Here is a 144,179-nt window from a genome sequence, read left to right as displayed (position 1 = left end):
TCATTAGATCAAGATGAGGGAGAAGGACATTGAGAAGATAGCTTTTTGGTGTCAGTATGGCCGCTTTGATTTTTTGGTTATGCCATTTGGGCTAACCAATGCCCCTACTACATTCAAAAGTTACATGAATCAGGTATTCAGGGGGTAGCTTAGGAGATTTTGTTGGAATACTTTAGAATAACTAAGAGGGGGTGGTAATCACTTATCCAAAGTCCAGATGTATAAATAAAACTTTTCACAACTTAGCAAACCCATAAAACATTCATATCCATGCATGCAACTTACTAGAATATTCAATCCCTAAAACTTGTATGTTACTGTCAAATCAACTTGCAAAAATGTAAAGCATGAAACACAACATATTCATCAACACACTTGACACAATGACTTATGTGGAAGCCCAATTTGGGAAAAACCACCAATAACATGCTACTCCTTTTCACTCTTCTAAAGTAATACCCTGTGAAAGGCTAGTCCTATTAAAGGTTATAATACACACTCGTAAATGTGACTGAGTTAAGGGATTTCAATCACCTTGTTAGAAGTGAGCCTTGTTTGAGGACTTTAGGCCATTCACTTGGAATGTCACCCAGGTAAAGGATTTACAAATGACTATTAGGTTAACCTTAATCCAAAGAATTTACTCTAGAATCATACAATTGTTAGAGAGTAATAGTAGAGCTTTGATCTAATACAACTTACAACTTCTCTTGTAGATTACATATCTCTATTCAGCTTTGCATTCATACTTTGTAGCTCTAATAGCTTCTTCACCCTTCAAGCATATATCTCCTTAAGCCTTCTTGCTTATCATACCATTGTAGATTCTCCTCTTGGGTCACTTGATGAAGCAAAGCCCTTAACTCCTTCTCTTCCTTAGTTTCCCACACATGACTCTATTCCTTCATGATTAGACATTCCTATAAATAGGAAATTAGGATATTTTCCTACTCATTTTCCATTGTCCAATTTAGGGTTTTGGATGGATTAAGTAGGATACAATTTATCTACCCCAAATCTTGTCTCCTCTAGAAACTTCTCCTAGAATCCTTTTGAATTCACCTAAAAAATTGGTTTACATTAATTTTTGTACCACTAGCTCATCAACCCTATCTTCCTCCTAGTTCACAAGTTTTAAGAAAACAAACTTGTTGGCTTAGATTCAAAAAATCTTTTATCTTTAACATAATGCAGTAACTTGACATTATCAATATTTTGATGCTTAGCACATATTACGTTACTCGGCATCAACTGTAATGTCACTCAACCTCATTTAGACTTTACTTAGCATCAACTATCTTGCTCAACATCCACTAGAATTTTCTTTTTCTCAACTCCAGCTAACTTTTTGCTTGGCTTGCACTAACTTTTCTTGGCACCTACTATTCAATCAGTCAAGCTTGGCAGACAAACTTTATGCAACTTGTTCTTCTAAACTTTCTAAGTGTAGTTAGCATTTGTAACCTTAAGTAGATTATCAATATATCATGTTATCACTATCTTAACTAATCCTTAATTCATTACATAATCATAACTTAACATTTCCTCTAGGTGTTTTTGTTACCTCTTATTGATCAAATCCTCTCCATCAATCAATGAAGTGATAGTAGTTAAATCTTATATGTAATTGCCTTACTAGAAAATATCAGGTTTGACATCAGTAACAAAATAATGGTTGAAGCACATAATTTTCTTCAAAAATCTCTCTTTCAACAATCTCTCTTAACAATGATCTTTTCAATCAGCTTTCAACAATCTCCCTCTTTGGCATTGATGGCAAACCAAACTAATCAACCAAGTCAATCAAATGATTAACATCTTGTTCAAACAATTTGACTAGGTTAAAATAGTAAGACAATACCAAAAATAAAACTTGCATTAAAATTTCTCCCTCTATTAGCAACTTCCATCATCTAATTTGGTTACAAAACTCTTTCTTGACTTTATGAGTTCCTTCTCACATCTCTCTCTTACTAGTTAGAAATGTATTTTCACCCTCTTTATTTTGATGGCTTTTGATCAACAAATCTCCTTTCTTGATGAATTTAATGTACTTTCTTCTTCTTTAATAATAATGCCAAAGACATATACCAAAAATTTTTCATCTTAAAACATGCTTTTATAGTTGCTTTAGTTTCTCCCTCTTTTATCTTGCTTGTGACTAATTTGTAGTTTCAACTCTATGATTACTTTAGGCAGTTCCTAAAGTAAGATCCTATACATCAATTTGTAATAAATGAACATCATCTTGTTTGACGTAGGGAACTCCTTCTATTACTTAAATAGCCTTTGATAGGGGTATCACCCCTAATTTACCTCTTAGATGTTCATAAGAATCCTTAGGTAATAGTTTTGTGAATTCCATCTTCACCTCTTTATCCTAAACTAATTTTATTAAGTAATGATACTTAATTGCAATGTGCTTTTTCTTTGTGTGCATTACTAGATTCTTTGATATATTGATAGTAGTTATATTGTCACAATAAATTATCACTAGTTTTGTGATTTCTTCCTTCATTCCTTTGAGTAGATATTTGATCCATAAAATGTTTGTGCAATTTATAGTAGTAGTAACATATTCAACTTCAGCAATAGATTGTAAAGTATAACTTTGTTTCTTGCTAGTCCATGTTACTAGTCTCTTGCCTAGGAAAAATGCTCCTCCATTGGTGCTCTTTTTGTCATCAATGTTTCCAGCCCAATCAGCATCAATGTAGGCTTTCAATTCAAACTTTCCATTCTTCTTGTAGTATAGACCAAACTCTTATGTTCTTTTCAGATATCTCATTATTCCCTTCATAGCCATTAAGTGATTTTCTCTAAGATTAGCAGAGAATCTTGCAACTATCCCTATAGATAATGCAATATTAGGTCTGCTATGTACTACATATTTCAATTATCCAATCATAGACCTGTATAATGTTTGATTCACCTTAGCTAAATCATCATGCTTTAACAACTTGTGTCATGTTACCATAGATGTACTTACTGGTTTGGAATCTTCTAATCCAAAAGTCTTCAATATTTCTTTGACATACTTTGATTGAGTGATGCATACACCATACTTGATTTTATAAACTTGCAAACTCACAAAAAAATTGATCTCTCCAAACATTGGCATTTCAAATTCTTGCTTCATCTGATTTTAAAAATCTCTACATAAAGCATATTGACCTCCAAATATGATATCATCAACAAATATTTCAAATAGAAAAATACCTTTTCCTTTCTCTATCTCTATGTATAGATTGTTATTATCATTAGTCCTTTCAAATCAAATCTTCACAAGTATGAAGTCTCTCATACCCAGCTCTTGGTGCTTGTTTCAAATCATATAGTGCTTTGTGTAGTATACATACCATGTTCTTGTTGTTATCATCAAAAAAACCTTTTGGCTACTCTATGTAAACTTCCTCTTCTAATATGCCATTTAGAAATATTGATTTAACATCCATCCGATAAACTTTGAAACCTTTATATGCAGCATAAGCAAGTAGAGTTCTTACTCCTTCCATTCTAGCAACAAGGACCAATGTCTCCCCATAGTTAATTCATTCTTCTTGTGCATATCCCTTGCAAACCAATCTTTCTTTGATTCTTGTGACTTCACCATTTTTATCTAGCTTGTTTCTAGATAGCCACTTGGTGCCAATCACATTCTTGTCTTCTAGTCAAGGAACTAGACTCCAAGATTTGTTCTTCTCTATTTGTTCAATCTCTTCTTCTATAGCTTTGTATCAGTTCTCATCCTCTAATGCATCTTTCACTGTTTTGGGTTCTTTCATGCTTAGAAAACATGTTTTACTTCTTATTTTGTTTCTTTTAATTGTCTTAGCATCTTTGTTTCCAATTATTTGATTAGCAAGATGATGTCTTTTGTCATATTTTGACAATCTTGGCTCAACTCTTGTTTCTTCATATTGTCTTCCAGATTCAAAATCACTATGTACATCTCTATTAGGTATCATAGCATCTCCTTCATGTATACTAATCTCAAAACTAGAATGTGCAACTTCTTCATTCTATAACTCGGCATATGAATATAGCTCAATTCCTGAATGTAGGTTGGCATTCATAGGATGTGACTTGACAGTTACTGATACTTGCTCCTAGTTTGTCACTTGATTTGCATTATCTTCTTCAGAAAGAATTCCTTCATAAAAGTGCACAAATGATTTTTATTCTTCTAGTTCTTTCATATGTTCAACCTCATGTTTCTCTGTAAATTCATTATAATTCACATTTGCACTTTTCACAAATTTTTAAGTGTTAGTATTTAAACACTTATAGGCTTTACTTCTTGTGGAGTATCCAAGGAATATACCTTCTTCACTTTTTGCATCAAGCTTTACATTCCTAACATCTTTAAGAATGTAACATTTACTTCCAAATATTTTAAAGTATTTTACATTAGGTAGATATCCATACCATAGTTCAAAAGGTGTTGAATGAGTACCTTTCTTGATTTCTACATGGTTCAGTGTATACACAATAGTACTTACAGCTTCTCTTCAGTATTTTAGAGAAAATTTTTCCTCCATCATGAGTGTTCTAGCACAATCTATTATAGACTTGTTTCTTCTTTTAACTATTCCATTTTGTGGAGTTCCAGGAGTAGATGTCTATCTTTTGATTTCTCTTTCACTATAGAACATCTCAAACTCATTTGATATGAATTCTCCTCCTCTATCTAATCTCAAGAATTTCAAACTTTTACCTATTTCTTTCTTAACTCTTGCTAAGTACCACTTAAACATTTGAAAAGCATCAGATTTCTATTTCAAAAATATAATTGTCATCATCCTAGAATAATCATCAATAAACAACATTATGTACTTATCTCCTTTGAAACTTTTCACTTCAATTGGTCCACACAAGTTAGCATTAACAATCTCTAGTATTTCTTTAGAGGTCTAAGCTTTACTCTTAAAACTTGACTTTGTCATTTTGCCTAGCTGACATTGTTTGCACATTATATTAGCAGGTTTCTTCAACTTAGGAAAACCTGTAACTTTCTTCATATTACTAACACCAACCAAGTTATCAAAGTTAACATGACATAATCTCTTTTGCCAAAGCCATACATCATCAAAGTTTGCCACAAAACAAGTAGCACCCTCTATATCAAGCTAGAATAGATTACTTCTAGTTTGATCACCTTTTCCAATCAGGTTCCCATTTGTGTCATATATCTTAGCAGTCTTGTTTCCAAATTCAACCTTGCATCCCAAGTTATTCAATTCTAATACACTCAATAAGTTATAATTTAATCCTTCAACATAGTAAGAATTATCACATGAAATCTTATGTGTGAGTTTGATAGAACCTTTTCCCTTTATCAAACATGGTGCATCATTACCAAATCTTACAGTATTTCCATCATAACAATTTAAGGTAATGAACTTACTTTTGTCTCAAGTCATGTGATGTGAGCATCCACTACCAATGATCCATCTATCTTTTTTGTTCACAAAAGTCACAAGTGAAATTGCCTCATCTTCATCAGATTTTATCCTTTATTGCAATATATACCACTTCATCATCATGTTTATCAAAATCATCTCTGATTTCCTCTTCAACAATGTAGCATGACTTCTTGCCTTTGTCTTTGAAATCTTTGTTGTTATCTTCTCTTCTATTTTTGTACTTATTTCCATCTTTGTAGTTCTTCTTCTGTGTACATCTTGTAGCAATATGACCAACCTCATTGCAATTGAAACAAATGATGGGTAACTTACCTTTGAACTTGCCTTTACCTCTATGAAATCTTCTTGCCACTGCTTCCAATTTTTCAACATCTTACTCATTTATATCACCGTCACTTGATACATATTTTATCTTTCTCTTCTTCTTCTTCTGCTTCATCTCATTAGAGTCCTTTAGTAATAGCTTAGCTTTGAAAGTAGATTCAAGACTCTTAGGTTTGTAATTATCAAAATTAGAAAGCTCAAAAGTAGTGAGTCTACCTACTAGACCTTCAAGAGTTAGAACATTTCCTAGAATGCATCTCAATTCCTGAATTGTAGAAACTCTAATAGCATAAATAGGCAATAATGTTCTCAAGAATTTTCTTAACATGATATCATCATCTATGTGAATAGTAGCTCCTCTTATTGCACTAACAACTTATTTTATTCTAGCAACATATTGAGCAATATTCTCACCTTCTTCTATTCTCATATCATCAAACTTAACTTTGAGGCTTTCAAATTTGGCTTTTTGAACATTTTTGTCTCCTCCATAGATGGTGTGTAGGGCATCCCACATTTTTTTTGCAGTATCACAACCTTTGATATCATGAAATTTGGAATAGCTTAGGGCAGAGGCAATCTCCAACATTGCCTGATTGTGTTCTTTCTTCTTCTTCATATCTTCAGTAGTTAGGGCTCCAATTGAATCAACATGTTCCACTATAATGGTTGATTGTGCATGATCTCCAAGTCCTCTAGGGTGTAGTTTCATCAAACTTTTCCATGTATAAAATTTATCTCTATTGAGCTTGGATACTTCTCTTTAGACATCTTGATCTTTGTGCTTCTAGTACCTTGAAACTAATCCTCTTAAGTAGATAGCTTTGATACCAATTATTAGAATACTTTAGAATAATTGGGGGGTTGAATTAGTTATCCAAGGTCTAGATGTATAAATAAAAAATTTCACAACTTAGTGAACCCATAAAACATTCATATCTATGCATGCAACTTACTAGAATATTCAATCCCTGAAACTTATATGTTACTGTCAAATCAACTTGCAAAAATGTAAAGCATGAAACATAATAGATTCATTAGCACACTTGATATAATGATTTACATGGAAACCAAATTTGGTAAAAACCATCAGTAACATGCTACTCCTTTTTACTCTTCTGAAGTGATGCCCTGTGAAAGGCTAACCCTATTAAAGGTTACACTACACACTATTGAATGTGACCCAGTTAAGGGATTTCAATCACCCTATTAGAAGTGAGTGCCTTGTTAGAGGACTTTAGGCCATTCACTTGGAATGCCACCTAATCAAAGGATTTACAAATGACTATTAGGTCAACCTTAATCAAAAGGATTTTCTCTAGACTGATACAATAGTTAGAGAGTAACAGTAGAACTTTGATCTAATACAACTTATAACTTCTCTTGTAGATTAAAGATCTCTATTTAGTCCTCCATTCTTCTTGGCTTTCATACTTTGCAGCTTTGACAGCTTGTTCACCCTTCAATCATATATCTCCTTAAGCCTTCTTGCTTATCATTTCATTGCAGATTCTCCTCTTGGTTCACTTGATGAAGCAAGGCCCTTAACTCCTTCTCTTCCTTGAGTTCTTGCACATGACTCTATTGCTTCATGACTAGACATTCCTATAAATAGGAAATTAGGACATTTTTCATCTCATTTTCCATTGTCCAATTTATGGTTTTGGGTGGATTAGGTAGGATACAATGTATCTACCCCATATCTTGTCTCTTCTAGAAACTTCTTCTAGAATACTTTTTAATTCACCTCAAAAATGGTTTACATTAATTTCTGTTCCACCAACTCATCAACCTTATCTTCCTCTTGGTTCACAAGTTTCAAGAGAACAAACTTGTCAGCTTAGATTCAGTGAATCTTTGATCTTTAACATAATGCAACAGCTCAGCATTATCAATCTTCTGATTCTTAGCACATGTTGCATTGCTCGACATCAATTGCAAAGTCACTGAGCATCAAATGTCTTGCTCAACATCCACTAGAATTTTCTTTTTCTTGGCTCCAACTAACTTTTTTCTCAACTTGCACTAACTTTTCTCGGCACCTACTATCCACTCACTCAAGCTTGGCCAGACAAACTTTGTGCAACTTGTTCTTCTAAACTTTCTAAGTGTAGCTAGCATTTGTAACCTTAAGTACATCATGTCATCACTATCTTAATGATCCTTGTACTTTATTACATAATCATAACTCAATCTTTCCTCTAGGTGCTTTTGTTAACTCTTATTTATCAAGTCCTCTCCATCAATCAACTAAGTGATAGTACTTAAATCTTATAAGCAATTTTCTTACCAGCAAAGAGCAAGTTTGACATCAGTGACAAAACAATGATTAAAGCACATAGTCTTCTTCAACAATCTCTCTTAACAATGATCTTTTCCATTAGATTTCATCAAATTTGTCCTAATTCTTTTTATGACATTTTAGTCATTAGTAAAACTTGAGAGGAGCATTTACAACATCTTGAGATGGTGTTGTCCATTTTGGAGAAATAATCATTAAATGCAAAGGAATTTAAGTGTGAATTTGGGATGACTAAGCCACTATACCTTGGGCATATCATCAAAACAGATGGAGTTTGGTTTGATCCCGAAAAGATTAGGGCTTTTTTTGATTGGCCTACTCTTATGAACCTTACACAGCTTAAGGGGTTCTTTGGTCTCTATGGGTTTTATAGGAGATTTGTTAAGGGATTTTCATAGATCATTGCACCCTTGACAGACCTTACCAGGAAAGGGGCCTTCACATGGATAGGGGTAGCTCAAAGAAGCTTCAACCATTTTAAGAAGGTGATGTCATCATGCTTAGTATTGGCTCTATTGAACTTTACATAGCCATTTGAGCTTCATTGTGATTCATCAGGTGATGGAATTGGGGCAGTCTTGATGCAGGAGAAGTATTCCATTATTTTTAAGAGCAGGAAGCTTCGTGGAGTGGAGAGGAGCTATTCCATCTATGATCAAGAGATGTTGGCAATTATGATGCATTGGCCAAGTTTTAGCCCTACCTATTTGGAGGGAAGTTTTTTATCAATACTAATCACAAGAGCATCAAACACTTCATGAGCCAGTGTGATTTGAATGATAGACAACAGAAGTAGATTATGAAATTACAAGCCTATGGCTTTAACATTGAGTTTTTCAAAGGTAAGAAGAATATGGTGGTAGATGCTTTATCCAGGAGACCTGATAGTTGTGCTCTAGCTAAGAATATACAAGATTGGAGATATAAGATTATGCTAGAGTATGAGAGGGAGACTTGGGATTCGAGAGTAATTATTGGCACCATACAAGATGATCATTATGTGGTGATGGATTGATCAAGTCCTAGTGTAGGATATATTTGATTCCTTCATCACAGTTTAGGGAGGTAATACTAAAGGCATTTTATGATGCACCTGTAGCTAGACATTTGGGGGTCTTTAAGACCTACAAGAAGATCCATGAACGGTTCACATGGAAAGGGCTATAATGTTCAAAAGCATGTTAGGGGGTGTGTAGTTTGTCAATAGAATAAGGGAGAGCACACATATCTTGTAGGGTTGTTACAGTGTAATGAACCTAGATTAATGTGTTTTACTCTATCAAGAATGTTATGTATTAAGTTAAAATAATTATTGATATAATAATTTTTATTTTTATTTTTATTTTATTTTTTTATAATTCTTTTAATCAAATGACTCATAAGTTGTCATAAATATTATTAATATTATAGAGAAGTCCCGTACAAACATTAAACATATTATTGTTATTATTAGATGTATTAATATTGTCAACTTTCCAAAATATTCATTTTACTATTCCAAAATGTTTTACCTAAAATCAAATCTGATTACTACAAACATTCTTTTAAATTGGAAACCCTAAAATTACTAGAATATGATGATAGCATAAAAGTTTCTACATCAATATAATATTAAATAAGAATTGAATTATGAAAAACTAAATAAATCTTGATAGTCATGACCTTTCATTCGCAACTATGCACGATATATATATATATATATATATATATATATATATATATATATATATATATATATATATATATATATATATATATATATATATATATATATATCATGATTAGGGTTAGGGAAAGGACGCACGGGAGATACAATATATTAATACATTAAGACAAACGAACAAGGCACGAGTAGATAGAAGATTTAATAAAGAAGGAGAACAGTTGCAAGTCACTGGAAAATTACCTTGGCACCTGTACCACTACACAAGATGTACTGAGGTCTAATCAAACATATCGTATCACAACATTGCCAACCTCTAAACCATCATTAATATCGGTATGATTATCTAGACTCGATGGCAGTAGTATAGTTATAAATTTGCAATGGCATTCAATGTATTATTTTATTAAACATTACAATTACCTCTGTATCATACTTATAAATTCACAATGTCCTTCATGTTATTCACATTTCAATTGTGTTATAATAAAGGTAAGTGTAATCGAATCATATATAGAACCAATTATGTGGATTGGTATCATGTGCACTACATTGAGCTTAATTAAATGGTTGTGTCATTCACCCACTTAGAATTAGTAAATATAATTCATGGGTATGCATAGAATTATAATCAAATAATTTATATTATAAAGTATTACATATATATATATATATATATATATATCCAATGATTACCAATAAAGATATATTTTTCCCAACTATAGTCCAGGAAGCTCGCTCTCTTTTGAGTTATGGCATCTTCAGATAGGGAGTGGGTGGAGGGAGAGGCAGAGTAAATTTGAGCACCTGACAGTATCCTCTAGGGAGCCACTTGTAGCTTGTTTCATGTGCCCTTTGCACTGTCAATCTACCATCTCTAGATAGTCATAACACTAAGAGAATAGCTTGCCTGGTGCTATTTAGTGAAACTTTATAAATCAATTAAATTAATTAATTATTGCTCAATCCCTCTATTTTGAATAATAATAAGGATCTAAGGCAGTTAACTAGAATGACTTCCTAAAATTATTAAATTTTGAATGACAGGTTAAAGATTTAAAAAAGGGGTCATTACAATTGGTATTAGAGCTTGATCCTGCCATCCTAAAAAATATAGTAAATGACAAAAGGAGCAAAAGTGAGTGAGCAATTATCCAATGAAGTTAGGAATTTTATGGAATAGACAAACCAAACCTTAGCAGAGCAAATAGAAAGATCAAATCAAGCACTTCTTCAAGCACTACAAAACATGGGAAATTCCATAAACAATCTAAAAAATAATAATTCTAATGCAAGGGACATAAGTTCAAATCATTCAGAAAATAATGGAGCTACGCCATCTCAAGTACCCAAACCTCCTTTCTTACCCAAGGAAGGCCCTTCAATGGAAGAAGAAGGTCAAACACCCAATACTACTATTGAAAATGCTAGAGCTTTTGCCAATCTTGAACGAGAAATCAAGGAGTTAATAACATTCAGGGAATTTTGTGAAGCCAACAGGAAAGAAAGTCATAGGAAAGAAAAAAGACATCAGAATCAAGATTTTAGAAGTAAAGTAAATAAAGTGACACTTCCAAATTTTGATGAATCAGAAAAACTTAAGGCACGTGCATGGCTACAAAAATTGAACACCTATCTCACCCTAAGTCCAATGACAGAGGAAGATGCACTTCAATTAGCAATCCTTCACTTAGAAGGCATAGCTCATGATTGGTGGCATCATGGCCCTTTCACCCAAGGACACCAAAATATTACTTCCTATGAAGAATTTTCTCAAAAACTCATTAAGAGATTTGATAGGAAGCATCCTCAAGAAAACTTTAAGAAATTAACTCAATTAAGGCAACAAGGAATAGTAGAAGAATATATTAAAGAATTCCAAAGGATCTCTATCCAAGTCATAGGAGTAGATGATGAACACTTTACCTACTTGTTCATAGAAGGGTTAAAAGATTCACTAAAAGGTCTAGTAAGTGCCTTAAAGCCTTCATCCTTAGATGATGCTTTTGAAATGGTATTGAGGTTGGAAGTCTCAAACACAAGCAACAAATCATGGAATAAGCCCACTATTAAAAATCACAAAAAAGATAAATCCTACAAAAAGTTCATTCCAACTAAGGAACGAGAGGAATTAAAGAAAAGGAATTTATGCTTTAAATGCCAAGAACCATGGGAGCTAGGCCATAGCTGCAAAAAGAACACTTGTAGAAATTGTGGAATCGACTTGGTGCCTAGACATAGATGTGGGAAAAAAGGCCACATCCAAAGAATAGAAGAAGATGTTGAGGAAGAAAGGGTGATCAAAAAGGCAAGATGTGACAAAGACAATGAAGAAGAAGCAGAGGGGGAAGAATATGAAGTAATAGCCACTATGACTCAACCCTCCAAAAATAGGGTCTTAAGAATTAGATGCACCCTTAATGGACAAAAAGTTATTGCACTGGTGGATAGTGGAGCATCCCATAATTGCATTAATGAAAGACTGGTTAATAGAATGAAATTAAAAACAGAGAAGTTTAAAGGCTTTACTGTTGTTCAAGCCATAGGATCATTGGTATTCTTCCCTGCAATGATCAAGACCTACATGTGGTTCCACTAGACTTAGATATAATTTTGGGTAGTCCATGGATGTTTTCTCTGGGATTTTTTAGGTTTGACCTTCCAAACCTAAAAATCCATTTTGAGCACAATGGGGAAGAAATAACATTGGAAGGAATACCTGATGATTCTGTGAAACTGGTTTCTTACAAAAGAATAGAAAGAATACTACGACATGATCAAGGAGAATGGATTGCACAATGTTTAGTACTAAATAAATCAACTCCACAAGAATCTATCATCCATATTGACATTGAACCTATCATTAAAAAACATCAAAGAGTATTTGAAGAGATTCCCCCAGGATTACCTCCCAAGAGAGGAATTGAACACCTTATAGAATTGGAAAAAGATGTTAAACTAGTGATCACTACCCCTTACCAACATCCTCAAAAGTATAAGGATGAAATTGAAAAGGCCATTCAATAACTCTTAGCAATGGGACACATTCAACCTAGCTCCAATCCCTTTGCATCACCAGTAGTACTTGTGAAAAAAAAAGATGGGACAATGAGGATGTGTATAGATTATCGAGCCCTAAATAAGAAGACTATAAAAAATTGCTATCCCATTCCTAGGGTGGATGAACTCATAGATGAACTTCATGGAGCAGTATATTTCTCTAAAATTGATTTATGTTTAGGATACCATCAGATCAGGATGAGGAAAGAGGATGTTCCCAAGATGGCATTTAGATGTCATTATGGGCATTTTGAGTTTCTGGTTCTACCCTTTGGCCTAACTAATTCTCTAGCCACCTTCCAATCATGTATGAATCATATATTCCAAAAAAAACTCAGGAAATTCCTTCTTATTTTCTTTGATGACCTCCTTATCTATAGCAAAACATGGGCAGAACATCTCCAGCACATTGATGAAGTCCTGAGTATATTAGAATTTGAATCCCTATTTGCAAAAGCAGCAAAGTGTGAATTTGGATTAGAAGAAATTTTATATCTCAGTCATAAAATCAGTGCCAAAGGTGTAAGTGTGGATGAGGAAAAGATTAAAGCAATAAGAGAATGGCCAAAACCCAAAACTCTTACTCAACTCAAAGGGTTCTTAGGCCTATGCAGCTACTATAGATTGTTTGTGAAGAATTTTTCAAAATTAGCATCTACTTTGACAGATCTAAACAAGAAATGAAATTTCAAATGGAATGAAGCGGCGCATGAAGCTTTTGAAGCATTAAAAGAAAGAATGAGTTTGTGCCCAGTCTTAGCTATCCCAAATTTTACACAACCTTTTGAATTACAATGTGATGCTTCTGGTGAAGGAATTGGGGCTGTGCTTATGCAAAGCAAACACCTTATTGCTTTTGAAAGTCAAAATCTTTCTAAGATAGAAAGACACTTCTCAATTTATGATAAGGAAATGTTAGCTATCATGCATGCACTGGCAAAATTTAGGCAATACCTAGTGTGTGGAAGGTTCAATATTAAAATAGATCACAATAGCCTAAGATTCTTCATGAGTCAAAAAGATCTTAATGATCGATAGCAGAAATGGATAAGTAAAATCCAAGCATATAAATTTGATATTGAGTATGTAAAAGGCACTCATAACATGGTAGCTGATGCTTTATCCAGGCAAGGAAAATTGAATACTCTTACTAGTATCACAGATAATTGGAAAAATGAAATTATTGTAGAATATGTTAAAGATCCTAGAACCAATGAGATCATGGAAGGAAATATAGCCAATGAGGAAATCAAAATTGTGGAGGAGCTCATACTATATAGAGGAAGAATATTGCTAGTAGCAAATTCCAAAGTTAAAAGAAAGATCATGAAGGAGTATCATAATAACCCCCTATCTAGTCACACTGGATTTTACAAAACTTACAGAAAGGTTAGAGAAAGGTGCTCCTGGAAAGGTATGAAGAAGGGCATCATAAAGCATGTCCAAGAATGTATAATATGTCAGAAAAATAAATTTGAATAGCATTACTCGGCTGGTTTATTACAACCATTACCCATTCCCAATCAAAAGTGGGAGAGCATTTCTATGGATTTCATCACAAGCTTACCTAAAGTGCAAGAAAAAGATTCCATCCTGGTAGTGGTGGATAGGCTAACAAAATTTTCACATTTCCTTCCCATATCCATACATTATAAAGCACCATAGATAGCAAAATTATTCTTTGAAGAGATCTTCAGGCTTCACGGATTACCAAGAAATATCATAAGTGATAGGGATAGCAAATTCCTTAGCCTATTCTGGAAAGAACTCTTTAGGTTAGTAGGAACTGAATTAACCCCCAACACTAGCTATTATCCCCAGACAGATGGACAGATCGAAATTGTTAATAAGTGAATAGAAGGTTATCTCAGAAATTATGTGACAAGACAAAAAAATATATGGGTCAAATGGTTGTACTTGGGAGAATATTGTTATAATAATACCCATCATATGTCAATCAGGATGAGTCTATTTAAGGCATTGTATGGATATGAAGCCACTACATTTGGAGATTTAATCAGCCAAGAAAGTAGGATACTAGGAGCCAAGGACTTCATTCAACAAAGTGCTGATATTATGGAAGTTCTCAAAGATAATCTTCACCATGCTCAAAACCAACAGAAGATTTATGCTGATGAGAGACGAGTAGAAAGATCATTCCAAGTCGAAGATCTAGTATTCCTAAGATTGCAACCCTACAAACAAACCTCACTTAAGATCAATGGAGTAGAGAAATTAAATCCCCATTTCTATGGACCATACCGGATCCTAAGAAGGATAGGAGAAGTGGCATATGAGATAGAGTTACCTGAGAATAGTAAAATCCACAACATATTCCATGTATCTAGACTGAAAAGGGTCCTCGTTAAGAATATAAACCTCTGTGTTGATCTGCCACCACTAGACAATGAAGGAAAGCTTGCTCTAGAGCCTGAGACTATTCTTGAAAAATGGGAGAAGAGATTAAGGAATAGGACTATTCTAGAGTACTTAGTAAGATGGAAAAATCTTCCCAAGGAAGATGCTACCTGGGTTGGAGAAGAAGTCCTTTCTCATACAACACTGCTTGGGGACAAGCAAAATTTGGAAGGGGGGACTATAATGAACTTGGATTAATGTGTTTTACTCTATCAACAATTTTATGTATTAAGTTCAAATAATTATTGATATAATTTTTTAAAAAATATTATTTTTTTTAAAAATTGTTTTAATCAAATGACTCATAAGTTGTCATAAATATTATTAGTATTACAGAGAAGTCTCGTACAAACATTAAACATATTATATTTATTATTAGATGTATTAATATTGTTAACTTTCCAAAATATTCATTTTACTATTCCAAAATGTTTTACCTAAAATCAAATCTGATTACTACAAACATTCTTTTAAATTGGAAACCCTAAAATTACTAGAATATGATGATAGCATAAAAGTTGCTACATCGATATAATATTAAAAAGAATTGAATTATGAAAAACTAAATAAATCTTGATAGTCACGACCTTTCATTTGCAACTGTGCATGATATATATATATATATATATATATATATATATATATATATATATATATATATATATATCATGATTAGGGTTAGGGAAAGAATGCATGGGAGGTACAATATATTAATACGTTAAGACAAACGAACAAGGTGTGAGCAAATAGAAGATTTAATAAAGAAGGAGAACATTTACAAGTCGCTGGCAAATTACCTCGGCACTTGTACCACTACACAAGCCGTACTGAGGTCTAATCAAACATACCATATCACAACATTGCCAACCTCTGAACCATCATTAATATTGGTATGATTATCTGGACTCGGTGGTAGTAGTATAGTTATAAATTCGCAATGGCATTCACTGTATTATTGTATTAAACATTACAATTACCTCTGTATCATAGTTATAAATTCGCAATGTCCTTCATGTTATTCACATTTCAATTGTGTTATAATAAAGGTAAGTGTAATCAAATCGTATGCAAAACCAGTTATGCAGATTGGTATCATGTGCATTACATTGAGCTTAATTAAATGGTTGTGTCATTCACCCACTTAGAATTAGTAAATATAATTCGTGGGTATGCATAGAATTATAATCAAATAACTTATATTATAAAGTATTATATATATATATATATATATATATATATATATATATATATATATATATATATATATATATATATATATATATATATATCCAATGATTAATATTTCAATTTATAAATGTGGGTATAACTATATTAAGATCCCATTACATTATACAATCTTAAAGATTACCAATAAAGATATATTTTTCCCAACTATAGTCCAAGAAGCTTGCTCTTTTCTGAGTTATGGCATCTTCAGATAGGGAGTGGGTGGAGGGAGAGGTAGAGTAAATTTGAGCACTTGACAGTATCCTCCAAGAAGCCACTTGTAGCTTGTTTCACGCGCCCTTTGCACCGTCAATCTACTGTCTCCAGATAGTCATAACACTAAGAGAATAGCTTGCCTGGTGCTATTTAGTGAAACTTTATAAATCAATTAAATTAATTAATTATTGCTCAATCCCTCTATTTTGAATAATAATAAGGATCTAAGGCTGTTAACTGGAATGACTTCCTAAAATTATTAAATTTTGAATGATAGGTTAAAGATTTAAAAAAGGGGTCATTACATACAGTCTTTACCCATTCTAGATAGGAAATGGGAAAGTATTTCTATGGACTTCATCACTGGGTTACCATGAGTAAAGGGGAGATATTGAATCTATGTGGTAGTTGATTGGTTGATGAAGTTTGCTCACTTCTTTTCTATTCCATCTACTTACACTATAGTAGAGGTGGCTAATCTTTTCTTCAAAGAAATATTCAGGTTATATGGGCTACCTAATTTTATTATCAATTTTTAGGATAGTAAATTTGTGAGTACTTTTTGGTAGGAATTGTTTGGGTTGTAGATCTTACACCTAGCACTAGTTATCATATATAAATAGATGGGTAGACAAAGATTGTGAATAAATGGGTGGAAGGATATATGAGGAAGTATGTGACTACACAATAGAGGGCTTGGATCAAATGGCTACATATGGGAGAGTATTATTATAGTACCTCTTATCATATGTCCCTCAAGATAACTCCATTCATGGCACTATACATTTATGAAGCACCTAGTTTCATGGATCTAGTATTGGGGGATAGTAGAGTGTCCAAAGAAAAAAAATTCTTGTAGGATAGTCAAGATATTTTGAGAGTGCTCAAGGAGAATATACAATAAGACCAAAATCAACAAAAATTGTATGTTAACTAGCACCAAATAGAGTGCAGATTTGAGGTTGGGGATATGGTTTACTTGAGGCTACAACCATATAGATAGCCATAACTCAATAAAATCATAGCAAAGAAGTTGAAGCCTAGGTGTTATGGTCCCTACAAAGTGATTTTCAAGGTGGGTGAGGTAGCCTACGAGATTGAGCTTCTGGAGGGTAGTCGGATGCATAATGTGTTTCATGTATCAAGGCTTAAGAAAGCCATTGGTTAGAGAGTTGTGCCTTCTATAGAATTTCTACTATTAGAAGAGGAGAGGAAGCTCGTATTGATTAATGAGGCTATTCTAGATACCATGGAAATGACTCTATGAAATAGGTTGATTAAAGAATATTTAGTCAAATGAAAACACCTGCCAGACGAAGATGCTACTTGGGAGAGTGAGCAAGTGCTATTGCAAATAGGATTGAGATTGCTTGAGGACAAGCAATTTCAAGGAGGGCAGACTGTATTGTCCCCATCTTTTTAGAAACTAAGTGGAGTTCTTTTCCTTTACATTCTCCAAAGGCTAAGTGGAGAAATAAGAAATTGATTAAATCAATTTCTTATAAAGTCACAAAAAAAATTAAAATTAAAAGGTGACTTTATATTTAATTAATTTAATTTTCTAGAAGCACAATTAATTATTGTATTACAAGGAGAAGCTTCTAGATAGTGCATTAATTATTGGAAAAGGGGAAGCCTCTAGTAATTCAATTTTCTACAAGCACAATTAATTATTGTATTACAAGGGAGGAGTGTCTAGAGAGTGCATTAATTATTGGAAGGGGGAAGCTTCTAGTAAATGCAATTAATTAATGTTTTATTTCCTTCTAGAAGGGTGAAAGAAAAGTATAAATAGAGGTCAGAGCTTCATTTTTTAGCATCTAATTATGGTGAATTGCATTTGATAAGAACTTGGATGTGTGGATTTTAGATCTATTCTTGGCATTAGAGGACATCTATCCTCTCTTGTGACATTCTAGGTGTCATTCCCTTGGGGTTTGGCCTTTGGAATTCATTGCTATCAACTCAATAATAGGAAACTTGGATGAGTTTCTAGCTACAGACAGATTGGGTGTAATTAGTGAGTTGAAAAGTTTGTTATGTATTTGATTTTATGATGCTTGAGTAATTAGTGAGTTTGCTATGTACTTAATTTTATTAGTTTGAGAACTAGTATTATTTCAGTAGTGGTTCAATCTTCAGTTTGCATAAATTCCTTCTTGTTCATGTTATATGGTTTCAAAATCTATGCAAAAATATTAAAATCTTTATCAGTAGTTGGTTTAGTTCTTGGGCATTTCCAAGGTGCCCATTATAATAGTGCCTCCAAGATGGGGTTAAGGGGCAACACCCCAAAAGCTCAAACGATTATTTTTGTTAAAAGGTGTCAGTGACTATTGTTTCTATTGGGTGACTTATTATAGGCCTAATTTTGTAAGTGGATAAAGCTTGTATAAAATGTCTTAGGGTTACGGATTTCATAATGTATGATAAGATTGTAGCTTCTTGTAGTGGTATTGAGTTGTAAGGGACTGTGGATTGTAATCAAGTTGTGATCACTAGATAATAAGAATATTGGACTCATTTTTTGGTGGATGTAGGCCAAGGATTGGGTGAACCATGTTAAAACTTTGTCTCTTGTGTTCTCTTTTGTAGGATTTTTTTTTCTAATACTAGTTATATTTTCATGTAATTATTATTTGTGTGTTATTAATCCTAACAATTTTCCTAATAAGACACCACATAGACTATTACCTGTAGAGAATGAAGCATTAAATAGACAAGTACAAGAATTTCTTGAGAAGAATTTGATTAGAGAAAGCTTGAGTCCTTGTGCAATATATATTGTATTGGTACCTAAAAAGAATGGATAATAGAGAATGTGCACTGATTCTAGAGCTATATACAAAATAAAATTAAAGTATAGGTATCCTTTGCCTAGGATGGATGACATTATAGATCACTTTAGTGGAGCAAAGTATTTTACCAAGATTGATTTTTAAAGTAGATATCATCGTATTAGAATTAGAGAAAGGGATGAATGGAAGGTTTATTTTAAGACAAATGAAGGTTTGTATGAATGGTTGGTTATGCTTTTTGGTTTAAATAATATAGCAAGTACTTTCATGTGATTCATGAATGAAGTTCTAAAGAAATTATTGAGTAGATTTTTTATTGTATATCTTGATGACATACTAACTATTGTAAGACTAAAGATGAAAACCTAATGCATATCAGATAAGTTTTGTAGAGGCTAGAAGAGGAAAAGTTGTTGATAAACTTGAAGAAATGTTTTTTATGAAAGAGGAAATTGTGTACCTTGGTTTTGTGATTTATGTTGATGGATTGAAGATGAATCTTGAAAAGGTGTAAGCTATAACTGATTGTCCTACACCTAAAAATGTTGGATAATTTAGATCATTTAATAGATTGGAAATTTCCTATATGAAGTTTATCATAAATTTTAGTTTAGTATGTAATTCTATGATAGAGACAATGAGAGGTGATAAAATGGAATTCAGATGAAGATGTGGAGAAAATAAACATGTTGAAATATTGAAACAAAAGGCAGTATAATTACCTATGCTTTCTTTACCTAGTTAAATAATTAAAAAAATCAAGTTGACTATAATTCTAGTAGGAATGTAATTGGAGGTGTTTTGAGTCAAGAAGGTAAGATAAAAGGTTTTTATAGTGAGAACTCAAATGATTCTATGAGAAAGTATTTAGTCTATGACCATAATTTTTATGCAATTGTTAAACCTTTGAAGAAATGAAGAAATTATTTTATACCTAGAGAGTTTGTATTTTACATTGATTATAAAGCCTCATAATACTTGGGAAGTCAAAATAAGTTGAATGAGAGAACTACAAAGTGGGTTGATTATATGTGAAACTTTTCTTTTGTGTTGAAGCCTGGAAGTGCATAGTCAAACAAGGTGGTAGATGCATTAAGTAGAAGAAGAAGTTTGTTGACAGAGATGAGGGTTGAAGTACTTGGATTTGAAGATTTGAATAACTTGTATAAAACTAGTCCTAATTTTTTGGAACATTGGAAGTCTTGTAATAATCACATGTCATGTGAGCAAGATAAGTGGATTGATTATCTCATTCAAGAAGATATGTTGTTTAAGGGAATTTAGTTGTGAATACCAAGGGGATCTATGAGAGATAATATTGTTAAGGAGTAGTGGTAGATTTTAAGACATTTTAGGATTAATAAGATAGTAAATTTGTTTTCAAAAAGATATTTTTGGCCACGCTTGTATAAGGATGTTCAAAAAATGGTGAAGAGTTGCAAAATTTGTTAAGTAAGGGAACTAGTCAAAATGTTGGATTGTATACACTTTTTCCTATTCCTAACAAACCTTGAGAAGATATTAGAATGGAATTTTTCCTTGGTTTACCTAGAACTTAGAGAGGTAATTATTCTATCTTTTTAGTAGTTGAGATATTTTCTAAGATGACACATTTCATACCTTGTAAGAAGACATTAGATATAGTACACATAAAAGATTTTTTTTTTGAGAAAATCTGAGATTGCATGGATTACCAAAGACTATTGTTTTTGATAGAGATGCCAAGTATACTGATTATTTTTTGAGATAACTTTTCAAGAAGTTAAATAATGAGCTAATTTTAGTTCTACATTTCATCGAAGATAGATGGAAAAATTAAATTTCAAAATAAAAGTTTGGGTAACTTGTTGAGATGTTTGATTGAAGATAAACCTTCTAATTAGGGATTGGTTTTGGAACAAGAAGAGTTTTCATACAATAATTTGGTGAAAATAAGTACTAATAAGACTCCTTTAAGATTAGAAATGGTGTGATTCCTACAAAAACTATAGATTTATACTGAAATAAAGAGTAGTGCTAAAGTAGAGGAATTTGTCAAATCTATGAAGAATTTGCATGAGGGAGTGAGAAGTAATTCAAATGATAGTAATTAAGGATATAAGGAAAGAGAAGATAAAAAGAGAAGACATAAATTTTTTGAAGTTGAAGATGAAGTAATGGTACACTTGAAGAAAAATAGATTTCTAGGCAGGACATACAGTATGCTAAAGATGAAAAAAATTGGGCCTTGTAAGATGTTGAAGAAACATGAAAGTGGAAATGATTTTGAATTTGAATTGACTGGGGATATTGATAGTTCACTTATTTTCAAAATTTTTGACATATTTGAGTATTTTTAACTAGATGAAGAGACCTCTAATAAATTTGAGTATCATGATAAGAAAATAGAGAGAATTGACATAATTCTAGATACTAGAGTTAGTAAGAGCACCAAAGGAAAAGATTACAAAGAATACTTAGTTGAATGATAGAATAAACTTGTTGAAGAGAGTTATTAGATATCTCAGCCTACATTGGTTATTTATGATACTTCTCAGAATATCATGGCATCTTTATGTGGACATCAGTCCTCAATTGCCACAAGTTTCTGATGCAAGAGCATCTTGGGTACATTGGTGATCTTTCATTGACCAAAACACTCCCTGTTATTTGTTCTTGTCTATTATTCATGAAATAACAATTTTTGTGTGTGTTTTTTATTCTGCATAATTTATTTCTTAATAAATACCTATCGTGCAACCTATTCATATGTTCACAAAAAATAATTTAATTCCTTATGGGAGTTATCATTCTCTTTTCTTGAGGCATGATCATTTCCTAGCATATCAAGCAACATACAATTATATTCTTTTGTGAGGATTTTATGATATCAAGGCTTTATGTGGCCTTAGGGATCTATTCTTGGATCACAGATGGACCTATAGTTTTCCTCACAGATGATATTTTTCATAGTTTTTTAATCATTCATTTTTTCTTTGGGACAATACCTCTATTTTTAAAATAAATTTCTTGATAGACCAACTTGTGGTCTTTCTAGCTATATAATCAAAATCAGGGATTGGAGTAAAAAGGGCACAAGATTGGTTGAATAAATATATGACAATTTTGGCTTAGTAAGGTTAAGATTCTAAGATCACATATTGTAGTTATTATTTATGGTTGTAATTAGAAAGACCTTAAGTTTGGCATGTTGTAAGAATATTGTCTCATTATATCTACATTTTGAATCAATATGTTTCTTGTGGTTTATTCCATATTTTTGTTGGCTTCCATTTGTTTACTCTAGTAGGGTGGTGGGTGAGAAATATTGGCACTCCATCCTACTTTGCATCAAATAGAATAAGGGGGTAAAGAGGAATACCATTAAAAAGATTTATCCCTAAAAGTTTGTTTGAACAACTTAGCCTCGAGCTTATAGTCATAATAAGAAAAAGGAATATGTTAATATGTTGGCAAAGGAGTGGAAGGTGTGGGAATAGGATTTTAATATGTGGAATTAATGACATTATATGAAGGCAATAAAGAAGGTATTGAGGTAGGAGGAACACTCAAGGAAAGTGTGTGGATAGGAAGACCAACACTCAATGGATTAGAGATTTGTGTAGAAGTCATCATGAGAGGTGTAAAATAAGTGGGGATGTTATGAATAGATGTGAAAATGGGGATAGAAAGTTCAAAGGTTGTGAAAAGAGGAGTGCATCCTAACTCTTGAGAACATTTCATCAAAGTATTAGAAAATGTGTTAATAAGGTGATATATCATGTAAGATAGAAAATTTATCATCAAGATGAGAAGTAAGTTTCTCCTCAACAATGAAAACATTATTAGGGTTTTGGTTCTCTTGCACAAGATAATTTTTCAACTTGTCAAACTCATGAGAGAGCTTATCATCTTGGGAAGGAGAAACTATTGAGGCTTCACCTTCATCATGGGAAAAGTAAGAAGAGTTATTCTCCATGATAGGATTGAGATCTTGAGGAAAAATTTAGTATCATCATGGGTTATAGGAAGAAAATAGAAACAATGATCAAAAGAGCCCATGAGTCTCTTTTGACATAAATTATATAGGTTGGACTTAATTTAATAATGCTCAAAAGGGGGAGATCACTAAAGGAAAATCTAATGAGATATAACCACACAAATATAAATTTAACAAGAAGCATAAAAAGATAATTATAACCTTGAAAGATAGCTAAATATAACTCTAAAAAAATGTTGGAAGGCTTAATTGGGAAACAAGATACCAAGAGGGGGAGGGGGGGCAGTATGAATTAGGATCTATACAATATTTATCCCTTAAAATAACTTTATTGTATTCACCATATTTTCCATCTCATATCTAATTCATACATAACATAACTTTTAAAATCAAATGTTGTAACATGTAGATTTAACTATCAATCACATGCATGAAATGTAAACACATAACACAAAGTTTTGGTTACTCAAAAACTCTCCAAGGTGAAGGTAAACCTAGGGTGGGGATGACACCCACAAATATTCACTACTGTACTAATAAAGTTAACCTATTAGGGTTACAATTTTGATCACTTATGATGATCTACCCTATGAAGGATCTTCCCTATCAAACATTATTAAGATTGTTAGGTCTTACCTTGTGAGAGGATTTTACACTTACAATAAAGTAAGGACTTAGTTAAGATATTTACAAAGGTCTATTTAAACCACTCTATTAAGAGATTATCCTTGACTCGGTTATGATTCAATATCTCATGCTTCATTTTGCACTCTATAGCTAATTATGGATCTCATCTCTTCAATTTTGATCTAATCTTTAATCTGATATATATTTTCTCTATTCTTCATTGCTTCATAAGATTACTATCTATTCTTTACAATTCTCTCTTACATGCAATATAAAAACTTAACTCCTTTGCCTTCTTCGCAATCTTTACACTTTCACATTTTGATCTCCTTTGTGATTGCACACATATCTTTGTTGCTTATTCTCCATACAAAAATAGGGTTTTGATCTATTTATTTAAAGATTTCTAAAGAGTTTTCTAGACTCTTTTTTCTCCACTGATTGGTTGCTCACCACTCATAGGGATCTTTGATCCATGTCATAAACATGTAATAGCCTCTATAACAACCTCTACAAATATTAAATGTCATTTCTATGTTGGCTTGAAATGGTTTACCTTAAAGTTTCTATCATTTCTGACTTGAACATCAACTCTGTGTTGCTCAACACATGCTATCTCTAACACTTGGTCATCACTATTTTTGTTGTTGTAGCTCGGTCTTAACTTTACTTGACACCTTTTATATAACTTGATATCAATGTGCTATGTCTTCTTGGCATTTACTAGGCTCAGCTTATACTTTAAATACTTGGAAAAAAAAGACTTTCTCAACTCCTAAAGAGCTCAACATATACATGTTTATTTACAAGTCTTCCACATGACTCAACCTATATAGAGTATCTTGGTTGAATTGATGATAACTAACTCTACCTTATATATGACTAAGTGTTTCATACTAATAGACAACAAGACTTATAAATACCAACAATATCCCCATTTGACATTAGTGGAAAAAACACTTTGGCATGATTACATTATTATAATAAAAGAATAAAAGTATTCCCCCCTAAGAGTATGAATCAATTCTTATAGAACTTCAAAAAATTTTCCCACTAAATAATATAACAATACATATATTTATATGAATCTAATTAGTTTGATTGTGTCTGTGTTATACCATGTCTTTCATCTGAACTTTGACTCTTGTTTACTTCCTGATCTCATCACTATCCTATTTAGTATGTAATCATCAATATTATAGTCCCCCCTTTTTTTATCACTCATGGTTGTTATTGGGGTTGAGTGGGTGGAATCAAACCATATTTTTCAATAAATGGTTTATGAATCTAGTTGATCATGGCTAGAGCATGATCCCATGCGATTCTAGTTGATTCCAAAACATAAATCTGCAATACCAATCTTGTTGCTAAGTCAATTAAGTTGTCAAAAATTGAAAGATTATGACCTATCTGAATTAGATCCTTTGGCTGATTTTAGTTCATGTTACATAACCTCCAGATGAGGCATCAATATTGACTAGATTGAGAACAACTTGGTCTCCGTGTTATTGTTAGGTATTTTTAATTTGGCCAATTTTTCTTATGCAAACAATATCCTCTTATAATGCATTGTACTGGATTCTACTAACTATGAAATAGAGCTACCTATTTGATTCATTTCAACCTGAATCTACCATTTTTTTTCCTAAAAATCATTTGTGAATCTTGGCACATCACATAATATATTATACATATGTTGTATCTTATGTACAATTTCTTCTATTTTTTGTACACGTTCCTACAATTGAATCTTTTTCTTAGCAATGGTTGTAGAGATTTTCTCTATAACTTTATTCTCAAATTTGTTTGATGACCATGCCATTATTTTCTTGTTTGCTTCAATATCTCTAGCATTTGTATTTTCAATAATCTATACTAGCTGGGAAATAACTGGGGCTTTCCCATCAATATTATGTACATCAAAAGAATCAACAAATATTTCCTTTATATCATGTAAAACTTCTTTTTTTTTTCTTCTCTTTTTTCATTTCTTTGTATTTCTTCTTCTTTTCCAAAATGTCCTACAACATGATAGTTTGCTCCAAAGTAAGATTTGCTAGATCCCATTTTGGCATCTCAATAAATTCATATAGTCTAACTGTAATAGTTGGAGAACTATCATTTATTTATTTTCTTTTATTTAGTGATGAAGTGCTATTTCTCAACACTTCTTTAGTAGGAGTAGGTGAGGGGGTTTCACCACTCGGTCTTGTCTAAACTTCAATACTTGAGATAACAGTTGTAGCACTCAACACAATATTGTCTCTTCTTTTTCTAGTTTCCTTACTTCCCTCAATTTGAGGTCTTGAAACATTTGGTCCATCTTGACCTGGGGTAAAAGTCTCTACATTGGTGTCTTTGGTTGCCTCTTTCTCTTCTACTTCAATGTTTGAGGGCTTTTTTTTCTCACCAACAGGTGTTTTAGTTGTGATGGCACTAATGGAAGAAATACCACTTTGTGGGCTCAGCATACATGAAATCTCTTCATCATCGTGATCATCTTGAATGGTCATAGTCTCTATTATTTCTCCTATTCTACTCCTTTATTGGTCAAACCAAAAATTCTTTTCCACAATAACTCATTTTGTTGTACTACAACTTCAATCTTATTCTGAAGAATCATAAAAATTATAAACTTAGGAATTAATTGATTCCTATACTTTTCCACAAAAAAAAATCTTCTGATCTCTTGACAACTCAGGCATAATTTTGGCTAAAGTGGATTCTCTTATTTGTTTCTCTACTTCTGATGCATGTTGCCACTTCCTATCTAGTCTATTATAAAAATCAATTGGAATGTTCTTTTCTAATTTAGTAAGAGGAAATTTATTGTTAGCCATCATATCTATTATGGTCTCCTCTACTTTGGATTTTTCACCATTATTCAATGTATCATAATTTAAAAATCTAAAACTTGATAAGCCTACAAAGATTCTAATGTTAACAAATACCTCATCAATATTATTTGGTCTTTAACACAAAGAAGGATGAGACAACTATGGCCAAAGGTACACCCAGCTATCCAAATTGCTTCCAAGAGTAAACATAATGGAAAACAACATAGAATAACAATAGCCATGGGAGATAAAGGAGAAAATTCTTTATAGATTCATCAAATTCTCAAACACATGCCCAAGTAAGGCCTTCTAGGTTACGGCCAATATTACAATTCAAATTCAATCCAAAATGATAAACTTCACATTCCCAACCTACTTCATCTCTCCCTATGCTACTTCCTCTAACTTTTTCCTACCCAAGACTCTACCTAAGACCTCTTTAAATACATGCACAACCATAAGTAGGCCTATTGCAAATACTAACTAAATTAACCCTTATGTTAAATGTCAAAACAAGCCACAAATCAGCTATCAACAAATACCTATCACAAAATTAAATGCAAAGGTCAACTCCCACTAGGAACTGAACATGGACAACTCAGTCAACAAAGGACCAAACAAAAAATTTCAACTTTGCAAACTTGACAACCAAACAAACTCAAAAACCAGAGGAACTTAGTAACCAAAGAAACTCAGAAAACACTCTAAACTTGGAAATCAAAGCAGCTCAGAAACCAAAGGAAATTGACAAAAAATTATGAACTAGGAAACTAAAGAGAACTTAGTAACCAAAGGAACTTAGAAACCAAAGGAACTTGGCAGAAAATGTGAACTTGAAAAACATAGAGAACTCAACAATGCAAGGCATTGCAACTCGGTAGCAACTGAGAAACTCAAAAAACATGTAGGACAACAATGCATCCCAAGATGCTCCTAAATTAGACAACTAGGGTTGAAATAAATGATTTTCCTAAATCATTGAGATGTCACAACCTATGTTGCATCCAACTAATATTGGAAAATCCATGTAGCATCTTCCATTGGTCTACTCTTCCACTTTACCAAATACTCAAAGTAATCTTTCCCTCTTTTGCTTTTACCAACCTTCTGATCCAATATATGTTCAACCTCTTCAATATTCTTCTTAGGATAATTATTTGATATATAAACTTCATCATCTAGCTCATGATATCCATATAGATTAGTAACATTAAATATAGGAGATATATCCATGTCATTAGTTAACTCAACTTCATAAGCATTACCATTATCAAACTTCTTCAAGATCTTACAAGGTCCAAACTTCTTCATCTTCATCTTATTGTATGTTCCAATAGTAAATCTTCCTTTCTTCAAATGATCCATCACCTCATCACCAACCTCAAAAATATGATGTCTTCTAGACTTATTGACATTCTCCTTATACTTTAGATTACTTTAATCCAATCTCAAATTTACTTCCTCATGCAAATACTTCATAAAATAAGAAAAATCTTCTCCTACAACACTTCTCTTCTCTTAACCAAAAAAAATCCCTTAAATTTTATATCCCTTTAGGCTATATTCTAGTAACAATCATAAAAGGTGTTTTCTCTATACTCCTATTCACAAAATTTTTATATGCAAACTCAGCTTGTTCTAATTCTAGCTCCCAATTACTTGGCTTATCTCCCTTCAAACATCTCAGCAAATTACCCAAGCTTCTATTCACAACATTTTTCTATCCATCTATCTATGTATGGAATGTAGAACTAAACTTCAACTCAGTACCAATCTTCCTCAAAAAAGTCTTCCAAAAATAACCAAAAAACTTACTATCTCTGTCAGAAATAATACTTCTAAGTAATCCATGCAATCTAACAATCTCTTTAAAGAATAACTCAGCAACATGCTCGGCATCTGATGTCTTTTTATAGGGTATAAAATGAGCCATCTTAGAAAATATATCTACAATAACAAATATTGAATCATACCCTTTCACTGTATTAGGTAATCCAAGAAAAAAATCCACACTGATGTCACTCCAAAGTTTCTTAGGAATAGAAATAGTTGTATACAAACTAGTATTTTGACTTACTCCTTTTGCAACTTGAAAAACTCCACAACTCTTTACAAACTTTTGAACATCCTTATACATCTAAGGCTAATAAAACTTATCCTTCAGCAAACTCAATATCTTATCAATTCCAAAATGTCTAGCCAATCCACATCTACTTGATCAAATTCAACCCCATAGAAATCTTAGGAATACATGATCGAATACCCTTAAACAACATACTTTTTGAATAAAATATTCATCAAACTTACTTGGTTGTTATGTCAAACTAGGTGCTTTGTACTCTCTCCACATCTCAGAAAAATTAAGATCAATATCATACAACTCCTTCATCTCATCAAAACCAAGAACTTCAACCTTCATCTCAGTCAATAAATAAAGTCTTCTACTCAATGCATCAACAACACAATTAGTGACTTCACTCTTGTTCTTAATCACAAATGTGAAACTCTATAAGTACTCAACCCACATCATATGTCTTTGATCCAACTTATGTTGACTTCCCATGTATTATAAATATTTATAATTAATATACAACACAAAATCCTTAGGAATCAAATAATGTCTCCACTTCTTCAAGGCTCGAAAAATATCCTAAAATTCTTGATCATACATAGAATACTTCTTTTTAGCATCATCTAACTTGTCACTAAAGAAAGCAATAAGTTTAACTTCTTGACTTAATACAACTCCTATTGCACCACCACTTGCATCACATTCAACTTGAAATTCCTTATTGAAATCAAGCAAAGCCAATATAGGTAACTTAGAACCCTTTTGTTTCAAAGTCTCAAAGCTATTACTAGCTCCATGTGTCCACTTGAATTCATTTTTATCTCCTCTCATTGTCTTAGTCATAACATTACAAATAGAACTGAAATTCCTTATAAATTTTTTTAAAAAACTAGCCAAACCATGAAATGATCTTACCTCACCCACATTCTTAGGTGTAGGCCACTCCAAAATTGCTTTAACCTTCTCAAGGTCCATCTTCAAACCATCAAATAAAATCACAAATCCCAAATACACAATCTCCTCTTACATAAAAGAACACTTCTTTAGATTAATCATCAACTTTTCCTCTTTCAATCTCTGCAATACTTTCCTAACATGCTCAAGATGTTCTTCCTCAGTCTTACTAAATATCAAAATATCATCCAAATAAATAATCACAAACTTACCCAAGAATCTTTTGAGTACCTTGAATAGAAAGAAAATAAGGTTTCCTAATCCAAATTTATTAAGCACAAGAGAGTGATCAATGGAGAAATAAGTCATGTGATGGAAAATAGGAGAAAGGGGGGTTATATAGTCTTGTATTATGGGGGGAGTATGTTCTTACTTCCTAAAATAGATAAAAGAAAAATGCTATCCTTTATTCTAGAAAATGTTGATTTTTGATGTTGGTGTATAGTTTTAGAGAATTTTGTAGGTTGCTTTCAAACTAGAAATGTCGAGATAGAGAAAATCCAAAAATCTTTTGCCTTTTTAAAGGGAGGTCAACCTTGACCCTGTTAGTAGGGCACAATCTTACCCCAGGGCACAATTGTATCCTGAAAAGTCAACCTTGACCTACATTGCTTTGATGAAATTTATGTTCACAAATCTCATGAGTTCAACTAAAAGGGTATCAAAATTTGCTCCCCAATTTTTTGTTCCACACCTGTATCTACAAGAAAAATAGTTTATTTGTTGAATGGGGGATTTGCCTCAGTCAAACCCTAGTTTGGAATTAACCTTGAAATATAATTGAAATTATAATATGCATAAACAAAGTAAATGGAACTATTCACCTTCCTTATATGAAAATCCTTATGGAGGATTCAGATCCTTGAATACACAAGTACAAATGCTCCAAATGAATATAGAAATGGATGTAGGATATCTCAAAACAATATCATTATATCTTCAACACCAATCTTGAAATTATCTTTTCATAGAAGAAGGCTTGGAAGAATATAGATAGAGAAATCTTCAACAAAAAGGCTCCATAGAGATTGGATCCTTCAAAGGCTAAAAATGGACCTCCTTGATGAATTAGATGTTTGAACACTTGAATAATTGAATGCTTGAATGATGGTAGATCTTCACTTCATGTAGGTGAATGTGCTCATAACAATCAGATGTCTTGTGTGTGTATAGGTTATGCATAAATTGTAGATGTCAAAATGAGGGAAGAAGGCTTCCTTATATAGAGATCTAAGGCACTAACTCCTAGAGAAAGTCAACATAGGAGCATTAAATCCCATTTAACCTTAACCCCCAGGAATAGACCTAGATTAAATTTAATTTAAGGGTTTACCATTCTAAAACCCAAAACAGCTGGTCTAGAAGCAGGAAAATAAATGTTTTGAAGCTCGAGATTCCAAAACTTCTAGAAAGTGAAAATGGGACCTAGGGTTAGGGATGAGGCCAACCCTACCCTAGACTAGGGTCAAGGCCATCCTTGACCTAGGTCAAGATCAAGGTCAACCTTGACCCAAAAGGTCATCCTTGACCCAAAGGCCAAAGTTCTTAGTTTCATAAAGAAATTTATCAAAAATAGGTTGGAAATAGGGAGAGAAGTAGAATAGGGGAAAAACATCTAGATCCATGCAAAGACCCATTCAAGGCACTTGACATGACCCCAGACCACTTACTCAGGGGGATAAATTCTCTTAACATGGAAGTGCTTCCATTTTAAGATGATACAAACTTCATTCATTAAGCTCATGAAAGTACTAGGTGCATTAGTAAAACCAAAAGGCATTACCAACCATTCATACAAACCATATTCTGTCTTGAAAGTAGTCTTCCATTCATCACCTTCTATAATTTTTATATGATGATAGCCATTCTTCAAATCAATCTTGGTAAAATACTTTGCTCCACTCAAACAATCCATTATTTCATCCATCCTTGGCATAGGAAATCTATATTTCACAATGAATTTATTAATAGCTCTGGAATCAATACACATTATCCAATCTAAATTCTTCTTAGGTGATAATATAGTAGGTACAACACATGGACTCAAACATTCTTTGATCAAACCTTTCTACAATAACTCATGCACTTGTTTGTTAAGTTCTTCATTTTCAGTAGATGTCAATCTATATGGTACTTTATTCAAAAAACTAGCTCTGGGAATCAGATCCATGTAGTGACTTATACTTCTCATTGAAGGTAGACCATCAGGTATATACTCTACAACAATAATCCTTGAACTCATTCAGAAATTTTGTAATTTCCATTGACACTCAAGCAATACTACCAATTTTTGTTGTCACTCAGTTACCACTAGCTTCTATCACTCAGTTGCCATTAACTAACACTCAGTTAAAACTATTTTCTTATACTTAGTTGCTACTAGAACAACTTAGTCCCCTAGGAATTATGGCAAAACAAATTTGTTTCTTCTTCATTTCCTTTTCAAATTTATTCCCATTAACCATGCAAATTTTCATAGCAGTACAATTAACCTCATCTAGACTTTCAATCAAAGGCAACAATATTTTCTTTTTTTCATTCACCCAAAGAGCATATTGATTCAATCTTCCATCATGTATATCATATCTATCATATTGTTAGGGTCTACCCAATAGCATATGACAATAACCCATAAGAATAATATCAAACAAAACTTCATCAAAATAATGTCGAATCTTGAACTTCACAATACATTGTTCAATAACATATTATGCTCATCCTTGATCCATGAAACATGATAAGGTTTAGGATGCTCCAACCTCTACAATTGAAACTTTGTAACTAACTCTTTTGATGCCAAATTTGTAGAATCTCCACTGTTAATGATCACCTTACAACATTTTCCAACCATCTTACATCTCATCTTGAAAAGACTTCTCCTTAGGATAGGTTCCTCATCACTTCCCTTATTACATAAGGTTCATCTCACGATCAAATTTTCTCCAGCCTCAAGCCCATTAGGTAAACCTTAATGTCTCCTTGAACCACAACATTTCTATTACCTTGCCTACTTTTAGAGGATCTACATTCAAAGGCTCTATGCCCTTCTTTACCACATCTGAAACAATTACCACAAAAACCACCTCTAGAATAAGAATTAACTCTTCCTTAGTAAGAACTAGTACCTCCTCAATAAGAATCACCAGTTTTCTAATTGGTCTTTCCTTTATCATCATTCTTCCATTCAAATTTTCTATTATCTTGCATAGAATTGTCATATTTGCCACCTTCTCCATAAGTTGTACCTCTACCTCTCTCAAATCTACCACCTCTACCTCTTTGTCTTTGTTCATGCTTCTTTGTCAAGATATGCTCATCTTTCAAGGCATATTGGTATGCTTCCTCCACACTTTAAAATTTCACAAAACTTATCTCATCTTGAATTCTAGATCTTAATCCATTTATGTACCTTGCAATTTTCTTAACATCATCTTCCATATGTCCAAATATGATGTCCAATCTATAGAATTCCTTAGTATACTCCTTCATAGTCATGTCTCTTTGTCTCACATCTTCATATTTCTCAACAAGCTAACTTGGTAAAAATAAGAAGGAATTTTTTCTTTACCTTGTTCACTATATTTTTCCAAGTCTTGATCTTATCCTTTCCTCTTGTTTGTCTATAAATTTTTAAATGCTCCCACCATAGTGAGGCATGTCCTTTCAACCTAGAAACTACAATTTTCACCATCCTATTATTAGGAGCATTTTCATACTCAAAGAACTTCTCCATTTTAGAGATGCAACCCAACACAGCATTGGTATCGAATCTTCCATCATAAGGAACAACTTCTACAACAGGATTTTAATTTTCCCTAGATAAAACTCTCAACAAACTTGATCTTCTTTAGGTTTTGGATTAGGGTTTGGTGCTTTTTCTTTACCATCACTCACATCATTAAGATGTGCTTCTCTTCTTTGGGGTGTCTCTACAACATCTAATATGGCTTCAATTTGTCTCAATGTATCGAATACAACATTTTCAGCATTTCCTCAACTTCAAACCATATTTACAATCAAGTTCCTACAAGATCATAACCCTCTACAAGTTATAGGTCAAATCCATAGATCTAAAACCCTACAACCAAATTCAACTTATGGTTCTACATGATTCAATATCCACAAGGATGAACCTCTAATCTCATACCACCTAACATAGAGAGGGATGAGAAAACTAGGGCTAAAGGTAAACCCAATTATCCACACTTTTTGTAAGAGTAAACACAGTGGAAAATAATACATAATAATAATAACCATGGGAGATAGAGGTGCAAATGCTTTATAGATTCATCAAATTCTCAAATACATGCCTAGCTCTAAGGCCTTCTAGGTTACGACCAACACTACAATTCAAATTTGATCCACAATTATAAACTTTTCATTTCCGACCTACTTCATCTATTCCTATGCTACTTCCTCTAACTTCCTCCTACCTAAGACTCTACATAAGACCCCTTTAAATACATGCATGGCCACAAGTCAGATTTTTGTAGATACCAACTAAATTAACCCTTACATTAAATTCCAAAATAAGTCATCAATGCACTATTAGTAGATACCTATCAAAAAATTAAATGCAAAGGTTGGCTCCCATTAGGAACCACACATACAACTCTATCAATGAAGGATCAAACAAAGAATTGCAAATCAAAAAACTCAACAACCAAACATACTCTACAACCAAAGGAGCTTAGCAATTAGAGGAACTTGGTAACCAAAGGAACTCAAAAAATACTCCAAACACAGCAAAAAAACAAACTCAATAACCAAAGGAGCTTGACAACCAAAGGAACTTAGCAACCAAAGGAACTTGGAAAACAATCCAAACTTAGCAACCAAAGAGAACTTGAAAACCAAAGGAACTTGACAACCAATGGAAGTTAGCAAAAACTATGAGCTTGGCAAACATAGAAAATCTGGCAATGCAAGGCATTGCAACTCAACAATAACTAAAAAAATTGACAAACATGTAAGACAAAAATGCAACCTAGGATTCTCTTGCATCAGTCTTTTAGGTACTTAATCTCTATGATGTCTTGGTTCATCTAACTCAGTACTCTTTACATCATCCTCTTAACCTTCTTTTTTCTTTACTAACTATCTTCTCTTTGTCTAGCTCATTGGAGATTGAGTTTTCTTCTTTTATATACTAGAGCCACTTGGTTTGGTAATCTAGACTACCCATTTCTTTTCTGATGGCTTAGCACTAGCTATTGTTCCCCTAGTTCTTGGCTTAGTTGGTATAGGAGGAGAGAGGGGTGCCACTATTGGCTTCTTTGTAAGCTTCTTTTCTTTAGGCTTTGTCATTTTTAGATTTTTAGCCTTCTTCACTAGTGGAGTGACCAGTGTTAGAGTTTTACCCTAATCTCCTTCTCCTTCTTCCTCTTCATCATCACCACTATCGTTGTCTTCCTCTTCACCAAGGCCTTGAGTAAGATTTAAAGGTTCCTTTCCTTTTTTGTATGTGCCTAGTTTATCCTCTAGGTCTTCAATCATTTTCTTTGTTTTCTTCTCTTTTGAAGCTATTTTGATATTAACTATGATTTTTGCCTTAGCTTCTTCATACTTCCCAAAGGTTTCTTCCTCTACATCAATCTCTTCCTTAAGTAGTGCATCAATATTTGTGCTCACATTTTCATTATCAACTTCATAATCAAATGATTATAGCCATGCTTTCTTAGGCTTCACTTCCTGTACAAATGTATTATCCATGTCTACTAGAAAGCATACATCATTCTAGTATTTCATCACTATATCTATTGGGATTCTCATCCTTTGTTTGAAGTCCTCAAAAATACATATCCATGACATTCTCAAAATTTTCTCATAATTAAGTTATGCATTCATTAATCTATCTTGTGATAGGTTTGCCTTGCTCCCAAACAAAATTTCTACTAGAAGGAAAATAATTTTGAACATAAAATAAAATACATATAATCAATGATCTAAACTTAAACATTGAATTATTTTCTTTCCTAATTAATGTTGGGTTTTCTACCCACTATGATCTTTGCAACCCAGCAAGATCATATTCATGACCCTTCATAAGAGTCTTCGATGCTTGATCAATTTTCATACATGGAACACTACTCAGTCTACTCGACTAATATAATTTATGAGAAATGAATCTCACTATTAACTCAATCATTGGATTTGTGATAGTAGAGATGGACAAACCTCATCCATTCCCTTTTTCCTTTGTGTTAGCCTCAATTTCTTCTTAGCTCATGCAATGCACAATCTTCTTCTTGTCCAATGTTTGATACTTGGTTACCTTGTGAATTATCTTCTTTGTTATCTCAATAGGTCCATTATCTATCCATAACTTCATATCATAGATTCTTCTTGGCACTGCCTTAATCAATTCAATCTTAAAATTCCACAGAAAATCTAGAGCATGAGTTAACCCTTTCCTTTCAACAATTTTGAATTCATCCTTCAATACTCCTTCATCACACAATTTTTTATATGCCTCACAAATCTCATAATCACCAACTTCTCCAATCTTACACATTTAACAACTTCGTACATCATGGATAATAATGATTTTAGGTGGTATCAATGATAATGCACCCATTGGATAGACTTTTAGAGAAATCTCATGAATGACACAAAAAAAAAATTGGAGGACAAGCATTATTCTTCACCAATTGAACATTACTTACTTCTACTCCTTGACTCTTTCCTATAGATGATGAAGTTTCCATATTTCCTCATTAGAGTTTTGAAATTTTATCCTCTAAACAACTTAGTACAACTTAAATCTCACTCGATCAAAATTTCACCTTAAAGTATCTTTTGCAAATTGCTGAAATTGCTTTGTGCTCTTGAAATCTAAATGCAAGGTGTGAAAATGTCTTCTTATTTCCAATATATACCTCTTTTTTCTTGAAATAGGGTCTCCATTAATGTTGTGTTCACTATTAGGTGGAATCCATCTATCTTGGTCGATATTGTTCCTTTGAACTCGATCTTCACTATATAGCTCATTCCATTCCATCTAATTTGGCCTATATAGTAGTTTGACATTGAAGTACTTGATCCATATCACAATGCTCAATCAATATAGACAATTTTTGCTGACGTTTGACACCCATTATGTAAATGGTTCTTCTACACTATGCTTTTCATAAATCTATTCTATGTTGGGAAATGATGTGAAATAGATCATTAAATATATACTTCCTTACATACCTTTCTTGATCAGTTTGAGTTAGTGTGATCACTTTCTCCATTAGATAGGGTGACCTTAATTTCATTTTTTTCACTGCCTCTTTCTTTCATCTTTTCTTTCTAGGTTTGATTCATCTCCTTCTTCTTTTTTTCAACATCCACTTTTCCTTTACCCTTGTTGTGTTCATTATTTTGTACTATTGTTCAAGTCCTATAATTCTTATTCACATGTCCAACCATACAAAAATTAGAAATAAACTTTCTTATATGCATTCATGTATTCCCATTAGGGTTTTTCCTATGATTTGCATTCATATTCTCTATGTCCAAAATTTTGACATTTGTGACAATAACCTTCAAATATAGGTGTAGTATATGTATTCTTCATTCTTGATCTATACCTGTGTATTTGATGTCCTTGCTTCTTACAATTAAAATAATAACTAGTAAACTTAGGTTTAGGGTTTTGCATACCATTTTTTCTTCTACTGATGTTTGTAGTATGACCAATTTTTCCACAATGATCTCATGTAGGCTTTCCTTTTGACTTTGCATTCCTCAACTCTCCACTCTTGGATGATTCTCTATCTTCAATAGATAAATATTATTTTATATGTTCTTGTTTAGAAGTGATCCCAAATGACCTAGGTGATTTCATCAGTTCTTCAAGGTAATTTTTTGCTTCATTGGTCTTGTTCATTATTTCCACAAGTTATTTCTCTAATCTTAATGCATTCATCAATAGACTAGTCTATGATCTCAAATTTTCTATTTCCATGTCATTTCTATTTAACTCTTGATCTACAAGCATAATTTGATTCATCATTTCTAGTTGAGTGTTTTTGATATTTTTCACAACAAATGATGTTTCTTCAAGTCTAATAGCCATTAGTTTTTTGTCTTCCTAAGGCACATCCTCATTTTTTTTAGCTTTCATATTTTGTTTGGTCACTTCGCATAGTTGTACTGTCTAGATTTCATGTTCTCCTTTTAGTCCTCTGACTTCTATTGTAAACAATTATTCAATTATATCTTTTCATTAATTTTTACACAAATGTCACTATTAATAGAGCAATGTAGAGTTTGCAGCATTAACCTTGTATATCTCAATATTAACTGAGTTTTTGGGTAATGAAGACTTTCCAGTATTAGCCAAGAAATTGGTTAATATAATAGTTCTTTCTTTTAGTATTGACCATGTGGTTGGGCATCAAAGGTGTGCAGTATTGACCAAGTGGTAAGCAATCAAAGGAGTCACTATGTCAACCAAGTATTCAATTCTAGTGTTGCCTAAGTGATAGCATAATGTAATTATCAAATACTTTATTATATGAGGTTGGCTATTTGGATGTTTATTGATGTTTTGGAAGGGTACTCAAGCTGAATTTTCCTATCTTATAATATAAAAGAAAGGTCAAGTTGAGAAGATAGAAGTAAGTAGTGAAATAAAAAAAAGATGGATATGTGAATGAAGAAAAAAGGCAGAGGAGGAAACTGTGTAAGATAAATTGCAAAGAACGTCTAATCAGGAAGGATCTAGAGATGAATCATAAATAAATATCTAAATCTGCAAAGAAATTTGCTTCATAAATTAGGTCAAATTTTTGTTTCTTTCTAACCAAAGTAGTAGTAAAGAAATCTCTTAATAGAGTTGACTTAACAGTCATATTGTAAATCCTCTAACAAGGTGACATTTCAAGATTAAAGTAATTAAAGACATCTAAATGGGCCACTCCTACTAGAGTAATCTAAATCCTCTAATAGGGTCATACTTAACATTATGTTTTATAATCTTGAATATGGTTGGCTCCTAATAGGGCTCACTTCAAAAGAGTGAAAATTATTGTGACTAGTTGCAAGGCGGCTTTTCCCAAATTGAGTTTCCACATTAAATTGTATCATCATATTTGTTCATGTTATGTTCTTATTCTTTATATTTCTTCAACTAAAAGATAAAATAGTTTAACAAAAATTAAGATTGCTTTGTTAATTGAGTGAGAGTAAAATTTTAATGTTAACCAAGCTACCCAATATTGCATGATAAATGGAAGTTTATTGTGACATCTAAGGGAAAAGGATTATTTTTAATGGTAATTGACTTACCCCTCCTCTCTCAGTTACTCTCTTACATTTCCAACAACTTCTTCATGTAGCATATTGTTCTTCACAAGTAGATCTGCAATGGATGCATCACTGTCATTTGAATTTGTAGTGTCAAACAATCCTTGAGTATCAACTTCTTCATAATTTATGTCATTTAGCTAAATATCCATATCAATTATTTTTCATATATTTTCTTAGTTCATGTCTTGCTACCTCAAGTTGTTGTAGCATAAGCTAGATGCCAATCACTTGATTGTCAATAATATTTCCTAATCCTTAAGCCTCCATCTCCAATATTTGAACTCTCAAGTTGTTAGTGTTTCTCAAGAGAACCAATGCTCTGATACCAATTATTGGAAGTCTTAATTAGGAAAAAAGTTACTAAGGGGAGGAGGGGTGAATCAAGATCTGTAAAAATTTTACCCCTTAAAACAACTTTACTGTATTCACCTCATTTTCCATCTCATATATAATTTATACATAACATTACTTTTAAAATCAAATTTTGTAACATGTAGATTTAACTATCAATCACAAGCATGAAATGTAAATGCATAACACTACCCAAAAACCCTCCAAGGTAAAGGTAAAAATTGGGTGGAGATGACACCTAAAAATCTTCACTACTATAGTAATAAAGTTAACTTGTTAGGGTTACAAATTTGATCACTTCTAATGATCTACCCTATGAGGGGTTTGATGTAGTGCCTACCCCTAGTTTACTTTCTATGTTATATTGCCAAATTCTTTTAGGCCATCTTTGTGTTGGCATTATGTTGTATTTGTCATTAGTGACAACACTTATTCAATTTTGAATTCTTACCAAGCTCATCACTCAGTTCATAGTTTATATTGAGCATTCAGTGGTTACCTTGTAAGTCTAGTAGTTAAGTAGTTCACACCAAGTATTCTTGAAGCTACCAAGTGAATGGATAGTTTAGCAATGTATATTGAGCTTAAAGTGTTCACTAAATAGATAATGGTCACTAAGGTTCATAGTGTCTATCAAGTTATCAGTTTGCATGATATGAAGCCAGTTTCTACCGAATGATGGACGTATGGTGTTTACCGAGTGACAGCAAAGTAAATGAAGGTTTCAATATTTACTAAGTGGCACTATATCTACCGAGTCTCCAATGGTTACCAAGTTCCAAGCTATGTCATACGATTAATATGGACTGTGCTATGATGATTCCAAGTAATGCAATGGATTCTAAGTATCAAAAGGTCACCGAGTCAGTTTGGAGAGCCCAAATTTTCTACTGTTTCGCCGACTCAGTAATATTTTGTTTACTTGTGTTTTAGTTGACCTTGCAATTGTAATTATTGGAATGGTATATATGTAATGTATTGTATCATTTGCAATATTTTTTATTTTCATGAGTATATTAAGGAATGGACATGTGATGTTTTGAGAAGAGTGAATGTGAATCAGCAGTAGAGCAGAGTATTCAGCAATGTCTACAATGAGTAGCAAAGACATATCAGTCACAAGAGGTGATCTGTAATTCAAGATCTATTCAGCAATCAAGTTGTAAGTTAGATCTACTATTTCATCCTAACAAGTGAATCAATTTTATAAATCTTTTAATAGGGTAGACTTAACAATATTTGTATAAATCTCCTAAAAGAGTGCATACTTCATTGTATGTTTGCAAAACCTCTAACAAGGTGGACCTAGCAGTCCAAATTGCTCTTAACAGAGTAGAACATCATAAGTGGTTAATGTAAGCCTTAACAAGCCAACTATATACTGCAGTAGTGAAGTTTTGTGGGTATCATCCCCACCCCAGTTTTACTTTCCATTTGGAAGGTTTCTGGGTCACCAAAATATTGTGTTCATGTGTTATGAATGTTTATCTTTTCTTATACATGCAGTAGATTAGATGAATGAATGGTGAATGATTTATATGGTTAAGTGTTAATTGATTTAAAGTTTTTAAGGTTACTAATTCACCCCTCCCCTCTCAATAACCTAGCTAGTCTTGATTATTTCCAACAATTGGTATCAAAGCATTGTGGTTCTAAGGATAAAGCTTGATAGCTTGAGCAAATATCAAGGAAAATGGAGATATTCAAACTTGAGAAAGCTATTGAGAATGAGAAGCTAGATCTGGAAATGGCCATAGCTCAACTCAAGGAAGCAAAGGAGCATCTTTTCCAATCCCTGAAAATAAGGAAGGAACTTGCAAGAAAAATGAATGACCATCAGTATCTTGAAGAAAATATTGAAGACTTTTTCCCATCAAGTAGCTGAAATGAAGCAAATGAGGTAATCAAAGAATTCCTAGCAAAGAGTGGCTCTTTGCAAGAAGAGGTAAGAAAATTAAAAAGAGAACAAGAAGTTCAGTCAATAAGAATGTGTGGAATCTTGGAAAAAAGGAATAAGGCAAGTGAAGACCTTGAGGCAAGGAACAATGTAAATCAAAACCAATCCCTTTAGAAAGAAAGTCTTATCAATTAGCTCTCCAATGAAAATGAGGAAATCATGAATCTGAGATCTGAAAATGAAAGCTTAAGGAATGATCTAATTACTGAAAGATAGGTCAATGAAAGATTGAAAGCTGATCTAATCTTTGAAAAAAAACTCAATGAAAGGATGGTGAAATCTCAAGTAGACATGGATTAATTGACTCAACAAAGTGGGCGAAATCTTCGTAGGCAAAAAGATAAAGTAGGACTTCGTTACAAAGAAGAAGGTGAATCTTCCAAACAAGGTGCCCAAAGGAATCAAAGACCTACTCGCAATCACTATGGTAAGTTAGGTCATACATCAAACAAATGTTGGAGCAATGGAAAGGAAAAATTCAATGGAAAATGCTACAATTGCAGTAAACATGGTCATAAAGCTAATGAATGCAAGGAGAAACCAAAATTTGAAGGTAAATGTCACAAATGTAAGAAACAAGGTCACAAGGCATCTGAATGTAGATCCAAACCATTCAATCTAGCTAAACAAATTGTCAAAGAAATATTTGGTTGGGATTACAATAGTTGGTGCAGATGTCACTATTGTAGAGAATATGGACACATTGGCATAGATTGCACAAGGCATCACTTGAGAAAGAGAGATTCAATAGTAAGATATTATACATGCACTGAAATTGGTCACATAGCTAAAAATTGCATGTACATAAGAAAATTTGAAGATGAAAAGAAAGCTAAAGCTAATATTATCATAAAGTAGATGAGATAGTAGTGGATTCCTAAATCTACTAAGCAGGACAATTCTAATGATGGCAATGTCACTCAAGAAGTGGGTGACTCCACCATTTCCAATTAGATTCTTCTAAGCAAGGATTGGAACTGCATCTTCAAGCTATATTTCTAGCAGTTCTAAATGGAAGAAAGTAGAAGATCCAAATTAGTATTTCAGATACAAAAGGATCACATGAGTTTAGTTCATACCAAGCAAGGTTGATCATAGACTCAACCGAGCTAGGTTGGGAGCAATGTAAGTTTTGTTCAATCACCAAGTTACAAGGTACTACCAAGCTAATGAGTGGATGACAGTCTATCATGCACTATGTCAATATGGTACCTAGCATTAATGGAAATTTTTCATCAAAAGGGGCAGAATTTGACTCCATTTTTCATTGTGTCTTCAATATTCATAGAGAAAAGAGATTTCTAGGTGTATACAAGCAATTCCAAGTGATTTTAAGTGAATTTGTAGCTAAGGAATTTATTCAAAAATTTCCATCACTTACTGAGCAGCAATGGCATCCAAAAGCACCAATAGTAGCAAGGCAAAGAGGGGTTTTGAGATGTTGGTCAAGGGTGTAGAGTGGAAAGCATCAAATTTCAAACTAGTTCCAACAATGGCGGAGGCACTCCACCCTAATGGTGTGCAATCCCAAATACCACCAAAGGTACTATTAATTAACAACATCTACACTCATTTTAAGTGTTCAATTTAGGAGATAGGAACCCTAGAAATGGATAGTGCTTTAGAGGAAATGTGTGTTGATGGTTCATTAAAACCTAAGCACAAGCATCTTAAAACAAAAGGGTTGACACATATCACACACCTACCAAGAAGTTTTTAGAAAAAATGGATTAAGTATATTCTTAGCCACATACACAATGGTCAATGATGGTTAGAGTAGCCTGTATTGATAACCAAAAAGATAATTCACAAGATTTCTGGCCTTTACATATTGAGCAAATCAAAATCTACCAAAACCCTAGGTTAGGATGAACTCCAGAAGAAAACTCTAGCCGAGTGAGATGGTAAAGGTTTGAAAATTAGCACCATTTCTGATGTGGAGTTAAGATTTGGTATTCATGTAATTGCCCACAAAATTTACAACTCTAGTCAATTGAATAGTGTGCCATGTGAGGCAGTGGACTTAACATTTAAAGTTGTAAATAAAAACATGGAATTTGACCTATTATAACTACTACTGAAGCAATTAAACATGGATAGCATTTGAACATCAAAGAAAATCCCTTATAAATTTGGTCCTTTGTTGATGTGCCTTTTCTTTTATGTGCAAAAATTCTTCCCATCCAAAGGTTTTTTTGTATGGAGAAAGGATGTTCTCATTTTGTATCAAATAAATGAGTTTATTGCAGAAATGGGTGTAAATTTTGATAGCATAATGGACAATTGTTTTGAAGATTTCAAAGAAAGGATGAACAATAGGTTTAGGATTCCTCCTAAACTTGTTGAGGATTATAAAGATGATGTGTGTTTCATGGTTGACTATGATAGAGTATACATTCAAGCAGTCAAGCCTCGAGTTGCATGGGTGAAACCTCTCCATTATGAGGTCAATATTGATGAAACCAAGGATATCATTGAAGCATTGGTAAATGAACCTATAAACCCTAAGCAACCAGTATTTGGTACATATGATGAGGCAAAAGCCAGAATTGAACTGGAAATCAAGCTACCTCAAGAAATCAGCAAAGGCAAGAGGAAAATTACAAAGATGAAAATTGCCACTGGTCCTCTAATGCTTATTGAGGGAAAAGGAAGAAAATGAAGAAGATGACCCAATGAAAATTGTAGCAGAAGTCATTGCTTCCCTTCCTCACTCTCCACCTAAGCTAGCAACATCATCAAGGTCAGAGTTAGCTTCAGTAGGATTGATTGCAACTACATCAAAAATATCATCCACTCCTACCACCTCATAGCTCTAAGTATCTTCAATGGAAGTGTCAGTTACTTCATCTACTAAGCTATAGCCCTCTTCATCAACACCTAATAAATCTACCCTAGTAGTGTGCACAACTGCTAGTTCTACAATTATGTCAACTTCTACTACAAGTTGTTTAGTAAGTTTGCCAATTTATTCTACAATTTTGTCTACTGCATCATTAACTGCACCAATTTTTTTTCCAGTTAGTTCTTTAGTTGTAAATATTCTAGCTTGTACATTACCTATCGGTACATCATTTTTGGGAGGCACATCAATTTTGGATACAGTTGGTACTTCTCTCAGTTTTCCTCTAGTTGGACCAATTCAAGTCTTTTCTGCTAGTCTAGCTACTTCAACTATTGTTTCCATTTCTAAATCCAAGGAAGTAAGCACAGAAGTAAAACCAAAGATTCCTCTAAAAATTCTACTTACTAGCAAAGCAATTAATGAAGATATAGAATTGGATTAAGAAATTGTTATCCCTAAGATACATTTGGACACTACCATAGCCAATGAAATGAGATTGGAGTTTTCTAGACTCTTCCCTTTTCCTCTGATTAGTTGTTCATCACTCATAGGGATCTGTGATCCACATCATAAGTGCATAAAAACCTCTGTAGCAACCTCTAAAAATATTAAATGTCATGAATATGTCATCTTGAAATGATTTACCTAAAATTTTGTATCATTTTTTACTTGAATGTCTACTCTGTGTTGCTTGGCACTTACTGTCTCTAATGCTCAATTGTCACTATTCTTACTATTGTAGCTCAGTCTTAACTTTACTCGACACATTTTGTATAACTTAGCATAAATGTGCTCTATCTGCTTGGCATTTACTAGGCTTAGCTTATATTAAAAATACCGGGTGACCAAAAACTTTCTCAGCTCCTAAAGAGCTTGACATATATATATTTATTTATGAGTCTTCCACATGATTAGGCCTATATATAGCAGCTCGATCGCAGTGATGGCCAACTAAATTTGCCTTATATATGACAAAGTGTTGTCACTAATAGACAACAAGATTTAGAGATACCAATAGGTTGGATTTAATGTAATAATGCTCAAAAGGGGGAAATCACAAAAGGAAACTCTAATGAGATATAACCACACAAATATCAATGTAAAAAGGAGCTTTAAAATATAGATCTAACCTTGCAAGATAGCTAAATATAACTCTAAACAATATGCAAAGAGGAGAATATAAAAATGATCACTCTAACTCAAAAAAAGGGCCATAGGTTCACCAAAATAATTTAAACACCTAATGCAAAAATGGATGAATTTTAACACTTAGAATTTAAGCTATGTAATTTAAATATGAAATTAAACAAATTTATTTAACGAAAAAGTGCAAGATAATTATAGGTGCTAAATTTATGGAATCAACCCAATTAAAATATGAAAATATGTTTACCTCAAAATGTGCATTGAATATGCCATTTCTCTCACAAAATTAGGGATCTAGACCTGTGATTAAACTTTTGGATGCAAATCTAACATCACAACAAAAAAGCCTATTTTTTCAGATCTCTAGGAATAGGCCAACTTTGTGGTAAGTGTTTGGAAAATTAATGTGATGATGATCATGTTCCCAACACACACTTATATATTTTACTCAGTTTATTTGGAAAGGTCTCAGTGAATAAATTTAGGATTTACAACAAAAGTTTGGATATTGTGTTGCTGCACATAGTAAACTTGGCTTTTGTTTTGGTTTGATGAAGGTTTGTCTTGGTCAAGCCCTAGATTGAGGAATCAACCTTGAAATTGAAATATAAAACATGTAAATAATAAAGACAAATGTAAATATTCACCTTGCTTAAAGAAACCCTTGTCAATAAGGATTTTTCAATGGTTGTGTGTTGTCAATGTTGAATTTACAATAAAGAATGTAGGAAATTTACACAAATGCAATGGATCTATACCAAAAGTACATTTTGGAACCATGGATTTAAATATCTATCAATTAAGAAGAATATTAATATATCTCCTCCCTTGATGGCCAATGAAATTCTAGATTTGAAGATCAAATGCTCACAAAGGATCCTTAAATATTGAATGCCTTGAATGCCTTAGGGAAATCTATTTTCTTAAGTTCTTGAAATAGAAGATTATGTATTGTGTGTATGAGATATATTGTCAATATCTAGTGATGTATCATGATGTAAAATTGATATTCGTAGGATTTCTTTCATAGTATTTTGTCAGTGCAAAGATAAAGCAAGTCGATCAAGCTTCCCAATTTTTGAATTTAAAACCCTAAGACTAAACTGGCTCTAGGACCTAAAATTCCTAGGGAGTAGGTTGACCTAGGTTTCTCTATCATTTAGTAGGCTACCTAGGCCAACCTATTTCAGAATTTTTCAACTTGGGGTGATCTATTCCAAGGTTGGCACAAAAGGAGCTAACCCCAAGGTCTCAAAAACTACATAGATAAAACATCAAGAAGTAGGACATAATAGGAGAAAGAGTTGATTGAGTGCTAATTCATAATTGGTACATAAGGTCACAAAGGGTGGGAGCTAAAAGTTCTTAAATAATGGGGCTTCCATTTTAATATGGTACATTTATCCCCCACTTTAGTGGGATTATGAGTTGCCTCAAACTCGTGGTAAAGTAGATCTAAAGAAAAGTTTGATATCATCATGGCTAAGGAGGTAGAAAAAACCATGAATCCCCTAGTATAATTGAGTATTCATCATATCCAAATCACAATAATAGATATGTAAATGACAAGAGAAAAAAACTAGTCAACTTTCCCAATAAGATTGTGTTCCTCTTGTCTTTCCAAGTCCACTATTAAACCCACATAATAACTTAAGATCAAGGTCCACAAAAATGGATGTGGAGAGTATACATATGTTGATTATTTATTTGTAGTGAATATATATGTCTAACCCTAAATATATGAAAAGTAATTATATTAGGTTAAGTATAAAAAAAAATTAACATATATCTATGATCCAATGGTCTTCATTAAATGGGGTGAGATACATGAAGAATACATTGAAGAATACTTGTACTAATTTCTATATATAAATGAGGATCCCCCTTAGGTCATAAATTATCTTCATGATTATGGAAGGGATTATACTATTATCCAAAAGAAAGAGTAAAATGGATGCACTATCCTTGGAAATACTAATCAAGGAATTTTGGAATTGATAGAACCTAAATCTAATAAAAAAATTGTTCCTTAGGGTACCAACCACCATTAGAAATTACCTTGGATATCACATTGCCTACTACTAATGAAATATGTTCTATGATGAGGTTGAGACATTGAAGAGGTACCAATCTAATTTAGACTCAAAAGAATATTAGTGAAATACAATAGTAACTTTGAGTATCCTCTACCTCAAAACTATCATTTCCTAATTTTTCATACATGATAAACCAATAAATTAACATGCTTGGATTGAAGAAATTTGGAATCAATCTAAATCCTTATCCACTTTTCCATAAAAGACCTATTATCCTTTTTCTAATACATATATCAATATGTTAATACTACTTCTCATGTCATCATTACAAACCAAAGGAATTTTTTTGTTGGTTTACAATAAACTAATTTATTGGGAGCAAAAAGGTCCATTAATTATAGATATTTTTTATAATAAAAAAGCTATAACCAAGTTCTTCAAAGTGGAAAAAAGGCATTCAAGTAGGAGATAATAATGTTGAGGTCACTATTTACATGGATAGAGTAGAATATTTTAATGACTTATGTCAATCCTCTAGTCACAACATTGAACAAAAGGAAAATGTAAGATTTTTAGGTGAAAATTGAAAGACATCTTTTAACTAGAAAAAAGTTTTTTTTAAAGAACATGTCTGGGGTGAAAGTCTCCCTGGGGTAGTCAAGGATAGAGATATTGGAATACTCCCAATAAATGATGAAAATTCTAGGATTAAAAAAGTAATTGATACTTGGATATGTTGGTTATGTGTTGTATTCATGACAGCTTTGTCATTGATGTCAACATATATATGTATGTCTTCATAACAACGAGGGATTTTGTACAACATAGAGGTTAGATTGATTAGAGAAGTTGTGATATAATAGGTTAAGCTATGTGAGCTTAGATCATGTTTAGGAATGTGTTCAAATGCTACATCTGTGTATGTGTATATTGTTAGAGTAAGTTATTTATTACTCTAGGTTTTTTAGCTCTCTTAGGTGCATATAATTAATATTTTATATTAATTATAATGCGCAAACCTAGCTTTCTTTCCTTTAGGGTTTTGTTCACCTTAAAAGGTTGAACATTTGTATTTTGTTTTCATAACTTAGAATACATTTTTGCTCTCACATTTTTGAGAACTTTTAAGCTCTACTTTTTCCATTCTCTGGCTTCTCTGAGTTGCAAGATATTTGCATGCAAGTGTTCTTGAGGATCTGTGAAGTTGGATTTCTAAACTTCTACATGGTATTAGAGCAGACTTATTGCTTCCTTGTCTGAAGATTCTTGAAGCCACAATTCGTAGTCACAAACCCTAGCTTTTTTAGAGTTTTTTTCTTCAGAAGGGTGAAGGGAAAATTTTTGGGGCACTTTGGGCTCAAACAGATGCCACCATTGGATCCAGAAGGTTGTTTGCAATCCAAAAATATATAAAACTTTTTGTTTTCAGCTATATGGAATTTTGGAAAAAGAAAAAAATTGGACCCCTCGTATGGTCGTACAGATGCAGGGTTCAAAAATAATAATTTAAATTTAAAATGGTGTATTTTTGGGTGCTCTACCCACGAGCTGCCCCGGTGCCACCTCGCAGCCACTGAAGCATCGCCTGTGCTCAGCCTATGCTCAATCATAACTGGCACAACACCAACAGCATGGCCTGCATGCCATCCCCACTAGCTGACTACCAAGGTGTCACCTTCGCCTAGCTTTAGCCAGCGGCACTATCAGGTTCTCCTCCTGGGTGCCACAACCACTGACAGTTCTCACCAACTTGTCACTCTGGTATTTGATGTTAGCTTGATGTCATTTACTATCAACCACTATTAGCAAACCATCATCTGACATCATCAATTTATTGGGTGACATCACTTATCGGCAGCTGATGCTAGCCCAGCCTAGGTCCTGTTGATGTCATCTTTCTGACTGTTGATGTCATCATTCCAATTGATGAAATCATCTTTTTTATGACTAGATTTTTCCCAGTGATGGCCTAGTGACAGCCTTACAGGCATCAAATTTAAGACCATCTCTGTAATTTTCTAGAGAGTTCTTTTTCTAGACCTATAGTCAGTTTTTTGCTCATAACTTGAGCATACGGACATATTTTTGTGATCCAAAAGAAGCATCAAAAAGTTGACTTAGATATGGAGACAATGGTGTTGGTTTCATTTGATTCTAATTTGTTTAAGCTTCCAAATTTGGCATTAAAGTAGAGGCTTTTGTTTTCCTCTTCTTTGCATCTGAATTCCAAGTTCTTTTCTCAGTTTTTGTGTTTTTCCATAGTTGTTGCTTTGGTTTTGGGGGATATTTTTATTCATTGTAGGGGGAAGCATTTTCTATTTTATAATTTTCTTTAGAAGCAGACCCTTCTACTTCTATCTTTACTTTCTCTCAATCTCGAATCCTTTTGTGATCTGGCTCATGCTGCACAACTATCACATCTAGAAGACATAGATGACTAGGCTTCTCATGTCAAGAGGCTTATGGTCATGCCTAGATGCAAACCAACCTACTCTACAGTTCCCTTATGAGGTTCTTTAGCACAAAAATAAAATGAATGAAGCCATGGGACTAATTGCATTGAATATCTCTAATAGTCTACTATTTCATTTGGATGGTTTGACCACTCCACGGGCTATTTGGACAAAATTCTACACATTGTTTGGCACAGTGAATGAGTTTCAAGTAGCACAACTTGATGTAGAGTTGACTTCTTTGACACCAGCCAGCTTTCCCACTATTGAAGACTTCTTAATGAAGTTCAAATCTCTATGTACAGTCTTGTAGGGATGTGGTAAAAACAAAACTGATGATGAGTGTATTTTTTTGATACTCTCAAAGTTGTGAGGACAGTATCAGATCTTTTCTTCCACTTTCTACTCCACCATGGATGCCTTGGGTAATAGACATCAGATGCCCTTATTTGAGACATTTTGTGATCAGTTGACATGGGAACAGGCTAAGATCCAATAGGTGGATGCCTCTGGCTCTTCCAGCCAAGCATTGGTTGCTTAGACTTCTCAGGGGAAACCAAAACAAAAAGCCAAACTGAAGAAAGATGCACCAAAAACTGATGCCAAACCTCTAGCTATCCCTTCCAAGGGTAAATCTACTTTGAAGTCTACTGAGTTTACCTCCAAGACTAAGAAGAAATCAATTGAGATCTTAAATTTTTGTGGAAAGGATGGACATCTCATTTCTAGGTGTTGGAAACATTTGGAGGCTTTAGAGGAAGCCATGCAAGAGCATCACATTTCAGCTCCTAAGTCTACATCCCCCCCTGCAAGGAAAGGTCACACTCTTATTGCATGAACTATGACTTTTGGGCCTACTTGGATTATTGATTTTGGTGCCTCTCACCATATGACAAACACTCAATAGTTGGTCACCTCACTTGCCCCTTCTCCTACTACCTAGCTTGCTATTGGAAACTCATCACATATTTCCATCATGGGTTCTGGTTCTATTACATTAGCTAGGGGCTCTCTTCAGGATGTTCTTCTTGTCCCTGACATTTCAATGAACCTATTATCTATATATCAAATTTGCCACTCTAGATTTGGTGAGAAAGTTGAGTTCTCACCACATGATGTGGTTATCTGAGACTTACATGATTCTGAGATGATTGTGGCTACTAGTAGGGTTGATTCTACATCTTGTCTCTATAGATTTGATGGATTTGAGTCTTTTGATGAAACAAGTTCATGTCTTGTTGCACATGTAGATTTAGTAAGTAGACTTTGGCATGAGCATTTGGCCATGTCAATTATAGATATCTTTAGCAGATGAGCACACAAGTACTTGTTCTTGGGCTTCCCCAAATTTCCTATATAGATGGTGTTTTTCAAGGTTGTGCTCTTGGAAAACAACATAGGGATCCTTTTCCACATGGACAAGCCACTCGTGCTTTGGCACCACTAGAGTTGATTCATAGTGACCTCATGTCATTTCCCACTCCTTCTTTTTTAGGTGTCAAATATGTGCATACTTTCATTGATGACTTCTCTAGACATGCATGGGTGTACTTTTTAAAGTACAAGTCTAATTTCTTCGATTCATTTCGAGTCTTCAAGACATTTGTTGAGAAGCAGTCTGGTCTTTCTATTTGGTGGATATGCACAGATAATGGGGGGGTGTATATGAACCAAGCTTTCAGGGATTTTTGCTCTAAACATGGTCTTTAGCATCAGTTTTTAGTGCCCTACACCCCTTAGCAAAATGTTGTGGCCGAGAGGAAGAATAGAACCCTTCAGGAGATGGCTAATTGTATGATTCAGTCCAAGTCCATGGATTCATGTTTTTGGGCAGAGGCCATTAATAATGCCAACTACATTCAAACTTAGATGCCTCACAAGGTAGTTTGAAATATGACTCCTAAGGAGGCCTAGTCTCATGTCAAGCCTAATGTATCCTCATTTTGAGTTTTTGGTAGTGAAGCATGGGCATTTATACCTGATGCTCAAAGGAGAGCAATGGAGTAGAAGAATTGACACCTCATTTTTGTTGGCTACTATGAGGATGTTAAGGCCTAAAGATTGTTTGATCCTGATTCTCACGAGGTCCTCTTTCGATAGGATGTCTAGTTTGATGAGTTCCTTCTTGCAGTAGATACCCTGCATCTAGAGTTTACTTCACTTACCACCACTCCCTTATCCCTTCTAGTCTCTTTTTCAGATGATGAGGATGATGATCATTTTGATCCCCATTTACCTCCACCATAGAATCCTCCCCAGATGCCTAAATGGGCTTGAGCTATAGTTGAGGCTAGAGGATAGCTAGCTGGTGACCCTACCACTTCATGTTGCACCCATTCACATACTATGGGTTCTAGTCTTCTCAATCATGCTATTTGTGATGACCCTCAAACTTTTGCAATAGCGATAGGACATCCTGAGTGGGACAGTGCAATGGAGGAGGATTATTCTTCTTTGATGAAGAATCATACTTGGGATCTTTGTTCTCTTCCTAAGGGAAGAAATTTTGTGTGATGCAAATGGTTGCATCATACTAAGTTTGTTGTTGATGGTTCCATTGATAAGTGCAAGGCTTGTCTTGTTGCGAAGGGTTTTTCACAGGTTGAGGGTATTGATTACACTAAGACATTTTCCCCTGTCACCAAGATGAACTCTATTCACCTTGGCTTATCCCTCGTAGCTTCACAAGGATTGCCCATTTTTTAGATGGATGTGAATAGTGCCTTTTTGTATGGTAATCTTACTGAGGAGATTTACATGGAGAAGCCTCAGGGATTTGTGCAGGATTCCACCTTGGTTTGTAGACTTTGACGCTCATTGTATTGTCTCAAACAGGCCCCTCAAGCTTGGTATGAGAAGATGGACTCTTTTTTTTCTTTCTACAAGCTTCACCCATTGCCATTCTGATCCTATAGTCTACATTCAGCATCTTGAGGCTAAGGTTTTGATCCTTGTGCTGTATGTTGATGATCTTCTTCTCACAAGTAGCTCTACCTCTATGATTAAGGATGTTCAGAGAGCATTGGTGGAATAGTTTGAGATGACTGATCTTGGCCTACTACACTATTTTCTTGGTCTCTAGATTGTTCAGTCCCCTACTAGAATCTTTGTTTACCAGTAGAAGTATGCTCTTGACATGCTTCAATGTTTTGACATGCTTGATTGCAAACCTGCTCCTACACCTTTTTAGTTAGGTGTTACTTTGTCTACCTCTTTCACTTCACCTTTAGTGGATCCCACATTGTACTCATAGTTGGTTGGAAGCTTTTTGTACCTGACACATACTCATCCTGATCTCTCCTTCATAGTGGGTCTTGTCTCTCATTTTTCACATCAGCCTCATGAGAGTCATTGGAAAGCTGCCAAGCATATTTTGAGATACATTTAGAGTACCTTGATATATGGCATTCATTACATAGTAGGGACTCCTCACATTATTGGATACACTAATTTGGATTGGGTCGGTGATGTCAATGATTGAAAGTCTACTTCTGGCTTTTTTTCTATCTTTGCTCTGTTCCTATCACATGGTCATGCAAGAAGCATAGGCTCATGCACTTTCATCTACAGAGGCTAAGTATCGAGCCGTAGTGCTTCCTAGTCAGGAGATTTTATGGCTTTGATAATTGATGACTGAGTTTGGTTTTCGTCCTGATCATCCTATTGTTTTGTGGTGCAATAATCAAAATGCTATTCACATTTCTTGCAACCTCGTGGAGCATCAACACACTAAACACATTGAGCTTCATATGCATTTCATTTGTCATCTGATCCAAGATGGTGTTCTCTCTTTAGAATACATTTCCACTAATGTACAAGTTTCTAACATCTTCACCAAGTCATTTGCATCACCTCGCTATCTTTAGTTGCGGTCTATGCTTGGGATTATGGAAATTTTCCTTGGGGGGTCTTCTTGAGACCTTCCTTCCTTCATGTTTTTTTTCAGCATGTTTGTTGTATCTCTTTTTGGAGAGGGGTTTTTCCTACTAGGTTTTTTCCTTTTTCTCCAGTTTATAGAGATTTCCTTGTTTTGGGTACCTAATCAGGCCTTGTTGCTAGGGCCCATTTTCCTGCTTTCATAGCTTTGCTAGGTTAGCTTCCTCCTAACCTTCACTTAAGTGGGGGTGTTAGAGTAAGTTATTTATTACTCTAGGTGCTTTATCTCTCTAAGGTGCATATAATTAATATTTTATATTAATTATAATGTGCAAACCTACCTTTCTTTCCTTTAGGGTTTCGTTCACCTTAAAAGGTTGAACCTTTGTATTTTTTTTTCATAACTTAGAATACATTTTTTCTCTCACATTTTTGAGAACTTCTAAGCTCTACTTTTTCCATTTTTTTCCTTCTCTTCATTGTAGGATATTTGCATGCAGGTGTTCTTGAGGATCATTGAAGTTGGATTTCTCAACTTCTACATATGTTTTGGATAAGCGTTGTTGCATAAGTTAAAATTTCAAATATTATATCATAGTGGATGATATTTTCTTTATTATAAGTTCATGTTAGCACATCTTTAAGGTGATTCTAGGAAGGTCTCCAAAGTGTAACGCATGATATGTTCACTAGTAGTCAACTCTTGTGTTGTAAATTGTTTGGGAAGTTGCAAATTGAATTGCAACATGTAGAAACTTAATGTAATATTTTAATGAGGTCCTATGTAATAATTTTGAATTGGAAAATCCCTTAAAGGCCTACTTATTTAATTTTTTAGGATAGGGTATAAAAGAAATTTGTTTCCTTGGTTTTTAAGTGTGACATAATGCGATCATATGATGATATGTAATCTATGTGGTCAGAGGGTGCAAATTTTATCAAAGTAGTAAAGATGATTGAGTTAATGATGGTTTGGGAACTGCAAGGAAACTATATTGGCAATTGATTTGCTATCTTGGTTAGTTCTCTACTTGGATTTATTATCTTGAATGTTTGTTTCATATTGTAGCTAAATCAATTTGGATACTATGTTCAAGGTATCCTCCTTTATACTCCTAATAGGGATATAACCTTCTAACAAGGGTTCAAAGTCTCCTAATAGGGACTAATATATGAATTTTATTATAATTAACTCCTAACAGGGTCACATCCTTTCACAAGGAACTTTTATATTAGTATATCATCTTGTGGGTACTGTCCCCACTAAGGTTCTCCCTTTCATGAAGGGTTTCCCTAGTTATCAAATCATTATGTCATTATGCATGTTTTATCTATTCACATTACTCACTACTTTGGTTATTTAAGTTAGTTTTAATAATTTTAATGTAAGTTGCTTGATTGGAACACAACTGATTCACCCCCCCCCCCCCCCCCCCCCCGCGCCAACAATTGAACTAGTGGACTTCACTTTCTGACAATTGGTATCAGAGCATCAAGTACTAGTTGATACATAAGCTTAGCATCTTGAGGAGATTTATGGCATTAAAAAATGAAATTCCAAATTTTGATGGAGACACTAGTACATTTTGGAAAAAATGTGACTATGAGACTAAATCTTTTAGTCGGGTGACTATAATTGATCACATTCTACTCTTTTTTTTTCAATTTATAAGTATAGGTGACTAAATTGGTCACTGGGTAAAATCACAAGATCAACCAAATAGAAATAACTAAATCAATTACAAAATAAATGACTAAATATGTGACTAGATACTTAGTCACCAATAATTAGTAATGTAAACAAATGTAACTAAATAAACTACCAAATACATGAATAAACAAATGATTGGATAAACTACCAAATACCTAGATCCAATGAGTGCTAAGTGTTTCATTTATTCTCATGAGAGATTGATTCATGTTGAATCACTACTCATAAAATATGGGTCATCGAGTTTGACTCAAAATTACACAGTTAAATCCTGATATTCACATCACAATTTGACTAGCTGTGGAAATCATCTCCTACTTATCGATTGGATAATAGTTATTGTACTCTCTCTTCACTTTCTCTAAGGTTTATTTATTAATGGATTAAGTTAATTTTATTTTCCAAAACTCATTCATGACTTTAGGACCTTCTCTTTCTCATACTAATTGTGGTTTTTCTTTGCATCTTCTCAAATAGAGGACACTTTTTTAAATGACTTTGAAGATTTAATTCACCACTTTGGGCTCTTCCATCAATATTGTAAATTGATTCATTTTTCCCCTAAAGATGTATATCAAAAAATAGATGGATTAATAATACTTTTGTTAATTTAGTTCTCTTCTATTTATATTACTCATTTGGATTCTCAATTTTTTATTTCAATATTTATAATTAAATGAATTATTAATTTATAACTAATAGTTAAAACCATATTAAAAAAAATTAACAATTTATTATTAATTAAAAGTATATTTAATAACATGTAATTGCTACTTTTTATAAAATATGAGAAAAAAGGTGTGCATTAAAATTAAAACTATTTATCTTAAACTTAAAAAACACATTATTTATTATAATTATTAGTTAATAAACAAAAAATAAAACTATTTAATAGAAATTTAATTAATTAATTAATTTAAATAATTAAAATAGAGTGAAAACTTTTATACTATATTAAAATAGAAATAATAATATACTTACCCAACAATTAACAACATACTCTTAGATCATAATTTCAAATCATTAATAGATTAGTAAAACTTAATACAATTAAAGATATTAGTCTAGGAAATTAAAAATATAATTTCTCTTTTTTTTCATTTTACACTTTCAACTTTCAATGCTTTGTTGCCGCTAAGAAATTCCCACCTTGTAAAGTTTTGTTTCATTTTTTTCATTTTCCATTTTCTATGCTCTGTTGTTGCAAAGACACAATTTGATGAATTCCTCCATGGTTTCATAGTTTTTCTAAGTAAAACTTCTTAAAGATCTCTACAAACCATGGATTTAAAGCTTTCTTTATGTGATCAAGTCCTCCATTTTGTGTATTAAAGCTCTACCTATGCTTGAAATAATGAAAAATAAGTATTACATAAACATGCTTGATCTTTGTGGATTTGACACTGATTGAAATAAATAAATAAATCTTTTAGGTTTATTTGAGGATTCCCTTCTTAAATGATTCAATATATTGTATTTTTTTGATGCTCAACCTCTTGTATGTTACCATTTATCAGGGGTTATCTATATTGATGACTCTATTTTGATTTATGCTTTTTTATTTGTTATGCACAGAGGAAGGAAGAAGAAGAATTATAATCACCATCTTCAAAATTAGGGAAAACATAAGGCTTAAATGGAGGAAGCATGGACATGAAAGAGATGATTCACAATTTCACAATTTCAATGTCCCTCAAAAAGAAGAAACAATAGTGGCAATGACAACAAGAACAATTAGATCCTCTCAGCCAGGTGAGTGTACAATTATTTATTCTCTATGGAACCCTAAGCATGATTCACCTTTGAATATAGATAATGTTTCTTTGGCTTGATAACCATAGGTTAAGGTTATATTCTAGGTTTATTTTGGTGTAAGTTTGGACTTTAGTGCTAAGATTTGTGAGTCCAAGTCGAGTTGTTGAATGTTGGTTATAGTTGTTGGATAGCATTGGTAGGCTTTGTTGATTTTGAGCTTGAATTTCACTATTATAAGTGTTTTTTTCTATTGCTAGACCACAAATATGAAGAGGTGAAGCTGAACTTATTGTTATTATCTTCTTGAAGTGAAATCATTAGGAAATTTACATGGAGGTTTTGAGCTTGTGTTATGCCCTCATAACTATTGCTTATTTTTTCTAGATCACAAACTACTGGTGCTTATTACAAACTTAGTTCTACCTTTTGGGTATGTGATTATGAGTTTGGAACTTAAAAGTGTCACTTTCCATAATTCTATGGAGTTTAATTGGAACTTATTATTGAAACATCTTTTTGAAATTTTGAAACAAGTAGGTTATCTGAACTTGAGTTACACTCTTATGACCATTATCTTTCATCACTAGCATACAACAATTTATAATTAAGCTCAACATTTATTACTAGATCTAGACTAATTTGATAGCATGTCATAGGTATCGCATCACAAAGTACCTTCTCATTGTAATCACTAATAAGTGAAAAGGTTACATATGCTTGTCTTCTCACCAAAATGTTATGCTCATCACTCACCCAAGTTTCTTTATATGGCTTAGGTTGCTCAAATGTCTTCAAACACATCTTCTTTAGTATCTCTAATGAAACTATATTTTCAAAAGAACCTAAATCAATAATTATATTTCAAATCTTTCCTTAGCTTAGGCAATTACTTCTAAAAATTGAAATTTCTTGTTTGTGTTGTTGTATCCTCTCCTCATTTTTCACCATAAGGTTTTATAATTTAGTATAGAGCCCCACTTCAATGACCTTTCCCTTTTCCACATCTTCCTTATTCTCCTCTTCCACTACACCTTGTGTCACTATAACCCTCTAATCATAATTTTGTGTGTCTCTTTCAAGTCACTTATAGAAGGGATGCCCTTCCTCACCACATGTATAACACTTCCCAATGAACCTATTATTCCCTCTACCTGCACCAAATATTTTATTGATTCTTTGTACTCCTCTTAACTCATTCATAGGCTCCTTGTGCTTGTCAAATTTATTATTGTAGACACCTAAATCTGATTACATCACTTAAGTAATCTTATTTAGTCATCCCCTAAGGCATCATTAATTAAGTATTTAATATTTAATTAATCTATTGTCATCCCCTGGCTAATTAATTAATTAAATTAACTATAGTCCAATTGATAAAATAAAATGATAATCCTAAATAAATTTATCAATTAAATCCCTATTTCCTCTATTAAATTAAATAAATCCTCAAATTTATTTAATTTAATCTCACATCCCCCATTTTATTAGATAAATCATTTAAATAAATTATCCAAACCCTTAGACATCCTTAAACCCTACCTTTACCCCTCATCTAACCCATCCACCCATACTAACCTCACTTAGCCACCTAACTAACCCATCCATCAAATCTAAACCACTTTCCCCCTAATCCCCCTCTAATCCAACCCTAATCCTCACTCTCACCATGTGCACAACCTTAATCCTAGATTAAGAATTCCTAACCCAAGCCAAAGTCAAGACTTCCACCCACCTCCCATTTTAATATTCAAACAAAGACTTCACCCTCCATTTTAATGTTCAAATAAAGACTTCATTCTCCATTTTAAAGTCAAGACTTCCACCCCCTTCCCATTTTAATATTCAATCAAAGACTTCACCCTCCATTTTTATATTCAAACAAAGACTTTATCTCCCATTTTAATATTCAAACAAAGACTTAACATCATCTTTTAATATATTCAAATAAAAAATTAACCTACCTTGTTAAATCCCAAACCACTTGCCTCTTAAGCTCATCCTAAGCTAAACCTAATCCCTTCCTTAAGCATGTGCACAAATTTAACCCAAGGGTTAAGAAAGTCTTAAACAAAACCAAAGTCAAAGTTATATCCTTAAAATCTTGCATCCTTATCCAAGAGCCTTAAAGGCTCTTATATGACTCAAAGGCTCTTTAAACACATTTTACACCCACTTTCCACACGTATCCTCCCTTTTCCTCCCTCATAACTCTCTTTACCCACCCATCTTGACCATCTTCCCTATCCAATTCCCTTGTGACACTTGTCACAAGGCTAGAGCTTTTGAAGAAGCACAATCCATGTGCTCTCTTCTCCTTGTATCCTAGCCCTCCTTAAACAATTCCCCTTCCTTGCATCCTGACCCTCCATCTCACTACCCCTTGGTCTATAAATGAAACCCTCTCACTTCAAAAATATCATCCACTTCTATGCTAATTTTATAACACTATTTTGAGAGCCTAAGGAGAACCAACCCCATCACTCCTCTATAGACCCTCAACACATCCAGAAAATGAAGCCAAACTCGCCCTTCAATGCTAAAAAGGGGCTACAATTGAATGGTTGATTTTTCATCTCTAAGATAATTTTTGGTTCTTTGTGGCTTTCCATTGTAATTAATAGAAGATAGGAATAAGGGAAAGGGGTAGCATTTATAGTTGAATTATTTGGAGGTATTTGGTAGAAAATTATTTGTTTATCTAGGGTTGAGAAGGTTATAGCCTAGACTAGAGTAGTCTATTAGGCTGGTATTCAATCTGGAATTAATTTCACAGATACCCAACTGACAAACATTTTGGGTTTTCAAGTTCTACTTTGCCAATCAGTGGTTACTTGACATTAGAAATGGATGGAAGTAGGGGTAGCTAGAGAGAAGGAAGGTTGTGGCTCAGAGGAAACATGGAGTCTGATTATGTAGACATGAATTACAGGAAAATCAACTCCGTTATCCCCCCTTGGCCAAACATCTCCAATGTTTATTTTATCCCTCAGTCGACCCATTTGATGTCATAAACTCTTTTCATTACCTCTTTAAGTACCTCACATGGTCCTGGTTGACCCCGTATTCTAACAAATCTCACTCGCATCCTTTGTTTCACCCCTATAGATCCAAAAATCATCCAAAATTACCAAAAAAAATTAAAAATCATCTAAACTTACCAAAAAAATTCAAAAATTGTGTAAAATTATCAAAACAAATTCAAAAATCATCCAAAATTACCAAAACAAATTCAAAAAATCACAAAAAATAATCAAAAAAATAAAAAATTTTCCTAAAATTATCCAAAAAATTCAAAAATTGCCAAAAAAATATCAAAAACATTCAAAAATCACCCAAACATATCAAACAACTCAAAATTTTTCTAAAAATATCAAAAAAAATCCACAAATAGCCCAAAGCATTCAAAACGATGTCATAATTGCCAAACATGGTTGTAAAAGCTTGAAACATTAAAAACACCCCAAAATTCATGTCAATTCCTGCCTCAATTTAGCCCAATTAGGCTTTACAATAGGACATCAGATATTTGAACCCTACATGCCTCGCTAATATTAAGAAGTAGTGTAGTAATGTCCTAAAACATTTTGCAAGACTTTGGAAATTCTAGCACAATGCAGATAGTACAAGAGGTGCCTCTGTTTCCTTCCTCTTGTGAAGAGAAACAATTCCCAATGGGTCATTAATCTTATTTAAGTTGCAATTGCCATGATTAGTCTAACCCCCTTCAACAAATATATCAATACTATCTTGAAAGCCCAGATATTCATCAGACTCTTTCATCCTCATACAAATGGGGGAACAAAATAAGTAAACATAAGTGTGAGAGCTTGGCTCCCCCCTCTAGTGCCTTTTTCAAGGCCCAAGTTTCCCTTTTAGGCCCAAAGTACTTTTTTAGGCCCCTCAAAAAAAAAATTCAAGGCCCAAGTGTCCTTTTTGGACCCCTCTAGCACTTTTTTATGCCCAAACTACCTTTTTAGGCCCAAATCACCTTTTTAGGCCCCTCAAATGCCTTTTTCAAGGCCCAAATATCCTTTTTGGACCCCTTCAGCACCTTTTTAGGCCCCTCAAACACCTTTTTCAAGCCCCCAAAGTGCCTTTTTAGGCCCAAACACCTTTTATCAGGCCCTATTTTTCTTTTTTCAGGCCCCCAAGACATTTTTTAGATCCAAATGCCTTTTTTAAGGCCCTATTTTGGCCTTTTCAAGGTGCTTCTTGACGTCTTTTGGCCATCACAAGCCTTGTGTATGTCCCAATGCCTTTTCCCACACCTCGTAAGCATTCATCTCATCACACATCTAGAGAAAGGTCCCCACATTTTACCTTATTATTATCTATCATGGTTATTAATATACACATAGACATTCTTGCCTATGAGTCACGGTTACCCTTACTCTATAGATTGTATTGTCCCCACTTTTACAAGAGTCAAACTATTCCATTATTTATCACACAAACAAAAAAAATATTCAAATATATATCAAACAACCCAAAAACATTTAAATATTTGACAAAAACATGAATATATATTCTATAAAATCCCGAATTAAAAACATGACATTGCATTACAAACAACATTCATTATCCCTTTGATTGCCCCAACAACAAGCACAAACCTTTTATTCTCCTACGACAGCAACAATAGCATTCCATTTAACCAATAATGTGTGGTAGATTATTTATTCTAGCCAACCTAGGGGAGGTGGCAAGACAGGGTGTCCAATCAATGGCATTCCTTTAGACCCAGTCCCAAATGATGATGCCCCTAGAGTCATCCTCACACCTACCCAAAGTGTATCCATTGGGATCAAGATGTTACCACACCTCAAGAGAGTGTTTATCAGCTCCATAAAATGTTTCTCAGAGTATAAAACTCCTCTCCTTTGCTCCAAAGGGATTGCTTGGTGATATAATCCCATGTAGTATGATCCTCTAATGCAATCTTCATAGGCTGCTCCATGACATCTTTCATTTGTACCTTTAGTCTTTCTACCTGTGGAATAGTTGTTGTCCTTTGCACAATATCACATTCTCTTTCATATCTATTTGCTATCATTTTCATTGACTCCCTCTCATATTTCACTATATTCACCTGATTTTGGTACCACATAATATGTGCATTACTTGCATTCAGCTACTCTTGTGACCTCCATGCTAAACTATTGGTCTACACTACTAACTCCCTGAACACTTCTACTTGCAACCATAGGAGCACCAATTCATTTTCACATCTCTCCATAGTTTCTCTCTCAGTTGTCAAAGCTGCCTCCACAGTCTCCACTCTTGTTCACTCCATAATTAACATCATCCCCAAGCTCTCAGCTTTCATCTATGTACCATCCTCTCATCCTCTTTCAATCAGGCCTTGAAAGAACTTCACATCTTTCTATGCCTGATTAGCCCATTATTTTTCCATCACCAACACTTTTTCCATCACCACCACTGCATCATGTGCCATTTGTACTATAGTATCAAATTGCAATGCTTGAAATGGCCAAAATTTAGACAACATGAGGTCACCCTTTTGTTCCCCAAAGCTCTGCATCATGTCCCCTAGACTGCTTTTTCTCTTCCTCCATAAGGTTGTTGTTCACATCATGGATCTTTGTTCCCCTTCCAGTAGAGTCTCTTCTATAGATGGTTGATCTTTTGCACCTGCTCACTCTAACAACACTCCCACACTTGGAAAGTTTGTCTCCTTCTCTTTTTCCATCAACTCTTTTTATTGGAACACACCCTTTGCTAATAGTTGCAGCAAGGTCAGATCTTCTTCTTCCTCTTCTATCTAATTCTAAGCTAGATTAATTTTGCTAGCCTCTACCATTACTTGATCACAATGCCACATGCTTCAACATGGCAAGGTTTCTCTCCCTTCTTGTTGGCTCTACTTTACACCCTCCTTCTACCCCCTCAACCACTTCCTTTCTATTTGGCTTTCATTTTCCTCTTCACTCCATCCCCTCCTTCCTTCTTCTATTGCCTATGGTATTTGTTGCCTCTGCTCTTGTGAATCGGCCATTGATATTTCACTCATAGCTTAATTCTTGACTCACACTTTTTTTATGCTTCAGCTAACACTTCATTTTACTGGACTTTCATTAGATTCACTCACCTTTTATAGAACCAACAACATATTCCATAGCTTCCATTAAATGCTATCAATATCTTCAACAACAAGCTCCAATACCTGCCATCATAACTGTCAAGTCAGCAACCAAATATGTCCTTTCCACACATCACCTCCCCTATACTGATAGTATGCTATATCCTATCTCTTTCTGCTAGCTTCTCATCCCACTATCTCCTCATCCCTAGATTTTCTTTTTCTCACCTTCTCATCTTCATCTTTCCCACCACTATCCTATCATGCTAAGCTTTTGTATGGTAATCCCTTGTAAATACTTTGGTATGTCCACTATATATTACTTGCATGTCAATCCTTCACTTGGTATCATTGTATATCTCTCATCTCTTCATATCAATTCATCTTTGATCACAAATCATAGTTCTCTTGGTTAGGTGCTTTAGTGAATCCTTGTATGAGATCCCTTGTCATCAAAATATTGTAGTAAAAAGTTTTGATTTCCGGTTTGATCCTAGTCCTCGATATTACCAATAGATCCTTGTAGGATGCATCCTTCCTCTCATCTAATCTTGGTCCATCTATATCCATTTATCCTGATCTCTTTGGCAAAAGGTTACTTTATCATGAATTTATTCTTTCTTCTAATCTTGGGTTTTTATGTCTTTGATTCAAGCGAGTCATTTCCAAGTGATTTGGGTTGTTCCCTCCTCATGGTTGCCACAATATTTTATATCATGGTGTGTTGTGAATGGGGCAATTCAAGTGTAAGGTTTTGATTAGGTCTTTTTCATTTTCTTTTCTACTTTTGAGTCAGTCAAATATGACCCTTGCATTGTCCAAACATGTGATCATTTGTGGTTACATGGTGCACTTGGGAAATATTATTTTCTTGTGGGTTACCCATTATCATTTCCACTCTAATTCTTGCGAGATTCATGTGGTGATGTTGGGGCAATCCTTGTGTGTTTGTTTCATGTCAGTCCTATGTAATATTGGTACAATGACCTTGATGTTCTTAGTAACTTTGACATATACCCAATATTCCTATATCAAAATAAGTGCTCAACTACATGGTGGTACTCCCCTTTGGAACACCCCCACACTCAAGCTTTAATGGATTACTTCACACTCTCATCTTATCTAAGCATCCCATCCCATCAAAGCATCCCATCTTGTCCTAGCATTCCATCTTATCCAAGCATCCCATCCTATTTAAGCATACCATCTTGTCTGAGCATCCAATCTTATCCAAGCATCATGTTCTATCAAAACATCCCTTCATATCCAAGCATCACATTCATTCAGTCCTACAATCATGATCTAATAGTTTTATCCATATCACAATCATATCTCATATCAATCCCATGGTATCTAGTCCTATATCAATCATAATCATAGCTCCTACATCATTCATAATCATAGCTCCTCCATTAATCATAATCATAGCTCCTTCATTAATCATTATCATACCTCCTACATCAATCATAATCATAGTCATGACCAATCATAAATACTCAAATCCTAATCTCTCCAAATCTCCCATCTTCCAAATCACTTCCCTAGGTTCAATTTAGAAACCCAATCACCCTCTCCCCTCCCTTTATAGCCAGTCTTCTTACCCATTGGTTATCCTTGCACACAAGGTTTTCCTTTGTATCATTCTCCCATAGTGAGAGTATGTGTTTCCTTGAACCCCCTCTCTTAGACACTCTTAGTCCTCTTGCTCACCCTCAATTCTTCTACCTTTCAAGAAGTTTTCAAGCCTCACCTTCTCTCCCTACCACCTTCTTGAGGGGGCATCACACAGTCCATTCTCTCCTCTTCTATTCAAGACTGGGGCAACCATGTTGCTTTCAAAGTTTTCTTCGTCTCATCTATCTTCAAACTTCTTTGAAATAATTATTGTTCCAACACTATCTCAAACAGGGGCAAAATGTAGACACCTAAATCCATTTACATCACTTAAGTAATCCTATTTAGTCATCTCCTAAGGCATCATTAATTAAGTATTTAATATTTAATTAATCTATTGTCATCCCCTGGTTAATTAATTAATTAAATTAACTATAGTCCAATTGATAAAATCAAATGATAATCCTAAATCAATTTATCAATTAAATCCCTATTTCCTCTATTAAATTAATCAAATCCTCAAATCTATTTAATTTAATCTCACATCCCCCATTTTATTAGATAAATCATTTAATAAATTATCCAAACCCCTAAACATCCTTAAACCCTACCTTTACCCCTAATCCAACCCATCCACCCATACTAAGCTCACTTGGCCACCTAACTAACCCATCTCATCAAATCTAAGCCACTTGCCCCCTAATCCCCCTCTAATTCAACCCTAATCCTCACTCTAACCATGCGCACAATCTTAATCCTAGATTAAGAATTACTAACACAAGCCAAAGTCAAGACTTCCACCCACCTCCCAATTTAATAATCAAACAAAGACTTCATCTTCCATTTTAAATTCAAGATTTCCACCCCCCCTCCCATTTTAATATTCAAACAAAGACTTCACCCTCCATTTTTATATTCAAACAAAGAGTTTATCCCCCATTTTAATATTCAAACAAAGACTTGACATCCTTTTTTAATATATTCAAATAGAAACTTAACCCACCTCATTAAATCCCAAACCACTTGCCTCTTAATCTCATCCTAAGCTAAGCCTAATCCCTTTCTTAAGCATGTGTACAACTTTAACCTAGGGGTTAAGAAAGTCTTAAACCAAACCAAATTCAAAGTTCTATCCTTAAAGTCTTGCATTCTTATCCAAGAGCCTTAAAGGCTCTTATATGACTCAAAGGCTCTTTAAAGACTTTTTACACCCATTTTCCACACTCACCCTCCATTTTTCTCCCTCATAACTCCCTCTAGCCACCTATCTTGACCATCTTCCCTATCCAATCCCTTGTGACACTTGTCACAAGGCTAGAGCTTTTGAGGAAGCACAATTCATGTGCTCTCTTCTCCTTGTATCCTAGCCCTCCTTAAAAAATCCCCCTTCCTTGCATCCTGACTGTCCATCTCACTACCCCTTGGCCTATAAGTGAAACCCTCTCACTTCACAAATATCATCCACTTCTATGCTAATGTTAAAATGCTATTTTGAGAGCCTAAGGACTATCAAAATACCATCATTATGGTAAAATCCATCCACAAATCTATTTTGAATCATATGCTCCATTGAAGATTGAGCAACATCATTGAGCACACATCCCATCTTTTGAACACATCTATGAATCAAAAGGAAGATTTCTTGGTTTAAGAGGTTTGCACATTCTTAGGCTACTTTGGTACTTTAATTCTCTTTCATCTAATCATATATGTGAGTTAAATCTATTGTTTTGAATGTTTTGGTTATTCATTGTATTTATTTAAGCACTAGTTTTATAGCTCTATAATTATGACCTTGGCCTTCATTAGATCTTCCTTCCCTTCCTCTATTTGGCTGATTTCTTCCTCCACCTTTCCTTTCTTATCTCTTCCTTATCTTTTCTTCATCCCTTGCTACTAACTTGTATCATTCCTCAACTGTATTAGGGGTATTCAAACTTATCTCATCTTGGATGTTAAACTTTAGACCACCCAAGTATCTTCCTACCTTTTCCTCCTCTTGCTCGTCATGTGAAACTCTTATATCAAATTTATGGAACTCCTTTGTATATTGTTGGATATCCATGTCTTTTTTCCTTAAGTTTTTCATCTTCTTATATAACCAAACCTTATAGTCCCTTGGAAGGAACTTCTCCCTTATCTTTTCCATCATTCTCTCCCATGAAGTAATTTTGGGCAACTTTTTCTTTGATCTTTCAGCCTACAAATAGTCCCACCATAATAAGGAATGCCCCTTTAACCTAGACTTTACAATCTTGACTTTGTGTTCTTTCTTCACATCTTCACAATCAAAATTTTCTACAACACTGAAGCAATGAATGAGTTCCTCCTCATTCATTCTTCCATCATACATAAGGATGTTTGATTTTCCCTTGTATTCATCTTCTTTGATGGCTTTGATAAACATTGTTAGTGTATTGTCCTTAGGTTCCATCTCTTATCTAGGTATCCTCTCTTCTTCTTCAATTTCTACTTGTTCTTATGTTGGAAATATTAGGTAAGAAAGGTCACTGAGAGGGGAGGGGTGAATCAAGAACCAATTAAACTTTATCTCACTTCACAATTAATCCTTCATATCATATTTTGATTTAATTGCATGTATGAAAGAATGAAAGAAAATAAAAATTCATAATAATTTGACACAAGATATGGTGGGGTGGGGATGATAGCCACTAGATTTAGTACTACAGTATAAATTTAACCAATTAAGGCTTACAATTGACCACTTCTGGTGATTTTTCCTATTAGGAGCAGTAAGGATTATGAGGTCCACCTTGTAAAAGGATTTACAAACACATAATGAAGTATGTGCTCGGTTAATATATTTAGCAAAGACTATTAAGTATACCCTATTAAAGGATTTGACTAATGCACTTGTTAGGATGAACCATTGGATGATGTTTGATCTACAACTCTGATTTGTTGGTTGAGATTCCTTTAATTATATTGATCAACTGACTATGATAGATAATACCTTGATGTCCCTTATACTACTTATAGCCTTCTTTAATTTACACATTTGCTCATCATATATTCATTTTCTCTCTCTTTTGATATGATATAATACATTACATATATAGCAATCCAATTTACAACTCACTAGAGTTAGCTACAATACCAATTACATCATAATCCACAAAGTCAGACCAACTCTTGTAACTCAGGTTCTAAAGATAAACTTGATGATGTTTTGATAGACAGAAAACACTATCAACACTTGACAATCTTTGGCACTCAGTTGGATTTGAATCTTGGTCCATACTAATCACTTCCAAGTAGCTTGAACTTGGTCAACATTGTGTGACTCAATGAACTCTGAGAAACTCAGTAGCAATTGGATCACTAGGTTGACACAATATGACTCGATCAACACTAGATCCACTTTGTCAACCTTGTGAGTTTGGTAGACACTATTGGACTTTTTCAACACTACAGAGCTCGGTTAACATTACGATCTTCTTCTCTTTCACTTACTAGCTTGGTAGCCTCCACTATGCTCATTTTGCACTGAACTTTATCTCTAAAGCTCGGTTAACACTATGTAGCTCGATAGACATTACAAACTGACTACTTAGCTCAGGAAAAATTGAATCACTTGGTTAACATTTCAAACTAAATGATAAGCTTAGTGGAAACTATAGAGCTTAGTAGCAATGTAACCAATTGACTATGTGTTGAGTCACTAATAAACAAATTGACCTTAATGTCAACAATCTCTTCCTTTGGCATTAGTTACAAAAACACTTATAAAAACAAAAATCTAGTCAATCAAAATTGTAGGTCAAAACTTCTTTTGCCATTATTTTGTGTCTTTAACTCATTTTTTACTTTCATTTGTTGTAGCTCGATAACATACTCTATTTTTCTAAAAAATATTCAAAATTTCTTTTGTAAGGTATTTTCTGCTTATATTCATACTACACTATACTACTCCACCATACATATATCTCCCTTACATTCATACAAATGGAGTATAGTATACTTCTCCTCCTTTACATATTACTTCTCCCTTATTCCTATACATATACACTTCTCCCCCTTTTTGACATAAATGCCAAAGGTGTATAATTTCTATATGTTAATACTAAAATGTAACAAGAATTCAAATTGTACCTTCAAAATAAGTACCATTGTCTTGTCCCAATTTTCTTGTAGCACCTTGCTTGCATGTAATGTAATATGAACTTCTAATGATAATTCCATCATGTGATTAGCTTTTAAGAATTTTTTATCATGGATGGGTGTCTTTGCATATGCAATATATTTCTACAATGCATCCATGTTTGGAAGAATCATCCCTTACATTTCTACAAGTGTGGCCCTGATCCTAGCTTGTTCCTTCAATAATTTTGCCTACAAATTTGTTAGATATTTGTTCTTTGAATAATGTACCAAACTATGGCTTGGGTCAAGTGACAGCTTTTGTACACTTGCCTTCATGTCTTCATCTATCTTTAATGATACAAATAATGATACAAAATTGTTAACAGATGTTTCCAGTATACCAAGAATAGTGATCCACCTCATAATAGGTGTATAATAATCATGCCCAAGGTCATACTTAGGAATAGTATATTCAATCTAAGGACTCTTTTTTCCTACCATGAGGTACATTTAATTTTTCAACCTAAGGCTATAGGAATGTACACTAGTGCTATAGGAAACTAACACACTTAACTCTTCACTGAAACAAATGTTGGAAATACATTTAAATACTAACTTATATTCCAACTCAATTCATCTACTATAACTATTCGTAAAAATGTTGCAGGAACACTCACAAAGTATGATGCTATAGGAAGGTACTTATAACTTCTACCTGCAATACTAGATATACTGAAAAAAAATATATACTAATCTAATCTAATCCACCTCCTAAGTGGGTCCCCTTGGTTGGCTTCTACTAATCTACTACTATATAATGTAAATGAAGAGCTATTTCATTATGCTCTAAAATTTTCTTACATGAGAATGATACATAAAATTGTAAAAACAACTCACTACAAGAGTCAATAGTTTCTTTTCATAAACTTTCTTCTAACCTCCTAACACTTTTGATCTAATCCCTATAAATAGAGGATCAACACTTATTCTAAAATAGAAAAACAAAAAAATTGACTAGAAATCCACCAGAGAAAAAGAAGAAAATACAACAGTCACAGTATGAGTAATAAAGTCTAGACAACCAATTTCACACAATAGTAAATGCAAAGAGAATATAGCAATTCTTCATAGCTCCTCCTTGGTAGCGATCATGTCTCTTGGTACCATTATGACTTCTTTTGCCATGGTTGAACCTTAACATTTTCTCCTTGAATTGTGTCGGCCATCTTCAATATTCCCCCTTGAATGCTTTTGACCATCTTCAACTTCCTTTGCTAACAAGTTAGTTATAATGCAAAGATATTTGCAAATAAGCACAATGAAATTAAATCCAAATATTAGAACACACATTCTGATGGTTATATTAAATACTAAACTATATATATAATATTGAAAAAATATTACATACTATCTACTCATAGGTTAATGGTTCTATTCTAGACTTTAATCATCACTTCTAGCTAAACATAAGTTCACAAATGTCTTGGTGGTATTAAAATAGAGGATTAAAATTATCATAAAATAGATGCAATAATTAGCCTCATCAGCTTCCCCCTTGTAAACTAATGCTTGTCCTCAAGCATGGCATTTCTTTATCAGTGATTTGAATTCTCCAACTTTAGTTCTTCCTCTCCTACTACTTTTGAAGGTGTACTAGAATCCTTGTGTTCTCTCCCAAACTTCCCTTCTATTGTCCTCCTGCAACTTGTCAAGTATGTTAGCATTAATATCATATAGGGGCCACATGAGCATTGGAGGTTGCATTGTGAGTGAGCACCATAGTTCTAGGCTAGCCTATTTCCCTAATTGTATATACTTTGGAGCTCTATGAAGGGTGGCCTCTAAATTGATAGGATTGTGTGGCCCTAATCTTTTGAGTGTCTTAGTTAATCTACCCCACCTCCTTTTAACACCAACCATGGCTCTCTAAAAGGTAAAGTAAGGTAGGTTATCATATTCTATATAGACCTTGGTTCTATTAGTGAATATTTTGTCCATTATCTCCTTGTGCTTATCCCCATAAGTCAATCTAAATCAATCCCTAAGAATTTCCTCTGGTTTACTACTCTCAGCTCTCAATAATAGGGACTCTGTTCTTTCCTCATATCTATTATTACTCAATTGTCTATCATAATTAGCTTCATTATAAATCCAATTCATCAAAGCCTTCAAATGTATATCCTCTATGTAGAATAAAGATATCCATTGGGTTTCTATTGGGATGATAAAATTGTGCACATATAACCCACAGAGCAAGTTTTGTTGCCAAGATGGCAAAGTCTGGTATAAACCATAGAATTCCTAAGCTAATTTAAATTCTACATTTATGTTCTTGAGGGTTAGCATAAGTTGGAATAAAAGGAATTGTTCCTTTAAACACATAGCATAAATCCAAGGTGGTGGTCTATAAGCAAGTGCTTGATCAGCCAATTTGAGGGCATGATCCATCCTTTGTTTTTGGTTTGCCAATTGCTCTTTCAAATCTATAATTTCCTCACCTTGGGACACTATGAATTTCTTTATCTTCTTCCTCTCCTCTTCCCATAGGGCTGTAGCAAGCATATGTTTTCCATACAACTGGAAAAGAAGTTTTTGCAGGGTAATGGAACCACTATCCTCTTCACAGTTATTTTTCTTTTTCCTCTATTCCCTCCACGGATACTCTAAGAAATTTATAAGCCATGTTGGCTTGTAGGGAACTAGGCCAGTGTTTGAATAAACTAACTCATGCATTATGGGAATTGTTTCATCTTTATAGCTTGGAGTACCTTGTTGGCCTATTGGGGAATCATTTTGATTTTTATTTACTTCAACCCTACATTCCTCATTAGGGTTTTTAGAAATGTTTGAAGTTTTAGGGTGAGGAGGAGACTCATCTGGAACAATTTGTATTGGGGATTCTTCAGTGGATGGTTTGGATGAAGTAGACTAAGCTTCTACTAACACATTAGAAGTTTGTCCCCTCATTCTAGGAATTCTTCTCATAGGGCTCTCCTTAGGTATCACAGCCTTCTTCCTACTACTTCCTTTCAGTATCTCAATTGTAGGAGTGACTATTGTAGGACTCATCTTAGTTTCCTATTACTTTGCGACTACAAGGTTTGGTTTTTCTACTACCAAAGTTGAGGTCTCTTCTTGTAATTTTTTTTTTCTCTTTGCTCATGAAAAGATAGGTATTTTAGTCCCTTAAATAGGTAAGGGCATATTTTCTTGCACATTTCCATCTTTAACATCTTGAGTGCTTTGCTTAGTAGGTTCATCAATGGGAGCTACATTTTCTTCACTGAGCTATTTATTAAGGACAGCTTGGGATTGTAGGGTTTCAACTTGGACAAATTCTACCCATGACATGGGAGAGGCATCCCTAAGTGATCTATCTATGAGAAATTTTATTAGGGCATGATGTCCTTCCTCTTTTGGGTTTTTCAGCACTAATGCATAACATGTTATACAAGAAATTGGGAACATTTACTAGATAATTGTGCCTTATGTAACTAATAAATTTAAAATGATGTACATGAAAATATTAAAATCTTCCTTCATAGGTGAGATACCTGATAATGTGCATAACTAGCTCATTGTATGGTGGCAGAAGAGATATCCTTTTGCAACCTTGCTTGGTCATATCCAGCTGAGGATCAATAGGTGTGATAAACTAAGCCCTCGCTAATCTTGCATTATGTGTATTAGGGTAATGTTCTCCTACTATTGGTAACCCAGTTACTTATGCTATTTTCTCTTCTATAACAAGAACCATCAATCCCCATATAGTAGCTTCTCCCTCATAAAATATTCTTGTAAATTTTGTAGCTACTTCTTCATCAAATGTTGTTAGTCTTAAGAAATACCCTAACCAACCACATGCATTAAATCTTCTCACTGCCTCTACATCTGAGAGTAAAACAATATGCTCCACCGGTTCTTGTCGCTATAATTGTCCACCCATTTTTGCTTGACAATTTCACTCTTTTCTCTGCTTGCACTATTTCCCTCTTCCCTCCTATGAATTTAGGCTTTCTTTTGTTTTTTAAAAATCCATTTTTACATTTCACCCTCTTTTTAGCTAATTAATGTCATAACAATTTGTCATGAGCAATAATAATCTAGTTGAATGAGAGTAAATCATAGATATGTGAAAATTGTCAAAGAATTGAATTTGGATCACCTAAAAATTAAATTTGGGTCACTTCATAGCCTGACAGTAAGGAATCATTTAGGAACAAGGGTACAACTCCTAGACACTTGTGTACTTATAGAAATTGAGCTTTAATCAATAAAAGGGAGTATAAAGATTTCAAAAATATTAATGAATAAATAGGAATATCATTGGGAATTAGTAACCTTCCCCACCCCCTATGAAACATGGACAAGTGTCCACACTTGTCATACTTAGCACAAGGTATGGAACTAGCATAACACCACAATAATATAAATAATGAATTAATACATATAAGCAATGAAATCTATGTACTATAAATGAATAAATATTTGAAAAGCTTATACTTGTTAGTTTATCATTGCACGTACCAAAAGGTGGTGTAAAATACATCAGTAGTGATAGCATATGTTAAAAAACGTGTGATGTTTATTGAAAGCATTATAAAATGATGATATGGAAGGTGGGTGGGTAGTAGGTAAAGAAATGAGATGTGTTGGAAAAGAAGAAATTAGAAAGTGAATGGAGAATTTTTGAACTCTATGTGGCAAAAAAAAATTTATTATGGGCATGCACGAAGAAATTAGTATTGAAGAGCTACAGGCAAGAGGTTGTTAGTTTGTGGAGAGTGATCAGAAAAGTATTGTACATACTTCATAAATTCTTTGGGGCTCGAGACATCACCCTGAGAAAAAAAAATTGGGCCCTATTTTATCAAAAAATTTGGCCGACATGTAATTATTAGTTATAATGCTAAAGCGATAAAAATACTTGTATAAAAGGTCTTAGGGTTAGGGATTGTTTCATAAGGTGATGCAAAAATTGGTTCTTGTAGTGGTATTAAGCTATAACAGATTATGGATTGTAATCAAGTTTTAATCATTGGATCATAAAATATTAGACCTGTTGTTTGGTGGATGTAGCCCCAGGATTGGGTGAACCATGTTAAATCTTGGTGTCTTGTGTTCTTTTCTGTGTGATCTATTATTTTCTTATATTAGTTATATTTGCATGTAATTGTTATTTATGTCCATGGTTTAATCCTAACAAGTAGTATCAGAGCAAGGTTTCTTTTCACTTATCCTCTGTAGGAAAGTCTCACAGTTGAGTGGGAGTGATGGAAAATGAGGATAAGCTGAGGGTTGATAGGTTTAATGGGAAAAACTTTTAGTTATGGAAGATGCAAATGGAGGACTATCTATAATATAAGGATTTGTGGAAGCCGTTAGATGCTAAAGCCAAGAATTAGGGATCTATGTCAAATGATGAATGGGATCTTTTGGACATAAGGGCACATGGAAGCATTTGATTATGCCTGGCACCATCGATGGAATTTAATATTACAAAAGCGAAGACAACAAAAAAATTGATGTAAACCATAGTGAAACTGTATGAAAAGCCCTCCTCTTCAAATAAGGTATATCTCATGAAGCATTTATTTAATATGAAAATGGCAAAAGGTGGATCTATTGTAGATCATTTAAATAAGTTTAATACTATTACTAGTTAGTTATCTTCTATGGGTATCAGTTTTGAGAAGAAATTAGGGCTCTCTTGATTTTGTGTTCTTTGTCTGAAAGCTAGAATGGTTTGGTAATGACTGTGAGTAATTCTATTCTTGGATCTAGTACCCTAAAATATGATGATGTGATTGCTATTTTTTTGAGTGAAGAAACTCGTAGAAAAACCTTAGGTAAGACACATTCTAAGGTTGAGTAGGAATTTAATTTCAATAGGAAAACTTAGTGATGAGGGTTGTGTAGTTACTTTTAATGATAAAAATTGGAAGGTTTCAAAAGGTTCCATTGTAGTAGTAAAAGGTGTGAAAGTGGGCACCTTATATCTTTGTACAAGTCATATTGTTCCTTCTACTTTAATTATTTTAGAGAAAAATGAATGATCAAGAACAATTTCTGCAATTGAACAAGAAGAACACATAGTTGCTATAAATTCTGATACAATATAGTGGCACAATAGACTTGGGTACATGGGTGAGAAAGGTATGAAAGTACTTCATTCAAATAAATATTTACCATGTCTAAAATGTGTTAATATAGATTTCTATGAAAGTTGTGTGTATGGAAACAAAAGAGAGTGAGTTTTGTGAAGATTGGGAAGGAAAACAAAAAAGAGAAATTAGAGCTTGTGCATACATATGTGTGGAGACTGGCTTAGGTATCTTCCCTTAGTGGCTCTCATTATTATGTTACATTCATTGATGAAAAAATTAGAAAAGTCTGAGTTTATTTCTTAAGACAAAAATCTGATGTATTTCAAACTTTTAAGAAATGGAAATGCTTGGTTGAAAATGAGACTGGTAAAAAATTAAAATGTCTCAAATCTAATAACGGTGGTGATTATTGTAGTTATGAATTTGAATATTATTGCTCAACTAATGGCACTTGTAGACAAAAAACTATTTCAAGGACTCCACAGGAAAATGGAGTGGCTGAATGCATGAACAATACTATAATGGAGCACACAAGGAGCATGAGGTTGTATGTTGGGTTGCCCTTACACATGTGGGCGGAGGCTGTCAATACTACTATATATTTGATTAATAAAAGTCCCTCTACTCCTTTCGCTTGTGGTATTCCAAAGGAAGCATGGACTAGTAAGAAGGTGAGTTATTCTTTTCTCAAGACCTTTGGTTGTGAAGCTTTTTCTCATAAAGATTCTGAAAATAGAACCAAGCTAGAAGCTAAGTCAAAGAAATGTGTATTTGGTGGATATGACATTAATGAATTTGGTTATAGGCTTTGAGATTTTGAAAATCATAAAATTGTAAGAAGTAGGGATATCATATTCAATGAGAAAGTGTTGTACAAAGATCTATTGTAGCAACATGAGAAGAAAGAAGATGATTATGTAGTGCTAGATGATACTCCAAAAGCTTATGTTCCAGCCATTCATCATGATGTGCAACAACTGCAACAACAAATATCACACAACCTAGTGAATGTTAGATGGTCAACAAGGAAAATTAGACCTCCAAAATATTTTCTCCCTCTTTGTATTCTATTTTATTAATAGATGTTGGTGAACCTAAATGTTATGATGAAGTTGTGTAGGTGGATACTAAGATTCAGTGGGAGTTTGCAATGAAAGATGAAATGGACTCTTTGTTGAAGAATAAGACATGGGATTTGTGTAAGTTGTTTATAGGTAAAAGAGCTTTATAGAATAAGTAGATTTATAGGTTAGAAGAAGAGGATGGAGGTAAGAAAATATTTAAAGCTAAGTTACTTGTAAAAGGATTTGCACAGAAAAAAGGCATTAATTTTGATGAGATATTTTCTCATGTTGTTAAGATGACTTCTATCCGTACTATTTTAAGTATTGTGGCTACTAAAGATTTTCATTTAAAGTAGCTTTATGTTAAAATAGCCTTCCTTCATGGTGATTTGTATCAAGAGATATATATGGCTCAACCACAGGGTTTTGAGGTCAAAGGTAAGGAAAATTTAATTTGCACATTGAAGAAAAGTTTATATGGCTTGAAGCAAGCACCTCAGCAATGCTATCTGAAATTTAATAGTTTTATGCATGAGCATGGATACAATAGGTGTCATTCACATCATTTTTCTTATTTTAAGAGGTTGGATGATGATAGCTACATTATTTTATGTTTATATGTTGATAATATGCTTATAGTAGGGTCTAACATGGATCATATTAAGGGGTTGAAATGCTAGTTAGCACATGCATTTGCTATGAAGGATTTGGGGACAACAACAAAAATCCTTGGTATGAAGATTTGTAGAGATAGGAAGAATAGATAATCGATGCTATCTTAGGTTGTATATGTTGAGAAGGTGTTGCAACATTTCTCTATGGAGAATGCTAAAGCTATCAGCACACCTTTACCTGGTCATTTGAAGTTGACTAAGGAGATGTGTCCCAAGACATAAGAAGAGGAGGATAAGATGTCCAAGGTACCCTATGATTTAGCTATAGGAAGATTTATGTGTGCTATGGTATGTACCAGGCTAGATATTGCACATGTAGCAGGAGTTGTTAGTAGGTATATGAGTCATCTAGGAATTAAGTAATGGAATGCAGTCAAATGGATTCTGAGATATTTGAGAGGAACATCCAATAAGTGTTTACACTTTGGGGGTTCTCCTACTAATTTATAGGGCTATGTTGACTCAAATTTGGTAGGGGATATTGATACCAGGCAAAGTAATATAGGTTATGTCTTTACTATTGGTGGGGTAGCCATGAGCTAGGTTTCTAGATTACAAAAGGTCAATGCTTTATCCACTACAAAGGCTAAGTATGTAGCCACTAAAGAGGCAACCAAGGAGATGATATGGCTACAGTTCTTCTTGGAAGAATTGGGACACCCTTAGAAGGATAATTTTTTTTATAGATAGTCAGATTTCCATTCATCTTGCCAAGAATTTAGCTCTACATTCAACGACCAAACACATATAATTGTACAATTTCATTCAATCAGTTTGGAGCATGGACAATTAAAGTTAGACAAGATACATATAGATGATAATCCAATAGATATGTTTACAAATGTAGTAACAAGGAAGAAGTTGAACTCCTCTTCAACTTCATTTGGTCTTCTAGACTGAACATGAATAAAATAATAGCAGAGTCCAAGGTGGTTTAATCTAGTGGGAGTCTCATGGAGTAGCGGCATAGCTATAGGATCAGTCTCCAAGTGGAAGATTTTTGTTTAGTGTGGAGCCTAATTAGTCCCCAAGTGGGGGATTGTTAGTTTGTCATAACTGATTAGGAAACTATTATACATACTCCATAAATTCTTTGGGGCTCAGGGTATCACCTTGAAACAAAATATTGGGCCCTATTTTATCAGGATTTTGGGCTAACATGTAATTATTAGTTATAATCCTAAAGCAGTAAAAATACTTGTATAAAAGGGCTTAGGATTAGGTATTTTTTCATAGGGTGATGAAAAAATTGGTTCTTGTAGTGGTATTGTGTTGTAAGGGATTACGGATTGTAATTAGGTTGTAATCACTAGATCATAAAATATTGGAGTTGTTGTTCGATGGATGTAGCCCAAGGATTGGTTGAACCATATTAAATCTTGGTGTCTTGTGTTCTTTTCTATTTGATCTATTATTTTCTAACATTAGTTATATTTGCATGTAATTTTTATTTATGTCTATGGTTTAATCCTAATAGAGGTCAGCACCTTCTGCTACAGGAAGGGTTACCTAGTGTGCATTTGAATCTAGCCATTGAAATTGTTGTAGGACGTCCTCTTTTGTTTGGGGCCATTTATATAACTCAAGTCTATGTCCATTTACTAATAACTTAAAAGGCACTAGATCAATGGTAGTTAACTAGATAGCTCCATTTGCAAATACACGATTTATTTCATAGGGACCTAGCCATTGTGTCTGTAGCTTGCCTGGCATATCTTTAAATCTAAAATCCTACAGCAATGGCTAGTCACTAATTTGAAATTGTTTATTTTTAATCTAGGAGTCATGCTATTGTTTCCTTTGCTTCTATATAATTTTGGTGTGTTCCAGAGTAGCCTTGCACATTTCATCCAAAGAATTAAGATGAAGAAGATGTTCTCTCTATGTTACAAGAAGTTCAATGTTCAACTCTAGTGTTGTTCTTAAATTTTTATGTTCAAATTCAATGGGTAGCATTGCTATGTTCCCATATTGTAGCTCAAATGGTGTGAACCCTATATTAGTCTTCCATTTTTTTCTATAGGCCCAAACAGCTTCTGGTAGTCTGCTATTCCAATCCCTTCGATGCAAATGAACTATTTTTGTTAAGATGGCCTCTATCTCCCAATTTGTGACTTCTTCTTGTCCATTAGTTTGAGGGTGATAGGGGCTTGATTTCTAGTGTCTAATATTATATTGTTTCATAAGTTTTGCGATCAGATTAGAAGTGAATTGAGCACCTTGGTCAATGATAAGTTCTTTGGGTACACCATAGCGAGTAAAGATTTCTTCATATAGAAATTATGCAACTTTGTGATCATGGGCATGCTTCATAGCTTTGACTTCAACCTATTTTTTCAAGTAGTTAGTGCACACAAGGATATATGATTCCCATTGGATAGAGGATCAATTGGACCAATGAATTCCATGCCCCATTTGTCAAATGGTGTTGACACCAGTTGTGGATTGAGAGGCATTTCATCTATTCTTGTTGGTCTTCCCATCCTTTGACATTTATCACACTTCTGTGTATAGTTGGTTGCATCATTGTGGAGTGTAAGCCAATAGTAACTAGTAGTTAAAATCTTCAATGTTGTTCTTTTTTCTACAAAGTGTCCTCCACATGGTTTATTATGACATACATGTAGAATGTCATATGTCTCATCCTCTCTCACACATCTCCTCATAACTTGATTAGGTCTAGTGTAAAATAAGATATTATCAATCCAAGGGAAATGGAAACTTTTTGCCACAAGCAACATCTTTTCCTTGTAAGAGAAATGTGCTGGTATTTTATTAGCTACAATGTAGTTAGCAATGTCTACATACCATGGAGTTTGGACAGAAATATGAAATAAATGCTCATCTGGAAATGCATCATCTATCAGAGTAGTTTCATTCTCATCATGGTGGATTCTAGATAGATAATTAGCTACCACATTAGCTCTCCCAAGCTTATCAATGATGGTGATATCAAATTCCTATAACAATAGTACCCATCTTGCTAACCTTCCTATAATAGCAAGTTTTTTCATGAGGTATTTAATTGCTACATGATCATTATGAACAAAAATGGAATAGCCAGTTATGTAATGCTAGAATTTTTTTAGAGCATAAACTACTCCTAACAGTTCTTTTTTAGTCATTGTGTAGTTTAACTCTAGTCCATGAAGACTCTTGCTAATATAGTAGATTGCATTTTCAAGATGTTGAGATTTTTGTCCTAGAGTTGCACCTATGGCATAGTCAGAAGCATCTGTATGTATGCAAAAAGGCAAAGTCCAATCAGGACCCCTAAGTATTGGTGTAGTGGTCAATAATGATTTAAGCTTTTGAAAGGATTTGTCACATTCCTTTGTCCAGGAAAATTCAACCTCTTTGGTAAGTAGGGTATAAAGAGGACTAGCTATTTGACTAAAATACTTAATGAATCTCCTATAATAACCAGCATGTCCTAAAAAAGATTTGACTTCTTTCTATTTTTTGGGAGTCAGAGTGTGAGAATTACCTCTACTTTTTTAGGGTCTTCTTGGATTCCAACTTCAAAGATAAAATGCCACAATACTACTCCTTCTTGGATCATTAGGAAGCATTTCTCATTGTTGAGAGACAAATTGTGATCTTCACATTAGATGAGTACCTTCTCCAAGTTCTTCAAAGATTTCTCAAATGTGACACCAAATGTAGTGAAGTCATCCATGTATATGTCCATGTAATCATGTGATATATAGCGAATATTCTGATTATAGCTCTTTGGAAAGTAATAGGTGCATTACATAAACCAAATGGTAATACAAAATAAGCATAAGTACCCCAAGGACATGTAAATGTGGTATTCTCTTGATCTTTTGGAGAAATACTTATTTGGTTGTATCCACTATATCCATCTAGAAATGAAAAGTATTTCTTTCTAGCCAAAGTATTCAAAACCTAATCAATAAAAGGTAAAGGATAGTGATCCTTCTTTGTGGCATTATTTAATTCTTTGTAGTCTACACAAATCTACCACTTCCCTCCTTTCTTAGGTACAATAATTAAGGGTGATACCCATTTACTATCAGAGATTGGATAGATAGATCTAGCATCCAACAATTTCTACAACTCTGTCTCAACTATTTCATGCAATGTTGGGTTTATTCCCCTTTGAGGCTATCAGAGTGGAAAGCTTTTTTCATTGATGTATATGTTATGGATGCATAGCTTAGGACTCAATCATACCATATCCTTATAATCCAAAGCAAATGCTTTTTCATGCTGATTGAGGAGCTTGGTTTACATGAAGATTATGACTAGGGGAAAGTTCCATAGTAGTTGTTAATTCTACCATTGATACTTCTGGTACTGGTCTTATAGATACATCTTTTGGCAGTAGTTGGTCAATTATTTTAGGAGTTACTAGGTAAATATAGTCTTCATAGGTACATAGTTGTAAGAAAAAACTTTCATCAATATTTTTGGCCACCATACACTCATTTGTGAGAATGATTTGTACTATATCATCTTCTTCTTTTATTTTCAGAAAAGATTGTTTATGCAACATCATGAGCTGAGCTATTTATTTCAATTCTTCCTCTTCACCTCTAAATCTAGCCAAATAGATTCTCCCAAATCTGGTTGGGGTTGGATAGTTGGATATAGCTCTAGCTTCCTTGCATTTTGACCATTTGAAATTGTCATACTACCTAATCTACAACTAATTTTGGCATTAGTAGTGGCTAACTAGGGTCTTCCTAATATGACAGGATAGCCAACAAGTTTGACTTTGGGTGATAGGATAAGAAAATCAGTAGGGTACTCCCATGAATATAGAATCACTAACACATCTTCTATGAGACCATCTAGAGTGACAGTTGAACTGCCTACAAGTTGTAACATTGTGGGAGTTGTCCTTAAGCCCTCTATGCATAACCTATGCATTGTATCTTTGATCATTACATTGATTGCTACTCCAAGATCAAATAAAGTATTTTTCATAGCCTATCAATTTATGATCAAGTTAACTACTAGACTACCAAGGTCTAAATACTTTGGTGTTACTACCTTCCCTAACATGGTATCTACTAGTTTCCAAACAACATGAACTATTTGAGGGTCTTTCTACTTATACCTTGGCTTCTTGAGACATGCTTCCTTAATTTTCTTTTTATAAAGAGGGACAACCTTGATAGCTTGAAATAGAGGAATTTTAACATGCATGTTTTTCAGCTACTCAATAATGTCTAATGTTTCTTCCTTTTGGGGTATAGATTTCTCTTTGTCTAACCTATTTGGAAAAGGAAGATTCACTACAGTATGATCAGTAGTCTTGCTAGATACATCAGTGGTAGGTTGATATCTGGTAGTATCACTTCTAGAAGGGGTGCTATAGGAGTATCTGCAACTTCCATTATAATAGGGTATTTTGGTGTAGGCAAAATTTTACCCAACCTTAAATGTATATTAGATACTTCTAAGGAATATGTAGGGAATTTTTGAGTATTTGTAGTGTACATTTGTTGTTGTGGTTGCTTTTTGTTTAGATTTGGTTGAGGTTGAGTAGGCAACTAATTTGGCTTAGGGTTAACATTAGTTACTATAGGAGGTGGCATTATTGTAGGTTGTTGAACTAGATGTGGTAGTTATGAGCTACCAAGATTTTGGTTAGGTCATTGTAAAGGCCCCCTCCATTAATTATTAGGTTGCCAAATTCCCTACGGTGGTTGCCAGTTGTTCTGTTGATTTTGCCATTGATTGTTTTGTTGGGTTTGCCACTGGTTATTGTACTAGTTTGGCCAAGAAATTTTGGAGTACTAGGAGGGATTCTAATAGCTTTGGTTTTTCCATTGATTATTATAAGGATTTGAAAATTATAGAGGATCTTGAGGCATACCTTGTCTCGAGGCCCATGGTCAACATTGAGCAACGAAAAACACTTGATCATTGTCCATGTCTATCTTCATGTACTTAGCAAATGTTGTTCTCTAGGTTGGCTACCAGTTTACATGTGTAGTCTTTCTTCTATCTGTAGCAATGAGGATAGTACACAGCCAATCATGATTTAGCTTTTGCATGATTCTTCTTTGCAGTCAGTGTGTCAAGATGTGTAGTGACATCATTTATGATGTCCTACTTGAAATTTGACAATAGGTTAGATATCTTGAGCTTTGAAATACCCTGATTTCATTTAGTGACTATGGAATGAGGTCCTCATCCATTCTTTAGAGTTTTCCTTGAATAGCTTTGATAGATTTTTTTTAGGTCATCCCAGGAAGATTGATATACATCACCACTAGCCATTAGGTCTAGTGCTTCTAGAAAATTATCATTCACACCTCTCAAAAAGACTAGCTTTTTGGAATTCTCAAACAACACATGCTAGGGGTTCTTCAATAGTGTATACAAGAAACATGAAACATAGTCTTCCAATATTTCTTTCTCCTTTTGTGATATCCTGAAGATGTCATCTCCTCTTGAACCATATGCTTTGCAATACTCTTTGTATTTATCTAGAAACAAAGTTTTCATTTCATCCCAAGTTCCTATTGCATTGGCTCCTAAGCCCAAGAATCATCGTAGAACTAATTCTTTTAGTGTTGTTGGGAACAACTTGAGCTTATGGGTATCAATGTTGTAGTCAAAGCTATGACAAAGTATGTCAAACTCAAAAAATAAAGTATCAGGGTCTTCAGTTGCAAGGCCATAGAACTTTGGAAGAGAAGTTGTAGGTATATTCTTGAGATTAGCATTATTTATGAGGCTTGGAAGAGGAAATGGAAAAGTAGGTTATGTCATTACTAGAGGTATTGGATTATGAGGTTACTACTGAAAAGGAACATTGGGTACTGGATTGTTAACAACTGGTGGATTTGGAGTAGTACTATCAAGGAAACTGGCCAAAATTTTAGCAAAAGGTTGAAGACCACTCATATCTATAGGTTCTAATCTTGAGGATGATTCTATAGGAAAAATAGTGCTTGCATTCTAAAATGGCAACTCAGCTTCTTCTTCTTCTTCAATTTCTTTGTTCAAATTAATAGACTCTCATGGAAGAAATCTACCATATTCATCTCTTTATCTTCCTCTTCAATGCATGCAATTAAATTCTTCACACTGGTGAAGGAAGATTTAGGACTGCAAATTTCTAAAAAACTTAACTAAGAACTATGATTCAAGAATTCTCCTAGCTTGACACCATTCTTACCAACGGTGCCAAAAATGATCTGGCTCACAATAGGTGTATAATAATCATACCCAAGGTCATACTTAGGAATAGTATATTCAACCTAAGGGATACTTTCCCCACCATGAGGTGCATTTAATTTGTCAACCTAGGGACGTATACTTGAAATTGTTGGCATGGTATGTGCACTAGGTTTCTTAATGAGTCATTATCCTTATGCTACAAGAAAGTAAATGCAAGGAAAGAACCTACATTAGTGCTATAGGAAAATAACACACTTAACTATTTAATAAAACAAATGTTGGAAATACAATTAAATACTAACTTATATTCCAACTCAATTCATCTAATATAACTATTCTTACAAATGTTGCAAGAACACTCACAAAGTATGATGCTACAGGAGGGAACTTATAACTTCTACCTGTAATACTATAAATACTAAAAATAAATCTATACTACTCTAATCTACTCCACCTCCCAAGTGGGCCCGCTTGGTTGGCTTTTTCTAATCTACTAACATAGAATGTAAACCAAGAGCTATTTCATTATGTTCCAAAAATTCCTTACATGAGAATGATACATAAATCTATAAAAATAACTCACTGCAAGAGTCAACAGTTTCTTTTCATAAACTTTCTTCTAACCTCCAAACACTATTGATCTAATCCCTATAAATAGAAGATCAACACTTATTATAAAATAGGAAAGCAAACTAACTAACTACAAATCCACCAAAGAAAAACAAGGAAAGATAACAGTTCACGGTATGAGTAATAAAGTCTGGAAAACCAATTTGAAACAATAGTAAATGCAAAGAAAATATAGCAATTCTTCATAGCTCCTCCTTGGTAGTGATTGTGTCTCTTGGTACTATTATGACTTCTTCCACCATGGTTGAACCTTAATGTTTTCTCCTTGAATATTTTTGACCATCTTCAGCATTCCCCCTTGAATGCTTCTGACCATCTTCAACTTCCTTTGCTAACAAGTTAGTTATAATGCAAAGATATTTGTAAATAAGCATAATCAAATTAAATCCAAATATTAGAATACACATTCTGATGGTATTATGAAATACTACATTATATATATAATATTGGAAAAAGATGACATATTATCTACCCGTAGGTTAATGGTTCTTTTCTAGACTTTAATCATCGATTCAGGTAAACATAAGTTCACAAATGTCTTGGTGGTATTAAAATAGAGTACTAAAATTATCATGAAATATAGGCAATTATTAACCTTGTCAAATAATAGCTAACTCTACTTGGTCAATTGCAATTCTTTGTGCAACTTGTTCTAACACTCTATTTTCATACTTCCTTTCTACTCTCTATAGTATTTTTTCCTATCCATTCATGTCTTCATTGAATTTGTATACAATATCCACTAATTGATCCAAAATAGGTTGTGTTCCATCAACCTCAATACTCAAAGCATCAACAAATATGCCCTTTATGTCTTCAAAAATTTGATTTTATTTCTTGCTTTCTTCTCTAAGATTTCCCTGCTTAGCTCTCTTCTTTAGTAATTTACCCATGGTGTCCATTTGATTAGGAGTGAGGTAGAGATATCCCAAATTGGAATAACTATATCCTCACCTAGATCATTTTTTTCTAATTCTTTTCCCTTTTCCTTTAGAATGGTAGAAATATTTGTTTCCCTTGGTCTATGACTTTAGTAGTCAATTGATACTAGTTCTCAACTATCATTGTACTAGCTATAGATATACTTGGAATAGAAGTAACTATGGAAAATGATGGACTAGCAACAAAAGTTAAAATAACACTAACAACATGAATACCTTGTTGCTTCTTAGTCAAGCTTGATGATGGAGGACCTTGTTGCTCGATGGATGAAGTGTTAGGCACTTTTGTCATTGATACTTTCAACTGAATAGATTTAGAGCTTGTTTGAGTGCTTGGTGTCATAGTTGTAAGCACAACCAACTCAATATAAGCTATCTATGAGCTAGATTACACTAAGAATGTGCTCAAAGAGTGAGGAAATGAGGCCACGACTATTGTTGTAATTTTCTTTGCATCAATCTCCTTAATACTTTGTATCTCTAGAAGATTTCCTCTAGTGGCTTCTTGTTCTTCCTCCTCATCATCCAAATTGACATCATCAATCTCATCATCTTTTATTTCTATATTCTCTTCCTCATCTTTATCATCATCTTTGTCATCAACATGTATAATAAAGTCACTAGGTTGATGTAGTTTATAAATGTTTTTCCATGTAGTTGTTGCTTCCTTCACTACATATTCAATGTATTTTACCAATATCATATGTGTGTTCATTTTGAGAGTGAATTTCTTCTCATTTTTCTTCAAGGATTCTTTGACCTCCTTCTTACTAAGATTAGGCATGCATTGTATCAAGGTCTACTCAAGGATATCCTTGACTATCTTCTTTGCATACTCCCATCTAGGTTTAATTGCATGCATAAGCTTATTAGAAATCTTCTATGTGAGCTCATCAGGTGAGTACTTCCATTTGCCTAGCTTGGCCATAATAGTATCTTCAATCTGCCTTTTCTCATCCTCGTTCCTTATCTCATATTTGAAAAATTTGAAGTTTGGTATGCCATCTCCTTCTTTCATTTTCTTTAGTCTTTCTTGAAGTGTACATGGAGATTTCTCGAAGATTATTTTATTGGCTTCATCTTCATCTAACATCAATTTCTTCCTTGACTTGGCTACTCTTCTAGTGAATACAGCAAGGGATGACTTGGTAGGTTTGGTTATGATAACCTTTCCTTTCTTCCTCAAACTTTGCTTCTTCTTCTTCATCCTCTACATCATCTTCTTCAATTTTATCACCTTTTCCCTTGTTAAGAATTAGAGGGGAACGTTCTTTCTTAGAGTCTTTCAATAGCTTTTCTATTCTTTTCCTTCCTCTATTGACTACTTGAGGTAACTTAATCTCAAGCTCTATTCTTGCCTTAGCTTCATCATAGGTGTCAAATTATGTAGCTTTAGGATCCATACACTCATTCAATAGATCCCCTATGATATCTTGGTGTCATCAATGTTAACCTCATACTCTAGAGGCTTAACCCATGCCACTCTAGGTCTAACTACTTGAATGTACACTTTGTCATAGTCCACCATGAAATAGATATCATCCTTGTAGTCTTCTACAAGCTTCTTAGGAATTTTGAATTTATTATTCATATTTTCTTCGAATGTCTCAAAGTATTTATCCATGATACTTTCAAAAAATTTACTCATTTCTACTATATACTCATTAATTTGATACAAAATAGGAACATCTTTCCTCCAAACTACTATATCTTTGGAAGGGAATAATTTCTAAACAAGGAAAAATAAACATGTAATAAGGGATCTAAACTTACACAGATTATTTTGTGATCCTCTAATGCTCTCCATATTCTTGTTGAACTAGCTTAATAGTAACACAGCAAGGTTGAAGGATAGGTTATTCTTTATGACCTTGTAAGCAAGATTGACAGCTTCACATGATACATTGTTTAATCTACTTGAATTGTAAATCTTATGTACAATGATATAAATGCCAAAATTTAGTTTCATGTCGATTATCCTACTAATATTCATTCCTCTTCTATCCCACTCCACGAGAGTTTGTTTTTCCAGTTTGACTTGACCTACATTTTTTGGTTGTCTTCAATTTATTGAGCATTAGGAACCTAGTGATTCTATGGATCATTTTCTTCATTATCTGAATAGGTTGCTCCAACCATAACTAGCCATTATGTATACAACTCAAAATATATCTCATCCATTTGACCTTACATAGAATTTGCAATTGTGTACCAGCTAGATCAAGCACTTTCGCAATTGCCAGACTCAATTTAAAGTTTGGTGCCTTGCAATTGACTCCTCGAACAAACATTTCAAACCCTTCCTTTTTTTTGTTGTTGGAAGATGCCATTGCTCAGTAGGTTTTACTAAAAACTTCAAAAGTATTCAACAACAAGTACTCAAATTGCTTGGGGGCTCTAAATTTTCTCTTCTCAACTAGCTCTAGAAATTTGTAGTGAAACAATGCATTTGATTTCTTCCTTTTAATGAATTTATCTTTTTCAATTGCCATTAATGCTTAATATGTATACTCATTCAATGATAGACTTTCCTCCACTCAATTTGAATTTTATTTCTTGAGATATATTCATAGCTCAATAAAGTCATCAACAACTTGATAAGAACTACCAACTTGAGTCAGCAATAATATATAACTCGACCTTGCTCGATAAGGTTTTGCAACCTAACCTTTCTCGATAAGATCTCCTACTTTCTATTATGCTCGGTGATCCTAGAACATGTTCAATGTTGATTGGATTGTTTTGCTTGCTAGCTAAAACTAGTGTTAGATTTCTTCTTCCAAATCATAGCTCCAGTGATCTCCATAGGGAACTAAGTCAAAGTTTTAGGACAACCCATTTCATTAACTTGGGTGTCATTCACTTCTTGATCTTGGTTTGCATTCTCTAGAGATTTTGGTACCCATTTTTGTCTCATTTTCTTTCTAATATTGTCAGCTTTGGCTTTATTTTCACCTTCAATTCTACATGTGTTCATACAATTCTTAGCAAGATGTTCAAGTTTTGTACAAATAAAACATCTTTTTATAGTGTATTTTTCTCATATGATGTTTTATATAGTTTTCTCCAATGTGCCCAAATTCACCATAGTAGTGACATTTGCACCATGTATTGTAATCCCATCCAAATATTGCTTTCACAATTTGTTCTATTGGGTTCCACTACTTGATTTTGCACTCTAAATATTTGTGTCCTTGTTTCTTGCAATTATGAGATTTACCTTCAAAATTAGGTTTCTATGTGCATTCGCTTGCTCTATTACCATGCTTATTGCAATTGTAACACTTTCCATTGAATTTATCTTTGCCATTACTCTAACATTTGTTTGATGTATGACCTATCCTATCATAATGACTACAATTAGGTCTTTGATTCTTTTGAGTTCCTTGTTGAGATTATTAACCTTCTTCTTTGTATCCTATTTCAGCTTTTCCTTTGAGTTTGTACTAACTTTGTCCATTCAATTGGTTCATGCTTTCCTAAGATTTTATTATTCTTTCATAGGTTTTCTATTTATTGTTGATATCATTTGGTAGTCTTTCATTCTCTGATCTTAGATTCATAAGTTCTTCATTTGCATTAGTGAGCTGATCAATAAAGTCTTCTTATTGAAGGGATTGTTGTTGGATTTCATGGTTCTATTCTTCTATCTCTTCTTTGGCTTTTTCTTTTTCTTCCATGACATCACATAATCTGACTAATTGAATTTCTTGTTCTCTTTTCAATTTCTTAATTTCTTCTTGAAGATTGGAATTATTTTCTAATAGATCTTTGATTGCTTCGTCAAATTCATTTGAATTTCTTTCAGGATATATATCTTCAATTCTTTCTTCAGTGTAAAGATTTTCATTCATTTGTACTACAAGATCTTTCCTTCTTTTCAATTATTGAGAGAGTTTCCCCTTTTCTTTCTTTACTTTCCCAATGGCCAATTCAAAATCCAAATTTTCATCGTCAATAACCTTATCTAGCCTATATACCTCCATTGCTTCTAATATGTTTTCAAGTTGTAAGACTTTTGATGTGAGAACTTGAAAAGATCTAATACCAATTTTTGAAAATATAAGGTAGGAAAGGTTACAGAGAGGGGAGGGGTAAATTAGGAACCAATAAAATTTTATCTCACTTCACCATTTAATCCTTCATATCATATTTTGATCTAATTGTATGTATGAAAGAATGAAAGAAAATAAACATTCATAATAATTTGACACAAGATATGGTGACCCAAAAACCTTCCAATTAGAAATTGAACCAGGGTGGTGATGATACCCACAAGATTTAGTATTACAGTATAAATTTAACTTGTTAAAGTTTACAATTGACCACTTAAAGTGATCTACCTTGTTAGAAGCAATAAGTACTATGAGGTCCACCTTGTAAAAGGATTTAAAAACACACAATAAAGTATGCACTCAGTTAAGAGATTTAGCAAAGACTATTAAGTCTACTCTATTAAAGGATTTGACTGATGCACCTATTAGGATGAACCAGTGGTTGATCTTTGATCTGCAACTCTAATTTGCTAGTTGAGATTCCATGTATTACAATGATCACCTATTTATGATAGATAATACTTTTTTGTCCTGTATACTACTTATAGCCTTCTTTAATTCACACTTTTACTCATCATATATTCATTTTTTCTCTCTTTTGATATGATACAATATATTTCATATATAACAATCCAATTTACAACTCGCTAGAGTCTGCTACAATACCAATTACATCATAATCCACAAATTTGGCCCAACTATTATAACTCAAGTTATGAATACAAACTTGATGATGTTATGATACATGGAAAACACTATAAATGCTCAACAATCTTTGGCACTCAATTGAACTTGAAGCTTGGTCCATACTAATCACTTCCAAGTAGCTTGAACTTGGTCAACAGTGTGTGACTTGGTGAACTCTAAAAAACTCGATAGCAACTAGATCACTAGGTTGACATAGTATGACTCAGTCAACACTATGATCTTCTTTTCTTCCACTTACTAGCTCATAGCCTCTACTATGCTTGGTTTGCACTAAACTTTGTCTCTAAAGGTTGATGAACACTATATAACTCAGTGGACTGACTACTTATCTATGGAAAAACTGAGTCATTTGGTTAACATTACAAATTGAATGATAAGCTCGGTAGCAACTATAGAGCTTAGTAGAAATGTAACCAATTGACTAAGTGTTGAGCCTTTGATAAAAAAATTGACCTTAATTTCAACATCTTCATCTTCATCTTGATCTTCATGATCAAAATTCTTCCTCCTCTTATTCACCTTTTCTAACTCCATCTTCATCTTCTTGATCTCTTCAGCTTGTTAATCCACAAGCTTGGCCAACTCTATGTTTGTTATCCTTGGAGGTATTTGTTCATATATTTCTCCCAAGGTCTCTTCTTCTAACATGTACTCACTCTCCTTTCCAAGAGATTTGTTGTACTTTAATACCACTCAATGTAGAGGGAGGTGGGCCTTTACATGTTTTATGAAAAAATGCTTAAAATACGATGTTTTCCCAAAGGTTTCCTAACACAACCTTTGGACTATAATCATCTAAATATGGTCATCTAGACTAGTAGCCCCCTTCTTAGAATTTTTGGCTAAATTAATTAATCATTTCCCTAGGCCAAATTGCTAAAAATCAATTTATTTTATTATAACCTATAGTTTGATTATAATATCCTAAGAACACATTTGATTAAAATGAACATGCCCCCTTTTAATTAAATAAAAGGCCCAATTCTTCTAATCCACTCAATGTGCACACATAAAGTCTTTCTCCTATTTACAAATTAAAAGAAATGGCTTTTGTCCCACATGAAAATTCAACCCATTTCATTATTTGACTTGATCTTTCACATGGATCATTCCAAAATTCAACCCCCACCCTTGATTATCTGTTTCTTGATCTTTATCTTACTCATCCATCTAGTTTTTTTAGAGTACTTGTGGGGAATTCTTTCTTCTTGTCTCATTCTTCAATACTCCATCTTAGCTTACATACATATAGCATAGCTTAATTTCATTTGTTATATCATATCTCACATAGTCTAATTAGCAATGGTTGTAACACATTCATCTTTCTTAATCTAGTTGCATTGTGCATTTCATCTTAGTCTAGATTATTTCTCACATTGCATGTTGAGAGCTCTTTTGGACACTTGCATTCTTTCTCTTTTCTCAAGAGCCTCTCATTGCATGGTTTACTAGCATGGGTTTTATCTCTAAGGCTTATCTAAGAGCTCTTCATATTCTCAAAGACACACCTTTATAGTCCATGGATAGGGAGCTCTAAGCCAACATTTGAGTGTTCCAATCTATGGGATATCTTGGATAGAAGGTTTTAGAGAAGCTCACAATTTGAGTGTACATTTTTAGTGCCACCATGGGGTTAGAAACTATTAATCTTATATTGGTTTTGACAAGGTAGTGACAAAACACATAATCATAATCTAGCATAATTACAGTGTAAGTTGAGTGCATAGTGTATCCTGAGTGGTCAGAGTGAACCAAGCAATTAGTGCAAGCTGAGTGATCAAACTATGCAAAGCATAAGTTGTCAGCCAATACATGTCGAGTGATATGGATAGTGAGTGCAAGTCATGCAAGTGTTGAGTAGACTATACATCCCAAGTGATTTAGGTGTCAAGTAAACGAAGATTATCAAGCTATTCAGAAGCAGAGTTACAACATTAGGAGCACAGTGAAGGCCAAGCATTAGAGTCTTTGGATACTGAGTGAAAAGTTTTTGGTATAGTTATTTTTAATGGCACAAAATTCTATGTAAACCATTTTTGAGCTGACATAATCATATTTTACGATTATGAGAGATAAGTATGGAGGTATATTTTGAATCCCTATGTAGCACATGCAACCAATCAAAAAAAGGGAGGCTTAATGTGGCAATATGGATCAACCACCACCATTGATTCCTACCTAATCCATCCCCACAAATGATTATTTAACAAGAAAATTCCTAAAGAGTTTGTGTGTGTTCAAGGAGATGAATGCTAAGTTTTGGGAGAGAATTCATGGTGTGTGAGATGGCTATGACAGAGCTGTGCATTGAAGAATTAATTTGAGAGAAATAGAATATTAGGAGGATCAAGGTTCAATTAGTAAGGAGAAGATTTGACATCAAGCAGAAAGGTGCTAACTGAAGGATCATGGTGTTGAATCATTCTATCAAGTGATGCAAAGAAAATCTCTTAACGTAGTAGTCCTAAAAAAGGTTTTGTAAATCTCTTAACTGAGTGCTTAATTTATTGTAAGTTTAAATCATCTAACAAGGTGAGACCTAACATTATTTGTAAGCCTTTAATAGGGAAGAGCTTTTATAGGTTAGATCATAGATTATGATCAAATACATTGTATCCATAATAGGCCACACCTTACAACTGTAATAATGAAAATTTGTGGGTGTCATCCCCACCCCAATTTTACCTTCTCATTGGAGGGTTTTTGGGTAACCAATTTACTATGTTATGTGTTGTTTACTTTATGTTATGGATGTGATGCATGTTATGTTATTTCAATTTACATGTTAAGTTAATGGATGTTGGTGATATGTTTTAAGAGGAGAAAGTGTTAAGTTTTGATTTACACCTCGCCCACTCTCATAACTTACTTTCCCATTTTTATTTCCAACAATTGGTATCAGAGTTGAGTTCTTTAGAAAGGAAAGTTTTACAAATTTGGAGGTAAGATCTTGAAGATGGAAGTCTACAAGTTGGGAAAGACTATTGAGAACCAACAGATTGAAATAGAACTTGACCTACATTAACTCAAGGAGATAAGAGATGAATTGCAGTGTTCATTGAATAGAATAAAGGAACCAGCTATTTAGAAAAATGACACTCAATGCCAAGAAGAAGACACTATTGGATTGTTTGAGGATGGAAACTCAAGTGAATTGGATATAGCAGTTGTAGATTTGATGGAAAAGAACAATGACCTAACTAAAGAAGTCAAAAATCTTAAAATAGAACAAGAAGTTCGATCATTATTTCTATGCGAGGTGATTGAACAAGAAAAGAAAGTTGAGGAAGAAAAATTGATGATTGAAGTAGACAAAATAATACTAACTAATAGACTTGAGGAGAAGACATCAAATGTGAAAAATCTTGCTAACATGCAATTAGATACAATGAATCAATTGATGCTTGCAAACCATGAATTGAATGGAAAGGACATTAAGTTCACAACTCTAAAGTTACAGAATGATCAAATGAGAAATGAACTAAGAGAAGAAAAGGAATTCATTGAAATATTCAACAAACCACATGAAGCCATCAAACACTTTGTAAAATTGATGAAATCACTAAGACCTAATAATAATACTTTTGGATTAGGATACACCAATACTAAGAAAGGAGAATCATCTAAAACTGGTGAGAAAAGGAATAACAAAGGTAAGAACTATAAACCTACTTATCATAACTGTGGGAAGTTTGGTCATACAACAAATGTTTGCAAGAGAAAAATTGTCAACCAAAACCCCAAGCAAAATTACAGAGGATACTACTACAACTACAACAAACAAGGACATCAAGAAAATGAATGTAAGACCAAGACCATGAGCACTTAGAGATTTGAAGGATACTACTACAATTGTCTAAAATATGGACACAAAGTATATGAATGCAAATCTAAGGCCAAGTGGATATCAAACAAGTAGACAAAGGTACACCAAAATGGAAATTCCTATGATTGGGATTAAAACACAAGGTAAAATTGTCATTATTGTCAAGAATAAGGACATGCTTCTAATAATTTCATTAGAACACATTTTAGAGGAAACTTCAATAGATGTTTGAGTGAGACTACATGCTTTAGTTGTCTCAGGACTAATCATGTTAGTAGAAACTATCCAACTAGGTCATTAGCATTGAGTAATGAAACTAGTAAAGGAAAAAAAAAGGTTAATGTTGAGAAGGAAAAGGTGCATATGAACAAGAGATGGAAGAAGAAGGAAGAAATCAATACATCAATCTTAGATGAGGTCACTTCATCCACTAGATCAAGTGATCACATCAACCCCAACTAGGCAATAAAAGGTGTGTGTGGGACTGATATCTGAAAATTTACATTATGCATTAGTTCCAAAAAATCTAAGATCTAAGAAGTGTACACTAAAAAGAGTACACTCCTCTAAATCCTTCTATCCAAGGTTTTCCATTGATTGGAAAGCTTGAATGTCAACTTAGAGCTCCCTTGTCATGGATTGCAAGAGGCATACAAATGAGCATAAGGAAAGCTCTCAACTGAGCCTTAGAAACACAACCCTTGCTAAACCATGAGATGGGAGATTCTTTGAGCAAGAGCAAGAATGCTAGTGTCAAAGAACTCTTGAGCATATAATGCAAGAATAAAATTATGCTAAGATGATATACACAATGCAAGCTATGCTAAACAAGATGAGAATGTCACAATCGAACTATTAGACTATGTGACTTAAACTATTAAAAGAATGAAAGCTAAGCTGCATGCAACATGATTTAATCTACATGTAAAATTGAAAGCTAAGCTAAGCTAGAATGCCATGGATGATAGAATGTAGACAAGAAAGAGAAGTTCTCCTCAAAGTTCCAAGAAACCTATCAGAAAACCTATAACATAACAATACTCAAAAGATGGATACTTTGAGGGGAGAAGCTCTCTTCCTTTTAAAATCATACAGATGGTAGAGATCAAGATTGAGAGGGTAGATGATCAATGGTTGGTTTCGAAAATAGGAGGGATTACAAAAGTTAGCCAATAGAAAATGAGTTTACTTGTCATATAAGACAAAAGTCTCACAAGCCTTTTCCTTTAATTACAAAATAGAAAATGAACTTTATGTGTTCACTTTAAGTGAGCTAGAAGAATGGGGTCTTTCATTTAATTAAAAGGAGACATGTTCTTTTAATCAAATAACTAACTTAGGATAGCATATTCAAACTATAGGTTATAATCAAATTAATTGATTATTAGCAATTTGGTCTAGGTAAATGATAAATTAAACTAGCCAAGTTGCTGAGAAAGGGGCTAATAGTCTAGATGACCATTTTTAGATGATTGCATTTGCCTCTATTTGACTAATATGTGATCAATCTAAGAACACATAATGTCAAAGAAAATAGAAGCCAAGTAGGCAGCAATAGATATAGATATCTTATTCTAAAGAACAAAATGTAGAAAGAGATAGTAAATCCTGAATGTACAACCTAATAGTAGTAGTATCGAACATTAGGAAAAGAAAGACAATGTTAGAATCTAAGAATGATGCTAACAACTAACAAAGTAGATAGACCAAGAGCAAGTAAAAAGATCAATCATATGCTCCTAAGAAATAGACAGTTGTAGCAAGCAATGATAGAGTATTTCTACCCCCTCGGGATCAAAATTGAAATGAGGTAAGCAGGATGTAGAAATGAGCTAGATATGAATAAATTAAGCTATAGCAATGTCCAAGATGATAGATGAATGATTAGAACCAAAGAGTGACTATTAAGAAGTGACAGAATGCCCTAGTTTGACCCTAGTTGACCATAAAGGATAGATCATAAAAATTAGGTCAAATTGAGTAAAAAGATGATTTTAGACATGAAAAGGTGAATATAATAAGATATGAAGCATATAAATGATGAAGACATGAAGAAATGAAGATGCCACAATGATGATTTAGAGATTAGACCTTACAAGGTTAGCTAACTGCTCAAAAGAAGGTAGAATTTTAAAATGTGATTTTGACTATCAAGATGAACTTGGATTTTGATTTTGATCTCGAAAAATGGATCCAAGACATCAAAATTATGAAAGAGTTCAAAAGGTTATAGATGTGATGATATGATAGAAAAGAATAGAGATGAACTGAAAGATCAAGAAGGTGAAAAGACATGATAAAGAAGAAAGAAAAGAAAGATACAAAATAAATTAGCCAATATGTCCAAAAAAAGATGAAGAGAGAGCTCTCCCATATGAAGGAATGCAAGACTAAGCTAGAAAATGAACCTATAATGCAAGCTAATATGCAAAGTGTTTTACCAGTAAGGGATGCATAACATTTATACTCTAATGCCATCATTGAGCACTTATTAGGGATGTCATGAGATTATACAACCATCACTAGTATAACTATGAGGATATGAATATGATCAATATTAGATAGGTATGTGGAAATCTAATCTAAGCATCAAAGACATGTAAGTCAAGATAACTATGCGATTAGAATCCTTAAGTTTAGTATAGCAAGAATTACACCTGCATTGAGGCATAAGCACCAAGATAATCCCCAAGTGTGGTCTTGTAAAAATATTCAAAGATGATACATTTATAAGTCAAAGTGTCAAATAGGACAAGCATGAAATGCTTAAAACACTATAGACAAATAAAGTATACCCACTAGCAAAAATCAAGAAAATGTGCCCCATGCCTCTAGTCTTCTAGTCAATGACATCCTTGAGAGACTATTAGGGAGGGAACATATAGTAAATAAATCATCATAGATAACACAAAAAGTAGATAAAGATCAACATAGCTCAATCACTTAAGTGTTTGTGTGCATGTGTGTAAGTTATTTGGTCATTTCTTCAAGACTTGAATCTGATATTGAGAAATATTGCAACATCAGAGACTGTAGGTAAACTATGTAAAAAGTGTTAAGAAACAGTTGATGTCAAGTTGGGGGTAGTGTTGAGAAACACTATTTTGTGAGTTTCCACACAAACCCTAATGCACAAGGAGACCACAAATAGGCTAAGCAGTTGTGCCCCCAAGATGAGGACAAGAAATAATTGCAAGCTAGGAAATGTGTTGAAGAGTGTGTGATTGAGACTGGTAGGCATAGGTGCAAGGGTCTCAAGTAGCACCTATTTCCAAGTTTTCACCACTTGGAAAAAAATTTCTGGACTTTTTTCAATTTTTTTGATTTTTTTGGTGATACATAAAAGTGCCTATTACTAGGTTTTCAATAAGATGATCATTTTTTTAGGACATTTTCTGATTTCTAAGATTTTTTCAGGATCATATATATGTACAAGATAGTTGATCAGTAGGCCATTAAGCATAGAAATGTTTTAAGTGTAGGACATTAATAGGCTCTGCAAGCTCTTCACCTTCAAGAGTAGATAGTTGATAAGCACTAGACCCAAATGCTACTACAATAATGTATGGGCCTAACCAATTGGGTTCAAACTTTCCCTTCTGCTCTCTATACTGTTGATTTTTTGGATTTTCTTTAAGCACGAGGTCATCAACTTGAAACTCATGTGGATGAACCTTTTTGTTATACTGAGTAGACATGGCTTCTGATAAGCCCTCATGTGATCAAAAGTTGCCTTATGGTACTGATCAAGGGTCTCTAATTCTTGTATTCACATAGCTATGTGGTCTTCAACAATTATCAACCCATATAAAGAGATGTGCAAGGAGGGGATCTCTACTTCTAATGGGAGAACGACCTCAGAAACATAGACTATAGAAAAGGGCATGGCCCTTATAGGAGTGCAAATGGTAGTTCTATAGGCCCAAAGTTTTGGATTTATCTGTAGGTGTCAATCTCTACCAAATTTATGAATTGTGCGATGCAAGATTTTCAGCAATGTTTTTTTGGAGGCCTCTAATTGGCCATTCCCTTGAGGGTAATAAATAGAAGACCAATGTTGTTTGATTTAAAACTTCTTTTATAGCTATCTTAGGTCCTTATTATTAAATTTTCCCCCATTATCAGTGATAATAGAGGAAGGAATACCATATCAATAAATATTGTGATTCAGTATAAATAGGGAAACATGTTTACCTATAGCAGCAGATAATGGCACAGCTTTGACCCATTTAGTGAAATAATTAGTTGTTATAATGATGAACTTGTGGCCACTAGATGAACTTGGGTTAATTTTGCTAACGAAGTAAAAGGCCCATTGTTGAAATGGCCAATATGTCACAAAAAGAATCAACTCACATCCAGGAGCATGAATTAAATTACCATGGAGTTGACATTTTTGACAAGACTTAGCATAATGAACAACACCAGCTTGCATAGTTGGCCAGTAATAACCTACTCTAAGTAGCTTTTGAGCAAGTGTAAGGCCATTAGAATGTGCCCCAAAATTTTCATCATGGACTTTGGCAAGTGCCTTTTCAGACTCTTCTAGTTCTAAACACCTAAGCAATGTTCCGTCTAGACCCCTTCTATAAAAGTTACCAGAGACCAAAATGTAATGTGAGGCATTGCAAAGGAATTGGAGTTTTTGATTGTGCATGAGGTTCTTAGGAAAAATTTGATCATGTAGGTAAGAGAAGATGGTGGCATAGTGGGAGGAATCATGACCTACAATGGTGCAGATCACTTGGTTATCAGGAGAACCATAGGTGGGATGACACAGTTCTTCCATTAGGAACTCAAATTGAGATTCATGTTCTTGTAGTTGGAGAATAGATGCTAGAGTGGCCATAGCATTAGCAACTTTGTTTTCTACTCTAGGAATTTTTTGAAATGTCACAAAAGTGAAGTAATTCCTTAGAGCATCTATCAACCTTTTATAAAGTATCAAAATGTCATCTTTCATTTGATAGTCATTGTTCACTTGGTTAATAACAAGTTGGGAATCTCTATAGATATGCAATTTAGTTATTCACCATTCAAGAACCATCTTGATCTCATTTGTCAAAGCCTCATATTCCACCATGTTGTTTGTACAAGGGAACAAGAGTTTGTAAGATTTGGGAATCATATGCCCATGAGGGGAACTAAACAATATACCTACTCCAACTCCATTTTGTGTGTGTGAACCATCAAAGAACATTTTCCAAGTTCTCTCAGTGATGTAAATAATTGAGGCATCTAGAAATTTAGCTTGTATGGGTGTTGTATCCTCTAGAGGAAAGACAACTAGTTGATCAGCTATAGCTTGTCCTTCGATGGCTTTATGTTCAACATACTGAATGTTAAATTTTGAAAGAGTCATCATCCATTTAGCAAGATGACAACTTTTCTCAACAGATGTTTCAAAGGATCAATTTTAGCAACTAGGTGGACCGTATGTACCAACATGTAATGTTGAAGCTTTTGAGAAGCAAAGACAACTGCAAGACAAGCTTTTTTAATGCCAATATAATTCATCTCATAAGAAACCAAAGTTTGACTAATATAATATATAGCCTGTTCTTTACCAATCTCATCACGTTGGGCTAATAGTGCTCCTAGAGAAGAATTTGTAGCTAAGATATACAAGATCAAAGGTTTTCCTAGAATAGGTTGCATCAAAACTAGAGGTTTTTCCAAGTACCCTTTGATATGATCTAGACTTTGTTGAAACTGGTCATTCCAGATATGAGTAGAACCTTTGTGTAAATTCTTTTTGAAATCTTGAGCTTTATCAGCCAATTGAGAAATAAACCTTCTTATGGATTATAGATTTCCTTGTAGACTTCTAAGTTGACTGATATTTTTTGGAGGAGGAATATCCATGATAGCCTAGATTTTTTCAAGATCAACCTCAATACCTTTTGCTGAGATAATGTAGCCTAGCAATTTTCCTGAAGTGACACCAAAGGCACACTTTTTTGGATTTAGCCTAAGTTGGAATTGTTCCATATGGTCCAATATCAAACTAAGGTCTTTGAGATGTGTGTCTCTTGTTCTAGATTTTTCCAATGTGTCATCAACATAGTCTTCCATATTTTTATGCATCATATCATGAAATATGGTGTTCATTACTCTTTGATATGTAGCACTGGCATTCTTGAACCCAAAAGGCATGATGTTCCAAAAGAAAGTACCCCATGCACATGTGAAGGTTGTCTTCTCTTGATCAGCTAGAGGTATCTTGATTTGATTAAAATGAGAAAACTCATCCATAAGGGAGTATATTTCATACCCCACAATCATGTCTACTATTATATCAATGTTTGGTAGCAAGAAATCATCCTTGGGGCATGCTTTGTTAAGATCTCTGAAATCAGTACAAACTTGAATGGTTTTATCATGCTTGGATACAGGTACAATGTTGGAGATCCATTCCACATAGTCAATTGCTCGAACAAAATTTGCACTCAAAAGTTTTTCCAACTCTGTTTTCACCAACAAAGCTACATGTGGATGCATCTTCCTCAATTCTTGTTTAATAGGCCTTGTATTAGGAGAAATAGACAAATGATGCATGATAAGATCTATGTCAAGCCCAGGCATGTTTGAGTATGTCTGATAGGCCAAAACTGGGGAAAATAATAAGAAATATTTAATACTTTAAATGATAAAATTCAGCTTGGTCTATATGTGTCAATCTGAGAGTGTAAGCTTGCAAAAGGTGTCTGAGCAGTATGCCATCAAGGGATGATAGTTGTGAGATGAGGGATTATGAATGCAGCTATAACACATGAAGAAAATCTATGAAAGACTAAATAAATCCTAGTGACAAGAACTATCACTTCCTGGCAATAGGAACATCAGAAATAGAAATAAACATTAACAACTATGAGGATAATGAATGTAACAAGTCACAAAATCAACTAGTCTAGAGAAACAATACAAACACCAGGCATATAAATAATCTAATATAATAGTTTACTAATATAAATCCACTATTGCTATGTTGATTTATCTGTTAATATGATAGCAAATTCAGAATGTGTTGGTTATTATTAATAATCTATATAATAACAAGAATATGATAATCTGTCTTACCCAGCTATAATATTAGTTAGATTGTAAACATATTAATAAAAGCTAACTATTATTTTAAAATGAAATCTTATTCAAAAACAAATCAAACATACCAAACTTAAGCTACAGAAATCACTTAGCAAACAATCCAAAATAACTCACAATATTAATAGCCTCACTGAACATTGAGCAGGCCCTTTCTCTAGTCTATAAGGTGAGTTGAAGAAACTATGTCTTTCTACGTTGGAATAATCAGTAGTAATATTATTTCATTCTTCAAATATAATAATGGGAGAAAAGTACATTTTAATCTGCATTGGGTTGCTTATATACATGCCACAAATAACAACTATACAAATTTAGATATGTTGTTAATAACTCACGTGAAGCTTGGCCATACATTATAGGCCAAAATGCTTGGTGTTATAACAATAGACCAATATGTTTCTCCTTAATATCCATCTCCCAATGAAAAGAAAGAGATGTAATCTGAAAATGAATGGTTATGCAATGAATATCATAGGAAGATATTTCATGCCAAGAATAGATAATGTTTTTTTAAATATTTCTAGCAAGCAACATTATCTTCAACCAATTTTTAGCAAGCATTGTTGTCTCCTTAGTAGAAATAACCTTTCATGCTTGGTTGGATTGTTTGTTGTCCATGTAAGAATTGAAATGTGCTGGAGGAGTTCTAAGTTGAGCTGGTCACAGTAGCAAAAACAAACTTTGAAAATTAAAATCCAAACCCATAATAGAAAAATTAGAAAAATCATGTTTTGAAAATGGCCTCTAACTTTTCCATCATCCACTTTTTGAAGATTCTGCCACATGGGACTATAATTGGGCACATTTTGGACAATACCCATGTCTCAAATTATTTAGATTCATCTGTATCTATTCATAAAAGGAGATGCAAAACTAGCTGTCCTTATTTTTAGTTGGTGATTATTCTTGTGAGGCTCTTTCTCAACATAATACTTGTGGAAGGAATAATGCTTTAAATTGTTGAAGAAATGATAATAAGATATAGCAATACATTTCAAAGTGGATGGAACTTTGTATTTCTGAAATCGCTATAGGAACATGCATAGAAGGCAACAGGAAGAACCATAACTTGTTAGATAAATACAATTTCATCTATTTATTCACATATTCTATCTAATAACTATATTAAATATTACTCATAAATATTTAATCATATGTAACTTATAAGGAGAAAATGGAATATAAATGGGGATCAAAATCAGCGTGAAGACTTATATGAAGGCTAAAATATGGTATAATTTGGAACATAAAATGCTCTCATCATTCCCCCCAACTTAGCTTATTGCATGTCCTCGTGCAATCATTATGATCATGAGGTCTTTAGTTTTGACTGAAAGAGCTTTACGTTTATGGTTTTTAGCTTTGTCTCCACCCTAAACCATGATAACTCATAAATGACCACAAATCCATTTCTTTGCTTTACATGACAAGCTTTGTTATTCTTCAATAGGGATATCTCTTTATAATTTATTTCTCTATTTTTTTCTTTCCCCCTTTTTTCATTTCAATTTTTCTAGCATCATGGTTCAATAGGTATCATATAGGAGAAATTAATTTTAATTTGCACAAGAGGAGTTTAAATGGGTGAAATAGGAGAGATGAGAGAAAAAACAAAGGTTATTGTCTGGTGGATATAATGCATAGTATGATGGGTTTACTAAGGGTGACAGATGGAAGATAATAGGGTGATATGCCTCCCCCCAATTTAAAGTTTGACCATCTACAAGAAACAAGGAGGGGATAAAGAGGGGTGTTGCATAGTGATCAATATAATAAGAAATACAAATAAAGTTAAGAGATAAAATAAGGAAAAACAAAATTGATTGTTTTACCAAAATGCATGTGTAGAGAGACCAAAGCTGGAACAGAGAGTAACTCAGCAACTTGTGCCACCAAAAGTGATGAATCATCAATAAGGAACGAAGAGAGGCATCACTACAACACCACAAAATACAACCATCTGACTGAAAGCATTGAAGAGAAGACCACTGCAAGGAACTAGAAAACTAACAAACTGACTAAAATTGAAGGGGCCACCATCATCAACTGAACTAGTATCTAGATCATATAGGAAGTAGCACATTCCATTGAAATCACCTCAACTAAAAAAGAAACTCAAAGTATGGGCGATCAAAGATTTGAGGATCACATTGAGCCTCAAAAGTGAGTGACAGGAGGTGCCAAAAATGAAAGAATCACTAAAGCCAATGAGTGTTCCTCAAAAGAATAATTAGCAGAAAAACCAAGAACACCAATTATTGTAATGTTTCAATTTTTTCCTTTTCTTTTTTCTTTTTCTTTTTTTTCTTTTTTTCAAATTTATTTTTTTCACATTTTGATAATGACAAGTGACCATTGGCAAGCCAATTTCCATTCACTCACCGCTTAATGGTGCTATAAAAATAGTTTTCACCACTAAGAATTTATTTTGCAGTTAACATCTGCCAAAAATTGGTTTTCAAATATTAACCAGCCAACAATGCCCGAAGGTTTTCATTGTTGGATCTTTTATTGCTTTTCTTTTCTTTCTTTCTTTTTTCAATTTTTCAATAACTGCATAGAATGACCAAAGAAATGAAATCCTGACATGGATGATGAAAAATGATACCATCCAAAGCTTGAGTTTTTTCTATGACCTCATAGAAGGCACTGTTAAAACTTGATTGCATAATGAACTTGAAATGATCACCAAGAATTACCTCATCAGAATTGGAACCACAAACCACTGCACTAGAAACATTTTTTATCTATTTTTCTCAGACCACTAAATCTGAAAACTAACTAGAGAGCTTCAAAATATACTAGGACACTTGGGTAAGGTTATTAATTAAAAGGATGATGATTCTCATATTTCTCTATGCTAACAGAATAAGATGACATCTCCTAAAGATATGAAACCCTATTCTTGTGAAGCTTGTGAAATATCCATTGAATGAAAATGGAAAGTTGTGAGTAACAATCCTTCATTACCAAAAATATGAGTATGGAGTGAAAACCAATAGTCATCACCAATGTGTCCATAGATTTCCAGAGAGACACAACTCAAGGAGGGAGTGTAGCAGCTGGCACTATATTCAAAGTATCTTTAGATGTATTGTTGAATAATCATGAATCTCATAGACCATGCTTCATATTTTCCTCCATGGATATGCATCGAATAGCTAGAAAGCCCACACAATGCAATGCTTATGTAGAGAAGCATCATCAACTGGTATTGGTTCTAAGGTTATTACACCACAATAAGAGACATGTAACCATATTCTCAAAACCAAGCATAGTAAATAAATATCATCCATTCAATAACTCTATCATTAAGTAGGTTATTTTTACAAATGATAGATAGAGTTATTACTATGAATAAATAATTGATAGAGTGGATAAATACAAATAAACTCTTATGTTCATATAAAAGCAATGCTAATTAAGACAAGAACACATACCTTGAATTGTGGAGACATCACATGTTGAGGTTTTCTAAAAGGACCAACAAAACAATCAATGAAGCTTGATTTGAAATCATCCAAGAACCACAAGATTCGAGGGATTCCCCCCAACTTAACTTCATGCTACAAGTTTTTGAAATCATTAAGATAACCAAAGAAATTAGGTAACTTGAAGAGAGTAACACATTTTTAGAATTTTGTGAGCCTTATTGAATTATAGATAAATCAAATATTTCAATAATTTGATGGATGGATTCCCAAATAAACTATAGGTTATAAAAGCATAGGGAAGTCACCTCATCCAAGGAATCAAGAAATTAGCATGTATAATCAATGAATGATCATTATAAGATATAAGAACCAAGAATAAAGAAAATATGGATATTAACACTTTGATCCTTAATAAATGAATCATCCATAGTTTATTTGGTCTTCTCAGGACAATGGGAAGAATCAACAATGAGGATTAACAATCATCCAGGTTTAATCATTTTGGCCATTAATGCATAGAATCCCTTATGATAATGATCAATTAATTATTGGTCCCAAATCAACAAGTATATGAGGAATGCACAGTTTAATCATAGGCCTCCAAATATCAATATGTGTAAGTACAAAAGTAATAGAATATAGATCTTGGAGGATCTAGAAACACATTTGTGGAATATGGAATACATATGGTTTAATGTTACTTAGCACGTGATTGATATTAAAACACTTACTCATGAGTCCATTAATTAAAACTGATGCAATTTGAAGTATGGCCTTATTTGTAGGAATTTGGAATTCACTAAGTATAAAAGAAGAACAAAGTTGATTATATTTCAATAAATAATATTGTTCTTCTAATTTAATTAAACCAAAATCCCATTCTTTAAGTGCATCGATATATTCCAATGTTGATTTATCAATTTCAAGCACATCATTGTATGGTAAAGGGATCCATGAAAGTTTATAGATACTATTAACCACCTTATTATGAAGTGTTTTATGAGGAAATATAGTTTCCTTTGATGGCTATGGTGGAGTGGATAGAAAATGATGTGCATGTGATAATGAATATGGGAAGAAGTGTGAAAGAGATAACATAGATGGGAATAAAAAGGATAGGTGGAACGAATATGTTAAAGATGGATATAGTGGTTATTGTGAGTATTCATGATTCCATTTATTGTGCATATCATGTAAAGATTTATATTTTGAAGAAATGTGTTGACTTTTTAATGAAATAGAGTGGTAATATATCTTACCAACATAATGCATACCTTGATTTTCTTGGATTGGTATTTCAAATGGTTCATAAGTTACAAGGAATGCTTGTTCACTTCCTCCCTTATCTTGGTAGGGATCATGAAAACTTTGCACCTCATTGACCACTTGCTCTTGATTGTTCAGGCATATGCACTGGTCATCTCTCCTATAGAAAAGAGAAAAAGAAGTGGTTAAATTTTTATCATCAAAATCACATTGTTCTAAGAATTCATCAATGATATTTTCTTGGTCAAACATAAAGATATCATTTGTACATACTTGTGATGATGGAAGATCAATATCTTTTAAGATGCATTTGTTAGGTAGAGAGGGTATAAAAATGTCACCTTTGGTCAGTGAAATTTCCCCACCAAGTTCTTCTTTTGTTTTTAAATTCGAAGGCAGGGGTTTGGGGGTGGCAACCACTAGTGGGGTCAAGGAGCAATGCCCCTTGTAGAGTCCTGGGGTAGCGTCCAAGGTGTGCTCCCTATCACAATACAAGGCAGGGTTGAGGGGCAGTGCCCCCGATGCGAAGCACATTTTGCCTCTTGAATTTCCTTCAAATTTTGCATTTTTAAAACAATTTTCAACCAAAATTGATATGCTTGAACAACATTGATAAGGCATCATTTTTAACATTTTTCTTCAAATCTCCTTGTCTTTACCAATAACTCCCAACAACATATGATAATATAAAATTTAATTAACTTCTAAAGCAACTAATAAATCTAATTTCTAAGCCTACTTGAAAACTCTAAAGTGATGCATTTATATGATTTAACCAATGGAAATTAAGATTAGTTACTTAAGCAAGGCTAGCAGTTACAAAAGTGTTCATCCTAATGCATTGTTCCTAACTCAAATCAGCAAACTAACATGCCTTTGACACCTTTCCCCTACAACAATGCCAAAATTATAGGCCAACACTAGGGCAAATAATAAGAAATATTTAATACTTTAAAGGATAAAATTCAGCTTGGTCTATATGTGTCAATCTGAGAGCGTACGCTTACAAAAGGTGTCCGAGAAGTATGCCATCAAGGGATGATAGTTGTGAGATGAGGGATTATGAATGCAGCTATAACAAATGAAGAAAATCTATGAAAGACTAAATAAATCCCAATGACAAGAACTGAAACTTCCTAGCGATATGAACATCTGAAATAGAAATAAACATTAACAAATATGAGGATAATGAATGTAACAAGTCACAAAATCAACTAGTCTAGAGAAACAATACCAACACTAGGCGTATAAATAATATAATATAATAGTTTACTAATATAAATCTGATATTTCTATGTTGACTTCTCTATTAATATGATAGAAAATTCAGAATGTGCTGATTATTATTAATAATCTGTATAATAACGAGAATATGATAATCTATCTTACCCAGCTATAATATTAATTAGATTGTAAACATATTAATAAAAGATAACTACTATTTTAAAATGAAATCTTATTCAAAAACAAATCAAACATAGCAAACTTAAGCTACAAAAATCACTTAGCAAACAATCCAAACTAACTCACAATATTAATAGCCTCACTGAACATTCCAAGAGCGGGCCCTTTCTCTGGTCTATAAGGTGAGTTGAAGAAACTATGTCTTTCTACGTTGGAATAATCAGTAGTAATATTATTTCATTCTTCAAATATAATAATGGGAGAACAATACATTTTAATCTACATTGGGCTGCTTATATACATGCAGCAAATAACAACTATACAAATTTAGATATGTTGTTAATAACTCATGTGAAGCTTGGTGATACATTATAGGCCAAAATGCTTGTTGTTACAACAATAGATCAATATGTTTCTCCTTGATATCCATCTCCCAATGAAAAGAAAGAGATGTAATCTGAAAATGAATGATTATGCAATGAATATCATAAGAAGATATTTCATGCCAAGAATAGATAATTTTTTATTAAATATTTCCAGCAAGGACCATTCTCTTCAACCAATTTTCAGCAAGCATTTTTGTCTCCTTAGTAGCAATAACCTTTCATACTTGGTTGGATTCTTTTTTGTCCACATAAGAATTGAACTAAGCTAGAGATGTTCTAAGTTGAGCTGGTAACAACAGCAAAAACAAACTTTGAAAATTAAAATCCAAACCCGTAATAGAAAAATTAGAAAAATCATGTTTTGAAAATGGCAACTAACTTTTCCATCATCCATCATCCACTTTTTATCTTGAAAAAATTGGGCAAATTGCTCCTTTTCTTCAGCTGACAAGTATTGAGCTACATGAATAATTTTAGGAGATTCCTCTATCCCCAAGTTGATTGGCTGCATAGTCTCAATGAGAACTAATGATCTATCTTGAAAATAGCTCGACGGACTACCAAGTACCTCATCCACAGGTGCCTCAAAAAGGTTTTCACCATTAGATACATCTTTATTTTTACTATTTTTAGGTTTAGATACTGCCACAATGTGGTTTTTGCCTTCTGACCATTTGTTTTTTCTTTTGATTTTATGACTAAGGTACTTGATATCTAATTTTGTCATCTGAATCACAAGTGCATTGGTGGAAGAAGTGGCGGGTTCAATGGCATTTAGGTAATAGGTCATCTCATAGTCATTTTGAAAAGATGGTATTTTTGATGTTTGATGTTGAATGGACCAATCTATGAGATCAGGATGAATCAATGAGAGTGAGGTAGAAGCTTCAAGGTTATTGATGCAAAAAGAGTCATCTCTAGTGACATGTAAAGTTGAGCCTATATTGAATGTTGCAAAGGTATCCAGATTAGGAATAGTCTCAAAGGTTCCAGTGTGACCCACTAAAGCATTTTGTAATTTAGACTCATTGGACCTTACACTAGACTCATCTACTGCATTTAATTGAATTACATAAGTGTGAATGACTAATTAAGATCACAAAGAGGATTATAAACCAAGTATTAGGGTACCCTACCCTAGATTGACAAGAGTATGAGAAGTGATGTAGAGGAAACCATTGAAAACAATACAAGTGTCATGTGGAAAACCTAGTTACCTTTGGCCTGTGGCTATACAGCCATGAAAATGCACCTCCTTTACATTGCTTTTTCTAACTTTTCAAAAAATAAACTAATTCCTCTCCTTCGTATGGAAGTGCATTTTTGTGGCTATATAGATGTTTCCGTTACCTTTGTAGTGAGAGTGATATCTCACAAGTTCTTTCACTCTAGTTGAATAAATAATGTTTCATGTATGGTTGTAGTGTTGGGTTGTAAGATAGTAAAGAGAGAGCATTCTTATGACCTTGTCAAGTTACAACTGCAATAGCTATCAAAAATCTTGGAGGCCATCAAGAAAGGTAAAAATGCATCATGAAAATTTGGTTCTTTACTTGTTTGCATATTCTTTTATGTGCAAAACAATTCCCCACCTTTGGTCAAGTTGCTTGGAAGACCAATGGGTCAATTGCACAATAGATTTCAGAATTTATTGAGCAACTTGGAGATAACTTTGAGGCAATGATGACTAGTTATTTTGAAGATTTTAAGAAATCCATGAAATAGAGATTCAAGGTTCCTATATCCATAATGGAACAACATTATGATGATGTGTATTTCCTAGTGGATACAGACCACACATAGGTCCAAGCAACAATACCCAAGGTTAGATGGTTGAAACCCTTGCCATATGAGATTAGTGTGGATGAAGCCTCTGTAGCAATAAGAACTTTATTAGCAAAAGACATTGACAAGAGTGCAACCTCATTTGGAAACTATGGGGAAACCAAATCTAGGATAACAATTGATTTAAAGACAACTACAATTATTAGGAAAAAGAACAAACTATCAAGAAGTTGATAGAGAGATTTGGTGAAGGCAAAGAAGAAGAAGAAGAAGAAGATGGTGATGATGAAGAGGAAGAACAAGGCCAAGCCCCATTAGAATTAACACAAGGCTTAGGTAAAGATCAAGGTGAAGATGTAGAAGGTTCCAAGGGAGAAGAAGCCAAGGAAGAACCTAAAGATAAGTCCAAGAAGAGGAAAGTAAAGGAGAAAATAGTGGAGAAAATATAGAAGCCTATGAAGAAACCATAACAGAAAGCAATTGTACCTATAACTAGGTCAAGCATAAGGGTAGTCACTATTCAGGCTACAAAAGTGGCAAAGCCTAAAGCCAAGAGAGCATGTGACACAATAGAGTCAAGTGAGCCTACTAAGAAGACCTATAAAAGGCTAAGGAAGAAGAGCACATATAAGAAGGATTTAGATGAGAATATTGAGTCAGATGACTTGAGTCAATACAAGGTGGTAAGCCACAATCCCTCCTTTGATATTGATAATTTGTGTGAAAAAATTACTACAAAATACAGATTTATCTAGTTTCACACATGAAGGTTTTGATAAGTTGGGAGACGTTGATAAAATTAAAGTTGAGGCCATATATGACATGATGGCTACATTCAAGACAACTCCTCTAGAAATTTCCAACTCTTTACCCAAAAATTTATATAACAGAGTTGAGTAGAAATGGTAATACAACTTAAAAACTTTGACAAGTCAAGAAAATAGCACTAGCTCAATTTACGCTAGAATTATATAAAAGGAAGATTACTAAATCTATGGAAAACCATAAAATTAAATTTTTCCCCAAATACAAAGCTTTCCATATCTTCAAGAAGAATATTGAAAATGTAGTTAACAAAAGTATATTAGTTTGGAAATCAATATATGGGTTATCCACTCTAGCAAGCATAGAAAAAGGTGAGAAAGTAATGCAAGAACCTAAGAAGAATAAAGGAGAGAAAGAAAAGGATGAAAACCCAGTCAAGGAAGCTAATGCGGTAGGTACTAAAGAAACAACAGAGGACACCAAAGTTGAAGATGAGTAACAAGATGTACAAGTGTCAAATGTCAGTCCTCCACATGCATAAAGAGAGTCAATAGGACTTAGTTGTTATTATCAAGGATTTTTTTGATAATTCAACATAGAATGTGAATACTTTGACTGAGGATGACTTGAAGAAAATCCTACAAGATTCTGCCAATTTAGCAATGCTACACACAAATCCTATATTGGTGAGAGTTGATGAATTTAAAAAGGAAGAACTTTTATATACATGGGAGAAACCAAAAGAAAACTTAAATGTGCCCCCACCATCTATAGAGGTGAGAGAAAAGGAGTCATAGGATCTATCAAAAGATCAAAGTATAAACTGGGAACAACAAGAGGCTACACAACTAACACCATTTGTAATGCCCATAGTTGTATTTCAAATGAAAGAGGTAGAAGCATGACATATAGATACATCAGTGTCAAATCTACAAAGTTCAGGTTAAGTAGTAGTGGTAACTATTGAAAAGGATGGAACTAAAGTTTTCATAGGTCAAGAAGCAAGTCTTGTACCTATACCACCACAAAAGGGTGAAGAACAAAAGGAAGAAGTGAGAACTAGAGAGTTTGATTTAACTACTAAGCCTAAGGAATAGATTGATATACATACATTGGTCATTGATCACAATGCCAATTTCTACATCTCCTCTTAGTAGTCACACTCTTCAAAGGTTGAGTACCTAGGAAACACCACTACAAATATCAAGACCGAGTTCCAGCACACCCAAGAGTGTTGAAGTCACATCATTTGAGGATTTAAATTTAGATGAATTGGTTGAGCTCCCAAAGTTTGATTTAAACATTATCACTATTGAAGAAATGAGTATTATATAGGAATATCTACAAAGGAAAAAGATGCAAGAAATATTGAGGAGGGAATACAAGCAAACGTAAGTATTACATGACATTAAAGACATATTTTTTGATGCTTTTAGCCTCCTAATAAAAAATGAAAATAAGCTATCATAGAGAAACTTGGCACTATTAGAGACAAGATAAAGGATGAAGACCTAGATTCTAATGTAAAATTATTAGAATGGTTAGAACAAAAGTTTCATGCCAAGGCACTAGAAAAGATATCTAGTGCTATTGCACTTAAACAAGTTGATCTAGCAACCAAGATGGAAACTGTGAAGATAGTATTAGAGAATATCTTCTCTCTATAAATTAAGTTATGCAATGTTGAATTATTCACACAAGAGACCCACATGGCTATTGACCAGTTGCAGGGAGATCTACAACTCATAGGTAGTACTATTAAGCTATCTCCTAGTCAAATTCAAATACATTTCCAAAAGTTACTGACTACTCAAAGTAGGCTTGCCGAGTTGCAAGAAATAGATGCTAATATCAGATCTACTCTGATCAATATCTAGTCAATGCTAACTCCTCACATAGAAGTGATGCATAATGAACTAGCCTATATAGAAACTTTGATGAAGAAAGATTCTCATCTTTCAATACATGATGGCTTAGTTGACCTTGCTACCTAGCTAGACATTTAGTTTCAATCTCTAGAGGTAGAATACAACAACTGGGATGTAGCTTTGAAGATAATCATGGAGCTTCACAAATCATTTTTGGACAAACTATGTACAACTCGAATGACATAAGTGTTAAACAAGGGGGATTATGAAATTTTGAAGGAAAACTTTTACCAAGGAAGATATCTAATCAACATTAGTATTAGAGTAGAAATAGAAATGAAGCATTTACTCAAGGGAGCAATAAAATATGGGAGAAATAATAGTTCTAAAATTTTGAAGTTTTGTATATGAGTCGAGGAATGAAGAATATATTTTCTGACTTATGCATAAAATAAGAATATATATGTGATGAAAAAGTTTTTTGCCACTCATGTCAAAAAGGGAGATTGTTAACTTGAGATTGGTTTTGTTGATCTGAGATTGGTTTTGACAAGGTAGTGAAAAAATACTTATTCATAATCTAGGAAAATTATAGTGCAAGCCAAGTACATAGTGTATGTTGAGTGATCAGAGCAAGCCAAGCAATCAATGCAAGCTGAGTGATCAAAGTATGTCGAGCATAAGTTGTTAGCCAATACATGTCAAGTGATATGCATAGCTAGTTTTGAGTCATGCAAAGTGTTGAGTAGACTATACATCCCATGTGATTCAAGTGTCAAGCTATTCAGAAGTGGAGTTACAACATTAGGAGCATAATGAAGGTCGAGCATCAGAGTCTTTGGATGCTAAGTGAATTTTTTTTTGGTATAGTTGTTTGTAATGGCACAAACTTCTATGTAAACCATTTTTGGGCTAGCATAATCATATTTTATGATTCTAAGAGATAAGTATGGAGGTATATTGTAAATCCCTATGCAATACATGAAACCAATCAAAAAAAGGAAAGCTTAAGGCGACAATATGGATTAACCATGGTCATTGATTCTTACCTAATCCATCCCACCAATACTTATTTAACAAGGAAAACCCTAAATAAATTTTTTTTGTGTGAGGAGACAAATGCTAAGAGTTGAGAGAGAATTCATGGTGGCTAAGATGGCTATGATAGAGCTATGCATTGAAGAATCAGCTTGAGAAGAATAGTGTATAGAAGTGAAAGTGCAAAGAAGATATATGTGATCAAGAGGATCAAGGTTTAATCAGTAAGGAGAAGGTCTAACATCAAGTAGAAAGGTGCTAATTGAAGCATCATGGTCTTGAATCATTCTAACAAGTGAGACAGAGAAAATTCTTAACCGAGTAGTCCTAACAAGCTTTTGTAAATCTCTTAACCAAGTGCTTACTTTATTGTAAGTTTAAATCCTTGAACAAGGTGAGACCTAACAATATTTGTAAGCCTTTAACAAGGTAGATCATAGATTATGATCAAACACATTGTAGCCATAATAGGCCACACTTTACAACTATAGTAGTGAAGATTTTTGGGTGTCATCCCCACCCCAATTTTACCTTCTCATTGGATGACTTCTGGGTAACCAATTTACTGTGTTATGTGTTGTTTACTTTATGCTATGGATGTGGTGCATGTTATATTATTTCAATTTACATGCTAAGTTATGATATGGATGTTGGTGATATGTTTTAAGAGGCAAAAGATTTAAGTGTTGGTTCAAGCCCCCCCCCACCCCCCCAAAAAAAAAAACTTACCTTCCCATTGTTATTTCCAATAGAATCAATTTTTTAACTCCATTTTCATTCTTGCATTTCATTTGTATGCTCATTTCTGAATTTTGAAAGTCACTTATTGGATCTAATCAGTATTTTTCAAGTTTCTTAAATTGGTTTTAAGGCTAACCCTTCTGCAAATGTTTTGAAGGCCAAAACCCTAGGGTTTTAAAGAGTTAATCATATCTCTTAAACTATTTAGAGTTAGGATCTTTAAAAAATTCTAGTTGGGGATGCATCCTAAATGTCTTAGTCCAATTCTCACCGTGTTATGAGTTTATGTGCATCTATTATGAAGTTTTCTTTTGTTTTCATAAAATATAGTTTTTGGGTACAAATCAAGAACCTTTTCGAGAACATTTAAATTTTTAGAAATTTCTTAAAATTCTAAATGGCATTTATTCTTTATGTTTTTAATTTTGAAGCCATATTAGAGCTCAATTATGTGAGTTTATAAAACTGGTCTATTTTTTACAAAATGAGTCCCTAGGGCACAAATTAAGAGATATTACTAAATTTCTTGTATTTTTGGAAAGCTCTCTAGTTTTTAATAGGGGTCTCTTCTTTGTATTTTTTTTGCATCCAAAATCATGGCATACAAACCCAATCTTAATGAATAGGTCAAAAACAAAAAGTAAAAAAAGAGATCATTTGTGATTAGTTAACACTCTTTTTTGCATATGCTTGATTGGAAGGCAACTTAGATTTTTAAGGAAACTAGCCACTTTATGTTGCGGGTCTTACTTATTTTTGATACCTTAACCTTGTTGTTTTGTAGCGGTTACACACTTAATTTCCAAATCAAAAGAAAAGAATGCATGTGAAAGACTCAATGCTAAGAGGATACTAATTCTTGTTTGTAGGGTTGTCTAAAGGCATAAAAATAAACAAACAAGTGTGCATCTATTCATTTCATGTGCAAAAATATCACTAGTTTTTCATCTTTCATAGGCACATAAAAATTCCAATTAGGATCTTTTTATGGTAGGAAAGTATGCTCTTCACCCTTGGGGTGAATTAGAAATCTTGACCCACCCTTAGATTTTAAAAGTAAGTGGCATAATTGATCTTCTTGGTGTGTTTGGATGAAATGATTAGAATAGGAGAGTATTATATTCACCCTTGAGGTGAATTAGAAATATTGAACTCCAAAAGTAGATCCATTTTGTCTAGTTTAGAATCCTTTAGCGGGCCTTCTCTTGAGAAATCAAGAGGAATGACCAAAATGGGGACAAGAAAATTGGGATCTTCTAACTCACTATAAAATCAAGGCTATCAAGGACACAAAAAATTGGTAGACATAGTACTTTTCTTCATCTAGTCAGATTACTTGTGGGATTGGACCATGAGGAAACCACTAGATAAGAATTCTTAAGGTACTCTTGTGGTCATGAGGTCCGTTACTTGTTGCAAGGTAAGGAGTTTCATATTAGGAGAAAGAGGAGTATTGTGAACATAAGCCCTTTCTAAACACCATAGGATTAGAATCTACCCTCTTTTTCACTCAACATCTTGGTGCAAGGATTGATCCTAGTAGATTACCTAGATTATCCCAAGATTTTACACTCGCCATTTGTGTCCCTTTTGTTATGCTATTAGCATATTTCCATGAGAAATCCAACACCTATTATGGGAGACTAATTTGTGTGTGGTGAGGGGGCATCAAGCATGGGCCAATTTGTTGAGTAATGAACCATGACCTTAGGTAGTTTTTCTTGGAATGTGACTTGAAAATATTTTGTACACATGATAATAGTTCTAGGGATTTCTTTTGAGACCTTACATATGCTTGTTCATGCAAGGTTTCTTTGTCCCTTTCTTGATTGTTTTAAGACTACTCCATGTCTCATATCTTGCTTTTGAAAATTAAACTTTCTATGCTATCAACTTTGTCAACCAAGTCAAAACACCAAATCTAAATATTTTTTCTTCTGTTTCTTACTAGGGGAAGTTTCATAATTTGACTTTTCTTTTCTAAATGTAGTCTTTACTATTTGAACTTTTTAAGATGGATCTTTGGTCTAGCTTCTCTTGGTCTCTTCCACTTTCCTAGTCAACAGAGTAACACCTTGCATGAACTTTAGTAAGAGTGAGACCCAAGGCTTTACCTATGTGATAAGGTATCAAATTTTTTGATGCACCTGAATCTATTATGCAATTGCTCAATTTGCATTTGTTAATATACAGTGAAATATAGAATGGGTTAGGTTTTTTCCCATGAGAGGTTGCTAGGATAGTGGAATCCTCTTGGTTAAATAGGTTAGATGTCAAAGTTTCATCCCCTTCTTCAATGTTCACATTACGATTCAAATCTAAAGCATTTCCTTTATAGTGATCCACTAATCTTTTCAACTCAGAGGGATGAGATTTCAAATAATCTATAGGGGAGATTTGAATTTTTGGCTCTCCACAAAATTGGATGAAATCAAAAGGGGTCTCGTCCTTACCTGTTTGAGATATTGATGCTCCTTGATCAATGTGCATATTATTTGATGAAGAGTTGGGGTCATTTCCTAAAGAATGACTGGAGTATGGCCTTTTGAGTTTTTGACTTCGAGTTAGTACTATGTATGAAGTTCCATCAATAGTTGCATAGCATTCACCCTTTGGCTCAAAATAAGATTCATATTCCAAGAATAAGTTTTTAGAGTTGTCATTTGAGTATGAATCTAACTCAGGGCAAGGGGTTGTGGTGCTTAACTCATTAGTGGATAACAACTACATCATACAAGTAGTTTTTAGGCAGCTTTCACTCTCATGATCTATTGTCAAATGAAACACGCACATGTTTCCTTCCTTCAATGCTATTTCAATCACCAATGTTGGTTGTGACCCTATAATTTGTGGAAAATTTCCATCATTATTTGTTCCCAACAAGTTTTGATAATTTTTCTGATAAGAATTATTCAACTCGGTTAATTGTCTTTTCACTGCTACTAGTTCATTTGCTAACTTTTGAATCAATTCATTAGATGAGGTGGTGTGGTTGGAACTTCCCTTGGTTTGGAGTTCCCTTTTCCACTTCCCAGAAGAGATTAGGTCATCTTCAAATTTGACCACTTTCTTTTGTGCATCTACTAAATCTATGATATGAGACCTTCTTAAATCATAATTGATATCTGGTAGCATTGCACTTATAAATAATGTTTTTAAATTGCTAGTAGTAGGCCTATCAGCTATCAAGATCTTGCTAGTGATCTTATTAAAAGTTGCAATGAAATCCCTCATACTCATGGTGGGTTATTTTTCAATGGAAGTTATTAACAAGACATGCTTTTCTTCTACAATCTTGAACCTAGTTTTGAAGGCCCTTCTCATCGTATCCCAATTGGTGATTGAGCCATCATCCAAATGATAAAACTAATATGTTTCACTTTCTTTCAAAGTCTCTACAAATAATCTCTCATGGAGAGTTTGATAATTCGGGTCATCATCACCTCTAGATATTCACATCCATCTTCATAAGGCTTAGAACTAATAGGAGTACCTCACAACTTTGTTAGATAGGTATTATTGTACATGTTTTTCCCATCATCCTCAACTCCTTCAACATCAAGGTTGATTTCATATATTTTTACTTGATCTACTATGGGCTTGGAAAAAGCACAGTCACATCTCTCAAACTCATCTTTGCAATCAACCCAGTAGTCTTCTATGGTGGTGATATGTTTAATCACACTCCCAATCTAAAGAACATCCTTTGTATATATGTTTGGGTCAAACTTAGGTCTCAAGACTTCATACATTTCCAGCTTGCACTTCATCTCAAACACCTTAAGCATGTTCTTCACATCAGAATGGGATTCACAACTGAAATCTCCCACCTTCATAAGGGACTTGTAGCCCTTCTTCTTTAAGCTCATTCTTAGCACATTCACCTAAATTTCTTGTCTCATGATCTCGATCAACATGATCATGTCACTTGGGTACCTTGGTAGCTTCAAAGAGAACCTGTCAAAAGCTACAAGATGCAAATACAAAAAGGATGAAAACTGGATGAAAAATCTCCCAAATTGACTAATAGCCACCATAGCTTATAGACTAAATCTCCTTTTTGGACAACCTTGAAGTTCCTTACAAATTTTCATATTAAATACATCATTAACTCTTATATACTCTGCATAACTATTCTCCAATTGTAAACAAGGGTAGAACTCATAAAACTTCACATCATCAAAAAAATTATCCACCCTTGGGAGGCCTAGCCATAATTGTAGAGAGGCTAACATATAAATGACAAAAGAAGACATATAGAATGTGTTGTAGAACTTTACAACACAAAGAGTATTGGACATAATCTTGCTTACCTCATAGGCCTAATAAATGTATTGGGTATCAAAACAAATAACTTGCACCAAGAAGAAGTATTGTTCAACACAATTTAAAGCTTCTACCTCACCTTTCAATTTGTGCAAGAGGGCCATGATGTCAACAATCTCAGGTTTGAGATTAGTCCCAAATAGAGTCTTGGGGACCTTACTCTTGGTACCTCATGGCTTTTAGAAGCATGATTGCATGATTTACTTTCTCCAAATCATCTTCTTGGTAGAGAATTCAAAAATGACTCCTCTAACTATTAAATCCAAAAATTCTTCCTGCTCTGGAACTCAAAGGCAATTCACAACAGTTTGTCTATCAATAGAGATCAATACTATGTTATCTGGCAATACAAATTGCCTAGCATCTGGGTTATAATGATTTATCCATTTGTAAATCAATTTAGGAGCCTAGACTACAACTAGAAAATTAGCTGCTTCAACTAGCCTGCATTCTTGGAGCTTCTTAGTGATGGGATGGATTGATTTTGATTTCACTCACTTCTAAAAATCTTGCATGTCAAAGAAATGGAGAGAGGTATCTATGAAATTCTATAGAGAAGACTTGATTCCATTTAATCTGTCGAAACCCACAAATCTAGTTGCCATTTCATTCATGGGTGAATTTCAAAATCTAGAAAAGTAGAGAATAGTAAATGCATAGATGCTAGCTTTTCAAACAAAGGTTGTGCAAATTAACAAAATAATAGTTTGAGCAAGAGCGGTAATTTTTACAACTGTTCATGTATCTCTCTATATAGGAGTTTCAATCATTTCAATCCATCTTTTAATCTTTAGGATTTGCACCACATGAATGAATTGAAGTAGAGGTCCATTGAAATAGTAAATGCATGGTTTCAATGGATATCTTGATGTTTTTTAACTTTTTCACTTGCCCAATGATAATTCTATATCCTCTCACACTTATTTTCTCATTTTCCCTTAAGTTTAGAAAGTCACAAATAGGATACTCTGCAAGAGAAAACTCGTAGAGTTGAGTTTTACTTTATTAACTTTCTCACACTAGCTTAAGATAATCCTATCATTATCTTTAGAGGCTTGGTGCACATTTTGTGAATCCATTTTTCTCCTAAGCGTAATTTTCCTTCAAATCCAAAAAATTGTCCTCATGGGTTGAAAACCCGCCAAGGAGAAGACAATTTCTGTTTCTCCACCCACGCTTCCATCTTCACTTTACCTTTGGGTTTTGGAAAGTCAAAAGTGACTAAAAAATTCATTATGGGCCCACCACCTATCTACTTTCCTTCAAGATTTCTTTTTGCAGAAAACCAACTTCATGGGTAGAAAACCAACTAAGGAGAAATTGATTTTAAGTTTTCCACCCAAAATAATTCTGAGAATTGTCATGAATCTTGAATTTTTCCTGAGGTAGATAATTGTAAGAGGAACATTAATTTTTCATAGGGTACCTTTTTATCTTCTTATTTTGACCCGTATTCATCATTTATTGCTTTCTGTAGAAAATTGCCTTCATGGGTTGAAAACTCGCCAAGGAGAAGACGAAGTTTGGATTTTTGCAAACTTCTATTCTCATGGAGAAAATGATGAATCTCAAGTAGATATAACTCTTGTAAATGATCTTTGCATAATTTTTGATTCTCCATTAGATTAGGTACTAAGCTACCTACAAAAACTCACAACACAAAAGGAAAACAACTCAGCTATGAAATATGGGGAAGGGGAAGATGAAAAATCTAATGAAGAATATTTCCACCTAAGGGGACTTGTACTTAGACTAAAACATTCCTAGGGACATTACTAAAACACAAATTCCACTTATTTAATTGGTTAGAGGAAGAAAAGTGGGGCAACAAGTTCATCCTCTTCTTATAGATCTACATGCTCTACTCCAAGAAATTAGTTGTCTTTATCAACTAGATATAAATACCACTTTAGAGAGCTAGCAAGTAAAACTTCCTTTGAGTCTATGTCAAACTTTCATGACATGCCTATCTTTAACTATTATGATGAATACATGGATGCATTCATGGCACTCAAAGATCCTAGGCATACTTTTGAGAGAAATTTTACTCCGTTGAAAGATTATTATGATGCTAGTTTGTAAATTCTTCTTGCTAATGAGCTTATCACATTGCCTAAATCTAGCTCACATAGAAACCCATTCTTGGATATCTATTGTGCTTATCATTAACATAATGAGCACATTACTTTAAATTTCATTTAGATGAAACATAAAATCCAAGATCTTATTGATACCTCTAAAGACTCATGTGGTGAGGTTACTTCTCTTAAGAAAGATCATGTTGATGAACCTATGTCTAATGATGGATTCCTTGATACCTCCACTTCTTCCAACACTAATGAAATTACTAAAAATTCAAAGATTTCCAACATGCCTCCATAAAAATTAAAAAAATCTAATTCTTTCCTCACTAGCTATGCATATCCTCAAGGGATACCTCTAAAAGAAACTCAATCTAATGTTCACTTGGCTGGAAACCTTTTTCATACTACTAAGGATAAAGATCTTCAACCTTCATGTGATGTAATTCCCAATTCAACTAGTCCCTCACTATCTTTTCAAGATTCTATCATGCAAACCTCGCATTCCCCATTGTCCTTAGAAGTGGCTCTATATCAAGAGGAATTTCATAAAGTTAAAACTAAAAAGAAATATCAAAATCAAGCAACATTTCATCTCCTTCAATATGTCACCCCTTTGTATCCTATGTCTTTTCCACTTCCTAAGTATGATGACAACACCACTTCCACTATTTTCCTTGAGCTTACTAAAATCATGAGAAACTCACTATGCCTATGTTATCTTAAGAAACTTTTCAAGGTCAAAGTATCCCCTCTTGTTCTACTTCTCCATATCCACTTCAAAACTATGCTCAAGCTTCAAATGCTCCTATAAAATATGTTTCTCCCATCCAAGCTACTCATAAGTCTATTAATGGCCTTGGACATGTTTATTTCTCTAGAGATGTTGATATCCCTACTCACTATCCATTTGAATCTCCCAAATCTATCCTTGGTCCTTATCTATCTAAGTTAAAGCCTTCCAACCTTCCATGCATATTGGGACCATATGTTCCTTCATCTCCTACATTTTTCACTCCTATCTCTCTCATTATACCACAAGATCAACAAAGAAACTCATTCCTTGAAAAATATTCATTCATCTATCCACATATATCATTCATATCAGCCTTATTCATCCACAAATCCCAAGTATTTTGGAAGAAATTTGGATGAACTTAAGAATAAACACAAGAATCCATTTGCAAATAAAAATCACTATGTCTTATCTAATCGACATGTGAATAAAAAGAAAGAACAATTATTCAAGAAACCACAAAGGTCCACTACCCAAAGAGCTAAATTAAAGAAAATATGAGTTCCTAAACCCATTAATGAAGAAATGTTTTTAAAGTATCCAAAGAAAAATCTAAAGCTATATAGATTCTATTGGCCTAGTTTTTAGCATGGTAAAAATCCCTTAAATTTTTTTTTGAATAATCTAAGTATCCTTTTTTTTATTAGAGTTTGTATGTCTCTTGTTTAATTGTTCTCTAGAAAATCCCTAATTGTTATGCCCTAATATCAATTGTTCCCTAGGTTTTTTTTTAATTTTTTTAGAATTGGTCACATTTTTGAATTTATTTGGGTTTATTTTGTAGCCATTTATCTCTACTTAGATCAATGGTAGATGTATTCTTGTAGTTTCAAGATGTGAAGATTTTAACCAAAACGAGGTTGCAACAAAATGACACCTATTTAGTGGGACCTAAGGAAATACAGATGTTAGTTATTTTATGATAACCATTGATCTCCTCATCTTTCAATGGATGTCACATCCTCACAAAGTGAAGTTGCTTATTGTTTAAAAAGTGCAAATATGTGACATCTTGATGCATGTCCTAGTGGGGCCATAAAGTCTTACCATTAAAAATGTTTTTTGTAGGGTGCATGATATCACATCCAAATTTTTTCTAAAGTCAGGTTTCATCCTTCTTCCTAATTGTTGATCCAAATGATGATAAAGGGTTTTCGTATTGTTGCATGTTCAAGCTGCTCACTAGTTAAAAAGTATGACAATACAATGTATTGACAAGTGTCATGTGGGCCCATGCAACATTCCAAAGAGCCAAAAGATAGTGCATCTTTATAGCTGAAGATCTTCAGAAGATCAATGGTCATCACAATCTCACAAAACAAAAGTGATCAATTTTTACCCAAATAGAGGTTGTGACATGTTGACACATGGAATTTGTGGGGCTAGGTTTGAGTTGTGAGTTGCAAAAGGAAGATGTCAATGCAGAGATCCAAGTGACATGTTTTGGTTTGCTATGAGTACTAACTACAAAAAAAGACATTAATTTCTCAAATTTTTTAGATCTTGAGTTGATCAATGGTTGTTGCATCCTCACATTTTAAAGTTGTTCAAAGTTTAACCAAAGAGAGAGTGCGACAAGCTACCACATATCCATACAGGTCACACTATGAATATTTTCATAGGCAAAGATCTTAACCTTCCATGTGATGAAGATCAATGGGCATTGCTTTCTCACAAATTGAAGATGTATGATTTTATCTAAAGCAAGAAAGTGAGGAAGTGGCGCATGTCTTAGTAGGCCCAATTTTTAAAAGAAACACAATGACAACTAGGATCTTTCATTATCATAGGATGCAAAAGGATCAACAATGGTCATATTCTCGCATAATGAAAGTGCTTGACTTTTAGCCAAAGCAAGAATGTGAGGTCTTGAAATGTGTCCAACTTTCCAAAAAGGTAATGCAATCATTAATTTTAAAACAAGACCATCCAATCATGCCCAAATTAATGGCCAAATTTCAAATTTCCAGCATAAGATTCATAATTCAACTCTTCGAACAACCAATGTTGTATCAATGTGATTTCATGTGAAGGAAATTTGCATAAAATCTTTGATTCAATTCATAACTAGTCACAAAGCGAAAGAGAATTGAAATGCAAAAGAACCAGAGCTCTAAGTTCTCCTCATACAATGAATTGTTGTGAACAGAGAGCTTAGCTAAAATAAGGAATTTGAGGGTAAGTACCTAAAACCTCTAATTCTTTAAAAAAAAAATTAGTCTCAATTACATTAAATTTATAAGATTCCTTTATGAAGGGATTTTTCTAGAAAATTTGACTACCAACATTATGATTTTCTGGAGCAATTTCCCTTTTCCACTAATGAAGTAGCCAAAGGGAAAGAATTAGTCCCCCAACACCCTAGATTGCTAGTCAATGAGGGATTTTATGATAAGGAAAATGGTTGAGGGATGCTGAAACATCTACTAGTGGTTTGGAGCTATTTAGGAATAGTTTTCAAAAAGGAAACATGACACTCCATTAAGAAATGTTTGGCAGTTTCATATTGGAAAGTTGATTATCCCTAGCATTTTCTTTGACAATGATAGAAAAGAGATATGATCCAATGTTGAGGGTATTGAAGAATCATGTAGTGGAAAACCTCTTTAGGATCACACCTAAGGTAATTAGGGAGGTCTTTGTGTTAACATTATATATGAAGATTGACCTAGATGTTTTGCAAGCACAATATGATGCTCAAATGGCATACCTTATGGGAGGGCCACTACAAGGACATTTTGCGAAGATAGGGCATCTACCACTGGTGATCGATCACACCCCTAAGCCATTATTAAGGAAATATTTTAACCCTAGGGAATAGGCACTCTACTTCTCCCTTTGTAGAATTTTTGATATGGATTAGAAAGATCACATCCAGGGCTCCCTAGTTCTCATTATTGCTCAAGCACTGCAATATGGTATGATTTCTATCTTTGATTTTGTTTCATATACTATAAAAGAAATCCATAATGGATTAATTGGCATCAATAAGGCCAAGGTTGAGAAGCCCTTTTGTTGTTATTCATAGCTTATGTCCATGTGTTTGTATAAAGGGGTTTCTATTTTCTCTAAACAGATAAAGCTAGAATTGGAGAAGGATGGGAAGAAGTTACCTATTCAACTATGGAGTGTTTCCATGACTTCGGAGGTTACACATGCTAGTTTTGTTCAGTTTCATGGGTATTTTTCCTCAAAGTTGAGGATTCTGTTAACATGAGACAACCCCAGAATACCTCAACCCTTACTAGAGTTCAACAAGCCTAAGAATCATGCCAAGGGTTTGAAAGTGAGCCATAATTGCAGGGATATTATCCCATACTCTATGTCTACTATCTTCAGAGTGTATAGTATCGAAGGGAAGCCTCGTGTCCTTCCATATCAAGTGCCTTTGAAGATTGGAATTGTAGAATTTCTATGGCAAATAGGAGGACTGGAAGAAAAAGAACTAGTGGGAAAATCTAAAGGCACAATTTTCCCAAACTTCACAGTGGTCCACAATTTTGTTCTTAAAAAGGGATGATGGAGACATCTAGGTAAGTTTTTTGATAGGTACTAAATGGCTCAATCTCATCCTCATTTCATTGACCCAAATTTTTTTATGATATGTTTAAAAATAGGACCAAGGCTAGATCTTATGAACATTTTGTTTACTTTCCTGAGGACATTATTAGAAATGAATTTTAATTTCAAGAACATGAACTAATGAAAGGAAAAGTGGAAAGTTTATAGTAGAATTATAGAGTTTATTAATGCATTAGATAAAAAATCTGATCCCCTTCCTGATATTAAATAGTGGGGAGATAAGATTAATAAGCTTATGGTGAATTTTTTTGGATTTATGTAACCCCTTAATGAGAAAAAGTAAATTTTGATACAAGCATACCTAGACCAAGCTATAGAGATCAAGAAAAGGCTAGAAAATAGAGCAATCATAAGCCCAAGTTAGTACACCTTGCAAAGGAAGGCAGGATATGTTGTGGCTAGAAATTTGAATTTTAAGCTTGTCCCTTTGTACAAGAGGCAACTCTTAGAAAGCCCTCCCTCAACACCAACTAATAAAAGGAAAAAGTTAGAACAAGGTTCTTCATCTAGAGCTAAGGAGTACTCCCCCTTATATACCCCCATTCATAATGAAGATTCCTTGAGGGAACAACTAAAGAAAATGGGAGGCCAAGATGACATTGTGATAACTATAGTAGATGTGGAGGAAGGAGCACTTGAGGAGCCTCTAATGCCACTCCTAGTCATCACTATAGAAGATTTCAAGGGAAAGGATATTTATCCTATTGTGGATCAAGCAACAAGGAAATTTCTTGATGATGATAGTTTTTTAAAATTTAGGGCCTTCATCCAATTTTTATGGAGTAACATTGAAATTTTTGAGGCAAAATGCAAAAGAATAAAATTAAAACAACCTACTAGAAAATACTTTAACATTGAGGAGGAGATTAAGGCTAACCTTATGCAATAATTCAATCAAATATCCCTTATAGGGGGAAGACATTTATTAAAATATTTGGGAGTCCTAATACTACTAGAGTGGGGCATTGCTAATGCAATGATTTTTGATGCAATAAAGAAGGAAAAGGATATCAATTTCAAAACTAAAGAAGAGGTAGTAGAATCCAATAAGGGGAAAAAGTATAGTGATGACATAAATCCTTGGTCATGTGGTCCAATCAAAAGAGGGCTATGTCAAGGGCCCAAAAATTTTCAAATTTTGAACACATCGGGAGCTTGATGGTCCTTTGAGTGGAAGAGGTGGATAGTGAACGGGTAGCCCAGATGAACAAGGAGGTAGTATTTTTTGGGGTAGAAGTAGCTTTTAAAGATAAGAACAAGTTCCTAGAGCTCAATGAGAAGTCTCAGAAGGTGCTAGAGGCTTATTAAAAAAGAGGAAGGAAAATCTATCAATTGGAAAACACAATTGCAAACATGGAGAAGAAATTTGGAAAAAGGAAAAGGGGTAGGCAGTCCAGTTAGCTTATAATTGTAGCTTCCCTTGTTCCAATACCACCTTTTGGTCCTATTGAGGAAATTCCAAGTACACCTCAGCAACTAGAATTCTACATAATTGATGAGCTAAATGAGGATAAAGAAAAGACATGGTCACTACATGTGGAGTTAAGCATCTAGCATGAAGACAGAATATGTGATACCATTTTTGTTTTGGTAGACAGGGTCAATTAGCCCATTTTTCACTTGGAATTGTCAAGGTTGGTGGACATATCAAAATAGTTAAATAATAATGATGTCACCTTAAGACCAATCTTGAATAAGTGGATTAGTAGAGATGATGTCATCACTACCTTATATTATTCTATCATTAACAATTTTGATGATTAGGTTGAGAAAACATTTGATCAAGCACATGATCTACTAAATTTTGACCATAATAGAGTTATATTGTAGAGAAAATTGAAAATTTGTTTCTCAAAATATCTCAAAAAATATTTTGACCTTTTTCCCCATGTTTAAAAGGGTCTAAGTTGTATAAAAGACAAAGAAGAGTGGGAAAATGAGTTGAAGGAGCTCCTAAGTATTAGGATGAATGATGTGGTAAATAAAGAAAAATATATTTAGTTTTCTAGGACCACAGAATAAATGGTCTAAGCCCAATTATTCTTTGATTCTTTCAAGAAATATTTTGTTGAGATAAAGAAATAAGGAAAGGATATTCTAAAGAGAGAGGAGGAAATAATGAACTTCAATTGGCTAGATGACACACTTTTCAACAAGCGGATGGTAGACTATTCTCTAGCAACACAATTTTCATAGATGGAAGTTGAAGAGAAAGTTGTGGACAAGGAAACTATCATAGAGGAAACATGCTTTGTTGATGAAGCTGTTCAAATGGATGATAGAGGAAAAGATCAACAAATTATAATAGTTGATATAGCTACCCAAACTGATGATTTGGCATATAATAAACAACTTGCAATGGATATCCAAATTTTAGATCCTAGCACAAAGGAAGAAGACAAAGTGGTCCCACAAACCTAAGGAATAACAATAAGAGGAATATCAATGATCAGATACAGTGCATGTACAAGAAACTGCCACAATAGAATTGGCCCTGCCACAAACTGACAAATAAAGGGACCATTTTTTTACTAAGAAAAAGATCAATAGTTTTGTTTCTTCTCTTGTACAGTTCAATAGTGAAAATTTTTTCCTCTTGTAATCCTTTTGGTTTTAAGGATAGTTGTCCTTTTCCCTCTAAGCTTGAAACTTATTGCAACTCACACTATATAAGTGAGTTTTCAAGGCTAGAGGAGGGTTTAAATTTCTTTGTTACATAGGTCCTTTGTAAATTTTGAGGTAGTCCATGAATATTGTAAAATAGCTCTTGAAGTGAATACAAAAAGCTAATAGTTGTTAGTCTATGAGTGTTAATTTTTGATAGAGATGATGAGTGAGTTGTATATAGTTTCAAAGAAATCAATACAAAAATATTGAAAGTTGTTTCAGTGGTAATTATTTTTGAATTATATTTCAATTTTCTTTTGTTGATAATCTAATGGTTTATGTAAATTCTTAATGTAAATTGAAAGAACACTATGGTTTTAAGTAAAGATATGATAAGTATGAAATCTAGAAATGAACCTTGATAAATATTTACACAAAGTGTCAAGATGGGATCCAAGAGTAGGAGTGTGATCTCTAAAAGTTATACCCTAATGGATAAGGCACTAGTCATCCTTATAAATTTATTTGATTGGAATGCTTTTCATAATGCAAAAAAATTATATCAATTAATCTTTTAATATTGTGTTGTCCAAGAGTAAAATATCATCCTGTACATAATTCATAGTGTCTAGGATTTGGTAAAATAGCTAGTTATCATCTCTTTATTACTATTGAATTAGAAGAAATAAGGCTAAGTAATCTATTTTTTTGGGAGGTCATGTTGAGAACATTGATATTAAATCAAGAAAGAGTGAATTCCTAAAGTAAACTAGCCTAAATCTTGCAAAATTTGAAGTGGAGAAGACTTTATTGTTGTGTGTGTTGGTCCTTTCATCTTGCCTCTTAGAATACCCATAACAATTTTTAGCTAATTCCTAGGTTTTTTGATCTTGTAAAAGGTAGTTGAAATCCTATTAAATCAAGAGCCAACAAAATAGCAACTCTACTAGCGAGTTGTGTGATGAAACCCATGTTCTAAATCACATGTTTTGTACTTGTTCCTTTCTAGTGAAAAAACTTTGAGAATTGTTTTTTGAAAAGGGATTATCCATACCAAAGAAGGCATGTGACATGGGTTTTGTCTAAAATGGTGCATTCTCTACAACATAGAGTACATTTCCCAAGGTATACAGTAATAAAGTTTCTTTGTGACTGAGTGTTTTGTGTCAAATCTAATTTTTAGTGTTTCCTTTATCCGTGATATTTTCCTATCTCTGAGCCATTTTTAAAAAAAAATTCCCATCATTGGGTGGTGACTCGGTCAAAGGTTCTGAAGCTAGTGTTATATTTTCTAATTTTTATCAATTTCAAAAATGGTTGATAAGAGGAAAAACACAAGAGCATTCACAAAACCAAATTCAAAAGTATCATTGTACACAAACTTACCTCATGTGTGTAGAAAGAACCAAGAGAAAAAGAAAGTAGATCTTAACCCTACATGGAAGCCAAGGGGTAGTATATCAGTCCATTCACAATACCAACCTATGGTAGAAAGAGAATCCTCTTGCATAAATTTTGAATTAGAGACTACTAGACTTTTGGGAGAGATATTCACCACTCTATTAGTAGAAGAGAGGATCTACCAAGATAAAATTATTTCTTCTGTAGGAGACATCCCTCTTAGGCCTAACATGGAAAGAGAAGTTAACCATAGGTGGGGATATAAATATAATCTAGATGTTTGATTTAATCCTAGACAAAGTCCATATGTTGAAAAAAATATCATACACTTAGATGTCCCATTTGATTCAAAAACCACTTCTATAGACCCAGATAAAAATTGAGATTCTCAGGAAGAAGGTTGCAAAAGAGGATGCTAAATGAATTGATTTGGAAAAGGAGAAGGAATTTTTCACAGTGAATGCTATAATAGAAAGGAAAGCTCTTCTTACAAGGATGGAGGCCTTAAAAGTACAAAATAGAAAGTTGGAAGAAAGATCCTCTACTTTACTCTCTAATGTCTTTGGAGATGTTGAAGATTTGAGATCCAAAATTCAAGAACAAGAACACCTTCTAAAGGAGAAGAATGGGCCTATTATCTCTCGAATCCAACCTTACAAACCTATTGAAAAGGATATCAAAGATTTTACTATGAAGAATCTAGATAAAGGGAAACAAAACGTAGTAGGGATCCAAATTAATGAGCCCAAAATGCCTTCTAATAAGCTAGTTATGTCCAAACTTGATTTAGAGTTAGAAAAAGCAAAGAAGAAGAAAAAATATTTAGCTAAGGAACTTGAAAAGGTTAAAAAAGAAATTTAGGCTACAGAAACAATAAGAAAAATACACTTTATCAAATCAACTTCTACCCTAGCATCTTGGTCAAACTAGCCTTCACAAGCCATGGCTTTTGTTCCTCTATGTGGACCTATAATAGCTAGCCAAAAAATTTCTCAGTCAGCACCTACTTTTTCTTCCATAACAAATGGTCAAATACCTATTATTCAGTAAGCTCAAATCCTTTGCAGACTCAAGGGGTAGGAGCAAGCACTTCACATACTATAGGTTTTTAGAGAAGACCTATTTATATGGAGAAATATAAACAAATTTCTTTTGTAGGCATACTTGATTTTCTTCACCCTATCTCAAATGATTTAAGAGACAAAGTCACTAAGTTTTCAAGTAACAATGCTATAACTAGTGAAGAGCATCTTAAGAAATTTATTGACATGTTGAATGACTATGAGGTAGAACATGAGTATGCGGTTATGAAATTTTTTGTACATTCCCTTGTTGAAGATGAAAGAGATTGGTTCATAAGGTTACTAGATGATAATATTGGCTCATGGAATGATTTGGAAAAGCTTTTTAAAGAGTAGTATGGTGATAACACTAATGTGAGGTTTGTGCTAAATGATTTCAAAAACATTGAGGAAAATTCAAATGAATTCACCTTTGATTTCAAAGTAAGATTTCATAAAGGAATGTATAAGTTGTTCAGAGGAATGAGACTAGGTGAAGATGTGTATCTTACAACTTATTTCAATGCTTTTGATAGTAAGATGTCTCACACCCTAAGAGATAAAGATCATAGGACGTTGAGGGATGCTTATAAAATGGTTTTCAATTTAGAAAACAATAGGAAAGTATATATTAAGTTAGGGAGAAGAGATGATCCAAAGTTATTCAATCCAAGGGGTGATAAAAGGGAAGGTGATATGCCTGCTACAACTAGGAAACCTGAAGATGACAAAATGGACCAAGTTTTGAATCTACTCAAAATTTTGAATCCACCAGTAAACTATGCAAATAAATCAAATATTGGTGAGAAGCCCCAATTCAATAATAGCTATAATAAGTATACTAGAATGTAGAATATACTACCCAATGCAAATATGGTAAATCTATCCCTAATCCTACCCAAGACACAAAAGATAAGGGTACACTAGATCCACTATAAAAAAAATCTATGAACATCATTTAAGAAATGCCTTGGCGTATTTTAGGCCAGTCTCCTCATACTCTTGATTATTGTGTAGTTGCCCAATCTTTTTCAACAAGTCAGTAAGCACAATAGGAGGAAGGTGAACAAGAAAAGAGTCATGAATATTTGGCATGTAACATGATAAATTTATGTGATAATGGTGAGGAATCTGATCTAGAATATTTTGAGATTGATGATACTAATCAAAGGAATGTGTATCAATTGCACCATCAGTAAATATTATTAGATGAATAAGATCAGAGTGATAATGGAACATGTAATATGATATTAGATGTTAAGAATATGAACTTGAGGAAACCATCAAATGAAGAAATTGATAGAATAACTTCCAAAATGATAGCCCAAGTTCACAACACTTATAACCTCAGAAATAGAATACTAAATAACAATGTTGAAAAGGCATCTAGTATTATCATCAGGGACAGAACCCATAAGATGAATGATCCCCCAAAGGAGGAAGGTTCAATGACTGTCAAGATTAAGGATGTTAAAGTTAAGAAGTGTGAACCCAAGAAGAAAATGTGGTTACAAGGTGTGGAGACAATTAAGATCAAAAAACAAGAAAAGAAGTCAAGTCCTGATGTTCCTAGGCAATTGGAACAACCCATTCCTTGGGTACAAGAACCCAAATATAATTGGCTAAAACCTATTACATATGATCTTGTAGATATGATTTATATATTATCACAAATCACTATTAAATTCCTACTATCTAAAATTTTTAGGATAGAAGAACATAAAAATAAATCCCTCTCTTGGTTAGGAGGAATAGGGAGCAGTGATATTGTTGAAAATGAGTCACTTGTATTGAAAGAAAAAGAAGACAAAGGATTCATGTCCCAAATACCTCTAATGAATTCAAATAATTCATATGCAATATATATAGAGAGAATATTGAACCTCTCTTCCTTAGTCTTTTCATAAGTGGTAAAACCTTGAAGAACTACATAATTGATTCAAGAGCATCAAATATTGTCATGCCATTCAAAATCGTGGAAACCCTCAATTTGAAAGTAGATACCAAATAGGGTAGGTTTAGAGCTATGGATGCAAGAGAGGTTCCTATCATAGGAACAATTGATGTATTTCCTTTTAAATTAGCTACATACCTTGATGTTGACTTAACTATGATTGTCTTGGTAGTTGATATTCCCCTACAGTATGGAATGTTTCTCTTAAGAAAATTGAGTGCTTCAATAGGAGGTAGTCTAAAATGTGATTTGTTTTATGCTACATTTTACATAGGAGATAGATCCATTAAGGTTGATAGAGAACCAAGAGGTACCCACATGCTTGAAGACAAGATTGACACAAATACTACATGTTTCCTAGACACTAAGGTGAATACTTTTAGAATTGAAATCATCATTCAAGAAATAGAAAAGTCAGTCCCATTAATTTCAAAAGAAGCAAAATGTTTGGATGCTCACAATCTCTAGACTATGTATTTTTATAGGGCTAGTTCTAAAGATGGGTCAAGGGCTGGGGTAGTTTTCATATCTGTAGATAAAAATACATTTAGCTATTCATTCACCCTAAATTTTACATGTGCCAATAACATTGCAGAGTATGAGGCACTTCTAATTGGGTTAAAAGTAGCAATAAACCATGATATCAAAAAATTGCATTTTGTTGGTGATTAAGAGTTGGTTGTGTCTCAGATTAAGGAGACATATGCTTCCAATAATAAGAGGCTAAAACAATATAGGAATACTATATGGGATCATATTGAAGCATTTGATGCCTTTAGTATTTCTTGGATGGACAAAAGATAATAAAATGGCTGACTTGTTGGCTAATGTGGAAATTAAACCTAATAATATGTCATTTGTTGGTGTATCCAAGATTGAGATGAAGAATAGATCATCTATTCTTGATAACATAGAAAATTGGCAAGTTTTCCAAGATGATAAAGATATTTTTAATTTTCTTCATAATAAAGACAAGTACCATGACGAGGAAATGGATTGCAGTACTTTGGTTGAAACATTGGGTGGAAAGGAAACCATTTTTGGTCAAGAATTCTTGCAGCTAAAAACAAAAAAAGTACCAAAAGGATTAGATGTATTGGAAATTTTTTTGACAATCAAGACAAAGTACATCTAGATATCAAGGATAAGAAACCACAAGAACTTGAAGAAATCAACCTTGGCACAACTTAATGGCCTAAGAAGGTATACATTGGTAACACTTTGTCTCCTGCTATTAGATAATCTTTGATTGATTTCCTGAGAAAAGTTAGACATGTTTTTGCATCATCATATGATGACGTTAAGGCTTATAGGGAAGCTCTTTTTCAACATTTAATACCTCTAAAAGAGAATGTTAATCCTTTTAGATAAAAGAAAAGGCCTGTCAATCCCATATTAGCCCCTAAATGTAGGAATAAATTATGAAGCTTAGAGATGGGGGGATAATTAAACCTATCAAACACTCTTTATTGGTATCCAATCTAGTACCCATCAAAAAGAAAATTGGTGACATTAGGTTGTGTGTGGATTTAGAAATTTGAATATTGCATCCCTAAAAGACAATTATGGATTTCTCAATATGGAGGCTATGTCACAATAGGTAATTGGCTCAAAATTAATGTCCATGATGGATGGTTTCTTTGGAAACAACCAAGTGTTGGTTAATGAGAAGGAATATTTCAAGACAACTTTCACAACACCTTGGGTAACATATGTGTATGTTTAGATGCCTTTTGGTTTGACAAATGGAGGAGCTACATTTTAGAAAGCCATGGATATTGCATTCAATGAATATATTGATAAGTTTATGGTTTTTTATCATGACGATCTAACAACATGCTCAAAAAAGGATGAGGACCATTGTAAGAATTTAGAAAAAAAAAATTCAAAAGATTTGGAGTATGGAGTTTGATTGAATATGAAGAAGTGCAATTTTGGAGTGACAAAAAATAATTGCTAGGTTATATAGTATCTAAAGAAGGAGTTAAAATTGACCTTGAATGAGTGGTAGCAATAGACAAGGTCTCTAAACCCAAAAATGTTAAAGGCATCCAATCCTTCTTTTTCCAAGTCAATTTCTTAAAGAGGTTTATAATAAACTTTTCTAAGATCAGTAGACCTATTTCAAAAATACTCAAGAAAGGAGAAGCAATCAGTTGGGACAGTGAGCCAATTGTTTCTTTTTCAAGAAATTAAAGATGGCATAAAAAATGCACTAGCATTGTAGACACCAAACTATGCAAAACCAAAGCATGTTTTTTCTGTTGCCTCATTTCATACCATAGCAGTAGTTTTGCTTCAAAAGAATGAAGAAGGCTATGAGAAACCTATTGCATTTTTTAGCAAATCACTCTAACTTGCAAAATTGAAATATGAGATTAATGAAAACAAACCCTACGCTCTTGTCAAAGCTGTTAAATCCTTTAGATGTTATTTAGTTGGTGCTATTGTTATTGCATTTGTGCCTAGTGTAGTAGTCAAAGATGTATTCTCTCAGCAAGAGGTATATGGTAGAAGGAGCAGATGGATAAATAGAATTCAAGAGTTTAATATCAAAATCCAAATCACAAAATTGGTAAGAGGCCAAGGGTTAGAAAATCTAATGGCTTAGTCAAATCTGGATGCTAACAAAATTAATGTTGTATGTGAAGACCTAATGAAGGGTGCTCCCCTTAGTACCATAAACCATAACAGAAAACAAAGAAAAAACAAAAAATGCAAGAACAAAAAATGAACTTCTTATTTGTGTTGCAAATGCAAAATTATAGAATTCACAAGTACAATATGCTAACCCACATGGGTTCCTTCATTACAATAATCTGCAAGACAAGCTATGAAGTATCACTTAGAGTTGTCCTAGACAATGTTTGGGCCTTTCTTAAATAGGTAATTTTATGCTAGTGGGGAAGGTTCTAGACAATGAAATTTAATACCTAGGGCCGACAGACCCTAACAATACATATAAAATCGTCCAAATACATCTTTGATATTTATTTTAAGAATTTTGGGTAGCCCAACTTTGGAAGGCCATAACTCTTGAACTGTTGCTCTGATTGGTAACCACTTTTTAGAAATGTTAGCTCCTGATCTATAGGCTTGGAATGGTGCAAGCACCCTTCCATCAAGTTTTTAGACCTCATTTAGGCACTCTAAGGCCTCCACCAATGAGCTTGAAGATTTTTCTACAATTTTTTCCACCAAAAATATGCAATAACTAATCTAATACTTATGCTTGAGTAATGAGATTGTTTTAGATTACGGTAAAAATAGGTTTTGAAGGGACCCTGAAACCCTTTTACATCCTCAAAAAAGGAAAAAACACACTAACCAAAAGGAAAGAGTCCATAAACCTACTAAAAAGTAGCATCAAAATTAGGTTTTACAAGGACCTAAAACCACTATTAAAGTTCAGATAATAAACCCAGGTTTTACAAGGACTTGGAACCGAAAGTAAATATAAAAAACTAAAAACTAGAAACTAGGACCAAACACAAGAACTAGAAGAACCAGCCAGCAAATAAGACCTGCACAGGAACCTGACTATAAAAGAAGACCTAGGAAACTATTGCAATTCCATAATCATCTTCACAGCCTCCTTACCAATCTTAGGTGTATCCTGGATGGAGTTAGCAACCAAAGAAGTAGCATCAATCAAAGCTTTTTTCCTCGAACTCTATTTTGTCCTCTTGCTTGGGCCCTCCGAAGATATGGTTCCTTCATTAACTCTTTTACCCAGAGTTGCCGCAATTGTACAGATGCTAGAGGTAACTTGCTCCATTTTTGTTCCACTTTCCCTGATGAGTAGTCTAAGATTATGCTTGTATTCCTTTAATTTTTTTGGGATATCTCCCATTTACACCTCCATGTGTTGAATAATAGCCCAGTTAGCCTCCTTGTTATGTTGCAATGTATCCACTTTCTTCTTCAGCCCCATTATTTCATTATATAACCAAGAGTCAACCTGAAGGAAAGAGTTAGCTTTTTGTTTAGTAGAATGGAGGAAGGAAAGACTATTTTCCCTCTCCAGGGAGTTACCCGCATCATCAACAATGGTGTGTGGAATAGGGCCATCTTTATCAATATGAATCCCCCCGTCCAACAGTTCTATCTCACTAGGCTCCTCTTGAGTATGGTGGCTCTGCCCCACCTTATCATGTCCCTCAGTCTTCTTCAGAGGAGTGGAAGCTTTCCCCATGTTTTCCTCCTCACTCAAAATGGCTAAATCATTATTATGTTTCTCTTTGTCACCTCCCCCAAACTCGATATGAGTATCCTCATTTCCAGACTTGCTCTGTTTTGAATTCACCTCCATAGTATCTTCCTCTCTCCCCTCCTCATTATTGTCTTTCGAGTCTGGGTAACCATCCAGGTTAGAGCAAAACTCCCCAGCATCTGTCCCCTCCTCTTCCTCAGGGGCCTCCTTATTAGAGCAATCAATGCTCTCCACCTTAGTGTCCTCTTCCTCAATATGTCTTTGAGAACTGGAGGGTTTTAGTTTGACCTTTGTTTTCTTTTTAACACTCTCATCCATTTTTCCAGTAATGGGATTAGGACTCTTATTCTTGGCAATGGACGGGGATGAAGTAATGGACTTATTTTTACAAAAAACCCTCAATGAGTAAAATTAGACCTTCATGTAATATGGATCAAAACTATTTCTTTTTATGGGCATTCAAACTTTGGAGCAAAGAAAACTACAAATAGAAAAGGAAGGAGATTTTGTCCTTGTACCTAAAATGGTTAAGGAAAACAAAATGGAATTTGTGCACCCTTTTACTTCTACCATCAAGGATGAAATATTCACGAATACAACCAAGCACATCATGCCAAAAACCTTTTATTTGTTGCACATCAAAGAAGTTGCCGCTCTTTTCCAATTGCAGTTCTTCTTCTTTCATCTTTGGGAATTTTTTGTAGGTTGTGTTGGAAATACTGGTCTACTTCAAAAACTTGATACCTTTCATGGGAAGACCGGTGACTTTGGCAATGAATTCCTTAGTCAGCTTAACAGACACTCCATGTAGGGTAACTTTGTCATCCGCCCAATTTTTAAAGAAGGCAGTGGTGACATGGGGTTTGAATCCATGCAACCACTCTAGGTAGCTGGCCACCTTCCCTTTCTAGAGAATCTTCCAAACATCCTACCTAGCCTTCCAATCATCACATTTTTTGGGTTCTTGCTTCCTCGGTTCACCTCCCATATTGTAGAGTAGACAAAAAACTAGAGACACCTAGATATTAAACATTGAGAGAAAGAAGTGAGACCAATTTTTGATGACACAATATCAATAATGCCTTTTTGAGGATATGTGCAGAGAGAAATAGCCTTCACATGAATGTACCTCCTAGGGAATGCTGAACTGACAATCATAAGGCCACTCCCACAAATCATTAAATTTCTAATCCAAGCAAATCTTTCCCACTCTAGAATGAATAACATCATAATTAATGATTTCTTTAAGATCCACTTGTTTGTGCAAGTCATCGAGCCACCTCATCTTTTGCCCCATTTGAACAGCGTGATTAGCTATCCAATCAGCAACCCCATTGGATTCTCTATAAGTATGGGAGATGACCACCTTTTCAAAATTTTGAAAAAGAGTTTTAATTTTCATAACTGTTGCCTCTATAAACCAAGAGGTAGTACTTTTTTTATTAAGGATATTTATAATATTTAGAGAGTCACCTTCCAACCATAATTTGGAGTACCCAAACTCAACAGCTAAATTGGTAGTATAAAGGGCAGCAGTAGCTTCAGCAATATGACTATTCGAGTGATCAATAGGGATTGCAACAGCATCAATAACATTTCTCATGTGATCTCTAAGAACACCTCCACATCCTGCTCTTCCCAAGTTTCCCTTGGCTACTCCATCAAAATTTTCTTTGATCCATCCATTAGGAGGAACAAGCCATTTTATAATTGATCTAGGATTATCAATTTTCAACTTAGGATCTTGAGATCTTAAAGGGTGATCAAGTTGGAAGGTTTAAGCAGGCTCCCTCTGGGACAAAAAATTCTCCTTGCATGCTCTGATAATATTTTGATCCAACACCCAACCTAGAAGATCTTTGTTTCTAAATATCATGTTATTTCTTTCTTTCCATAAACCCCACCAAAGATGGGGAAGTATTAGTTTCCAAAGGAATTGAGTGTCAAGATCCTTTGAGGGGCATCTCCAGCTCCAGAAAGAAAGCTCCATATTGTTTTGATGAACCCATGTCATGCCCCAAAAGTTCATCAAAATTTTAGTCCAGACTTCCTAAGAAAAAGAACAACTCAAAAACATATGATCTCTATCTTCATAACCCTTTCTGCATAAAGAACACCTATTAACCAAATTTATACCTCTTTTTTGCAAATTATCCAGAGTCAGAATTTTGTTTTGGAGAAGAGTCCAATAGAAAATGTTAATTTTGGGAATGAGACCCTTAATCCAAGCTAGAGTCTAAAGAGGTTGATTTTTCTTATTCTTAGGAGCAAAGATAGAAGAGACTTTGAAATTCCCACTAGGTTCAACAAACCAAATAATCTCATCCTCCAAACAGGGGTAAAGAGAGATAGCATTAAGGGATAATTAGATATTCTTGAACACTTGGCTAACATCAGTTAAATTCACCCATGAGTCATTCTGCTAGTAATGACAAACAAGAAGGCCAAATCTCTGCTTGCAATGATCAATAAAGGTCTTGTCATTAAAATCTTCAGTCAAAGGGTGATCCAAAAGCTAGATATCTTCCCAAAAATTCACTTTAAATACATTGCCAACTTTCCAAGCACAACCTTTTTTTAAAGTATTCTTGGTCCCCTAAACAGCCACCCATATGGAGGAAGAATGAATAACATTAGGAGAATCAAGGAAATCAGGAAGGGAGTAGGCATTGGAGAGATACTTATGTTTCCATATGGAACTCCACTCTTTATTTTCATGATACACTCTCCACCCCTATTTGGCAAGAAGGGCTTTATTCAAACTACTAATTTTCCTAATTCCTAATCCCCTTTCACTGCGAGGTTTACAAACTTGGTCCCAAGCAATTAAAGGCATTCTTATTTTATCCTCTGAGCCAAACCATAAGAAATTTCTTTGAATTTTATCAATTAACTTAGCAAATTTGGAAGGAATTCTAAAAAGACTTAAAGCATAAGTAGGAATTCTATAGACACAGGCTTTGAGAAGAGTTAACTTACCAGCTTGGCTTAAAAGATTACCTTTCCATCCTGCCAACTTTTTGCTAAATTTGTTAATAAGATCTTCCCAGAAAGCATCAAGGACCTTTAGACCAAGGGGGAGCCCCAAGTAAGAGGAAGGGAGAGAACCTATAGAACAACCCAAGATTTTAGCAATTTTAATTTTTCTATGGATAGGGGTGTTCATGAAGAACACAACACTTTTGCTCCAGTTACCCCTTGACCGAGAGCAGCAGAATATAGGTTAATAGCCTATTTTAAAATTCTAGCTTCCTTCACTTCAGCCTTTCCCATGAAGATAGTATCATCAACAAATTGACCATGGGAGCAAGTTAACAGTTGAGAAGAAGGTTGTAAGCCCTTGAGCAGACCTTTATGGACCAAGTCCCCAATAAATCTCCTCAAAAATTAGCCATAATAACAAAAAGGATGGGGGATAAAGGATCACCTTGTCTCAACCCACGAGAAGGAAAAAATAAGAGAGAGGAACTACCATTAACCAAGACCTCTATAGAGATAGTAGAAACCAATTGGCGAATCAGGCCCACAATCTTATGGTCAAAACCAAAAGCAAGAAAAATATTACAAAGGAAAGACCAATCCACTCTATCATATGCCTTAGCAATGTCCACTTTCATAAGGAAACCCTAACTGTTAGAACAAGACAAGGAATGAATATTCTCATGAGCAAAGATGATAGAATTAAGGATTTGTCTACCAGGGACAAAACCATTCTGTTGATCAGCAATAATCAACGGGATCACCGTAACCAGTCTGGAAGTTAGAACTTTGGAAATAATTTTCTAAAAAGAGTTACAAAGGCTGATCAGGCAAAATTGATTCGGAGAATCAGCCCCAACTTTCTTAGGAATAAGGCACAGAAAAGTGGAATTGAGTTCATTGAGAAATTGTTTAGCCCCAAAGAATTCCTTAACCACATCACAAACATCTATACCAACCACTTTCCAAAGCTTTTGGAAGAAGAACATGGGAAAACCATCAGGGCCAGGGGCTTTATCTCCTCCTAGCAAACTAACAGCCTTGAAAATTTCATCATCCTTAGGGATTGAACATAAAATTTTATTCTGATCCTTAGTAATTAGTGGTGAAATCACTTTGAGGAGTTCAGCCTGACTTTCCACATTAATATTAGAATCAACTATCATAAGGGAAGAAAAATAAGTCACCATCTCATTCATGATAGCCTTCTCATCAACAATTTTCATGTCACCCCTATTAAGATGTGAGATGCGAGTTTTGGCCCTATGCTTTAGAGTGAAAAGATGGAAAAACTTAGTATTTTTATCCCCTTCTCTCAACCATAGAAATCGAGATCTCTGTCTCCAAAAGATTTCTTCTTTAGTAATGATGTCATGGTATTGGACAAGCTTTTCATTCTCTTCAAGGAGGAGATCAGAGGTATAACCTTCCTTCTATATTTTTTCCTGAATATTAAGAATATCCTCCTTAACCACAGATTTGTTCTCAAAAATGTTCCCAAAGAAGTTCTTGTTCCATTTTTTGACTTCCCTTTTAACATTTTTAATCTTGGAAGCAATTCTAAAGAGGGCAGTACCTTCAATCTCAATATTCCACCAATCTTTTAGTTTATTTTCAAACTGAGGGTGCTGCAACCACATCTTCTCAAATCTAAAAGCAAAATTCTTCTTAAGATTAATTTTATCAGTAGAGAATAAAAGAGGGAAATGATCCGAACCAATTTTTTGACAAGCCTCCAGCTTACAGATGAAGTCTTTAGTCTAGTCAGGAGTTATAAGAGCATAGTCAAGCCTAGCCTGAATATATTCATTGCCAATTCTTTTGTTGCTCCACGTGTATTGGATTCCATGGAGGTCCAAGTCCTAAGGCCCTCATTATTGATGAAATCCCTTAGATCCAATCTTCCTTCCAAATGAGTAGCATTTCCTCCCTTTTTCTCGTGGTCATATAAAGGGACATTAAAATCTCCCATGATGATCCATCGAACAGAATAGTTATTCGTTTTAAAGTTAGAAATGAAATCCCAAACCTTTTTCCTTGAAGGCTTTGAATTAGGAGCATAAATATTCACAAGATACCACTCTTCCTTCTGGTTTGAACTAGAAATTTTGGCTATCATGAGGTTTTTAAGTTAGCAAACAAAATAGTTCCAAAGAAATAGTTCTTCTTCCATAACATCAAAGTTCCTCCTGAAGCTCCTTCAGAACTGCTAGCTTTTAAAGAATAGTTTTTAAAAGCTTTGATCTATTTTGCTTTCTCTTTAATCATCTTAGTCTCTTGAAGCAGGAGAAAATTAGGGTTTTGCTCTCTAACAAAATTCCTAACAATGTCCATTTTATGAGTATTGTTCAACCCCCTAATGTTCCAGGTTATGATCTTCATATCCATTTTTCAGGAGAAAAATCCAGAATGGTTGCCTGCCTCCCATCAGCAATATTCTGCATATTTTCTAACTCTCTAGTTTTCTTCATGGATCTTCTTCCAGGATTACCCAGGGATCCAACTTCTAGTTTTACCTTAATGTGTTGATCTATTTTTTTTTTTTTCAATTTTTTCTGGATTAGACACGAGACGTTTTTCCTTGCTATGTTGATCTATTTTGTTGCTTCTAGTCTCTACCCCCTTGGTATTGTTCTTTTTTTCAACCCTTTTCCTTTGGATAGGTTTATGAATTGAGCCATTTTCTTTCTCGTCTTCCAATGGAGGAGGTTCCACCATAGAAGGGTCAATTTCCATCTAGGTTTGCATCTGACTCTCCTTGGATTGAGAAGGAGGAGAAACTCCTTCCTCTAGTAAATTTTCAATATCAGCCAAGATTTCACCATCCTCGAGCACAATTTTGTTATCAATATCTCCCCATTGTTCATCTAACCTCTGGTAAATAACAATTTGTTTAGAGATATTTGCCTAATTTTCCAATTCTTTTTCAGGTATAATGGTTGTAAGGAAACTCAGGTGTGGAAACAACTTCCTACACTAATCTCATAAGGAAAGTATGATGCAAATCCTATTAAAATCTTCTACACTTACAGATTCAATATCATGTAAACAACAATATTGTAGCCAAACATGCATACAGAAAATAGATAGAGAAAGGAACACATAACACAAGGATTTTCCAATGGGGAAAAACCTTTTGGTAAAACAACCCCACCCCTTCAGAACCTGCACAATTTATTATCTTCAACACAAGGTTACAATACACTTTCAATGCAAGTTCAACATCGACAACAGAAGACTCTAGTAACTACTCGCAGTACCAACAATACACCTTTTTCGCATCGCATCTCTTCGCAACCCTAAAAAATGCTTATAACATGCACTTCACTTTAGGGCTACTCCCAAAGGTAAATCATATTAGGGTTTTACCATTCTCCGAGAAAATAGGAACCCCAAAAAAAATTTCAAGCTGATGCCCCCCCACTATTGGGGTAGAGTGTACAGTACTCAAATATCTTAGTTGCCACATGTATTCACCTGTCATTGAATCTTCCTGACATAGCTCTTATGTGTCATAGGAATCTGTCATAACCATTTTAGTCATGATCTCCTTACACATAATTCAAGATGTCGACACATCAACATTATTTGCAAGAAATACATTTTACAAAACAAATAATAAGAATAGGAATTATACAAGGTTGAGACACCTTATTCTTAACATTCTCCCACTTGTTGAACACCTTGTAAGAGCAATAGGAACATAACAGGAACTAATCGCTATAGGTCAAAAGGCCCATAGACTCTGAACACCATCTGAACTTCTCAGTGGCCACTGGTTTCATTAATGCATCTGCAACATTCTTCATAGTATCTAACTTTTCCAAATTTACCTTTCCATCTTCCACCATATCTCTCACAAAGTGATACTGCACATCAATGTCCTTCATTCTGGCATGGAAAGTTGGATTCTTTGCAAGGCAAATAGCACTCTGACTATCACACCAAATAGCAATCTATTATGCATCAACACCAACATCAAAACACAATCTCTTAAGCCAAATGGCTTGCTTACAAGCATGAGTAGCAGCCATGTACTCATCTTTTTTAGTGGACAAAGCAACCACAGGTTGTCACTTGCTCATCCAACTGATGGCACCACCAAACATAGTGAACACATAAGCACTAGTGGATCTCCTACGATCAATATCACCTGCCCAATCTGAATCCACAAACCCATGAATACAAACTAAATGCAGAGATCTAGAAGAGTTACCATGATAAAATATGGAGTAATTTGATGTACCCTTCAAATATCTGAATACTCACTTAATTGCATCCCAATGTATCCATCCAAGATTAGCCATAAATCGACTTAGGACTCCCACTGCTTGGACAATGTCTGGTCTTGTACAGACCATAGCATACATAAGACTACCAACTACAATAACGTAAGGTACTCTACTCATGTCCTCCACCTCACTAGGAGATTTTGGAAAATCATCTATAGATAACTTTGTTCCCATAGGAATAGGAACACATAGTGGTCTACAAACTGCCATGCTAAACCTGTCCAACACAGACTTCACATACTTACTCTGACTCAACCAAAGTTTTTTGTTAGAACTATCTCTACTGATTTCCATAACCAAGATGTACCTAGCCTCCCTAAGATCTTTCATCTCAAACTGTGCTATGAACTGAGATTTAAAATCAGAAATCATACCCTTACCCTTCCCAAATAGCAACATATCATCAACATATAATGCAACAATAAGAAGGTGATCATTTTCAATTCTGAAATAAACACAATGATCTGATTTCAATCTTACAAATCCAATTGACAACACAATAGCATCAAACTTAAGGTACCACATCCTAGGAGATTGCTTCAAACCATATAAAGATTTCTTTAATCTACAAACTAAGGATTCTTTACCTTTAACAATGTAGTGCTCGGGCTGTGACATATAAATCTCTTCCTCCAAATCACCATGAAGGAAAGTTATCTTCACATCCATCTATTCTATCTCTAAATCATATGATGCAGCAAGAGATAATAGAAATCTAATGGATGTCAACTTTGCAACAGGAGAGAATATTTCACCATAATCTATTCCCTCTACCTGTGA

Source organism: Cupressus sempervirens, chromosome 4, assembly GCF_028749045.1.
Source record: "Cupressus sempervirens isolate cs-2001-9-10 chromosome 4, ASM2874904v1, whole genome shotgun sequence".
Taxonomy (NCBI): Eukaryota; Viridiplantae; Streptophyta; class Pinopsida; order Cupressales; family Cupressaceae; genus Cupressus; species Cupressus sempervirens.
Note: the sequence above shows the minus strand (reverse complement) of the source record.